The sequence below is a fragment of the Elaeis guineensis genome, chromosome 6, assembly GCF_000442705.2.
Source record: "Elaeis guineensis isolate ETL-2024a chromosome 6, EG11, whole genome shotgun sequence".
NCBI lineage: Eukaryota > Viridiplantae > Streptophyta > Magnoliopsida > Arecales > Arecaceae > Elaeis > Elaeis guineensis.
Window position 1 is genome coordinate 98,109,531 of NC_025998.2, and position 144,179 is coordinate 98,253,709.

Sequence of the window (144,179 nt, forward strand, 5' to 3'; positions counted from 1 at the left end):
AGAGCGAGATGAGCTGGGTGGCTGAGAACGCTGAGATGCTAATGACTGAACAGAAAGGGTGAGTCTGATAGAATCAAGTACGTTCAGTGCTCTTGAAACAGATTGAAGTAGAGCAGTGAACTGAGTGGTAGCATGCTCACTCGATCCTCGGATTTCTTTCCTCAGCAATTCATATCCACCTTCTAGTGCTCCTCTGAGCCTACCAGCCTCTGCAGTGAGGTCTGTGACCTCAATGATTGACTCCTGTGGTTTAGGATGGGCCAAAGCAAGGACTTGCCCCTGCAAGTCAAGAACTCTGCCAGTAAGTCTCCAGACTGTATCCTCAAGCTGCTGGATCCTGATGGACTGATCTGATATCATTTAAAATACAGTGAAGATGTGGGTAGTAATGGTCTGATCAGAAGAGGTGGCTCCAGGTGCAAAAGAAGTACTACCCCACTGGCTAGACAGCAAAGAAGCCACACGCTGTGAAATATGCTCGATCTGATCGTCAGCCAGTCTGAACTCTGAATGAGGTGCTCTGCTCTCTGGCTGATACACTGGTGTGGGCATCCTAGTAAACTCTGAAGGGCCAGCCTCAGTATCAGGAATGAACTGGATATCTGGTGAAGCTGCCCTGAAGTCATGTACAGGAGAAGATGGACCTTCTTCTTCTACTCTGCCTTCAGCTCTATCCTCAGCTCTTATTTCAGCTCTATCCTCAGCTCTTTCTTCAGAGTCCTTGATCCAACCACCAACAGTCTTTGTAATTCCCATTCGGTGCAGGCTGTGTTGGTTGAAAGTGTCCACATGTGAGAGTTTGGTAGATGCCTCCCCCTCACAGCTAACTCCAAACCTCCTAAATACTCTAGTAAGGGCCATACCATAAGGCAAGTGTGCCTTGGATCTGTTCAAAGTTTCTCTCATGGCCTCTATCATAAGTGCAGGGAGGTTCAGGGGGGTCTGAGTGATGACATGAAACATGACACATACATCTCTGCTGGAAAGTAAGTCATGTCTACCACTCCTAGGAAAGAAGAGCTTTGAAACTATCTGATGCAGGACCCTCATCTCAATGGACAAAAACTTTGCTTCCAATTTGTTTAAATTTTCTGAAAAAGTTTCTCCTAAAATAATTCTGATCCCCTCTTCTTTAATTGGAAGTTCCATATATGAATATCCTTCACTTGGCAACTGTAATATTTCTCCCAATATCTTAGAATCCAGGCAGATATCAATTCTCTTTACAGTTGAAGTTACTGACCCGTTTCCATAATGTAGGTTTTGGTAGAATTCTCTAACAAGGTCAACATAGGTGACTTCCTTAAGAGAGCAATAGAGTTTCCATCCTTGGTTTTTAATTTTGGTAGCAAAAGTAAAGCCCTCATCTTCAAAGAACCGAAAATTTATATTTTTCCCGGTTTCTACTTTTCTATCAGAAAGAGGATTCACACTGGGGCTTATGGAGGATTAAGAGGGACCTTGAGTAGGTACTGAAACTGGAGTTGGAGCAGTTGAAGATTGAGCGGCTTGCCTTTCCTTTTTGATAATTTCTTCAGGCTCACGGATTGATTTTCTTCTTTGGGGAAGCTTCATCTTTGGAGCCATATCCACTATAATAGCAGGCAAGGAGACTTGAATTGAGTGGAGGAGGGATCACAAGAGAGTAAAGAAGGATTTTGGTGGAGAAAAGAAGTGGATTTTGGAAGTTCGGTAAAGTGCTAGGGCACGTTCCAACCGCGCCAAGCAAAGCGAGAAAGCACAAAAAAAATCCTTATCAAGGTGGCGATTTTTGGTGGAGAGGAGGAGGGAGAATTGCCTCGGAATAAATCTTTGGAAAAAAAAGTTTGGAGAAGACGGCTTTTGGAAGGAGGACGATGAGAAGATGAGTCGTCTCACGAACAGGGTTTCAGTATAAAAACAATGAACCCGTTGAAAGTTGGTGGGATTTACAAGTTTGCCATTGGGTCGACTCATGGGGGTCGACTCATGAAGTTCAGAAAATCAGAAAAAATGTGAATAAATTCCAGAAAAAATTTGAAATTTTGAGTGAAGGAATTTTGCTCAATGATAAGTTTTTAGAATGATAAAATTGAGCTTTTGGGACCAGGATAGATGTTGAAAATTGAGCTCTAATCAATTCTTTGGAAATTGAGAAATTTTAGGCAAATGGATCTAGAATTCCTAGATTTCTCCTAATTTCACAAAGTCTATCCTCACTAAGGGCCTTTGTAAAGATATCAGCTAATTGATTTTCAGTGCAAACATATTCAAGAATTATATTTTTGTTTTGAACATGTTCTCTTATAAAATGATGTCTTATTTCAATATGTTTAGATCTTGAGTGTTGAATTGGATTTTTAGATAGATTTATGGCACTTGTATTATCACATCTTATTGGTGTTTTATTAAGTTTAATTCCAAAGTCTTCGAGTTGTTGCTTAATCCATAAGATTTGAGCACAACAACTTCCGACTGCAATGTATTCGGCCTCAGCCGTAGACAGTGCCACCGAATTTTGTTTCTTGCTAAACCATGAGATTAGGTTAACTCCAAGAAATTGGCAAGTTCCACTTGTGCTTTTTCTATCTAATTTGCATCCAGCAAAATCAGCATCTGAATATCCTAATAAATTAATTTGTGAGTCCTTAGAGTACCATAATCCTAGAGTTTGAGTACCATTTAAGTATCTAAAGATTCTTTTAACAGCATTTAAATGAGATTCTTTAGGATTAGATTGATATCTAGCACATAAGCAAACACTAAACATGATATCAGGCCTACTTGCAGTTAGATATAATAATGAGCCAATCATACCTCTATAGTATTTTAAGTCTACGCTTTTACCTTCATCATCCTTGTCAAGCTTACATGAGGGACTCATTGGTGTGCCAATTGGTTTGCAGTTCTCCATTCCAAATCTTTTGAGTAGTTCCTTGGTGTACTTGCTTTGGGTGATGGAGATTCCCTCTTTTGATTGTTTGATTTGGAGTCCGAGGAAGAAGGTGAGTTCTCCCATCATGCTCATCTCGAACTCCCCCTGCATAAGCTTAGCAAAGTCTTGACAAAGGGATTCATTAGTAGACCCAAAAATTATGTCATCAACATAAATTTGTATAACTAGCATATCATTTTGATTTCTTTTAATAAATAGGGTTGTATCTACATTGCCTCTTGAAAAATCATTATTTAGTAGAAATTTGCTTAGCCTTTCATACCATGCTCTAGGTGCTTGTTTTAATCCATATAAAGCTTTATTTAATCTAAAGACATGATTAGGAAAAGCATGATTTTCAAATCCAGGGGGTTGTTCTACATATACTTCTTCAGAAATATATCCATTTAAAAATACACTTTTAACGTCCATTTGAAATAATTTGAATTTCATAAAGCAAGCATATGCAAGTAGAAGTCTAATAGCTTCTAATCTAGCAACAGGTGCAAAGGTTTCATCAAAATCAATTCCTTCTTCTTGATTATATCCCTTAGCAACCAGTCTTGCTTTATTTCTAATTACATTTCCATGCTCATCTAATTTATTTCTAAAGACCCATTTTGTGCCAATTATTGAATAATCTTTAGGTCTTGATACTAAGGTCCAAACATTATTTCTTTCAAATTGATTAAGTTCCTCTTGCATAGCATTAATCCAATTATGATCATTTTCAGCTTCTTCAAAAGTTTTAGGTTCAAGATGAGATACAAAAGCACAATGATTAACTATATGTCTAAGTGAAGAACGGGTTTTTACCCCATGCATAGGGTCACCAATAATTAACTCCTTAGGGTGGTTGTGAACATACCTCCATTCTTTGGGTAGGTCATTTGTACCTTGAGGTTGTTCTTGAATTTCTTCACCTTTTTCATTTTGTTCGTCTTCTTGATCCTTGTCTTCTGGAGTTGCTGAGTCTTTCAGAGTGATCTCCTTCATACCTTCTATTAGTGGCTCTACATCATCAACACCCTCATTCTTCCTTGAAGGAAGATCGTTAGATTCATCAAAAACAACATGTATGGACTCCTCAACTACTAAAGTTCTTTTGTTGAAAACTCTAAATGCTTTACTAGTAGAGGAGTAACCTAGAAAGATTGCTTCATCTGATTTTGCATCAAATTTACTAAGTTTTTCTTTGCCATTATTTAATACAAAACATCGACAACCAAAAACATGAAAATATGCAATATTTGGTTTTCTTCCTTTCCAAAGTTCATAGGGGGTTTTCTTTAAAAATTGTCTAATTAAAGCACGATTTAAAATGTAACATGCTGTGTTAATTGCTTCCGTCCAAAAATATTTTAGAAGGTTGCTTTCACAAAGCATGGTACGGGTCATTTCTTCTAAGGTTCTGTTTTTCCTTTCAACTACCCTATTCTGTTGGGGTATCCTAGGAGCAGAGAAGTTATGGCCAATTCCATTTTCATCACAAAAATTTTCAAAATCTTGATTTTCAAATTCAGTTCCATGATCACTTCTAATATTTTGAATTGAAAAACCTTTTTCATTAGAGACTTTTCGATGAAATTTAGTGAAAATATGAAAAGTTTCATTTTTGTGAGCCAAAAAGAAAATCCAAGTAAAACGAGAATAATCATCTATAATTACAAAGCCATATCATTTTCCTCCTAGACTGGTGGTTCTTGTTGGTCCAAATAAGTCCATATGTAAGAGCTCTAATGGTCTAGAAGTTGAAACAGTATTTTTAGATTTAAATGATACTCTAGTTTGTTTACCTAATTGGCATGCATCACAGATTCTATCCTTTTCAAAATTCAGTTTTGGAAAACCGAGAACTAAATCTTTCTTAATTAATTTTGAAAGAGAATGCATGCTGATATGTGCAAGTCTACGATGCCACAGCCAACTAGTCTCATTGATTTTAGCATTCAAGGATACTAGGCATTGCATGTCTAATTTGGCTAAGTCATTCAAATCTATCATATAAACATTGCCATGCCTATGTCCTATAAATTTAATGCCATCGTTAATAGGACTAGTCACAATGCAAACAGATGATTCAAAAACTACTTTATACCCTTTATCACAGAATTGACTAATGCTAAGTAAGTTATGCTATAAACCTTTAACTAGTAAAACATTCTCAATGTATTTGGAGGGAGTGATACCAATGTTACCTATCCCGATGATCTTTTCTTTGCCATTATCTCCAAAGGTGACCATCCCTCCATCCTTAGCATCAAGCGTGATGAATTGTGATTCATCACCAGTCATGTGTCTCGAGCATCCGCTGTCAAGATACCATTTCCTGTTTCCTTCTTGGGATGCTAGACACACCTGCAATCAAAGGTCAAGTCTCTGTCTTAGGTATCCAAGCTTTCTTGGGTCCTTTTGGGTTAGTCAGAATGGTTCCTTTTGGAACCCATATTTTCTTTATAGTTGTATTGGTAGATTTAAGGCATGTGTATGATTTATGTCCTATTCTACCACATTTGAAACAAGTAATATTTGTAGACTTGTTACTTGGATAATTTACATAAATATCCTTCAGAAACTTTTGTTTCTTCAGAGGTTTATAGCCAAGTCCAGCCTTATCATATATAGCTTTCTGATTTTCAAGGATCATATTTAGTTTGTTTGAACTTAAGGTGAACTTATCTACTATAGATTTCAGCTTGTTAATTTCATCTTTTAAGTTTTGATTTTCTTGACTCAAGGTGAATTTTTTAATTGAAAGAATTTCAGCTTGTTTCACTAAGGACTGATTTTCCAATTTCAGTTCTTTGTTTTTCTTCCCTAGTTTCTTTAATTCATCAATTGAATCATAGAATGCTTCATGCAATTCTTCAAATGTGAATTCACTAGTGAATTCAGAAGTTACCTCATTTTCATGTGCCATCAAGCACAGATTGGCTTGTTCTGTTGAGATTTCTTCGTCGGAGCTTGAGTCATCACTCGCACTCCAAGTCGCCATCATTGCCTTCTTTTTGAACTTTTTGGGACCTTTCTTCAGTTGTGGACATTCGGATCTGAAATGTCCCGGCTTCTTGCACTCGTAGCATGTAAGGGGTTGATCTTTCTCTTTTTCTTTGCTTTGTTCCTCTTTTGTGAATTTCTTTCTCATCCCCTGTTTCCTTTTTCTTAGAAACTTCTTAAATTTTCGGATGATGAGTGCCATCTCTTCATCCTGTTCTTCATCTTCAGATTCATCCATTTCATAATCAGGTGAAGTTGTGGATTTGAGGGCAATGGTTCTTTTCTTTTTGACTTCATCCTCTTGATGTTGCTTCATGCTAAGTTCATGAGTCATCAAGGATCCAAGAAGCTCTTCTAGAGGTAGAGTGTTCAAGTCCTTTGCTTCTTGGATGGCAGTCACCTTGGCTTCCCAAGTTCTTGGCAGTGACCTGAGAATCTTCCTTACAAGTTCACTGTTAGTATAAGATTTGCCAAGACTCTTCAAATTATTAATTATATCAGTAAAACGAGTAAACATGGCAGTTATGGACTCATCATGCTCTATTTTGAACAATTCATATTTATGTACAAGCATGTTTATTTTAGACTCTTTTACTTGATTTGTTCCCTCATGGGTTACTTCTAACCTATCCCATATTTTTTTAGCAGATGCACAAGTAGAAATGCAATTGAATTCACTAGCATCTAGTGCAAAATAAAGAACATTCATGGCTTTGGCATTTAATTGTGCCAATTTTTTGTCAACCTCATCCCATTCTTTCTCGGGTTTGGTTGACTCCTCACCATCTATAATCTTGGTGGGTGTGTGAGGACCATTCACTATGATACTCCACATATCATAGTCGAGTGCTTGTATGAAAATCTTCATCCGAGCTTTCCAATAGGTGTAATTAGACCCATTGAAAAGTGGAGGTCGGTTTGTTGATTGCCCCTCGGCTAGAGAAGTACCAACATGGGTTGCCATAGATCTTTGACTCTTTGATTGTTAGATCAAAGAAGGGCTAGAGCACCGACTCTGATACCACTTGTTGCCCAGCTATGCAACCCAAGAGGGGGGGGTGAATTGGGTTTCTAAAAATTTTAAGCCCAACTGATTATTTATGAATAACAAAACAAAGACTTTAATTCAATATTAATTACCTAAAGCAGGAATGCAAGAATATAATAAAGAAATAAAGTGAAGCGATAAAGCACACCACAAACACAAAGATTTATAGTGGTTCGGTGCCAACCTTGCACCTACATCCACTCCCCAAGCTCCTACTTGGGAATTTCAATCCACTATCTTTGTATTCAACCCGAATACAAAACGTCGGAAACTCCGACACTAGCTATCCCAAGCTAGATCACTTATTTTCTGGGTATAAGTAAACCCAAAACACTCCGATTTCAGGTTCGGATCAACCTTTCCTTGTTTTGGAAATCCTCCAAAAATAAGAACAAAAACTCACAAAGAGTTAGAAAATTTTGAGCACAGATTAATATAATAACAGCTCCTTTAAATGAGCGAATATAACAATAAAAACTTTACTCAAATGAAAAACCTCTTTTCGAATTTTTTCAAAGTGGATGAACGCTTGAACAAATGCTTGAGAAGAGGTTGATTGTTGATTGAAGATCTCTTGAAAGCTTTGGAAGATCTCTAGATCAAGGTTGAACAATAGGCTTGAAAGATCCTCTTGAATGCTCTTGCTTTTCTCTTTCACAATCTCTCTTGTATATTGTGGATCTTCTCTCTTTTTCTTTTTGGATATTTCGTTGATCTCAGACTTTTTCATGCAGATTTTGGATCCTCTCTTTTGTTTTTCTCTCTCTCATTTTTGATTTCACGTTTGATCTGCTATTTAATCTGCAATTTCTTTCACCATTTAAAGCATTTTATTACATTAGAAGCAAGAGAAAATATTTTAGGCAGATAAAGAGCCGTTAGAGCAATTTTAGGAAGCATAAAAGGTAATTAAAACGGACAAAAAAATAGTCGTTGCTGATATTTTCCATCGCAGGGGTCGACTCATGAGTCGACTCATGCTACAGGAGTCGACTCATGAGTCGACTTCTGTTGCATAGATCAGACAGTCTTGATTTCTGGATTTTTCGGCTCAAATCAGCAGAGGTCGACTCATGAGTCGACTCACAGGTCGTGCCAAGTCAAAAATCCAGCGTGCCATGGGAATTTTTTTTTTTGCGTGCCAGTCAGCTCATAGTGCCATGAGTTGACTCATGAGTCGACTCATGCACTTCAAACCTTCATAACTTCAAAAATATAAGTCCAAATACAATGAAATTTTCACCAATAGTTTACAAATCTTTTGTTCTATCAAGTGATACTATCAAATCAGGATTTTAATGAAATTATAATTTTGCCCTTGAAGAGCATAAAGCCTTTTTCAATTTAAAATTAATTGTATCCCTTCAATCTGCTTTGTAATCATCAAAATCAATTTAGGAGCAACAATGGTGCTTGGTTTAAATAGGGAAGAGATAGAGTTTAGGTGAGAGTCCAAACTCCTTTGGACTCTTAATTTTGATGCTGCCCACACCAATCTTTTGTGCCCAAATTTCACATGAAAAAGAAAGGTTTAAGAGAGGTTATTACATGCTGAATAGGAGAGGAGGGCGTGGGGTGTTTGGGCATCCAAATCTAATGGGGCGTGGGACTTATTGTGGTGCATGGAAGGAAAGAATTTTATCCACATTGGACTCTTCATTAGGCGGCTGATTTAAACTAATTTAAACCTTAACCAATTCTAATTATATTAGAAATTGATTAGACCCAAATAGATGAAAATCCAAATCTAGTTAGGAGTCCAAACTATTTAGATTAAATGTCACATAATTAGAGAAGGAGTCTTAGTCTTTTTGGACGCTATATTGGTGCTTGAGTCAGACTTAATTTAATCTTAATCCAATTAGGATTTGGTGCACCTATGAACATAAAAATTTTTAGTCCAAATATAAACTTAAATATTCTTATTTAGATTTTAGTTTAATTAAGAATTGAGTCAAATCCAAATCCTAATTTAATTAAAAATTATCCTCCCATGTAATTTGGTTATCTTATAACTCAATCCGGTTTGATCAAACCCATGTCAAGTCAAATTTAATTTAATTTTATTAGACTTGATGCAAGCTTCATAGCTCAATTAAATTGAGTCAATTAGCAATCCAATTGCTAATTAATCCTCCTATAACTCACTAACTCTTTAGCGAATTACTTAATTTAACTTTTGCATGATAATCAAATTCTATCATGATTCATAATCGTAATTCAACCATCTGATCAGTCAAAAGTCTCTTTGTGTGTGATCCCATAGATTTTATTCTGTTTGGTAGTGAGATATATTGTGATCTCTATCACAATATCATTGAAATTCTTTTCAATAGGTTAGAACCATTTCAACTCTGCCAATCAAGGATCATCGATCATCAAGATAATGCTCGTGGGTCTTACAATCTACTAGTGACATCTAGCAGTATGTAGTGGCAATCCAATAGAATAAAAGATTGTTGCCCAGCTATGCAACCCAAGAGGGGGGGGTGAATTGGGTTTTAAAGAATTTAAGCTTAACTAATTACTTATGAAAAGTATTTGTTAGAAGCTTGATGAATGAGGAGAAAGACTTTAGTTCAAGATTAATTACCTAAAGCAAGAATGCAAGGATATAATAAAGAAATAAAGAGAAATAATAAAGCACACCACAAACACAAGGATTTATAGTGGTTCGGTGCCAACCTTGCACCTACATCCTCTCCCCAAGCTCCTACTTGGGAATTCCAATCCACTATACTTGTATTCAACCCGAATACAAACGTCGGAACCTCCGACACTAGCTATCCCAAGCTAGTCCACTTGTTTCCCAGGTACAAGCCAATCCAAAACACTCCGATTTCAGGTTCGGATCAACCTTCTCTTATTTTGGAAACCCTCCAAAAACAAGAACAATTACTCACAAAGAGTAAGACAGTTTAGAGCATAAATAAGTACAAGAATAGCTCCTTAAATGAGCGAATATAACATTAAATACACTTTACTCAAATGAAGAATCTCCTTTTGGATTTCCTCAAGGTGGATGAAGAGTTGAATGAACGCTTGAGGAGAAGGTGAACTTTGATTGAAGACTTCTTGAAGGCTTTGAAAGAGCTCTTGATCAAGGTTAAAAAGTTGGCTTGAAAAACCCTCTCTTTGAATGCTCTTGAATGTCCTTTTGAACGCTCTTGCTTTTCTCTTTCAAAATCTCTCGTATGTCTTTTGTGTATATTGTAGATCTCTTGTATCTCTCGTGTATATTGTGGATCCCCTTTTTGTTTTTCACCTGTTGAAACTTTTTATAGCTTTAAGAAACAAGGGAAAACATTTTAGGCAGAAAAAGAGCCGTTAGAGCATTTTAAGGGAGCATTAAAGGCAACTAAAACGGGCAAAAAACTAGCCGTTGCGGACAATTTCCGTCGCAGGGGTCGACTCATGAGTCGACTCATGCTTCAGGAGTCGACTCATGAGTCGACTTCTGTTACAACAGCCAGAAATATTGGTTTCTGGATTTTTTGGCCCAAACCAGCAGAGGTCGACTCATGAGTCGACTCATGCCTTGTGGGTCGACTCATGAGTCGACTCACAGGTCGTGCCAAGCCAAAAAAAAACAGCGTGCCAAGGGAAATTTTAGCGTGCCAATCAGCTCATTGTGCCATGAGTTGACTCATGAGTCGACTCATGCACTTCAAACATTCATAACTTCAAAAATATAAGTCCAAAAATAATGAAATTTTCACCAATAGATTATAAATCATTTGTTCTACCAAATGATACTATCAAATCAGGATTTTAGTAAAATTATGATTTTGCCCCTGAAGAGTATAAAGACTTTTTCAAATAAAAATATTTGTATCCCTTCAATCTGCTTTGTAATCATCAAAATCAATCTAGGAGCAACAATCTCCTCCTTTTTGATGATGACAAAATACTTGAACAAAAGCATTTATGTGAATGCATTATAGATTTATATGCTTGAAAAGAGTATGATTCTTTTGGCATGTGATATAAATGGTCATATGCAAGAATAGTTTGCCCATTTGCTTAAAGATTTGAAGATATGCTCATTGGATTATGTGATTTTGGTGTTAGAGCAGAAAACTTGTTTTTGTTATCAGATCAAGCTGTATTTTGAAAATTTGCTCATTCTCATTTGATTTTAGTTTTAGCATCAGAGCAAAAAATAATTATGTGTGCCAAAACATGTTTAAGAGTTGATTTGGAAAGTGTATTAGATCATTTTGAGTTTAAGATGTATCAGAGCAAGAGAAAAATAAATTTTGCAATGTATCAGAGCAAGAAAAATAATTTTACAATGTTATCAGAAAAAAAATTTTACAATGTATCAGAGCAAGTTAAAAATTTTAAGATGTATCAGAGTAAGTTAAATTTCTTAAGATGTATCAAGGCAAGTTGAATTTCTTAAGATGTATCAAGGTAAATAAAATTTCAAAAGATGTATCAGAGCAAGTTGGAATTTTGAAGTATATCAGAGTATATTTAAATTTTTAAAGCAAATCAGAGCATATGTAAAGAAGTAATTTAAAAGTTACTTATTTGCATTGTACTTAACATTGTACTTTTGATATTGTTCTTTAAATTCTCCAATTCATTCATTAATTTCTCATAGTTTGTAGTTTTGCTTTTGATGGGTTGCTTTTTCTTTAATTGCTCATAATTTATGGTTTTGCTTTTGATGGATTGCTTTTTCTTTAATTGCTCATAATTTATGGTTTTGCTTTTGATGAAATTTTTTGTTTAATTTCTCCCCCTTTTTGACATCATCAAACATGGTTAACTCCTCCTTTTTCTGAAATATTCTTTAATTTTTCTTCCTTTAGAGTTTATCACAGATATTTGCTCCCCCTTAATACAGCAATTATTAACAGCAAACAACAACAAAGAGAAGACAATATTTCAACAAGGAGAATATATATAACCAAAATATGATCGACATCATTACAAAAGGTAGAAATATAAGTAAAAGATGATACCATAAAACCATAATTGTTTCAATACATAGTTCATAATATAAAAGTCAACCAGCTAATTGTCAATACATGGCCCCAAAATACAGATCCTAGAACAAGACACTAACACCTAGGATTTAGTAATGATCATGACAAGTCATGGATCGGAGTCATCAGATATGGGATGAGAAGCTGATGGATCTCGATCAGAAGTGCGTCCTCTACCCCGTCTGCCTCTGGCACGAGCAGGAGAGCGAGATGAACTAGGTGGCTGAGAACGCTAAGAGGCTAAGGACTGAACAGAAAGGGTGAGTCTGATGGAATCAAGTACGTTCAGTGCTCTGGAAACAGACTGAAGTAGAGCAGTGAACTGAGTGGATGCATGCTCACTCGATCCTCGGATCTCTTTCCTCAGTAACTCATATCCACCCTCCAGTGCTCTTCTGAGCCTGCCAGCCTCTGCAGTGAGGTCTGTGACCTCAATAGTGGACTCCTGTGGCTGAGGATGGGCCAAAGCAAGGACTTGCCCCTGCAAGTCAAGAACTCTGCCAGTCAGTCTCCAGACAGTGTCCTCAAGCTGCTGAATCCAAATGGACTGATCTGATATCATCTGAAACACAGTGGATATGTGGGGAGTCATGGTCTGATCAGAAGAAGTAGCTCCTGGTGCAAAAGTAGTACTGCTCCACTGACTAGACAGCAAAGAAGCCACACGCTGTGATATCTGCTCGATCTAATCGTCAGCCAATCTGAACTCTGATTGAGGTGCTCTGCTCTCTGGCTGATACACTGGTGTGGGCATCCTAGTGAACTCTGAAGGGCCAGCCTCTGTATCAGGAATGAACTGGATATTTGGTGATGCTGCTCTGAAGTCATGGATAGGAGATGATGGACCTTCTTCTTCAGCTCTGTCTTCAACTCTCTCTTCAGCTCTATCTTCAGTTCTCTCCCCAGCTCTCTCCTCAGCTCTCTCCTCAGATCCCTTGATCCAACCACCATCAGTCTTTGTAAATTCCATTCGGTGCAGGGTGTGTTGGTTGAAAGTATCCACATGAGAGAGCTTAGTAGATGCCTCCCCCTCACAGCTAACTCCAAACCTCCTAAATACTCGAGTAAGGGCCATACTATAAGGCAAGTGTGCCTTGGATCTGTTCAAAGTCTCTCTTATGGCCTCTATCATAAGTGCAGGGAGGTTCAGGGGGGTCTGAGTGATGACATGAAACATGATACAAACATCTCTGCTGGAAAGTAAATCATGCCTACCACTCCTAGGAAAGAAAAGCTTCGTTACCATCTGATGTAGGATCCTCATCTCAATTGACAAAATCTTTGCTTCCAATTTATTTAAACTCCCTGAATAAGTTTCCCCTATTATAACACTGATCCCCTCTTCTTTTACTGGGAGTTCCATATAAGAGTAACCCTCACTAGGCAAATCAAGTATTTCTCCCAATATACTAGAATCCAAGCAAATATCAATACCCTTGACTGTTGAAGTCACTGACCCATTTCCATAATGTAGATTCTGGTAGAATTTTCTAACTAGGTCAACATAGGTGACTTCCTTAAGAGAGCAGTAGAAATCCCATCCTTGGTTTTTAATTTTGGTTGCAAATGTAAAACCCTCTTTTTCAAAGAATCGAAAATCTATATTCTTCCTGGTTTCAACTTTTCTATCAGATAGAGGATTCTTACTGGGGCTTAGGGAGGATTGAGGGGGACCTTGAGCAGATACTGAAGCTGGAGTGGGAGCAGTGGAAGACTGAGCAGCTTACCTTTTCTTTCAGATATTTTCTTCAAGCTCACGGACTGACTTTCTTCTTTGGAGAAGCTTCATCTTCGGAGCCATATTCACTACAGTAGCAAGCAAGGAGACTTGGAGGAACAAGTGAATGAGTGGAGGAGGGATCACAAGAGAGTGAAGAGGGATTTTGGTGGAGAAAAGAGGTAGATTTGGGAAGAACGGTAGAGTGCTAGGGCATGCTCCAACCGTGCCAAACAATGGAAGAAAGCACAAAAATCCCTTTCCAAGGTGGCGATTTTTGGTGGAGAAGAGGAGGGAGAAATGCCTCGAGCTAGATCATTGGATTTGGAGCAAAAGGAAATGGAGAAGTCGGCTTTTGGAAGGAGGAAGATGAAAGGATGGGTCGGCTCACGAACAGGATCCCATATAAAAACAATGAGCCCGTGGGAAGTTTGAGGAAATAACAAGTTTGCCATTGAGTCGACTCATGGGGGTCGACTCATGAAGTTCAGAAATTCAGAAAAAATATGAATAAATTCCAGAAAAATTTGAAATTTTGGGAGAAGGAGTTTTGCTCAAAGATAAGTTTTTAGAATGATAAACTTGAGCTTTTGGGACCAGGATAGATGTTGAAAATTGAGCTCTAAGAATTTTTGATATCAATTCTTGGAAATTGAGAAAAATTTAGGCATATGGATCTAGAATTCCTTGATTTCTCCTAATTTCACAGAATCTATCCTCACTAAGGGCCTTTGTAAAGATATCAGCTAATTGATTTTTAGTGCAAACATATTCAAGAATTATATTTTTATTTTGAACATGTTCTCTTATAAAATGATGTCTTATTTCAATATGTTTGGATCTTGAGTGTTGAATTGGATTTTTAGATAGATTTATGGCACTTGTGTTGTCACATCTTATTGGTGTTTCATTAAGTTTGATTCCAAAGTCTTCGAGTTGTTGCTTAATCTACAAGATTTGAGCACAACAACTTCCGGCTGCAATGTATTCGGCCTCAGCCGTAGACAGTGCCACCGAATTTTATTTCTTGCTAAACCATGAGATTAGGTTAACTCCAAGAAATTGGCAAGTTCCACTTGTGCTTTTTCTATCTAATTTACATCCAGTAAGATCAGCATCTGAATATCCTAATAAATCAATTTGTGAGTCCTTAGAGTATCATAACCCTAGAGTTTGAGTACCATTTAAGTATCTAAGGATTCTTTTAACAGCATTCAAATGAGATTCTTTAGGATTAGATTGATATCTAGCACATAAACAAACACTAAACATGATATCAGGCCTACTTGCAGTTAAATATAATAATGAGCCAATCATACCTCTATAGTATTTTAAGTCTACACATTTACCTTCATCATCCTTGTCAAGCTTACATGAGGGACTCATTGGTGTGCCAATTGGTTTGCAGTTCTCCATTCCAAATCTTTTGAGTAGTTCCTTGGTGTACTTGCTTTGGGTGATGGAGATTCCCTCTTTTGATTGTTTGATTTGGAGTCCGAGGAAGAAGGTGAGTTCTCCCATCATGCTCATCTCGAACTCCCCCTGCATAAGCTTAGCAAAGTCTTGACAAAGGGATTCATTAGTAGACCCAAAAATTATGTCATCAACATAAATTTGTATAACTAGCATATCATTTTGATTTCTTTTAATAAAGAGGGTTGTATCTACATTACCTCTTGAAAAACTATTATTTAGTAGAAATTTGCTTAGCCTATCATACCATGCTCTAGGTGCTTGTTTTAATCCATATAAAGCTTTATTTAATCTAAAGACATGATTAGGAAAAGTATGATTTTCAAATCCAAGGGGTTGTTCTGCATATACTTCTTCAGCAATATATCCATTTAAAAATGCACTTTTGACATCCATTTGAAATAATTTGAATTTCATAAAGCAAGCATATGCAAGTAGAAGTCTAATAGCTTCTAATCTAGCAACAGGTGCAAAGGTTTCATCAAAATCAATTCTTTCTTCTTGATTATATCCCTTAGCAACCAGTCTTGCTTTATTTCTAATTACATTACCATGCTCATCTAATTTGTTTCTAAAGACCCATTTTGTGCCAATTATTGAATAATTTTTAGGTCTAGATACTAAGGTCCAAACATTATTTCTTTCAAATTGATTAAGTTCCTCTTGCATTGCATTAATCCAATTATGATCATTTTCAGCTTCTTCAAAAGTTTTAGGTTCAAAATGAGATACAAAAGCATAATGATTAACTACATCTCTAAGTGAAGAACGGGTTTTTACCCCATGCATAGGATCACCAATAATTAACTCCTTAGGGTGGTTGTGAACATACCTCCATTCCTTGGGTAGGTCATTTGTACCTTGAGGTTGTTCTTGAATTTCTTCACCTCTCTCATCTTGTTTGTCTTCTTGATCCTTGTCTTCTGGAGTTGCTGAATCTTTCAGAGAGATCTCTTTCATACCTTCTATTAGTGGATCTGCATCATCAACACCCTCATTCTTCCTTGAAGGAAGATCGTTAGATTTCATCAAAAACAACATGTATGGACTCCTCAACTACTAAAGTTCTTTTGTTGAAAATTCTAAATATTTTACTAGTGGAGGAGTAACCTAGAAAGATTGCTTCATCTGATTTTGCGTCAAATTTACCAAGTCTTTCTTTGCCATTATTTAATACAAAATATCGGCAACCAAAAATATGAAAATATGCAATATTTGATTTTCTTCCTTTCCAAAGTTCATAGGGGGTTTTCTTTAAAAATTATCTAATCAAAGCATGATTTAAAATGTAACATGCTGTGTTAATTGCTTCCGCCCAAAAATATCTTGGAAGGTTGCTTTCACAAAGCATGGTACGGACCATTTCTTCTAAGGTTCTGTTTTTCCTTTCAGCTACCCCATTCTGTTGGGGTGTCCTAGGAGCAGAGAAGTTATGGCCAATTCCATTTTCATCACAAAAATTTTCAAAATCTTGATTTTCAAATTGAGTTCCATGATCACTTCTAATATTTTGAATTGAAAACCCTTTTTCATTAGTGACTTTTCGGTGAAATTTAGTGAAAATATGAAAAGTTTCATCTTTGTGTGCCAAAAAGAAAATCCAAGTAAAACGAGAGTAATCATCTATAATTACAAAGCCATATCATTTTCCTCCTAGACTAGTGGTTCTAGTTGGTCCAAATAAGTCCATATGCAAGAGCTCTAAAGGTCTAGAAGTTGAAACAGTATTTTTGGATTTAAATGAAACTCTAGTTTGTTTACCTAATTGGCATGCATTACAAATTCTATCCTTTTCAAAATTCAGTTTTGGCAAACCAAGAACTAATTCTTTCTTAATTAATTTTGAAAGAGAATGCATGCTAATATGTGCAAGTCTACGATGCCAAAGCCAACTAGTCTCATTAACTTTAGCATTCAAGGAAACCAGACATTTCATGTCTAATTTGGCTAAATTATTCAAATCTACCATATAAACATTGCCATGCTTATGTCCTACAAATTTAGTGCCATCGTTAATAGGACTAGTCACAATGCAAACAGATGATTCAAAAATAACTTTATACCCTTTATCACAAAATTGACTAATGCTAAGTAAGTTATGTTTTAAACCTTTAACTAACAAAATATTTTTAATGTATTTGGAGGGAGTGATACCAATGTTACCTATCCCAATGATCTTTCCTTTGCCATTATCTCCAAAGGTGACCATCCCTCCATCCTTAGCATCAAGCGTGATGAATTATGATTCATCACCAGTCATGTGTCTCGAGCATCCACTGTCAAGATATCATTTCCTGTTTCCTCCTTGGGATGCTAGACACACCTGCAAGCAAAAGTCAAGTTTCTGTCTTAGGTACCCAAGCTTTCTTGGGTCCTTTTAGGTTAGTCAAAATGGTTCCTTTTGGAACCCATATTTTCTTTATAGTTGTGTTTGCAGATTTGTTAATAAGGCATGTGTATGATTTATGTCCTATTCTACCACATTTGAAACAAGTAATATTTGTAGACTTGTTACTTGAATAATTTACATAAATATTCTTCAGAAATTTTTGTTTCTTCAAGGGGTTATAGCCAAGTCCAGCCTTATCATATACAGCTTTTTGATTATCAAGAATCATATTTAGTTTGTTTGAACTTAAGGTGAACTTATCTACTATAGGTTTCAGCTTGTTAATTTTATTCTTTAAGCTTTGATTTTTTTGAATCAAGGTGGATTTTTCAATTGAAAGGTTTTCAGCTTGTTTCACTAAGGACTGATTTTTCAATTTCAGTTCTTTGTTTTTCATCCCTAGTTTCTTTAATTCTTCAATTAAATCATAGAATGCTTCATGCAATTCTTCAAAAGTAAATTCACTAGGGGATTCAGAAGTTACCTCATTTTCGTGTGCCATAAGGCACAGGTTGGCTTATTCTGTTGAGGTTTCTTCATCGGAGCTTGAGTCATCACTCGCACTCCAAGTCGCCATCATTGCTTTCTTTTTGAACTTTTTGGGATCTTTCTTCGGTTGTGGACATTCGGATTTGAAATGTCCCGGCTTCTTGCACTCGTAGCATATAAGGGGTTGATCTTTCTCTTTCTCTTTGCTTTGTTCCCCTTTTGTGAATGACTTCTTTCTCATCCTCTGTTTCCTTTTTCTTAAAAACTTCTTAAATCTCCGAGTGATGAGAGCCATCTCTTCATCCTGTTCTTCATCTTCAGTGTCATCCGTTTCATCATCAGGCGAAGCTGTGGATTTGAGGGCAATGGTTCTTTTCTTTTTGACTTCATCCTCTTGATGTTGCTTCATGCTAAGTTCATGAGTCATCAAGGATCCAAGAAGCTCTTCTAGAGGTAGAATGTTCAAGTCCTTTGCTTCTTGGATGACAGTCACCTTGGCTTTCCAAGTTCTTGGCAATGACCTGAGAATCTTCTTTACAAGCTCACTGTTAGTATAAGATTTGCCAAGACTCTTCAAACCATTAATTATATCAGTAAAATGAGTAAACATAGCAGTTATGGACTCATCATGCTCTATTTTAAACAATTCATATTAATGCACAAGCATGTTTATTTTAGACTCTTTTACTTGATTTGTTCCCTCATGGGTTACTTCTAACCTATCCCATATTTCTTTAGCAGATGCACAAGTAGAAATGCGATTAAATTTATTTGCATCAAGTGCACAATAAAGAACATTCATAGCTTTAGCATTTAATTGTGCCAATTTCTTATCAACCTCATCCCATTCTTTCTCGAATTTGGTTGACTCCTCACCATCTATAATCTTGGTGGGTGTGTGAGGACCGTTCACTATGATACTCCACATATCATAGTCGAGTGCTTGTATGAATATCTTCATCCGAGCTTTCCAATAGGTGTAATTAGATCCATTGAAAAGTGGAGGTCGGTTGGTAGATTGCCCCTCGGCTAGAGAAGTACCGACATGGGTTGCCATAGATCTTTGGCTCTTTGATTGTTAGATCAAAGAAGGGCTAGAGCACCGGGCTCTGATACCACTTGTTGCCCAGCTATGCAACCCAAGAGGGGGGGTGAATTGGGTTTTAAAGAATTTAAGCTTAACTAATTACTTATGAAAAGTATTTGTTAGAAGCTTGATGAATGAGGAGAAAGACTTTAGTTCAAGATTAATTACCTAAAGCAAGAATGCAAGGATATAATAAAGAAATAAAGAGAAACAATAAAGCACACCACAAACACAAGGATTTATAGTGGTTCGGTGCCAACCTTGCACCTACATCCACTCCCCAAGCTCCTACTTGGGAATTCCAATCCACTATACTTGTATTCAACCCGAATACAAACGTCGGAACCTCCGACACTAGCTATCCCAAGCTAGTCCACTTGTTTTTTGGGTACAAGCCAACCCAAAACACTCCGATTTCAGGTTTGGATCAACCTTCCCTTGTTTTGGAAACCCTCCAAAAACAAGAACAATTACTCACAAAGAGTAAGACAGTTTAGAGCATAAATAAGTACAAGAATAGCTCCTTAAATGAGCGAATATAACATTAAATACACTTTACTCAAATGAAGAATCTCCTTTTGGATTTTCTCAAGGTGGATGAAGAGTTGAATGAACGCTTGAGGAGAAGGTGAACTTTGATTGAAGACTTCTTGAAGGCTTTGAAAGAGCTCTTGATCAAGGTTGAAAAGTTGGCTTGAAAAACCCTCTCTTTGAATGCTCTTGAATGCCCTTTTGAACGCTCTTGCTTTTCTCTTTCAAAATCTCTCGTATGTCTTTTGTGTATATTGTAGATCTCTTTTATCTCTCGTGTATATTGTGGATCCCCTTTTTGTTTTTCACATTTTGAAACTTTTTATAGCTTTAAGAAACAAGGGAAAACATTTTAGGCAGAAAAAGAGCCGTTAGAGCATTTTAAGGGAGCATTAAAGGCAACTAAAATGGACAAAAAACTAGCCGTTGCGGACAATTTCCGTCGCAGGGGTCGACTCATGAGTCGACTCATGCTTCAGGAGTCGACTCATGAGTCGACTTCTGTTACAACAGCCAGAAATATTGGTTTCTGGATTTTTTGGCCCAAACCAGCAGAGGTCGACTCATGAGTCGACTCATGCCTTGTGGATCGACTCATGAGTCGACTCACAGGTCGTGCCAAGCCAAAAAAAATAGCGCGCTAAGGGAAATTTTAGCGTGCCAATCAGCTCATTGTGCCATGAGTTGACTCATGAGTCGACTCATGCACTTCAAACATTCATAACTTCAAAAATATAAGTCCAAAAATAATGAAATTTTCACCAATAGATTACAAATCATTTGTTCTACCAAATGATACTATCAAATCAGAATTTTAGTAAAATTATGATTTTGCCCCTGAAGAGCATAAAGACTTTTTCAAATAAAAATATTTGTATCCCTTCAATCTGCTTTGTAATCATCAAAATCAATCTAGGAGCAACAATCTCTCCCTTTTTGATGATGACAAAACACTTGAACAAAAGCATTTATGTGAATGAATTATAGATTTATATGCTTGAAAAGAGTATGATTCTTTTGGCATGTGATATAAATGGTCATATGCAAAAATAGTTTGCCCATTTGCTTAAAGATTTGAAGATATGCTCATTGGATTATGTGATTTTGGTGTTAGAGCAGAAAACTTGTTTTTGTTATCAGATCAAGCTGTATTTTGAAAATTTGCTCATTCTCATTCTCATAGACTTAAGGACTCAGCTTCTTAAATTTTATAGGACTACTCCTTCTGCTCGGATCGATAGATCCCATCTAAATGTACATCCTACTCTATAATGAACCAACTGTCACCAACATCCACTATAAGAGTTCATTGAGATCCATATTTATGTGTAGTCAAACTCCAGCAGCCTCACTGCGAGCAGCTGTAGCACCGCAGGTCAAAAGATCAGTCATACAACTTCAGCATCGAGAAAGTCACTAACGAGTGAGCAGACATCCATGTGACTTCTCATGTTGGTCACGCTCAGTGCTAGTTATTCTCTAACAACCACCTGCACTCTCGTTCTAGTGTCACTACACCACATACTCGAGACCCATCTGTCCAAAGGAAGCGATTTGTGCATTGATCTATCTGCATCAATCAGCATCTCCATGATGATCCTATGAGCAGGAGCAATTTAGAAATTAACCATCAGTGATACATGTCTCAAATTTTTAACTCTTTGAGAATATGTGTCATCATCTTATGAATCTCTTAGATGATTTATAGATACATAAAATATGAATGGTAATATAAATATCCATAAAGTATAAAAATATGTCTTAGAAATATAATATATGTAAGTCAATATTTGCTTTTAGGACATACATTCAACAATCTTCTATTTACACTAAAGTCAATTTGCCGTGTACCAAGCCCCATCTTCATAAGACATGCTTTAGTCTTCGGCTTGTTAAGTGACTTACCAGTGGGTCAACCACATTTTATGTAGAGTTTGCTCTCTACACCTTTATGTATTTCTATTTGAGGTAGTCGTGTATTCTTCTGATCTATGTGCTTGGATATGTGGGGAGACCTAGACTCCTTAGCAAGGGTTATAGTGCCATTGTCTTTGCAGTATAGTGTCATGACATCTGATGGTGTGACATCCAATTCTGCAACTAACATTAGAATCAGAATGCATTCTACACATCTACAGTGTACTCAGCTTCCATCGATCGATTATTTGGAACTCTTCTAAGATATCGATATAGGGACACACTTCTGATATAGATATTCTACCATCAACATCAGACATTAAATCTAAACTGGTGTATCCTCCCACTCCTAGCTTTGATCCTTTTCTAAAATAAGAACAAATCCTTAGTTCTTCTCAAATACTTCAGAATATTTTCACAGCAATCTAGCACTTTCAGTTTGGATACAACTGATATCTACTCGTGACATTCACAGTATTAATTATATCAGTTCAAGTACATTACATGGCATATATCTATGTCTGAGAGGGTAGCAAATCCCTCTCTGAGATTTCTATGCTGAACTCTTTCAACATCTAGTCTTTGTACTTTATTTATGAAAACACAAGCATCCAACTACATCTATCTCTATAGATCTTTAGGACGTTTGCTTTATGTCTTTCATAGAGAATTCTATATTCAACTATGTTTTAAACGATGTCAGTATTGGACACTCTCACTGATCCTCTTAAAAACACATAATTTTTTATTTTTGATCAAATAATTTGATCATATCATTAAAATGAATGTTCCAACTCCAAGAGTATTGTAGACTTTGTGATCTCCTATCACAAGAAGTGAAATCCATAAGCTACTCCATAGAAATCTTCAAAAGATATCTAATCAAGAAAGTTAATTCACATCCTTTTTTTAGAGTCGATGTCTAACATTGCCTCATTATAGGTTATGGGATTATCTCTATGTTTGTCTATTTTCCATGAGAAATAATTTTCTCTATATCCTCTATTAAACATACCCAAGTATCTTTGGAGAGGATGGAAAATCCTACTTTGTGTACGAGGTGGAGGAGGAATATATGTCTACTGACTTATCATGAATAAGTTCTTTAGATTTTATAGCTCGCTGCTCATCAGAGACACTCTCTTTGAGTTTAACCTTCCTCTCACTGCTTCATCTTAGTTAAATATTTTTTTAAGAAGAAAGCATGTTGGGTCACAATCACATTGTAATTTTTTTATAAGGTAGTATCTCAAACTCTTTTAGGATGAGCTTTATAGACTTATCCTCTAACATATCTACCTGCTGTCCTTGATACATGTTGGACATCTTTGAATCTTGAAATAATCAAGATTCAGTTCTCACCATGTTATATCTCATACGGTGTGGTAGGAACAGGTTTAAAGAGAATTCAATTTCATAAAAATAAAGCATGTCCATAAAAAAATATAAATAAATTAGTGAAGTTCATTATGGATTGGACCATATCTCATATAGTCCCATAACTCTTAACAATCTCGTTGAGCTGAGATATACTAAGAGATGTCCAATATGAAACTTATACCATTTTATGAGATAACTAAGAAATTTTTTTCTTTGGTATTGCATCCTCGATCCGATCGAAGTACCTTTAAAATTTTTTTAATTTGCTTCTCTACTTTACATCTGAATTATTTGAACTTTTCAAAAATTTCAGATTTGTATCTCATATACTTACCCATACCATGACTGGTCATTAGTAAAGATAACGAAGTAGAGACAACTTCTTTTGTTAGCACAACACATGGGCTATACACATCAAATATGTACAAGAATAAGTATCTCGTGGTCCTTTTCCTCTTATCTCACAAGAGTAGTTTGGTCATATTTCATCAAAGAGATGATGCACAAACTAAATATAACTGAGTAGTCAATAAGCCCAAAAGCTCATATTTTTTCAGTTTGTTAATTATTTCTTCTCTAATATGACTTAGTTTAAGGCTCTACATATACTTAAGTTTGATCTCAACTTTGGATTTCTCAGATCCAATGGCATTCATTGCTTGCTCAATTAAGTTCACAAATACATCACCATGCAAATGATAGAGACTATCTTTAAGAACTAAATCTAAACGATAATTACAAAAGATAGATGTCCATGGCGACAGCAGCAACTCTTATCCTATTATCAATTTTAAGGGTTACTTCTTCAGCCCTCCACATTCTCTTCGACTCTATAAAAAGTACTAGAGTCTAAAATTCAATTGAAAGAAGAGAAAATCATAAGAATAGTATTGAGCAATTTTAATATGCCTACTCTAGACGTGTCTTTGTTTCTTTAGATTCTTCAGGTATTTACCTCTGAACTCTTTCAAGATTTCTTTGTTAGCAATACTTTGATCAATTTAGATAAGGTGCCATGATGGTCATTCATATGGTAGTTTATCATAAACTATCCATATAAACTAATCAGAGATCACGGATCAAATCCATAAGTAATTCCTTATGCATGATCATATCGAGCCTTTTAAGCTCCTTAATATCTTTGATTATTGTCAAATAATGATCATAGATTGACTGCCCATCATGCATCTCATGCGTTGTGCGATTTTGATCATCTCACAATACTTGTAGATGAATAAATATGTCATTGGCAGTGAACATGTGCTTATGCATATGTTGGAGTTCATCTAACATGAACTTCAACATATAGCACTTATCTTTATTGTCATTGTCCATCCATTTATCAAGTATAGCTTGTTGATTTTAGGCTGGACAGGTTGTTAATATTAGAATAATCTGATAAAACTTATTTTTTTTAAAATTAAAAATGATTCTTAGGTTTGTGAGCCAATCTATGTGATTGGTTTCGGTTAATTGGTTGATATCTAGGATTCAAGCTAGAGGGTTGGAAGCTGACACAATAAACATCAGAGAGCAAAGATTTTAATTGGATGTTTGTACTTATTTTATAATTTACTCTAGAGATTTTTAAATACAAAAAGAACTTTCACTATTTTATCAGATCTCCCATACTCACTAGGTGGAGAAACGAAAATCCTAACGTGACAACTAAATTTTTAGTGGGTGCTGCGGTCCCACCAATACCGTGCACCTCACCTAACAGTTATTGATAATGCGAATGAATATTGATGCATGGACAACTCTTTGCCCAGATGCTTCTCTAATCATATTACAGCGACTTGGTCTCGAAGTCATGTGGGCTCATCTAATAATTATTGGCCACACTCCTTAGTTAAATCAGATCCATCGTTCACAAGTAGGTGCAAAGCCGTCATTGGGTCCCTCACCTAACAATTATTGGGTCCAACTCCATCTTTACCCTGGAGCAACTCTTTGCTAATAGAGTGGTTGCATGTTTCCGATGCAACTGAATCACTGTGACCAGTCGAGAACAATCAACGTCGGTAGTATGCCCACACATCTACAATGGTGAAAGACCATTGGACTTAACATTTATGAAGAGATTTGGGTTTAGGTCTCATCTAATTGATCATCACATGACTGATCTAATTGGCATGGGTTAAATCAAATCGCCAAGCAATCATATTTGAAATTCAATCTTCCAAATTGACTAGATAAGTTGAGATTGGTAGGGGTCCCCCCGTTGCTCTCCTTAGATACTAATAAATTGGCTTGGTCAGTGAACGAAACCAATTAAATAGCCACCTTTCAATTACTTACCTTAGACATCAATTGGTTAATTGGTCCGAATAGATTAGCTTAGGTGAATCAGATTCGAGCCATAGAGCCGAATTAGATTTTTGGTTAATCGATTCTACATATGGATGTCAATCGATTCGATCAACAATAATTGTATGATCTTAAGCTCTATTGACCTCATCCTAATCAACACTTGACTCGGTTGGATCAACTGCTAAATCAATTTAGACCCAACATGATCAAATCAGAAACTCTTTAATGTAATCCAATTACATGACCTAATTTGATCTACCCATGACCAATCCCTCATGCACAAACACTAATTTTAGATCTTAAAATAAAATTTTCAGATCTAAATTCTTTGTATGAAGAGTAAATTTTGATCTCAAAATAATTTTAGATCATACATACAAATATATATCATATACATAAATAAGTTTAGGTCATAAAAATAAATTTCAGTCCTAAATATACTTTCATATATCATATGTATGAATCAAAATAGATCTTGAAACTCTTTTCAGATCTAAATAACAAAATATATATCACATATATACTGAAAAATCAGATCTAAAAATCTAATCTAATTAGAAATTTTAATATCATTCTAAGACAACTATTCAGCATAACAAGTTATGTCCGGGCAACCTTGTACCCGACATCAAAATATTTCAGATCTGAAATTTTTCTCTATAGATTTTAAATCTAAATCTAAATCTCATACATATGACGTGGCTCTGATACTACTATTAGAGTTTTTATGGTTTCATGCATGCATAATTTTACAAAACAAGTACGCAATAGAATTTTAAAATTTTAGATCAAATCTAATTTAATCTAAGCATGCATAAGATCAAATCTTCAAACCAAAGCAGGATCATCATATGTGAGATAAGATTCAGATACAGAAATCAAATAGAGAAAAATAAATTTAAAACATACCTGAACGTGGATCAATCTTCAACACGAATTGATGATCATGGATGTCCTTCGAAAGTTTCTTGTAGTCGCACAAACGTCCGACCTCTATGAGTATCCACACAAGACTCTAATCTAATCAAAAGTCTTTTGATCTCATCGGGGTGCTAGCTCCCTTGCAGAGATCACATCTTGATAGTTGAAATTTTTTTTTTCTCCTAAAATACTCTTAGAGAACAAGAAAATATTGGAGAATTTTGATCTCTACGCTAGAGATCATGAGAAGAACCTTTTCTTCTCTTTTCTTCCTAAAATTCATGCACCAAATATCTACAATAGAGATATAATAAATTTTATCCCAACTTTTGGACAAAAGGAGGAGAAGACAACCACATCTAAATATGGACAAGAGGGAGAGAAGATGATGTTCAAAAATAACCAACAATTGGTTGTAAGAAAGAAAGGATTACATACCTCATGCCCCCAATTTTGATGCCGTGCGCTCTCTAATTTTTTCTTCTCTTTTCCATGCCCTTCTCCTCTGATTTTTGGGCGTCAAAACCAAATCTAAAATCTCCACTTACACATCCCGAGGGCTGGATATTTATAGGGCTTGAAGATGTCCTAAATTGGGTTGGAGATAGAGTCCTAAACGCTTAGGACTCTACCAAACAATGGACGTCGCCTAAAACCATGAATTCACCCAGATTTACACAGGATTTATAAGAAGTTTAGGCTTCTTTCTTACATGCACAAAAAGGGGGTGGAGAATTGGCATCAAAGTGGTTTGGGCGTGGGTATTATAGGCTCACAAATCAGGTTCACATTTGGACTCCTTTTGGCACATGGATTGGAAGTTATATGGGACTCAATTAAATGGCTGTTTTAAATCAAATAAAATCTCAATGAATCCTAATCACATTAAGACCAGATTAGACTCAAATAAATAGAAATCCAAATCTGATTTGGAGCACAATTAATTTAGATTAGATGTCTCCTAATTGGAGGAGGAATCCTAATCCTGTTGGATTCTTTCTTGGTACTGAATTTTAACCCTAATCCAATTATAATTTGGTACACTATGAAATAAAGATTTCTAGTCCAGTTAAGAATACATACATCCTAGTCTAATTAGAAATTGGGTCAACTCTAAATCCTAATTCAACTGGGACTAATCATCCGATCCTTTTTGGGATTATCCTATAACCCTATAGGGTTGATTAAATCAATCTCAAAATGAGTCAAATTAAATCTAATCAAATTGGACTTGATGCAAGTTCCATCGCTCAATCAAATTGAGCCAATTAGTAATCCTATTGCTAATTAATCCTTCTATAACTCACTATCTCTTTAATAAGTTATATATAATGCAACATTTACATTGGATCAATTATCAATCAAATTAATAATCAAATTCTGTTATGATTCATAATCGTAATTCAACCATTTGATCAGTCAAAAGTCTCTTTGTGTATAACCCCATAGGTTCTATTCTGTCTGGTAGTGAGATATATTATGATCTCTATCACAATATCATTGAAACTCTTTTCAATGGATTGGAACAATTTCAACTCAGCCCACCAAGGATCATTGATCATCAAGATGATCCTCATGAGTCTCATAATCCACCAGTGACACCTAACAGTATGTAGTGACCACCCAGCAGAATAAAATATGAATTTCTAGGTGTAGTTAGCGTATGATACAGTCTCTCTATCTTGAGTCTCGATCAGATGGCAGGTCATGGATGAATTGTCAAACTTCAACATTGGTCATATGATAGATTCAATCAGCTTGAGTCCATATATGACTCTATGAAAACTCTTTTCCATCAATCACAATGCTATGGCCATAGACTTAAGGACTCAGTCTCTTAAATCTCATAGGACTACTCACTTCTGCTAGGATCGATAGATCCCATCTTGATGTACATCTCACTCCTACAGTGGATCAACTGTCGTTAACAACCATTACAAGGGCTTTTTGAGACTCATGTTGATGTGTCAGTCAAACTCTAGTAATTTCACTACAAGTAGTAATGCCACTCAGATCAAAAGATCAGTCATACAACTGCAGCATCGAGAAAGTCACTAACGAGTGAGCAAACATCCATGTGACTTCTCGTGTTGGTCGTGCTCAGTGCTAGTTGTTCTCTAACAACCACTTGCACTCTCGTTCATGTGTCTCTACACTACAGACTCGAGATCTATCTGTCCGAAAGAAGTGATCCGTGTACCGATCTATCCGAATCAGTCATCACCTCCATGATGATCCTATGATCAGGAGCAATTTAGGAATTAACTATTAATGACACATGTCTTAAATTCTTAATTCTTTAAGAATATGTGTCATCATCTTGTTAATCCCTTGGATGATTCATAGACACAAACATAAATGGTAATATAACTGCCCAATAAGTACAAAATCATGTTCTAGAGATATGAAATGTGTCTGTCAAAATTGACTTCTAGGACATACATTCAACAGAGAAGAGCTCAAATCTCCACACCCACATAGAGATATATATATTTTAATTAAATATATTTTAGTTGCAGTCATATATATATTTAACTTTTATGCATAAGTGTTAAATTATAAGTTGTATTTTTTTTTTTCAATTTTTTGCTATATTTATTTAGAAATTTTGTCTTATTGGAATTGGAACTATGAGATATAGATAAAAAATAGTACATCATTTAATTTTATGATAATAAAATATTATTAAATAGTTGAAATTAAAGTGATTATGACCATTTCTTATTAATATTCTTATGATTAGTTAATTTTATAAACTTAGCCTTCGAGCTTGGAATTTGATTTAACCAAATTGAAGCGTATGCGATTACACTAAGGAAACTGCTTTAGATCAAATGTTTATTAACTATTCTATTGGTTAAAAGTAAAATATCTTATTTTTAAATAAAAATAATTCCTCCAGTGAGTAAATATGTGAACCTTTAGCCAATAGGTATAATACAACATATCAGTAAACCACTAGTGGGTAGTTGGTCTAATTGAATCCTCAGCTAGTAGATCTATTGATCAATGAATCCATGACCAATGTGTATAATAATTGGCTACCGACTGGTTGGTATTGGAACAATTATACAATGTACATTTCAGGTTTTAATGAATTCTAACACCTTCTAATATACTTTAGTGTATTTAATAAGCATTTCTAAGTAACGTGGGTGAGGAATGCTACTGGAATCTTTAGGGAACATGATATCAAACTAGCAAAAGCTGAAGCAGAAAATGAAGTGGAACTAAAAATAAGGGAATAAAAATTATGAGAAGATTAAAAGACAGTCTCAATTCCAATCTGTGAGTCCGTTCGGCTGTAGGAATTTTTTTTTTTCTGAGATTTGTGTTTTTTCAGGTATTGGGTTGATTGGCCTTACGCTGCCCAATCCCTGAATCTAGACGACGATAAGACTACACATTAACGAGACAACGACAACCGGCATATCCGATTATGGATCCATCAAAAACGAGTCCCGATCCGTAGAAACGGCGCCTCTCGAGCCTCAAACCCGGAGTCCAGGTCACCTCCGTCGGAAAATTAAAAGATAATAAAAGGAGAAGCGAGCGATGGGATAATAAAGCGTGGCCTAGAGCTTGGCCGTCCGCGCGCACTCTCCTCAGTGGCCGAGCCCGAAGGAAATGCTAGCGAACGCCACGCCTCCTACCCTCCTCCATTGCCATGGCGGTGGACCTCCTCCTCCTCTTCTTCTGCGAGGTGGAACAAGAGACAGCAGCAGAAGCCTCTTCTTCGCCCCCGCCGCCTCCTCCTCCTCCTCTTCGTGTCTTTCGCCGGGTGGACGAGGCGGTGTGCCTCTCTTCTTCCGTTCCCTTCCTTGTTTCCCGTTTGAATCGCTGCCGAGGCTGAGGGCAACGCAGCACAGGCCTCCTCCTCCTTGCAGCAGCACCTCCGCAGAGCAGTCGGAAGAGAGGGGCTACGAGGGCACCGCCACTTCCACCCTGTACAAGTACTCCGTCAATATCCCCTTCGGCAACCGCCATGTGAGCTCTCCGCTACCTCCTTCTCGTCTTGCACTTCTTTTCTTCTTTCCTCTTGTTCTTTTCTCGTCATGTTTTCGGCCTCTTTTTCCGGCTTGAGGAAGGGGAGGGAATTCTGTTCAGTTGTTGCTTATCTATCATTTAATCTAATGCCACAATGGATGGATGGACTTAATTTTGGTCTGCCGAGCAAAAATCTTAGACTTACTTTTGGTCCACTGAGCAAAACTCTTCCTTGTTTTCAGGGCTTTTTAATTTTTATTCGAAAAGAAAAGGCAAAAAGAAAACCTGATTTTTCGAGTGCGTATATTAAATGTTGTTCGGAATGAATTTTGGCTTTTTTCTTAATTTTTTGGATGTTTGCTTTTGACCTGAGCCGGAGCTCCCATATTTTTTTTTTCCTTTTTTGCTTGCAATTTTGTTTCTCTTATTTTAACCGTCCTGTTCTATCTTTCCAGATCTTGGTGGAGACAGGCCACATTGGGAGGCAAGCTAGCGCTTCTGTGACAGTAACCGATGGGGAAACCGTAAGCAGTCTCTTTTAACTGCTTGAATAGTGACTTGTCTTCCTAGTTCACCACTCTTGAAATGGTTTTGTGATGTGATAAAATTGCGAGCTTATGCCTTTACAAACAAAAGGGTTAGAAACTGTTTGACCTTTGTACAAACCTGAAAGGTGAGAGTCATTACCAAGAACATCGTAGCTCCGTGCACAAAGGAAGATGCTGTGTATATTGATTGATTTATGATGATCTAGCTGAGGGCCTGATGGCATTGCACGTGACCTTTGTTGTTGATATTCGTGACCAAGAAAATATTAGTTCAGCATTGGTGAAATTATTCATGGATTCCATGTCAGATGTTGCATAAAGTAGGTCAGAGATGGTTTGCTGGATGATGACAATAGTTTGTATGGAGTGGCAAGTTAGAGGAAAAAAATGTTGACTCTTTCTCATTATATACATTTGATCATATGCTTTTGGCTTGTGTCCTCAATCCACCATATTGTGCATCTGTTGTGTTCTGAACCACATGAAATATCACCCTTGGTTGAGACACAAATATACAGCAGTGCAATAGAATATAGCACCTAGCCCTTATAACTTGACTCATTATCTATGTTGGCCTATAGCTCTGGGGATATCTAAAATTGTGTGCATAATGGCAGGACTACATATTGTTTTCCCACATTAGGCTATTTAGTAAATTCTCAAAACATATTGACTGAGATATTGAGGTTCCCCACATATACCATCTCCATTGTTTTCCATTCCTCTTTTTTTGTAAGCATATAAAACTTGGCTTTGCTCTCTTGTTTTTCATTCTGTTGGTAGGCCTGCTTTGTGCATAGAAAACATGATTAGGTTGGAAAATGGAATTTAATATGCAATGAACACTGTACCTATTTTTATAGCCAATCTATTACTCATTGTATATCTATTTTTAGGTGAGAGTCCAAACTCCTTTGGATTCTTAATTTTGATGCCACCCACACCAATCTTTTGCGCCTAAATTTCTCACGGAAAAGAATGGTTTAAGAGAAGTTATTACACACTAAATAAGAGAGGAGGGCGTGGGGTGTTTGGGCATCCAAATCTGGTTGGGCGTGGGACTTGTAGTGGCGCATGGAAGGAAAGAATTTTATCCATGTTAGACTCTTCATTGGATGGCTGATTTAAATCAATTTAAACCTTAACCAATTTTAATCATATTAAGAATTGATTAGACCCAAATAGATGGAAATCCAAATCTGATTAGGAGTCCAAACTATCTAGATTAAATATCACCTAATTAGAGAAGGAGTCCTAGTCTTTTTGGACTCTCTATTGGTGCTTGAGTCAAACTCAATTTAATCCTAATCCAATTAAGATTTGGTGTATCCATAAAGATGAGAATTTCTAGTCTAAATAGGAACTCAAACATTCTTGTTTAGATCCTAATCTAATTAAAAATTGAGTCAAATCTAAATTCTAATTCAATTAGGAATTATTCTCTTATGCAATTTGGTTATCTCATAACCCAATCAGGTTTGATCAAAATCATGTCAAGTCAAATTAAATCTAATTTTATTAGACTTGATGTAAGCCCTATAGCTCCATCAAATTGAGTCAATTAGCAATCTAATTGTTAATTAATCCTCCTATAACTTACTAACTCTTTAGCGAGTTACTTAATACAACTTTTGTATTGAATCAATCATCAATCAAATTGATAATCAAATCTTATCACGATTCATAATCGTAATTCAATCATCTGATTAATCAAAAGTCTCTTTATGTGTGATCTTTTAGGTTCTATTCTGTCTGGTAGTGAGATATACTGTGATCCCTATTACAATATCATTGAAACACTTTTCAAAGGATTGGAATCGTTCCAACTCTGTCCATCAAGGATCATCAGTCATTAAGATGATGCTCGTGGGTCTTACAATCCACTAGTGATACTTAGCAGTATGCAGTGACAATCCAGCATAATAAAAGGTGATGAATCTCTAAGTGCAGTTAACATATGATACAGTCCCTCTATTATGAGTCCCGACCAGATGACAGGTTATAGATGAATTGTCAAACCTCATCATCGGTCATATGATAGATTCTATTAGCTTGAGTCCATATGTGATTCTCATGAAAGCTCTTTTCCATTAGTTACATTGCTATGACTATAGACTTAAGGACTTAGCTTCTTAAATTCTATAGGACTACTCTTTCTGCTAGGATCGATAGATCCCGTCTACGTATACACCCTACTCTTACAATGGACCAACTGTCGCCAACATTCACTATAAGAGCTCATTAAGATCCATATTTATGTGTAGTCAAACTCCAGCAGCCTCACTGCGAACAGCTGTAGTACTGCAGGTCAAAGAACTAGTCATATAACTGCAGCATCGAGAAAGTCACTAACGAGTGAGTAGCATCCATGTGACTTCTCGTGTTGGTCACGCTCAGTGCTAGTTATTTTCTAACAACCACCTATACTCTCGCTCTAATGTCACTATGCTGCAGACTTAAGATCCATCTGTCCGAAGAAAGCGATCCATATACTGATCTATTCGGATCATCACCATCGTCATGATGATCTTATAATCAGGAGCAATTTAAGAATTAACCATCAATGACACGTCTCAAATTCTTAACTCTTTGAGAATATGTGTCGTCATCTTGTGAATTTCTTGGATGATTTATGGATACATAAAACATGAATGATAATATAAATACTCATAAAGTACAAAAATATGTCCTAGAAATATAATATGCGTCAGTCAAGATTGGTTTCTAGGGTATATATCCAACACATCATATGTACAAGATTAAGATACAGGTAAAAATAAAAATTTAATTTTTATCTTTGTGCAGATAGATTTTTGCCGCGATCTGATGAACTATGGATATCTTCATGATCCATTGAAGCTGCGATTCGATGATCTATGGATATCTTCAAGGTCTTTTTGAAACCGCACAAGTATCCAACCTCTACAGGTATCCACACGAGATTGATCTGATTAGAAAATTTCGATCTTATCAGGGTATTAGTTCTCTTACAGAGATCGCTTTTTAGATTGTCGAATCTTTTATCTCTTTTGATTCTTTTCTCAAGAAAATCAAAGAGATCTATAGGAGGATGAAAAAATTAGATCTAATTTGATTTCTTTTCTCCTTTCAAGAGAAAGAAGAAGATCTGAAGAAGAAGAACAGGAGATCTAATCTCTTTTCTTTTCTTTCCGTCCAACTCTTGGACTAATTATGGAGGAGAAAGTATGTCCAGCTCTTAAACATCTATGGAGGAAAAGGAGAGCGAGAGCTATATCCAACTCTTGGACAAAGGAGAGATATAAAAGGTCTTTACCTTTCCATCCGAACTTATTTTTCTCTTATAGATCCATTTGCATCTAATAGGTACTATATTTTTTGATGGATCTACTGAGGTCTAGACCTGGCTGGTATGCATTGAGTCAATTTCTGACTTTATTGTTTCCAACTATTTCTCAGAATTGATGTTTAATATCATCTCGTTCTAGATTTTTGGATCATCTCCATGTTTCTTAATTCCCGTGAGGAATATTTTCTTTATTTTTTCTGAAAATATACCTAAGTACCTTTCAGAAGGATTGAAAATCCTATTTAATCTTCGAGGTGGAGGAGGAGCTACGTATACTAGCTTAGTTTGAATAGGTTCAATGGGTTCCATGACTTATTGCTCTTCAGAGATTCTCTTTTCGAGCCTAATTTGCCTTTCATTATTTTCATTTTGGATTAGCTATTTTTTCAGAAAGACAGCATGTCGGCTCACAATCACATTATGATCTTCTGAAAAGTAAAAGTAATATCCTAAAGATTTTTTTGAATCCCTTATGAAGCGAGCTCTTATGAACCTTGTCTCTAACTTGTCTATCTGTTGTCATTTGATATGGATCAGACATCATCAAATCCTGAGATGACCAAGATTGGATTTCTTACCATGCCATATCTTATATGATGCGGTAAGAATGGACTTAGAGGAAATCCTATGCACTAAATAACTAGCAATAAGCAAAGTATGTCTCAAAAAAAATAAAGAAAGATCAGTGAAGCTCATTATGGACCGAACTATATTCAATAGGATTCGATTTCTTCATTTTGAAATCCTATTGAGTTGAGATATTATAAACAGAGTCTATTATGAGACTATGTCATTTTTCTCAAGATAACCAAAAAATTTTCTACTTAGGCATTTACCTCCTTGATCTGATTAAAGTACCTTTAGAATTTTTTCGATCTGCTTCTCTACTTCACATCTGAATTCTTTAAACTTTTTAAAGGCTTCAAATTTATGTTTCATAAGATACACATATCAGTACCGTAAATTATCATCGATAAAGATGATGAAGTAGAGATAACCTCTTTTGATCGACACATCGAATAGATCATACACATCAGTGTATACTAAGGTAAGTATCTTAGTTGTCCTCTCCTTTTATCCCATAAAGGGTAGCTTGATCATTTTTTTCTTGAAGGTAGAATTCATAGATCGGATATGACTCAATAGTCAATGAGCCCAAGAGCTCATCTTTCTCCAGTCTGTTAATCTTTTCTTTTTCTATATGATCTAGTCTAAGATGCCACATATATTTAAGATTTATTTTATATTTAAGTCTTTTAGATCCTATAGCATTTACTACCTGCTCAAATGTATATATAGATACATCTAAATGTAAATGATAGAGACTATTAATCATAAGACCACATCCAACCATCTTATTTCCAAAATAAATGGTATAGTATTCTTTATTGAAATTAAATACATAATTGTCCTGCACTAAAGTTGAAACAAAATTAAATTCCTACTTGTAGCAGGTACAAAGTAAGAGTCCCTAAGTAACAAAATATGTCCAGATGGTAATCACAAATGATAGATGCCCACAATCACAGTAGCAACTCCTACTCCATTTCTGACTTTTAGAATTATTTCATTTTTCCTCGATTTTCTATTTTTTTCAAAATTCTGCATAGAAGTACACAAATAAGCACTAGAACCAGAGTCTATGATCCAATTGGAAGTAGAAAAAATCATAAAATTAGTTTCAATTATTAGCAGGTCCAACATATTTTCTGAAGGTGCATTGTCTTTCTTGATCTTCAGGCTAGCCAGGTAGATAAGATAGTTTCTCTTCCAATGACCGTTAGCATTGCAGTGAAAATATTTTTTCTTATCCGCGGCTTTTTTCTTAGGAGCTTCCTTCTTTGATCTATTCTTATTCTTTTGCTTCTTCACGGGCTTCTTCTTTTTTTAAATAGATTTTTTCTTAGTAGATGAAGTCCACTCCACAGCAAGAATAGTGTCCTTTGAACTCTTTAAGGTCCTTTCGGTGGTTACCAGCATGTTTAACAACTTAATTTTAGTGCAATCGATTTTGTTCATATGGTAGTTTACAATAAACTGCCCATATGAGTCAAAAAGGAATTGTAAGATCAGATCAACTTGTAATTCCTTATCCATGACTATTCTAAGCTTCTCAAACTCCTCAAAATCTTAGATCATTGTCTAATAATGATCATGGACAGACTATCCTTCGTGCATCTTAGAATTGAAGAGTCTTTTAGACACTTCATAGGATGCTAACAGGCTTTGTTCACCATACAACTCCTTGAGATGATCTAGCACGGCCCTTACAGTCTTCATGTCCTCATGTTGTCGTTGGAGTTCATTGGACATGGACACCAACACATAGCATCAGGCCTCGTTATCATCATCCATCCATTTTTTATATGCTCTCTTTTGGTCAGCAATCGGACAGTCTGGAAGCATAGGGTGTTAGAAAATTGGATAGGGTACATGTGTAGATTTCAAAAATCTTTTTAATCGCGATGGAAAAATAATTAGGTTAAATTTTTTAACCCCACGTACATCTTATCTAATCCTACCCAAGTTCAGGAGGAAAGACATACATATAATTTGAAAATAAAAGTAAGTATGAGATCAAATCTCAATACCTTAGCATGGGTAGAAATTCATCACAATCGATGATCTCGGGTTCGAAAGTCTCCGAGCCGTATACATGTCCAGCCTCTACGGATATCCACCGGGATCAATCTCGAATCGATCTTCTCATAATAGATCTTTCTTCTCCAAACAGGATCTCAATCCTTTAGAATCTTGATCAACTCTTTGATCAAGACTATGGAATCAACTATTTGATCTGCTGCCTTCTTCTCCTCGTTCTTCACTTTAGAAGATCACCTCAACTTGGTGTGTAGAAAAGTGGGACGCCCAATCTTTGGGCATGGGAAAGAGAAGAGGGAGAAGGTGTGGCATGGAGAAGGGAGAGAGGGAGAGAGATCTGATTTTTAATCAATAAAAACTCTAACTCCTAAAACCCTAGGAGACCTTCTCATTATATAGGCCTTTCCTTGATTCAAAAGAGGAATCCAATTAACTTAAAAAGATATATCCTTATCTCATAAGAAACTCTACTTTTTTAATCTAATTTTTTTCAATAAAATCAGACTTAATTGGTATGTTATCATCCTCTTTTGACAAGAATATGGAGTGCCCCAGTCAGATATGGAAATCTGATTGGGCGCCTCATGTCATATAGGGCAGGCAGTTGGGGCGCCAAACCCTTGGCACCCCCATTCTAGGGTTTTCTTTCAAGAGAGCGGGTGTGGCCCCTCTCTCTCTCCTCCACACCATGCCACAAGAGGGGGCGGGCCCCTCTTGCATTATCCAGGAGATTGACGCCATTTGGTCCTACCAAAAAGGGAGGTAGGCGCCTCCCTTCTTTCTGTTGGAAAATGTAGGCGATTTCATGCATGTATTTCAAAATTTTTTTAAATAAATTACAGTAAAAAATAAATAGATTAATCAAATTAATCTAACATACATATGATCTAATCAGCAAATTAACTTACTCTAGGATCTATGACATAATATGTTGTATATAAAATTTGAAAAATACTGAAGATAAAATCAGCATGCATGCATGTGAGCAGTAGATTAAATCTACTTTTAATCTGAGTTCAGAACTCGATATCTGAGTGCAGATTGACGATCATCGCTACTGAGAGACATGATGAAGGAGATCCTTATTGGTTGCGTACAGCCACATATACATCCGACCTCTACAAAAAATCTACTCGAAGCTCCGATCTGATCGATCTTCTCGAGAGTGCTAGCTCGTGCGAAGATCTTCTTCTTGACTGATCTGAATTATTTTTTCAAATCTCTAAAATCTTTTTAGAGGTTAAAGATGATCATCTGGAGGATATGAAGATGTGAAAGAAAAAAGGAGAAGAAACAATTTTCTCTCATATTTTTCTCTCCTCCCAAACCCTAAGGACTAAACCCTAGGTTTTTGATCTTGCGCTCACCCAAGAGAAGAGAACTCTTCTCTCCCTTTTTCATGCCATAAACTCATGCCCCAAGACCTTCACTATGAAGAGCTATTTCTCTTCTCTGTTACACATACAAAGCAAAAAATAAAGACCTTTTATTTATTGGGAATAGTGTCCCAAAGTCAATCGTCAGCCTGTTGACGGTTGTGCTATTTCTTGTATTAGTATATGAATTATAAATTAATAAATATTATTTTGATATTTTTTATCACAAATTGTTTCATCTTCTAATGAACTCTTGTGTTATGGTGAAGTCCTTATGACTATTTAGACTCGACAAAGGAGGATTTGTCATTTAGTCCTTAAACCTGTTCGCGACCAAATGATACGTTGTTACCAAGGATAACAACGTTTATCAAGCATAGGTCGTTGTGTGCCATATGGGTTGATTGTCCTCTTAACCAAGGAGTGTGGAGACACTGGTATGGCATACAGGTGAGATGTAAGGGTACATCTGCACTGAACGTGACCGACTCTGGAGCTTTTTCTGCTGTCAAGATTTGCTCCGATGGGATATGGGATAACTGTCCCTCCGACCTGAGACTGCCACAATGACTTGCAAGCAACTCACTGTACTTAGGCACTGGACTACCTGAATTTCTAATTCAGTGACGGAAGGCTGCTGGGTGTAGTCAAGTACTTGACTTATTGGTGCGTGTGTCAAGATGGGATTGACCACTCCAGTTCAGGAGCTGTGTACAGTCATGTTTCAATTTAGCAAAATCTTGGTCAGGGTAGTCCTAGTGAGGAGTCATAGGACTGTTTGAGTTGAGCACAATTCGGATGATCTGATCAGGGTTGACAGTTTAATCCTGAGTCGTCTTATACATAGAGGTCAAAAGGGATGAATTATACAGTAACCATATTCGTGTAGGTTCTGAATGTTGCGATTGCGACTATTCGATCTATCCGAATGTCGGATACTATTGCTAGATGGTCACTTCGATTAGTATAGGAATTGGTTCCTGTGTTACCAGCTTAGGTTCGAACCTGCAGGATCACACACATTAGAGGTTCCTATCTGATCTGATGGCTGGTGAGAGTCTCACTGGACTGGGACTCTTCGATCAAGAGTTCTAATGCTCAGGGACTCTGAGTCCTACGTGTCAGGGACTCTGTGATCGAGAATCAGGATTCTCTGATCACGAGTTTCACACATTTTGGGTACCGGGGTCAAGAGTCCCACTGGTTTGGGACTCTTCGATCAGTGTTTCATATCAATGGACTTTGATGTCCAATTGCCCATCGGATTTAGACTCAGTATTTATGAGAGGTTTAATTAGTGATCTGATCGCTAATTAACTCAATTTGATTGAGTAATTATTTTTGGATCAAGTCAAATTGAATTGGATTCAGTTGGGTTTGACCCGATTAGGTTAAGAGTTGACCTAATCGCCGAGGTGTTTTGATCCCTGATTTGATCAGGGGTTGGGCTTAGTCAATTCCTGATTTGATTAGAATTTTATTGAGCCTAATTAAGCCTAATTGTGTTGGGTTTAACTTAGTCTAATTGTGCCTAACCTATTTTGATAAAGTTGGTTCAATTAGATTGGTTTAAAATTTCAAATCACCTTTGACTTATCTCCCTATGCCACCTCACCCACCTGCGCCTATTTGAATTCATGAGAAATAAGTTCTCGTGAATTTTTTTTCATGCAGAAGCCTTCCCACGCCTCTCCCTTGTGCGCCATTTGAGTGGATAAAGGTTGATTAGTTGGCCATTCAAATTCAAATGATGTTTGAATTTGAATGAGCAACTAATCCCATGCACCACCTTATCCACTTGTGCGCCACTTATTCTACACGAGAAAAGTTTCTCGTGTAAATTTTCCACGCACAAAAAACCCACGCCCCCTTCTTCTCAAGCCAAAAGTGGATAAAGATTGGTTGGTTGGCATTTGAATTCAAATTCGATTTGAATTCAAGTGAGCAACCACCTAGCTTTATCCTCTCACGTGGTGAAAATACTGTAAAGATGCGGTCTTGCACCATTTTAAAAAGAAAGAGAAGGTGGGACGTGCGAATATCTGATCCGAGAGAGAAAGAGTGGCGTGAAAAAGGCCTTCTGCATGAGAAAAGAAAAGAAAAGAAAAGAAGAGAAAAAGGGCGCAGGGTCTTTTGCGAGTACCCTAGGATTTCTGCCAAGGGTTCGGAAAGTGAGAAGGTGAGCTACGAGTGTCGTGAGCCCACCAAACTTCAGGGAGAGCTTCATCAATCTCTCAAGTTCCTTTGCTGATGATCCGGAGCATCCGAGGAGTCGGCAGACATCGATCGATCATTGAAAGGGTTCTACAACGAACTAGCATTTGTGAGGAGTCGATCAGACCGGAAGCTTCGTGTGGACGATCCGTGGAGGTCAGACATACTGTGTGGCTGCATTACAATGATCAAACTTTTCTGATGGTGATCAGACTGCAGCGATCGACTACGTACACGAAGGTAATGTGTTCTGAACACATAACAGTAAAATATTTACTGTAGAATTTGAAATTTCAAATTTAAATGCATGCTATATATATCATATTTAGATCTTTGTGTAGGGTTAATACATGTTAATTAATTAGATTAATTAATAATTTTTACTGTAAAATTATAATTTTGAAAAAATTTTAAAATTACTGTTTTATCCCTGCACTGAAATCACCACAAATGGTATCAGAGCAGGTTCTAAAATATGATATACATTTGCATGCGTAGATTAAGTAGTAATCTAAAAGTTTAAACTTGAAATTTGAAATTTAAATTTTGAAATTGGTATATTTAGATATACTTGATCCAAGTAGCAAGTAGTCTAATTGGGTTGGTTGCCATGGTCGTCCGGTCATAGGAGAAAAATAGGGTTTAAAGGCCCTCTCCTCCCATTCGATGCGGTTTTCCTATGGCGGTAGGGGTGCCGAGCGATTATATCCCATGCAGACGAAGCAGCGAAAAGACTTAATTGTAAATGTTCAATTATAAAATTTATTATGAATGTGTTAGATTAGATCTAAAGGAATATTCATAATTTATTTTGATTGAGTTATTTTCTGTTATGTAATTAGCAATAGGATTGCTGTTTATGAAATGTGCTGATCCGTTTGTGAAATGAGTCAACACATTTGGTGAACAGAAAATAAAACCTTTCAAATTTAAAAATTATTTTCGAAATGTCAAACTTTGACCCATCAGTCCAAATACTTAATTAAAAGAATTAAGTGTTGTCTAGTTGGTCTAGAATTATGAATTAAGACCTAAAACAATTTCATAAACTTGTGGATCAATGGGTTAGATGGATTAGGTCCATAATTGGGTTAGACCTAAAGTTAGCTTAAAAAAATAGACTAAATTAGAGTAATTGGTCAAATCTAATCAAAAATTGAATTAGATTAGGTCAAAGACACTTTAGACTCAACTCCAATAGTTGTAGTTGAATGGGTCCATGTCTTTAACTAGACCAAGATGGACTTAATTCATGGCTACGCGGTGGAACCCTATTTACTAAGTTGATCAAATTAAAACTAATGAACCGGTTGGTGTCTAAGATAAGTTCGGCAGTCTGACTAGTGGTTTTTAACTGGGAGCTACTCGCATTGATTCGATCTCTGATGAGTTAATGGTATATCCCGTCCACTGATCTCACTTACCTGGCCAACCTGGTGAGTTAGGTTTTGATTAGATCATTTGGTGATTAGGACTCACTTATGTCATTAGGTAAATCAGTGTGACTGATTTAGGTGCTCCTAATGACGGCTTTAATTAAATCTTTTTTAATCTGACTTGGTGAAGTCAGTGGGATGATTGAAATTGGCTGGTTAATTTCTTCTCTTCTATCTTTTAATAAAATCCTCAAAAATTATTAGGTCCCTAAAAATGATTAAGTTATAGTGATAACTAAGTCATAGCCTCCCATTAAGCGAGTGATAATGAGTCCATTAGTTTAATAATCACTGGAGGCCCAAAGGCCTGGTGCTTATTGACTAATAGAATTATCATTCATAATATGATCATTTGGTTGAGTCTTTCTGATGGTGGTCAGGTTGGCCGGTCAAAGTCGGGCCTGATTATTTATTTGTCAGATTCATCAAATCAAGTCATGTTAATGGTTGGACCTAACCAGATCTTTTAAGTGGAGGCCAAAGCCTACTGATTAGGTTCTGGGGCAAAATGAATTACTAGAAGTTGTTTAGAGAAACAACTGGTTATGAACCTGCCCATAGATGCACATGGGTTGACCAGCCAAAGTTGGGCTCGTGTGTAGTCTGTGTGGATTCTAGTACCCACTAAGGAATTAAAGTAATTCCTCGAATTGGAGGTTGAGGCTACCAGTTCGTAAAAATACTGAGAGAAACTTTAGACTAAAGTCCAAGTATTTAGTATTAATAATTTATGTACTAATAAAGGTCTGGTTTTCTTTTATGTAGCTATGGCCACTACCCTGTCGCTCCGATCATTATTAGATAATGACAAGCTCATGAGACCTAATTTCGATAGCTGGTATCGAAAATTAAAAATCATCCTTGAGCATGAACGGATCCTTTATGTAGTAACGGATCCTGCATCTGAGGAGCCAGCCCCGAACGTTAGAGGGACGGTCTGAGACACTTATCAGAAGTGGCTCAATGACTGCACCATCGTTCGATAGATAATGCTGGCGATAATGAATGATGAGTTCAGCCGCAGGTTCGAGAACGCCCAGCCATAGGAGATGCTTCAAATGTTGAACGACTCCTTTGGCACGTCTGACGACGTTGAAAGGCACAAAACTAGTTGTGCCATTTTCAATGCTCGGATGAGGGATGGGGCCTCAGTCACTGATCATGTACTGTACATGATCGAAATGATTGAGCGCCTAAGTTTACTGGGCTTTCCCTTGCACGAGCAGCTCGGTAAGGATGCGATCCTTAATTCTTTGCCCAAGTCCTTCCTCCCCTTCCTTACTCATTTTTGGATGACAAAACCCGCAGTGAACTACCACGGCTTGTTGGGGTTGCTGCAGAATTTTGAGAAGGACCACCAGCTCCATAAGGAGTTGGTGAATATTGTGGGAGGGTCTTCTTCTGGTCGTCGACCCTTTGAGAAAGGGAAGAAGAACAAGAAGAAGAAGAATAAGAAGGTATAGCCGCATGCAGGGACGTCTGCATAGGGTCAGACCAAGAAGCACAAGCCCGATCAGAGCCAGGCGGAGTGCTTCTTTTGCAAGAAGCAGGGGCACTGAAAGAGGAACTGTCCTCTATACATTGCCTCCCTAGATCCGAACAGGCTGAAGAAGAAGCAAGGTAATTATATGATAACACCTTGAAACTTTTTAATTTGTGATACTACTGCTTGGGTATTGGATACCGAAAGCCCTTATCATATTTGTAATACGATGCAGGGTCTGCAGGTCAGTAGGAGATTTGATGAAGGTGAGAGGTTCCTGAACATTGGAGATGGAAGCAAAGTTCCAGTTCTAGCTTTAGGAATCATGAACCTTGTAATCAACTCTCGTAATGTAATTCTGAGTGAATGTCACTATTGTTCAAGTTTTTTATTAAATATTATTTCTGTAGGCCTTTTGGCTATGTACAGTTATGAATTTTTAATAAAAGGAAACGTTTGCAATATCATTTTGAATGGTGTTATAATGTTTGTTGGACAACTAAATAATGGAATTTACTTACTATCACAGCCTGTTAATATAGTTCAAACCTCTGGTAAATATCCTAGAATGGATAATATGTCAGAAGTCTACCTTTGGCACTGTAGGCTAGGTCATATCAATGAGAACAGGATAAACAGATTGGCTCAAGAAGGAATTCTTGAAGTTGGTGATTGTGAATCACTTCCAACCTGTGAGTCCTGTCTTCTTGAGAAGATGATCAAATCACCTTTTACTGAAAAAGGTGAGCGAGCCAGTGAACTCTTGGGTCTGATACATTCTGATGAATGTGGACCCATGAGCTCAAGTGCAAGAGGTAGATATTTCTACTTCATAACTTTCACAGATGACCTATCCAGGTATGAGTATGTCTACTTAATGAAGCATAAGTCGAAGTCGTTTGAAATGTTCAAACTATTTCGAAATGAGGTAGAAAAATAAATTGGAAAGTGTATTAAAACTCTTCGATCTGATCGAGGAGGTGAATATCTTTTCAATGAGTTTCTGACATATCTTGGGGAGAATGGGATTCTCTCTCAGTGGACTCCTCTTAGAACACCACAGCATAATGGTGTGTCTGAAAGGAGGAATCGGACCTTGTTGGACATGGTTCGATCCATGATGGGGTTTGCTGGTCTGCCGATCTCCCTCTGGGGATATGCGCTCGAATCGGCTTGTTACCTTTTAAATAGGGTTTCGAGTAAGTCTGTAACCAAAACGCCTTATGAGATATGGATAGGACATAAGCCAGTACTCTCGCACCTTAGGGTTTGGGGGTGTCTGGCTTATGTTAAACATTTAATTACGGACAAGCTTGGACCTAGGTCTGACAAGGGTTATTTCATAGGGTACCCAAAAGAGACCAAAGGGTATTATTTCTACCTAGCTGATGAGCAAAAGGTGTTTGTCAACCTTAAGGTAATCTTTTTGGAAAAGGAGTTCCTTGATGAAGGGACTGTTGCCTCTAAGGTCGAACTTGAGGAAGTTCGGCAGGTGGAAAAACCGACACAAGTTGCTGAACCTGAACCGGATTTGGTTAGATCAGATCCGGAGTCCATTGTTCCTGCACCCTTAAGGCGGTCTGGTAGAGTACCACGTCAATCGGACAGATACTATGGTTTCTTGGTCTGAGACGGCGATCCTATCGAACTTGATGAAAATGATGAGGATCCGATCACCTACATGGATGCAATGGAGAGACCTAACTTTGACAAATGGCTAGAGGCCATGAAATTCGAAATGGAGTCCATGAAGGTCAACGATGTGTGGACATTGGTTGACCCACCCGAAGGAGTAAAATTCATAGGGTGTAAGTGGGTCTTCAAGAGGAAGAGGGGTGCAGACGGAAAGGTGGAGACCTATAATGTCCGTCTGGTTGTCAAGGAATATCGTCAACATTATGGTATAGACTATGACGAGATGTTTTCTCCTGTGGCATTGCTCAAATCCATTCGGATTATGCTTACGATAGCTGCCCATCTGGACTATGAAATCTGACAGATGGATGTGAAGACAGCTTTCCTAAATAGAGAGCTGGACGAAGAGGTGTATATGATACAACCTGAAGGGTTCACATTCACAGATGAGTCTAAGGTGTGTAGGCTACGGAGGTCCATTTATGGACTTAAGCAGGCATCCCGGAGTTGGAACATACGTTTTGATAGGACGATCAAAACATATAGCTTCGTTAAGAACGGAGAAGAGCCCTGCATTTATAAGTGGGCTAATGGTCCAGTAGTAGTATTTCTTGTATTGTATGTAGATGACATTCTCTTAATCGAAAATGATTTCCCTGCATTATAGGGAATAAAGATTTGGTTGTCGTCATAGTTCTCTATGAAGGATCTGGGAGAAGCTTCTTACATCTTAGAGATGAGGATCTATAGGGATTGATCTAAAAGGTTGCTTGGCTTATCCCAGTCCACGTACATTGATACTATGCTGAAGAGGTTCAGCATGGAGAATTTCAAGAAAGGCTATTTACTGATAGGCCATGGAATTTCTCTCTCGAAGAGGAATTATCCGACAACACCTCAAGAGAGAGAGAGCGTATGGGTAGAATTTCATATGCTTCGGTAGTGGGATCTATTATGTACTCTATGACATGTACACGATCAGATGTGGCATACTCACTAGGGGTAGTGAGTAGATACCAATCTGATCTAGGGATAAATCACTGGAGGATTGTTAAAACCATCCTGAAGTATTTAAGAAATACTAAGGACCAGTGGCTTGTTTATGGTGAATCGGACTTGAGACTTATGGGGTTTACAGACTCCAATTTTCAGTCTGATCATGATGACAGCAAGAGTGTGTCAGGATTTATTTTTATCCTTAATGGTGGGGCTGTCTGCTGGAAGAGTTTCAAGTAGCACAATGTGGCAGATTCAGTTTGCGAGGCAGAGTATGTCGCTGCATCAGATGCTGCCAAAGAAGCGGTGTGGCCGAAAAAATTCATCATCGAGCTCGGAGTAGCACCCTCCCTTGTTGGTCCAGTTCTGCTCTATTGTGACAGCTTTGGAGCCATCGCTCAGGCGAAGGAATCGAAGGCACACCAGCGGACGAAACATATTCTGCGCCGCTACCATCTTATCCGAAAAATCATGGATAGAGATGACGTCGACCTTCAGAAGATTGACAGAAAGGAGAACCTGGCCGACCCATTCACTAAAGCCATTACGGTGAAGGAGTTTGACGACTTCAAGTCAAAGATGGATATTAGATACTGCGTTGATTGGTTTTAGGCCAAGTGGGAGATTGTTGGAAATAGTGTCCCAAAGTCAATCGTCAGCCTGTTGACGGTTGTGCTCTTTCTTGTATTAGTATATGAATTATAAATTAATAAAAATTATTTTGATATTTTTCATCGCAAATTATTTCATCTTCTAATGAACTCCTGTGTTGTGGTGAAGTCCTTAGGACTATTTAGACTCGACAAAGGAGGATTTGTCGTTTAGTCCTTAAACCTGTTCGCGACCAAATGATACGTTGTTACCAAAGACAACAACGTTTATCAAGCATAGGTCGTTGTGTGCCATATGGGTTGGTTGTCCTCTTAACCAAGGAGTGTGGAGACACTGGTGTGGCATACAGATGAGATGTAAGGGTACATTTGCACTGAACGTGACCGACTTTGGAGCTTTTTCTGCTGTCAAGATTTGCTCCGATGGAATATGGGTATAACTGTCCCTCCGACTTGAGACTGCCACAGTGACTTGCAAGCAACTTACTGCACTTAGGCACTGGACTACCTAAATTTTTAATTCAGTGACGGAAGGCTGCTGGGTGTAGTCAAGTACTTGACTTGTCGGTGCGTGTGTCAAGATGGGATTGACCACTCCAGTTCAGGTGCTGTGTACAGTCGTGTTTCAATTTAGCAAAACCTTGGCCAGGGTAGTCCTAGTGAGGAGTCATAGGACTATTTGAGTTGAGCATGATTCGGATGATCTGATCAGAGTTGACAGTTTAACCCTGAGTCGTCCTATACACATGGGTCAAAAGGGATGAATTATACAGTAACCATATTCGCGTAGGTTCTGAATGTTGCGATTGCGACTATTTGACCTATCCAGATATTGGATACCATTGCTAGATAGTTACTTCGATTAGTACAGAAATTGGTTCCCGTGCTATCGGCTTAGGTTCGAACCTATGGGGTCACACACATTAGAGGTTCCTATCTGATCTGATGGCTGGTGAGAGTCCCACTGGACTGGAACTCTTCGACCAAGAGTTCTAATGCTCAGGGACTCTGAGTCCTACGTGTTAGGGACTCTATGATCGAGAATCAAGATTCTCTGATCATGAGTTCTACATATTTTGGATACCGGGGTCAAGAGTCTCACTGGTTTGGGACTCTTCGATCAGGGTTTCATATCGATGGACTTTGATGCCCGATTGTCCATCGGATTTGGACTCACTATTTATGATAGGTTTAATTAGTGATATGATCACTAATTAACTCAATTTGATTGAGTAATTATTTTTGGATCAAGTCAAATTGAATTGGATTCAGTTGGGTTTGATCCGATTAGGTTAAGAGTTGACCTAATCGCTGAGATGTTTTGGTCCCTGATTTGATCAGGGGTTAGACTTAGTCAATTCTTGATTTGATTAGAATTTTATTGAGCCTAATTAAGCCTAATTGTGTTGGATTTAATTTAGTCTAATTGTGCCTAACCTATTTTGATAAAGTTGGTTCAATTAGATTGGTTTAAAATTTCAAACTACCTTTGACTTATCTCCCTGTGCCACCTCACCCACCTGCACCTATTTGAATTCATGAGAAACAGGTTCTCATGAATTTTCTCCCATGCAGAAGCCTTCCCACGTCTCTCCCTTGTGCGCCATTTGAGTGGATAAAGGTTGATTAGTTGGCCATTCAAATTCAAATGATGTTTGAATTTGAATGAGCAACTAATCCCATGTGCCACCTTATCCACTTGTGCGCCACTTACTCTACACGAGAAAAAGTTTCTCGTGTAAATTTTCCACGCACAAAGAACCCACGCCCCCTTCTTCTCACGCCAAGAGTGGATAAAGATTGGTTGGTTGGCATTTGAATTCAAATTCGATTTGAATTCAAGTGAGCAACCACCTAGCTTTATCCTCTCACGCGGTGAAAACATTGTAAATATGCGGTCTTGCACCGTTTTAAAAAGAAAGAGAAGGTGGGGCATGCGAATATCTGATCCGAGAGAGAAAGGATGGCATGAGAAAGGCCTTCTGCATGAGAAAAGAAAAAAAAAAAGAAAAGAAAAGAAGAGAGAAAGGACACAGGGTCTTTTGTGAGTACCCTATGGTTTCTGCCTAGGGTTCGGAAAGTGAGAAGGTGAGCTACGAGTGTCGTGAGCCCACCAAACTTCAGGGAGAGCTTCATCAATCTCTCAAGTTTCTTTGCTGACGATCCGGAGTATCCAAGGAGTCGGCAGACATCGATCGAAGGAGTTCGATCAGCATCGGCCATCGAAAGGATTCTGCAATGAACTAGCATTCGTGAGGAGCCGATCAGATCAGGAGCTTTGTGTGGATGATCCACGAAGGTCAGACATACTGTGTGGCTGCATTGCAATGATCAAATCTTTCCGACGGTGATCAGACTGTAGCGATCGACTACCTGCACGATGGTAATGTGTCCTGAATACATAACAGTAAAATATTTACTGTAGAATTCAAAATTTCAAATTTAAATGCATGCTATATATATATATATCATATTTAGATCCTTGTGTAGGGTTAATATATGTTAATTAATTAGATTAATTAATAATTTTTACTATAAAATTATAATTTTAAAATTTTTTTAAAATTACCGTTTTATCTCTGCACTGAAATTCACCACATTATTTTGGTGCATAAGAGGTGGGGTGAAGAGTCCAAAGGATCTTGGACTCTTATCAAGATGTGTCACCCTTCTCATCAATTCACGCCCAAAAAGAAATATGGGACACCCCTAGATATTTTTCATGGAAAAACTAATTTCTTTCTGATTTCCCACACCCCGTATCTTTTTATTTGTCTCATAAAATCAAGAGGATAAAGGGTGTGACGTGTGGACTTATAGATAATGTCAAACATTATCTATATATGGTTACCAATTTCAAATCATATTTGAACCTTCCACAAAAATTAGATATTATGCATACTTGGATGTGAGAAAGGAGGGTGAGAGGGCTTCTTAGCATGGAGAAGATTTCGTACAAAAACTCTTTTGGCATGATGAAAAATAGCATCAAAATTGGAGGTGCATGGGAGAAGAGTCCTATTCCAATAAGGACTTTTAATTTCCTTATTTGAATCCAAATCAAATCACATCTGGTTTAGCCCAAATAAAATATATGAAATCCAATCTAATTAGGTTCATAAATTCTTAATCAAATCTCAATCAAATTAAGAATTGATCGAACCAAAGTCCTGATCAAATCAGAGATAATTTTTTCTTAACGATTAGGTCATCTTATAACCTAATCGGATCAAACCTAATTGAATTTAATTCAATTAAATTTTATTTAATTCTCTTCGCTCAATGAAATTGAGCTAATCAGTAGTTTAATTGCTAATTAATTTTTTATTAATTTATAAATATTTGATAAATTAATTTATTGTAACTTTTGCATAAGGTTAATCATCAATTGAATTAATGATTAAGCCCTTGAACGATTCTCAATTATTGATCAGCCACATGATCAGTCAGAAACTTCTTTTGAGTGTGACCCCATGGGTTCAAATCTAAGTCGATAGTACAGAAATAACTTTTTGAACCAATCGATGTAACCATCTGGCAATGGTGATCTGACATCGAGATAGGTCGAATGAAGGTGAAGCAACATTCAAGAACATATTGGCATATGGTTACCGTATAATTCATCTCTTTGACCCTAATGCTTGAGGACGATCTAGGATTTAACTATCAATCCTAGATAAATAATCCACATTATATTTCAATCTTTTTTAAATCCATCTCATGTGTTATCCGAGCTTAAGTTTTGCTAAATTGAAATACATTGATACATTAACTCCTACTAATTCGGAGGGGTCAATCCCATCTTGACTCACACACTGACTTGACAAGTACTTGACTGCATCGAGAAATCTTTCATCACTGAATTAGAAGCTCAGTTAGTCCGGTACTAAAGTATAGTGAGTTGCTTGCAAGTCACCGTGGTGATCTCAGGTCGAAGGGATATTTATACCCATATCTTTTGCGAGCTACCCTTGACAGCATAGTGCTCTACAGTTGGTCATGTTCAGTGATGATGTGCTTTTATATCTCACTTGTGTGTCATATCAGTGTCTTATACCATTTGGTTATAAGGACAACCAATGCATATGGTACACAATGACCTACACTTGATATCGCTATCGTCCTAATAATAACTTATCATTTGATCGTGAATTAGTTTAAGGATTACGCGATAAATCTTCCTTTATCGATTAAAGTAATCCTAAAGACTTTATCATAATATAAGAGTTCGTTAGAAGATATAACCTTATGATGAAAAAGATCAAATAACTTTTATTATTGATCAATTCATATACAATTATAATTAGCACAATCGTCAAACGATTGACTTTAGGACACATTTCTCAATAATTCTCATCTGGACTAAAGCTAATCAGTATAGTATCATATACCCATCTTCGATTTATCATCTCAGAACTCTTAGATATCGAGGTTTTAGTAAATGGGTTAGTCACATTCTCCTTTTCATCGATCTTCTAAAGTTCGACATCACTTTAACAGATTTTTCGAATAAAGTGATAGTGATACAAAATATCTGGTAAGTTAATGGGATTTTAGCTCCTTGGCATAAGCTATGGCTCCGGTGCTGTACAAAATATCTGGAAGGACCATCATCGAAGGATACCACTCCTAGCTTGTCAGTGAACCTGTACAATCACATAGCTTCTTTGCAAGCATCGAATGCTGTAATGCATTCTGCCTCACAATTTGAATTTGGCTATATTGCTCTGCTTGGAACCTGCCAGCAGATTGCTCCATTATTTAGGATAAGGATGTATTCTAATACGTTTTTGCTATTATTATATCTAACTAAAAACTGGAGTCATACTCTACAAGTTTTAAGTCAAATTCTCCTTAATTGAACCATCGATCCTTAGTATTTCTCAAATATTTAAGGATGACCTTCCAGTTATTTTCATCCGGATCTTGCAGATATCCACCCACTATCCTAGTGAGTATACCATATCCGATCTCATACATGGTATACATGATAGAATAAATTTTACTCATAAATACTCTATGTATATTGGACTGGGATAACCCAAGTAGCCTCTTAGATCTATCTCTATAGATCTTTATCTCTAGGATGAGAGGTGCCTTTTCTCAAGTCCTTTATGGAGAACAATAATAATAGCAAAACCTTTATTCCCTATAATGTAAGGAATGTCATTCCCGATTAAGAAAATTTTATTCATATACAAAACAAGAAATACACTCGTAGAACTATTAATCCATTTGTATTTGCAGGGTTCTTTTTCATTCTCAATAAAGCCATACATTTTGATCACTTATCAAAATGTATGTTCCAACTTCGAAATATTTAGCATTGCCTTAGGAGAAAATATCACATTATGGTCAATACCATAATGTTAACGATATCTTTAGACAACCAGACGAGCTTTGTAGGTCTCCACGTTCTCGTCTATGCTATCTGATCCTATTGAAGATCCACTTACACCTTATAGATTTTATCCCTTCGAGTGGATCAATGAGTGTCCATACATCATTGATCTTCATGGACTCTATTTCAGACTCTATGGCTCTAAGCCATTAATCAGAGTTGAATCTCTGTATGACATCCATGTAGGTGATCAGATCCTTGTTATTTTTATCGAGTTCAACAGCGATCACGTCTCGAAGTTATAAATCGAAGTATCTATCCGACGGACGTGGTACTCTATCGAATCTTTATAATGGTGCCTGTTGGTGCAAAAATCTGCTTGCGTCGGAGAAGCTGGAGTCGGGGAAGCCACGGTCGCCGCCGGGACCTGCAAGGGAAGTCTAAACCGGAGGTGGGGTTGCTCCGGCAAGATCCTCCGACGCTCAAGTCAGTTCTCTGCCTCAACAAGAATGGAATGCTCGAACGGAGAATTTAGCAGAGTTTTGAGATAAGAAATGAGCTTAGAGAATAACGTATCTGGATCCCCCTTTTTTATAGGTGGGGGAGGTAACGGATCGATGGCGACGTCTGTAACCGTCGGATCGTGGGCCGCCCGTTGTCAGGGGAAATTTATTGCGAGAGATGTGGAGCGAAATCGTGGCCATCATCACAGCTTGCCACGTGGAATCTGTTACGAGGGGTGGAGCAGCGTCCGTTGTCGTGACTTGCCAGCGGATGGGAGAATCGCCCGGTATCCGTCGCAGGAGGTGGAGCAGGTTCGTGGCCGTTATGGTGGCCTGCCAGGGGGTAGTGGAGCTGTGCGGAATCCGCCACAGGAAGTGGAGCAGAGCTGCGATGGTTACTGCGGCCTGTCAGGGAATGATGGAGCTGCGCGGAATCCGCCACAGGAAGTGGAGCAGGATCGCGGCCGTTATGGTGGCCTGCCAGGGGGCGCGGATCTGTTGATTGAAGCTCGACAGCGGTCGGAGCCCGACCTCTGTGGAGGTCCGGGAGAGGTCCTCCTGGCGGTTGGGGTCGTGGGTGGAGTCTGACTTTCGTGGGAGTCCGGGCGGAACCCTCTCGGAGCTGCAGTTGCGTGCGGAACCCGGCTCCCGTAGGAGTCCGGGCGGAGCTGTGCTGCAGTCGATGTCAGCGGCGGAGCCCGGCTCCCGTAGGAGTCCGGGCGGAGCTGCTCTGTAGTTGATGTCGGAGGCGGAGCCCGGCTCCCGTAGGAGTCCAGGCGGAGCTGTTCTGCGGTTGATGTCGGAGGCGGAGCCCGGCTCCCGTAGGAGTCCGGGCGGAGCTGTTCTGCGGTTGATGCCGAAGGCGGAGCCCGGCTCTCGTAGGAGTCCGGGCAGAGCTGTTCTGCAGTTGATGTCGAAGGCGGAGCCCGGCTCCCGTAGGAGTCCGGGCGGAGCTGTTCTGCAGTTGATGTCGAAGGCGGAGCCCGGCTCCCGTAGGAGTCCGGGCGGAGCTGTTCTGCAGTTGAATTCGAAGGCGGAGCCCGGCTCCCGTAGGAGTCCGGGTGGAGCCGTTCTGTTCATAGTCGATTCCGCCGAGGATTTCGACCGTGGGTATTTTATACCCAACACCAGTCCCCCTACTTTCGAGTTTGAATTTCAAGCGAAGGAAGTACACAGAGAGAGATGGGTACAGCCGGAACCGTCCCTTCGAATCCTGCGCACTGCCGCCTCCAGATATTTTGGCATTAAATGAGCGCGTGCCGGAGTCTTTTCGAATTGGAGCGGTATGAGGGGACGCTTCGAAAATCCTGCAGGTACACTGGCCTAGGTACGGCGCAATTATGATCCTGCCAACCGTCAGCCGCTTTTAGCCGTCTGCCAGGGGGAGTGGGGCACGTGTCGGATGCAGACTGGCCTGGGAGATTCGCGATCATTATGGCATCGGATCCCAGGGTCTATTTAAACCCGTCCTCCCTCCTTCATGCGTCCCACTGCATTTCTGAGTTTTTGCTGGTGTCCGTCTTCTCTTCGAGAGCCCTGCTCTAGTGAGCGTCTTCTCGAGCCGTAGGCGCCTCCTGTTTCTCGTCCCCCAGGTCCCTCAGAACAACATAGGTTAGTGCCAGCCTTCCTCTCACCGCCTAGGGGCTTCTCCTCTCATCATTACTTTTGTGCGTCCCTCCGAGTTAGCCTCCGGCCACTCGTTCCCCCTTCGGTCTGTCTTTTTAGGGTCTTTAAGATCCTCCCTTCAAAACTACTCAAAATGTCCTCTGGCTCTTCTGCCCCCGGCAGCTCCGAGAGTTCTTCTGCTTCAAATCCCCAGTTCCCTGTGGACGAACTCGCGTCCGGGGTTGAGCCTCACCCGATTTTCGCGTCGGGCGTTATTCCATGTTCGTCAACTTCGGAGGAACTCCTTCTGGTAAGGGTTCGGTATGGGATTCCTCCGGAGTACGATCTGGAGCTTCTTGGTCCCTCTGACCGGGCCTGCACTCCTCCTCCCGGTCGCTTCTGTTTGTATCAGGAAGCGTTCCGTGCCGGACTCCGGCTTCCGCTTCCTGCCTTCATCGCTGTCTTCTTCCGCTTCTTGGACACTCTCTTGCTTCCGTGGCCCCGAACTCCTTTAGATTTCTGATAGGATTTCTCTCCCTCTGCCACATAGTCGAGGTTCAGCCATCCCTCTCCTTGTTTAGGCATTTTTATATCTTTAAACGCCATCCTTCGGCGAAGGACTGGTGGTACTTCTCCCTCCAGTTCGGTAAGAAGGGGTTGCTGAAGGGCGCCCCTTCTTCGATTCACAATTGGAAGGAAAAATACCTCTTCGTCCACTGCCCGACTTTGAAACTGGGCTTGCCCCCTTGGGGTTCTCTGAGGGATTCCGTTCGCCGGGCTCCCAGCCTGGGGGAGGACGACCTCCAGGCCGCCCAGAAGCTTCTAACTTATCCCGCTCCTTCCCTTCCTAACCTTCTGAGGGAGCAGCTTCTTTTCAACATCGGCCTGAGCCCCCAGGATTCAGCGAGTACTTGTCTTATCTTTTCTTTTCTTGCCTTCCTCTTTTTCTTCTCTTTACTTTTTTTCCTTCCCACTCTTTTCTTTTTCTTTCTTTCTTCTTTCTTTTTCTCCCTTCTTCTTCTTTTTTTTTTTTTTTTTTGACTCTGGACTGATCGGTGTCGCTTCTTTTTTCCCTTTTCCTTCTTTTCTTTTTTTTTTCTTTTTTTTAGCAATGGATGCCGAAGCAACGCGGATGCTCGCCAAGAGCATGAGAGCTCAGAAGAGAAAGGGCGCGGCGGCCTCTGGATCGGCGAAGAGGGCCAGGGCGGAGGAGACGAGCTTGGCTGCGCCCGTCCAGGCGGCCCCGGCCATCGACATTCCTTCAGATGCCGAGCCAGCGGCTCCCCGGGCTTCCTCGAGGAGCCCGCCGACTGGGGCCCCCACCCCGGGGGTTCGCCTCACGGAGGCGCCCGCTGCGGGGAGGAGGAGGAAATCGGTGGCTCGCAGGGCGAGTAGCCACCGAGCTGCTGCAGACGAGTCCGTCTGCTCCGAGGGGGGATCGAAGAACCCCTTCAACGATAGGGACTTGATCAGGCGGCTGCTCGACGGCTGCATCCTGTCTGACGTCGTGGAGAGGATCGACCGCGCCGATCCTGAGCAGCGGGCTTGGGACTCTTTGGGGTCCTTCCTCGAGGTAAGCAGATATTTATTTACACGGTCACCCGGCCTTTGTCGTAATTCTCCATCCATCCTTGCAGATTGGGCACCAGCTCTTCGCCTATGTCGGGACGGCGAGCCGCATGAGGAGGGACCTCCTTCAGGCGGAGGAACGCTACCAAGCCGAGGTTACTCGCCTCCAAGCGAAGACGGCCGAAGTACGCGCCCTCCAGGAGGCCCTGGAAACAGAGAGGCAAGCCCGGGAATAGGAGAGACAAGCCCGGGAAGAGGAGAGATGGATCTTGGAGGAGTCGGCGAGGAAGGTGGAGGCCGAGGTCGCCCATCTGGTCGAGCAAACTCCGGTTCTGGTCTCGGAGGTCAGGACCCTTGCGGTGGAGGAATTCAAGGCCTCCACGGAGATGAGGGTCCTGAATGTCCAGTTCGGCCAGGAGGCGTTCACCAAGGGGTTCGAGCTCTGCCAAGAGAAGGTGGCCAGCAAATTCTCCGAACTCGACCTCGGCTTTCTTGAGGAGTCTGAAGACGAGGCCGGCCCTTCGTCCGCCGCCACCGCAATCGCACCCCCCGCACCGAGTTCTCCACCTCCTGCCCCTGAGGTCTGAGACCTCTGATCTTGTGCCCTTATTTTATCGCCATATTTCCTTTCTATTTGTCTTCAAAATTATTCAATCAATAAAGTCGAATTTCTTGTTGTGGATGGCTTCTCCTTCCCCCTCCTCCTTCTTTCTGCTTTTCTTCTTGCAATGAGTCGATCTTTGATGCTTGCACCTTCCGATGGCAGTGTCCTGCTGAAGCACTCCCCTTGTCCCTGGGGGTCCCGCTGAAATCGACAATCCAGCGGTTGAAAAGAGAGGTCTTTCACCTGACGAAGAAGTTGAAGAAGTCGGAAGGCGAGCTCCTCAAATCAAGAGAAGGCCATTCTGAAGCCGCCGCTGAGGCCGCCCACTTTCGGAGTCTCCAGGTGAAGGCAATCATGGATTACAGCCGGAGGAAGGCGAACTTCACAAAGGAGCTCGAAGAATGCAAGAAGAGCATCAGCGACCGAATTTGGGCTCAAGAAGTCAGGATCAGCGCCCTTAAGGTGGAACTATCAGCTGCGAAGAGGAAGATCGACCATCTGGAAGGAAACTCATCCCGGCTCTTGGCCCGGGTTGAGGATGAACAGAAGTGGTCGCAGAAGGTCTCCGACCTCCAGAAGCAGCTTCAAGACGCCGAGATGAGTCACGACGTGCAGCGGGCCAGCTGGCGCCGGCAAGTGGAAGAGTACAAAGGGAGATTCCGGATGGCGGCCGATGAGGTCGTTCGCCTCCAGAGGCAGCTGGTTCATAGGGCGCAGCTTACTTCCGCCCAAGATTCCGAAGAGCTCCAAGGCCTGAGAGGCACTGTTGAAGGGATTTCTGTCTCCCTCGGGGAGAAGACAGCCGAGCTGCAACAAGTGAAGATCCAATTGGCACTTGAGCGGAAGGCCATCGCAGACGCGGAGGTGGAGTCCAAAGTTTTGCAGAAGTGGCGTCGAGAAGCGGAGGCTGAGAGCCAGCAACTTCGTCGGGCGCTCCAGGATGCGCTGCGGAAGAGGAAAGAACTAGAAGGAGCAATAGAGAACCTGAGGCAGTCCTGGTTGAGGGATGGAGTGGATAACCCTAGGTCGGAGGGAGCAAGGCCTCCTTAGAGCTCTTTTGTCTTTATGTCTTATCATGTAGTTACCTCCTTTTTGTTGTTTTGTCCTTCTTTCCTTGGCCGCCCTGGCCTTGTAGTGTGTATATATATCGAAAATGAAATGAAAAGAGCATTTTGCGTTACTTTGTCCGCGCGCTGCGCTAATATTGTTGTCTGCCGAACCTTTCTTGTCGTTTGACTTGTTTGATGTAGACGTCGTCGGGGGGTGGGGGCCTTTTCTCTTCATCCGATCTTGTTAGGCGGTCGGGTTTCGTCACCATTAACCCCTACCGCAGAAGTCGCGGATGGGGCCCGGCTCCCGTAGGAGTCCGGGCGAAGTCTTCCTTGGCGTTGGAACCCGGCTCCTGCAGGAGTCCGGGTGAAGTCTGCCTTGGCGTTGGAACCCGGCTCCCGTAGGAGTCCGGATGAAACCTTCTTTGGCGTCGTGGATGGAACCCGGCTCCCGTAGGAGTCCGGGTGAAGCCTTCCTTGGCGTTGGAACCTGGCTCCCGCAGGAGTCCGGGCGAGGTCTTCCTTGGCGTTGGAACCCGGCTCCCGTAGGAGTCCGGGCGAGGTCTTCCTTGGCGTTGGAACCCGGCTCCCGCAGGAGTCCGGGCGAGGTCTTCCTTGGCGTTGGAACCCGGCTCCCGCAGGAGTCCGGGCGAGGTCTTCCTTGGCGTTGGAACCCGGCTCCCGTAGGAGTCCAGGTGAAGTCTTCCTTGGCGTTGAACCCGGCTCCCGTAGGAGTCCGGGTGAAGTCTTCCTTGGCGTTGGAACCCGGCTCAGGAGTCCGGGTGAAGCTTTCTTTGGCGTTGTGGATGGAACCCGACTCCCGTAGGAGTCCGGGTGAAGCCTTCCTTGGCGTCGGAATCTGGCTCCCGTAGGAGTCCGGACCTTTCATTTTGCTCGAGCCGGCGTGAGGTTTTTCTCTCGTTATCAGTCCGGCTTGTGGGGGCGCGTTAGGGCGCTGTAAGGCCTCTCCCCCATCCGGTCTAAAAGAATCGGGCCTTTGACTTTGCTCGTGTCAGGGCGAGGTTCTCCTCCTGTCCCTGACATGGCTGTGGGGGTACATTAGGGCGTTGTAAGGCCTCTCCCCCCTCCGGTCTAAAAGAACCGGGCCTTCGACTTTGCTCATGTCAGGACGAGGTTCTCCTCCTGTTCCTGACATGGCTGTGGGGGCACATTAGGGTGTTGTAAGGCCTCTCCCCCCATCCGGTCTAAGAGAACCGGACCTTTGACTTTGCTCATGTCAGGACGAGGTTCTCCTCCTGTTCCTGACATGGCTGTGGGGGCACATTAGGGCATTGTAAGGCCTCTCCCCCCATCCGGTCTAAGAGAACCGGGCCTTTGACTTTGCTCAAGTTAGGGCGAGGTTCTCCTCCTGTCCCTAACAGGGCTGTGGGGGCACATTAGGGCGTTGCAAGGCCTCTCCCCCCATCCGGTCTAAGAGAATCGGGCCTTTGACCTTGCTCATGTCAGGACGAGGTTCTCCTCCTGTTCCTGACATGGCTGCATTTTTGGAGGGATCATATCCAGTCATAATACATCCACGCTAGGTGGGAGGGGCACGTTAGGCAGAAAGAAAAGTAGATTCAAGGCAAAATAGTAAGTGATACATTTACAGTTTTTCCGCTCCTCCTTGAGGCCCTCCGGTGATGGAGTCGATGGTCCCGATGGGAGGCCGGTCCCCGGGCTGCTCCTCCCTTTTCTGCGGTTCAGGCGGTGGGAGGGCTCTTGGCCGGTCTCCTCTACCCTCAGGCCTGTGGTGGATGAATCTGTCGAGTCGACCTCGCCGGATGAGCTCCTCGATCTCGTCCTGGAGCTGGATGCATTCTTCGGTGTCGTGGCCGTGGTCGCGGTGGTAGAGGTAGAACTTGTTGGGGTTGCGCTTTCCGGGATGTGTGCGCATCCTCTCCGGCCTAGAGAGCTGCACCCTGACCTCCATTAATACTTGGGCCTTCGAGGCGTTGAGGGGGGCGTAGTTGCGAAATCTCCCTGATGGGGAGCTCCGCCAAACCCTACGGTCCGGGCTTCTCTGTCTGCGTGCCCGGGGAGGAGTATGGGCGCGCTTATGTCCAAGAGGGAATCGGGAACGCGGCCGGGCTTCCTTGGGCCTTTTCTCAACTGCGGGCTTACTCGAATCTCCCGCTTGACGCTCCCTTGCTGTCTCTTCGTCCTTCATTTTGAAGGCCTCTTCCGCTCGGGCGTATCCTTCAGCCCGAGCCAGTAAATCGACAAAATCCCTGGGGTACTTCTTCTCCAGGGAGTACAAAAGATCATTCTTCTGAAGGCCACCTTTCAGGGCGGCCATGGCAACTGACTGGTCCAAGTTCCGGACCTCCAACGCCGCGATGTTAAAGCGGTTGACGTAGGCCTGTATGGACTCCCCTTCCCTCTGCTTGATGTTGATGAGGGACTCCAAACCCTTCCGGAGACGCCGGCTGCTGACAAAATGGGCCACAAATTGGTGGCTCATTTGATCGAAGGAAAAGATGGTACCCGACTTTAGAGCCGAGTACCAGTTCCTCGCTGCTCCCTTCAAAGTAGACGGAAAAGCCCGGCACAAGATGGCGTCAGGAGCGCCGTGAAGCAGCATCATCGTTCGGAAGGCCTCCAGATGATCAACCGGGTCCGATGTCCCGTCGTAGCTTTCGAACTGGGGAAGCTTGAAGTTCGGCGGGATCGGTTCCTGCATAATCATTTGGGAGAAGGGAGGGTCAGTGCAAATATCCTCACCATAAGCGGGGGGCGCGTGGCGGAGTTCTTCAATTCGCCGGTTCATCTCCTGGAGCCTCCGGTCCAGGAAATCCTCTCGACTTCGGGTCTCGAGGGTCCTTTGGCAGAACGGGGGCAGGGATCTTCCAGGGGTGGAGTCGTGATCCGATTGAGGGCTCTCTACTCTCGGATTTGTCTTCCCGGGAAGGACGGGGCGGCTGGCCCAGGTGGCCCGCCCCGCCGTCGGGTTTTGGCATTCCGGAGATGCCTCCTCCGGATGCGCCGACGCCTGTGGTTGCTGCTGCTGCATTGCTTGTACGGCTTCGACGAGGCCTTTGACCTGCTGCGCCAGCAAGTCAAACTGCTCCACGCCGACCGCCGCCATCGGAGGGGGAGGAGGAGGAGGCTGAGAAACTGGAGGGGAGGCCGGAACCTGAGATCTGGCCGTGGAGGCCGTAGACCACCGGGTGGATGCCTTGCGCGGAGGCATCGAGTACTGATCTCGCGAAGGGAGATTAGGAGTGGGTGACGGAGAGACGGTCGGAGACGGCTCCGTTGAACACTCTTTTAAGAACAAGGGTGCTGCGAAGACACAGCCCCTTCCTCTAGCGTCAATCCTGTTGGTGCAAAAATCTGCTTGCGCCGGAGAAGCTGGAGTCGGAGAAGCTGCGGTCGCCGCCGGGACCTGCAAGGAAAGTCTAAACCGGAGGTGGGGTTGCTCCGGCAAGACCCTCCGATGCTCAAGTCAGTTCTCTGCCTCAACAAGAATGGAGTGCTCGAACGGAGAATTTAGCAGAGTTTTGAGATAAGAAATGAGCTTAGAGAATAACGTATCTGGATCCCCCCTTTTTATAGGTGGGGGAGGTAACGGATCGATGGCGACGTCTGTAACCGTCGGATCGTGGGCCGCCCATTGTTAGGGAAAATTTATTGCGAGAGGTAGTGGAGCGGAATCGTGGCCATCATCACAGCTCGCCACGTGGAATCTGTTACGAGGGGTGGAGCAGCGTCCGTTGTCGTGACTTGCCAGCGGATGGGAGAATCACCCGGTATCCGTCGCAGGAGGTGGAGCAGGTTCGTGGCCGTTATGGTGGCCTGCCAGGGGGTAGTGGAGCTGTGCGGAATCCGCCACAGGAAGTGGAGCAGAGCTGCGATGGTTACTGCGGCCTGTCAGGGAATGATGGAGCTGCGCGGAATCCGCCACAGGAAGTGGAGCAGGATCACGGCCGTTATGGTGGCCCGTCAGGGGGCGCGGATCTGTTGATTGAAGCTCGACAGCGGTCGGAGCCCGGCCTCTGTGGAGGTCCGGGAGAGGTCCTCCTGGCGGTTGGGGTCGTGGGTGGAGTCTGACTTCCGTGGGAGTCCGGGCGGAACCCTCTCGGAGCTGCAGTTGCGTGCGAAACCCGGCTCCCGTAGGAGTCCGGGCGGAGCTGTGCTGCAGTCAATGTCGGCGGCGGAGCCCGGCTCCCGTAGGAGTCCGGGCGGAGCTGCTCTGTAGTTGATGTCGGAGGTGGAGCCCGGCTCCCGTAGGAGTCCAGGCGGAGCTGTTCTGCGGTTGATGTCGGAGGTGGAGCCCGGCTCCCGTAGGAGTCCGGGCGGAGCTGTTCTGCGGTTGATGCCGAAGGCGGAGCCCAGCTCCCGTAGGAGTCCGGGCGGAGCTGTTCTACAGTTGATGTCGAAGGCAGAGCCCGGCTCCCGTAGGAGTCCGGGCGGAACTGTTCTGCAGTTGATGTCGAAGGCGGAGCCCGGCTCCCGTAGGAGTCCGGACGGAGCTGTTCTGCAGTTGATGTCGAAGGCGGAGCCCGGCTCCCGTAGGAGTCCGGGCGGAGCTGTTCTGCAGTTGATGTCGAAGGTGGAGCCCGGCTCCCGTAGGAGTCCGGGCGGAGCCGTTCTGTTCGTAGTCGATTCCGCCGAGGATTTCAGCTGTGGGTATTTTATACCCAACAGTGCCTTTACAATGGGTTCCGGATATGATCTAATCAAATCTGGTTCTATGGGTTCACTAGATTATGTCGGTTCTTCTATCTGTCAAACTTTATAAGTTCCACATTAAAGGCATCAGTACCTCACCATGGTAGTCCTTTTCTGAAAGAAATATCGAACAACTCTTATTCTTTAGCATGGTAGAAGTTATATCCTTTAGATTCTTTGGGGTTATCCTTCAAAATAATACATATAGGATCGGAATCCAAGCTAATTGGTCTGCAATTGCTTGACATAAATCAAATACTCTCAAATCCTAAGATAAGAGAATATTGGCTTACGTCCAGTCCATATCTCATATGGAGTCTTTGTGACTGATTAGTTTGGAATCTAGTTCAGAATATGACAAGTAGTCTTAAGAGCATAACCTTAAGAGGAGACTGACAGACTTGTAAACCCCATTATGGATCGAGTTATGTCTAACAAAATCAATTTTAATAAGAGAAAATCCTATTCTCTTCTAGATATTTCAAAAATTCATCAGAAAAATATTTTTCTCCTTAGTCTGATCAAAGAATTTCAATACTCTTCTTAGTTTGTTTCTTTATCCTATTATGGAATTATTTGAATATTTTAAATAATCCAAATTTATGACAAACATATTTGTAGATCTAATACATCAGTATATATTAAATTCAGAACATCATTAGCTTGTTCATCTTTTCTTACAAAAAGTGATTCGATTATCTTACTAAAGAGATAGGATTGATAGGTTGACAATGATTCACAATCATTGACTTCGAGAATTATCTCCTGTTGATCCTATTCTTGTTAAATGATCGAGCTTAAATTGCCAAAGGTAGATATTTGTGACATTATTTACTCTAAAGAGTTTGTTTATTGTGTACAATACACTAACAGGCTTTGACTATTTGTAAATACTATTTCTAAATTGTCCACATGATTTTGACATCATTCATAATGATATCACAAAAATCATTAGACAATAGTGAAAATCACTAAAATGATATTGTTAGAATTGAACACTTGCTTGAAAATTTCTAAAACCAGGATTGGAACATAACTTCTATCTCCAACATTTAGAAACCTCTTGCTATTTTCAAACTTTCTACTAATCTGAAGACGTTGCAACAATTTGTATGGACTTTCGATATCCAATATCTAGATAGTAATGTCATAGATAGAGAAATCACAAGGTGTTATCATATAAGTATCTTGTCCAGCAACCCTTTACTGGTTTCTCTTTCTTAGCCTGTTCGGATCTAGAGACTCTGCCAGATCAGATTAACCTTAGACTCTTTTGTCAGCTTGGGCTCCTCAGCCTAAGTATGACTCTTTAGCACCTTCTTTTCTTTTCTTTCTCAAATAATTGTTATACCACTGAAGACACATCTTCAGAGGTGCAAAAGAACTCCTTCAACTTTTAAAGAATTTCCTCCCACTGAGCATCAATGAATTTACAACTAAAATCGTGTTCTTTGCTGTTCTCAAAACACAACACATGGTGATACGATTATTTGGCCACTTCTGATAAGTGCCTTTGATCGCGTCATATGTATTGGACGTGGAAACTTTAGGTCTGGATCCATAATCATATGTAGGATCCATTCGTGCTCTAGAACTATTTGCAACTTCCAATACTATCTATCGAAGTTGAGTCCTATAAATAAGTCACTATCAAAGAATGAATGATGCAACAGACATCTAGCCATAACTGAAAGGAAAATATAAGTTTTCTATGTTTATGAATTGATTAAGCCTAAAGATTTGTACTTTAGTCTAAAGGTTCTCCCACTATTTTATACGAATTGATAGCCTCTACTTCCAATCCGAGGAATTATCTTAATTTTTTAGCGAGTATTAGAATCCACATAGATTGCATATAGGCCCAAAGATGGCTCGATCAACTCATATGCACTTATGGATAGGTTCTTAATCAATTATTTCTTCAAATAATTTTTTGTAATTAATTTCATCTCAGATTTCATTTCAGTAGGTGATGGACCTCTATTGAAAATTTCAGTTAGGTCAAACCATTAACATGAACCTACTCAGTATTTCTAACTAATGAATGATTAGATCCGAGGATGGCTCGATTAATCCAATCATCATCAGAAAGCACAACCGAGTCATCATATGATAAATGATAATTCTATCATTCTGAGAGAATACCAGACGGATGGTGTCTGTAATGTCAATCAAAATAATAGATCCATTATCATTCACCTTAATGAGAGGTTGTGATCTAGTTATCTCCATAACTAGCTCATTTTATGGATCTAATAATTTAGAGGATTTAAGAATCAATTTAGAGAAAAGATGAGAAGAGATCAACCAGTAAACTACAATCCTCCCTCTGACTTCACTAAGTCATTGAATTAGATTAGGGTCATGCTGGTTGAAATGGTACCTAGATCAGTCACACTGATCAACCTTAATGACATGGGTCAACTCGAATCACATAGCAGTCTAATCAAGATATAATCCATCAAATTGGTGAGGTAAGTGAGATCGGTGGGAAGGTCTGCTAAGCTTGCCTTAGACACCATCAAAATGGCCAGGTAAGCTGCTCTAAATTTAAAACCATCAGTCAAAATGCCAAACTTACCTTATACATCAATTGGTTAATTAGTTTCGATTTGATCAACCTAATGATTCGGATTCAACCATTGAGCCACAGTCAAGATCCATTTGGTCTAATCAAAGACATAGATTTGACCATCTACAACTATTGTATTAGAGAAACCTTGATTAATATAATTCTATATTTGATTAGACTTAATCAATTTCTCTACATGATCAATTAATTCTTTGATTCTAACATTAGGTCTAACCTAATTAAAAGGATCTGATTTGAGTTAACCCATGCCCCTATATTTTATGCAATGTTATTAGATCTTAAATCACAATTCTAGATCTAATCGATTCTACACTTAATTCTCAATTAGGTTTCAGCGTTAACATGGATTTAGATTTAGGTTTGAAACAATTTCAACTTTTTTATTTTATAAATAATTTATAATAAATATTATGCAAAAAATTTTTATTCTGAAACTGTGTCAACTCAATCAACATTGAGCCAACTACACAAGGAGATTGGGTCAATTCAGTTCAAAACTGGATCGATTCAGTGATTGTGTGAGCACATTTTAGATTTAAAAAATTTTGTATAATCCTAAAATAAAATCCATCATAAACACCTTTTGGATCATATCTAAAATTTTTTATAATTTGAGATTTTATTTTTTCATGATTAAAATAATTTTAATCACATAGATTAGATGTCTTATATTTTATACAATTTTGTATCACATACAATAAACTCAAGATTTCAAGATCTAAAGTTTTGTAGAAAAATAAGTTCTTCCTTTTGCGTTCTTCTTCATGGGATCTAATCACATGGCATCCCTACACGTCATAAGAGCACCCCATCGAATGAGAAGAGAGAGTTTTTAAATCTTTCTTGCTCCTATGATCGGATGGCTTGATGATCAATCCAATCCAAGTACTTGCTAATCAGATCATCTAATTTAATCACATATCATATATGCATGAATTTAGATCTAATCTAAATTACATTAGATTTGATTATAACTTTAGATCATATCTAAATCAGATCATAAACATCACATGCAACACATAAAATCAGATTTTATCAACGATCAGCACAAACTAGGACAACCTTTTCACTGTAAGGGGTAAACCCTACAGCAGGACAACCTTATATCAGTTTGTGTAATCAATCATTAATTAAATTTAAATCAAAATATCACTTAGCACATCTAAATAAAATTAAATTTTAGATTTAATATGTATGTATAATATATCATAACGAATCTAGGTTCTGATACCACTGTTGAAAAATGTAGGCGATTTCATGCATGTATTTCGAAATTTTTTTGAATAAATTATAGTGGAAAGTAAATAGATTAATCAAATTAGTCTAACATGTATATGATCTAATCATCAAATTAATCTACTCCAGGATCTATGACATGATATGTTGTATATAAAATCTAAAAAATACTGAAGATAAAATCAGCATGCATGCATGTGAGCAGTAGATCACATCTACTTCTAATCTGAGTTCAGAACTCGATACTTGAGCATAGATCGACGATCACCTCTATTGAGAGACATGGTGAAGGAGATCCTTACTGATTGTTCGTAGCCACACATGCGTTCGACCTCTATGAAAAATTCACTCGAAGCTCCGATCTGATCGGTCTTCTCGGGAGTGCTAGTTCACGCGAAGACCTTCTTCTTGGTTGATCTAGATCTTTTCTTCAAATCTCTAAAATTTTTCTAGAGATTGAAGATGATCATCTAGAGGAGATGAGGATGTGGAAAAAAAAAGAAGAAGAAACAATTTTTTTCTCATATTTTTCTCTTTTCCCAAACCCTAAAGACTAAACCCTAGGTTTTTGATCTTGCACTTACCCAAGAGAAGAAAACTCTTCTCTTCCTTTTTCGGGCCATAAACTCACACCCCAAGACCTTCACTATGAAGAGCTATTTCTCTTCTCTATTACATGCACAAAGCAAAAAATAAAGATATTTTATTTTGGCATGTAAGAAGTGGGGTGAAGAGTCCAAAGGATCTTGGACTCTTATCAAGATATGTCGTCCTTCTCATCAATTCATGTCCAAAAGGAAACATAAGATGCCCCCACATATTTTTCATGGTAAAACTGATTTCTTTCTAATTTTTCATGCTCCATTTCTCTTTATTTGTCACACAAAATCAAGAAGATAAAGGGTGTGACGTGTGGACTTATGGATAATGTCAAATATTATCTATATATGGTTACCAAGTTCAAATCATATTTGAACCTTCCATAAAAATCAGATATTATTCATACTTGGATGTGAGAAAGGAGGGCGAGAGGGCTTCTTAGTGTGGAGAAAATTTCATGTAAAAACTCTTTTGGCGTGAGGAAGAATGGCGTCAAAATTGGAGGTGCATGGGAGAAGAGTCCTATTCTAATAAGGACTCTTAATTTCCTTATTTGAATCTAAACCAAAATCACATTTGGTTTAACCTAAATAAAATATATAAAATTCAATCTAATTAAGTTCGTAAATTTTTAATCAAATCTTAATCAAATTAAAAATTGATTGAATCAAAGTCATGATCAAATCAGGGACAATTCTCCTTTAGCGATTAGATCATCTCGTAACCTAATCGGATCAAACATAATTGAATCTAATTTAATTATATTTTATTTAATCCTCTTTGCTTAATCTAATTGAGCTAATCAACAATCTAATTGCTAATTAATCTTTTATTAATTCATTAATACTTGATGAATTAATTTATTATAATTTTTGCATAAGGTTAATCATCAATTGAATTAACGATTAAGCCCTTGAACAATTCTCAATCGTTGATCAGCTACATGATCAGTCATAAATTTTTTTTGAGTATGACTCCATAGGTTCGAACCTAAGTTGGTAGCATAAGAATAACTTCTTGAACCAATCGATGTAACCATCTTGCAATAGTGACCCAACATCCGGATAGGTCGAATGAAGACGAAGCAATATTTAAGAATCTATTGACGTATGGTTACCGTATAATTCATTTCTTTGATCCTAATGCTCGAAGATGACCTAAGATTTAACTGTCAAGCCTAGATAAGTCATCCATATTGAATTTCAATCTTTTTCAAATCCATCTCATGGATTACTTGAGCTTAGATTTTGCTAAATTGAAATATATTGATACATTAACTCCTACTAATTCAGAGGGGTCAATCCCACCTCGACTCACGCACCAATATGACAAGTACTTGATTGCATCCAGAAATCTTTCGTCACTGAATTAGAAACTCAGTTAGTCTAGCACTAAAATATAGTGAGTTGCTTGTAAGTCACCATGATGATCTCAAGTCGAAGAGATATTTATGCCCATACCCTTCGTGAGCTATCCTTGACAGCAAAGTGCTCTGCAGTTGGTCACGTTCAGTGATGATGTTCTTCTACATCTCACCTGCATGCCGTACCAGTATCTCCACACTATTTGGTTGCGAGGACAATCAACGCATATGGCACACAACGACCTACACTTGATATCGCTATCATCCTAGTAATAGTGTATCATTTGGTCGCGAGCCAATTTAAGAATTACGTGATAAATCCTCCTTTATCGATCAAAATAATCCTAAGGACTTCATCACAACATAGGAGTTCGTTAGAAGATATAACTTTGTGATGAAAAAGATCAAATAACTTTTATTATTTATCAATTCATATACAATTATAATTAGCACAGTCGTCAAACGATTAGCTTTAGGACATATTTTTCAACACTTTCCAACTATTCCATACACCATTAAGAGATAATTAGAAGATACTGTAGAGATAATGAGGAGATAATTTAGCCAACTAATTGACTTAATCCAATCTTCTTGGGCTCACAATTAGGTGCCCAATTAAATTCAAATGGATTTAGATTAGATTCAAGACTATGGACTTGATTCAATCAAAGTTTTGAGAAGAATTGGATTTAACCATGTGCTAGCATGGTTCCCTTAAACTCAATCGGATTTTAATAAATCTTAACCCAATTAGAACTTCATAAGCTCAATTGGCAAATTTAAGATTAAATCTCTTAATATGTGATCTCATAGGTTTTATTCTATCTGGTAGTGAGATATATTGTGATCTCCATCATAATATTATTGAAACTTTTTCGATGGATTGAAATATTTTTAATTTTATCCTTCGAGGGTCATTGATCGTCAAGATGATACCCGATGAGTCCCATAATCAACCAGTGACACCTAATAATATATAGTGACTGAAGAAAAAATCGCCTTTTTCCTTTGTGGGATCTTTCAGATTTCATCAAATCTGGGGTGGAATAATTTAAAAATTTTTATCCTATGCTATTTCAGATCTAATATATGTTAGATCTAATTTTATTATCTGATATTTAAAATCTAAAATTAAATCTAAAAGTATGAGAAGTATAGACATACCTCAAAGATAATCTGATTATCTTGTAGATGATCTCTACACAGCCCGAGGTTCTGATGTAGCCACGCAAGCTTCTGGCCTCTACCGGTATCCACTCGGGTAGGACCTGGAACATCTTCTCCTCGTGAATCTACGCTCCAAAAATCAGATCTCTATCTGATTTGGAAGTGCTTCAGAACTCCTTCTGAAGTTGGAGCAGCAGCCTGTCGAAGATGTCCTGCAGCCTTCTGTTCCAGGCGTCACCACGCCTTTTCCTTGCACCAGATGAAGGTCCAACTCCTTGGACGTGAAGAGAAGAGATAGGAGATCAGGGAGGACATAGAGAAGAAGGGAGGGGGCGGTAGCTTTGATGGTTTTCACACAAACTTAAAACCCTAGGCGCAGGCAGGGTTTATATAGATCCTGCTGCGCTGCACAGTGCCCCATCATTCGACCAATCAGAAAATTTTAATTAATTCTGAAAAAATTCTGATTGGTGGAGTGATGTCATCTGATCACATCAGATAAGAAACCCTACCCTCTCTCCTATGTTGGCACTAACTTTGGATAAGCACAAGCAAGGGTTGGCGCCAAAGAGTCCATGTTAATCAGGACTCTTCATCCTTATCTATTTGGGGCGCCCACTTTAATCCAATTGAGCTCACACCATAATCTGATTATGGTGCCCAATTCAATGTGGTTTTAGCATGTGGACACTCCACAAAAATCCTCCAATGAACTCTCTTCAATTTAAGACCCATATGTCAACATTTGACAGGAGTCCTAAAATGAAATTGGCAGGTGATAGGAATTAGCAGGTGTTTGTCTTAAATTCATCTCATGAATTAAGACAAGCCTTTTCTGAGCTAGATAAGCTACATTTAGACTGAGAGAAATCTTTTCAAGGTTCTCTGGATGAGTCAAATCACATTTGGCTCAGTAGAGACAGAAAAGATTACACGAGGAAAAAGTTAGGCTTAATCGTGTGCTAGCACGATTTCCTTGAACCTAATTGGATCTTATCCAAATCAATTGGGTTAGCCCAATTGATGACATTCAGATCCTAACCCTTGTTTGTGTGATCCAATTAGGTTCAATTTCGTATGGTAATGAGACATGTCGTGATCTCATCATCGACATCATCGAAACTCCTTCCGATGGATCAGAACTCTTCTGATTCAGACAATTAGAATGATCGATCATCAAGATTATTCTAATTGCTCCCAAAATTCACCAGTGATATCTAGCAGTATGTGGTGGCAATCTATCAGAACTGAAGACTAACCTCTCGATGCAGCTACCTGTATGATTGAGTTCCTCTATTATGAGTCCCGACTGAATTAGGGTTAAGGTGAACTCATCAAACCCAATATCAGTCATATGAATCAATCGATCGATCCGAATCCGATATGAAATCTCAATGGAAAACTCTTTTTCATTATTTTACTCTGCCATGGCCATGGGCTTAAGGACTCGATCTTTCGATCATCATAGGACTACTCCTCTCATCTACCGAGGTTGATAGATCCCATCTTGGTGCGACCTAGTTCCTACAATGAATATGCTACAGCCAACATACACCTCAGGATTCCGAATGGCTAGGAGACCGAGTTACGGTATAGTCAAACTATAACATACTCAAGATGAACTGTCGATGCACCTCAGGTCAAAGAACTAGACACACAACTGCAGCATCGAGCTAGTCATCGACGAGAAGGTAGACTTCCTTATGACTGCTCGATATGGTCATGCTCAATACTCTCGTTCTCAATGAATACTTGTACTCTCACTTCGGTGTCTCCACACCGTAGTCTCAAGATACATCCATCCTAAGAAAGCGATCGTACACCAACCTTCCGGATCGATCACCATCCTCATGATGATCCTATGGTCAGGAGCTGTTTATGAGTTAGTTATGTAAATTCATACCTTAAATTTTCAACTCTTAAAAATATGAATTGACATTCCTACTAACTCAAAGGATGTATCACAGACACAATGTACACAATGTGATAGAAGAATAACCCATTTATTGATTTATAGTCAAAATTACAAATTTATCCTTAGATTTGTATAGGAATGTGTCAGCTAATCTGGCATCTAGGGCACACATCTAACAAACTCCCACTTGACTTAATGTCAATTGGCTACATATCTAAGTCCCATCTTCTCAAGGTGGGCTTCGATCTTTTGCTGGCCCAATGGCTTTGTCAGTGGGTCTGCCACATTGTCTGTGGAGTCGACTCTCTTAACCTCGACATAACCCTTTTTGAGGTAATCACGGAACAGATGGAATCTCCACTCGATGTGCTTGGACTTCTGGTGAGACCTTGGCTCCTTAGCTAGGGTTATGGCGCCATTATTGTTGCAGTAAAGAGGGATGGCATCCGATGACATCACTCCAAGTTCCACGGCAAACTTCTTGTACCAGAATTTCTCTTTCACAGCTTTCGATGCAGCAATATACTCTGCCTCCATGATGGAATCAGCAATCACCGTCTGCTTGAAATTTTTTCAGCTAACTGCACCACCATTGCAAATGAACAGACTTCCAGATGTCGACTTTCGATCATCTATATCAGACATAAAATCTGAGTCTGTATATCCCTGAATCTGGAGTTCTCCATTCCCAAAGACTAGAAACATATCCTTAGTCCTTCTCAAGTACTGAAGGATACATTTCACAGAAGTCCAGTGCTCTTCACTTGGATTCGACTGATATCTACTTGTGACACTCACAGCATGGGCTATATTAGGTCATGTACATAGCATGGCATACATGAGGTTCCCTATTGCCGAAGCATAAGGGATTTTGCTCATGCGTTCAATCTCCTCAGGTGTGCTAGGGCACATCTTCTTGGAGAGATGAATGCCATGTCTAAAAGGTACTAAACCTCTTTTAGAGTTTTTCATGCTAAACCTTTTTAGCACCTCCTCTATGTACATCTTCTGTGAAAGTCCGAGCATCCTATTTGGTCTATCTCTATAGACCATAATACCCAGTATAAAGAATGCCTCTCCTAGATCTTTCATAGAAAACTCCTTAGACAACCATATTTTGACTAACGTCAACATGGGAATGTCATTCCCAATTAGGAAGATGTCATCTACGTACAATACGAAGAAGACAACTGTGCTCCCACTGACCTTTTTGAACACACATGGTTCCTCCTCGTTTTTGATGAAATCAAACGTTTTGATCACATGATTGAAATGAGTATTCCAGCTCCGAGATGCTTGCTCAAGTCCATAAATGGACCTTTATAGCTTGCAGATCCTGTGATCATCATCACTGGATGTGAAACCAAGCGGCTGTTCCATATAGATATCTTTCTCAAGATATCCATTTAAGAATGCCGTTTTCACATCCATCTGTCATATTTCATAATCGAAATAGGCTGCAACAGCAAGCAATGTGCGGATAGATTTTAGCATGACTACGGATGAGAAGGTATCTTGATAGTCAATGCCTTCGCGCTGACTATAATCTTTCGCTACGAATCTAGCCTTGAATGTCTCCACATTCCTATCTGCACCTATCTTTCTCTTGAAGATCCATTTACACCCAATAGGTACAATACCTTCAGATGGATCTACCAAGATCCAGACTTGGTTTGAGTACATCGAGTTAATTTCTGATCTCATTGCCTCTAACTATTTCTCAGAGTCGATATCTGATATCGCCTCGTCATAGGTCTTGGGATCATCACTATGAACTCCATTTTCCATGAGGAACATTTCTTCTACATCCTCTTGTATGGTACCTAAGTACCTTTCAGGAGGATGAAAAATCATAGTCGATCTACGAGGTGGAAGAGGTTATGTTAGGACTGGTTCTGATTGATTTGGTTCCTCAGGTTCTTTAGCTCGTTGCTCTTGGGAGACATTCTCCTTGAGCTTAATTATTCTTCCGATGCCACCATCTTGAATAAACTGTTTTTCAAGAAAAATAGCATTTCGACTCACAATCACATTGTGGTCTTCCGAAATATAAAAATAGTATCCTAATGACTCTTTAGGATATCATATGAATCGAGCTCTAAAAGACCTGAACTCTAACTTGTCCGTCTGCTGTCTCTTGACATGAGCCGGACAACCCCAAATTCTGAGATGATTCAGACTTGGCTTCTTTCTATGCCATATCTCATACGGTGTGGTAGGAACGATTTTAGAGAGAACCCTATTCAATACATAAATTGCTGTCATGAGACAACGTCCCCAAAGAAATTCAGGGAGGTCCATGAAGCTCATCATGGAATGAACCATATCTAATAGGGTCCGATTTCTCCATTTTAAAATCCCGTTGAGTTGAGGCATTCCAGGTGGAGTCCATTGAGAGACTATGCCATTGTCCTTAAGATAGTCTAGGAATTTCTGACTAAGGTATTTGCTTCCTCAATCTGATCGAAGAACCTTAATGGGCTTTTCTATTTGTTTTTCTACTTCATGTCTGAATTCTTTGAACATTTCAAAGGCTTTAGACTTGTGTTTCATTAGAAACACATATCCGTACCTAGACATATCATCGGTAAAGGTAATGAAGTAGACGTAGTTGCCTCTAGCCGGCACATCAAATGGACCGCACACATCCGTATGTACTAGGGCAAGTAGGTCTGTGGTCCTTTTTCTATGTCCCACAAAAGGAAGGTTGGTCATTTTGCCTTGAAGGCATGATTCACAAACTAGATATGACTCGAAAGTCAACGGACTCAATAGCCCGGATTTCTCCAATTTGTTAACCCTGTCTTCCACTATATGACCTAGCCTTAGGTGCCACAGATACCTATCATTTAGACTATCTCTAGGCTTTTTAATTCCTATGGCATTCATATTTTACTCGATATTAAATACAGATACATCAATATGTAGCTGATAGAGACCGTTAATAAGAAAACCATCTGCAACTTTATTATTTTCATAAAATATGTTACAATGGTCCTTATGAAAGCTAATCACATAGCTTTCTTGTGCTAAACATGAAACAGAAATCAAATTCCTACTTGCTGCAGGCACATAATAACAGTCTCTAAGAAATAAATCTAATCCTAACGATAATCGTAGATGATAGCTTTCCACGGCCACAGCAGCAACTCTTGCTCCGTTCCCGATGTGTAGGATCATCTCCCCATCCCTCAGCCTCCTGCTCTCCTTAAGACCCTGCATAGAAGTGCACAAATGAGCACTAAAATCAGAGTCAAGCACCCAACTGGATGTAGAAGAAACCGTAAGGTTAGATTCTATAACGAGCATACCTCCAGAAGGACCATCCTTCTTGTTCTTCAGGGTGGCTAGGTACTGAGGACAGTTCCACTTCCAATGGCTGTCTGATTGGCAGTGGAAACATTTTCCCTTATCAGCAGTCTTCTTTTTCGATTCTGTCTTCTTTTTCTTGCCATCCATCTTCTGCTTCTTCGCAGACTTCTTTTTCTTTCCAAAAGACTTTTTCTTAGAAGAAGTCCGCTCCACAATGAGAACTGAGCCTTTTAAACCCTTCATAGAAAGCTTAGTCATAACCAGCATGTTCATTAACTCGGCCAAGGTACATTACATCTTATACATATGGAAGTTCATGATGAACTGACCATATGCATCGGATAAGGACTGAAGGATCACATCGATCTGAAAATTTTTGTCTAAGATGATACCGAGCTTCTCAAGCTCCTCAAGGTCCTAGATTATTGTCAAACAATGATCTTGGATTGACTGCCCATCACGCATCTTGGCCTTAAAAAGTCTTTGACAGACTTGATACTTGGCTGTGCGACTTTATGCACCAAATAACTCTTGTAGGTGAGTCAACATTTGGTGGGTAGTCAAAATATTCTCATGCTGGCATTGCAAGTCATCAGACATTGCACCCAACATATAGTACCTTGCTTTGTTATCATCATCCGTCCACTTTTTCAGAAACGCTCTTTGTTCAGCAGTCAGACATGCTGGCTGGCGGGTGGGTCCTGGTCCAAGACATGAGTCAATTTTTTGAAACCCAGAACAATTCTGTAGTTTCTTAACCAGTCTTTGAAATTGGGTCCAGTCAATCTGTGGGTGTCTAGTATTTTGGTCAGGGGTTTGGAGGTAGACATGTTTCCTGTAGAGAGTTGAAAGTTTTTAGTTAGATTTTGTAATTAGACTTAATCAATTTATTTAGGGGTTTCATTTTTAAATAAATTAGGCTCCTACTATTTTCTCAGATCCCTACACTCCCTTGGTAGAGATGTGAAAATCTCCGTGATCAGTGATTTCTAGTGGGTGGTGCGGTCTCACCAATTGGCTCATCACCTCACCTAACAGTTATTGGTGATGGGTCAACCGATGAGTGGATAACTCTTGTCCAATGATTCTCTAATCATGGTGCACCCAAAATTTGGTCTCTAATTCATGAAGCTCATCGTGTTCGGAATATTGCTTTAATCCTTAGTTAAGTCAGACCCACCATTTGCACGAACTAGATTTCTGATTGGGTCCCTCACCGTATCCGAAATATTGAGCCCAACCCATCCTCTAATTTGTAGCATCCAATGCCTAATGAATATGGTTGCATCTTTCTAATGCAACTGAGCCACTGTAACCAGCCGAGAACAATCAACCCCGAAAAGGGTCCGCACATCCACAATGGTGGAAGACCTAGACTTAATATTTTCTTAGGAAGATTTGATTTAGGTCTCATTAAACTTGATTTGACATAGTCATAACAATTATGACTAACCTAGTGGCATGAGTCAGCTCGAATTATTAGCCACCTCAAATCAGAACTGGGTCGACACATATGGTCAGGTAAGTGAGACCGGTGGAAGGGATATGCCATTAACTCGATAAGAACGCATTCGAGTCGAGTAGCTCCCAATTAAAAATCAGTCGATCGAATCTGCCCAACTTACCTTAGACACCAAATTATCGAACTAGAACTAATTGGATTAGCCTACAATCCAGACTCTAACCACTGAGCCAAATTAGGTCTTAACTTGATCGAGTCACATCTAAATGTGATTCGATCTTGATCCAGACTTAATCCTATTAGGCTGGTCAATTATTAGCTTTTATGATTCCACCTAGCCAACTCTTGATTCGGTTTGATCAACCGCTAGACCTAATTGAGCTACCCAAGTTCGAACTCAATTTATGAAAATGTCTTAGATCTGAAAATTTCAATTTTAGACCAAATTGATTTCATAAACTTAATTTATTAATTAAGTTTGGGTTCATAAACAAAGCATGTAAAATAAATCTTAGGATTTCAGAATCTAGAGTTTTACAAAAAAGTAAATTTTGATTTCTGATTAAGGATGAACGCGTAGCATCCCTACACGTCATAAGAACACTCCATTGAATGGAAAGAGAGGATCTTTATTGCTCCTTAGATTGATTTTGATGATTACAAAGCAGTTGAAGGGGTACCAATGTTTTCTCACTTGAAAAAACCTTATTGCTCCTCAGGGGCAAAATTATAATTTTACCAAAATCCTGATTTGATAGTATCAAATGATAGAACAAAAGATTTGTGATCCAATGGTGAAAATTTTATTGATTTTGAACTTGTATATTGAAAGATATGCATGATTGAAAATCATGAGTCGACTCATGAGTCGACTCATGGCTCATGAGATGACTGACACGCTGAAATTCCTGACCGACACTGTCTTGGCACTCCCTGTGAGTCGACTCAATGAGTCGACCCCCAAGGCATGAGTCGACTCATGAGTCGACCTCTGCGGGTCTTTTTGTCAGTTTTACAGAACCATGGATCCCGTTCTCTTCTGTGACATTTTTTCACAGAGGTCGACCCATGAGTCGACCCCCAGACATGAGTCGACTCATGAGTCGACCCCTGTGACGAGATTTTTTCGCAACGGCTAATTTTTAACCCGTTTTAAATGCTCTTAATGCTCTTTTAATACAGTCTAACGGCTCTTTTTCAGCCTAGAAAGTTTACCACTATTTTTTAAAGCTATAAAAGGGACAAAAACGTGAAAATCAAAAACAAGAAAAAGGAGAACAAAAGAAGAACAAAAAGAAGAAAAAGAGAGGATTCAAAGAGAGAGATTTTGAAAAAGAGATTTCAAGCCAACGTTTCAGCCCTAAGCAAGTGCTCATTCAAATCTTTCAAGAAGCCTTCAATCCAAGCTCACCAACTCCTCAAGAGCACTTTCAAGTCTTCATCCACCTTGAGGAAATCCAAAAAGGATCTTCTTCTTTTAAGTAAAGTGTATTTAAAGTTATATTCGCTCATTGAAGGAGCTTTTCTTTGTGCTTAATTGTGCTATAAATTGTTATACTCAGTTTGAGTGATTGGTTTTGTTTTGGAGGGGTTCCAAAACAAGGGAAGGTTGATCCGAACCTTGACTCGGAGTGTATAGGGTTGGCTTGTACCCGAGAAACAAGTGGTCTACCTTGGGATAGCTAGAGTCGGAGTTTCCGACGTTTGTATTCGGGTTGAATACAAGATTAGTGGATTGGAATTCCCAAGTAGGAGCTTGGGGAGTGGATGTAGGTGCAAGGTTGGCACCGAACCACTATAAATCCTTTTGTTTGATGTGTGTCTAATTGCTCTTCTTTATCTCTTCATTACTCTCTTGCATTCTTGCTCTTGCTATTAGCCTTGAATTAATTCTACTCTCCCTATTTATTTAGCTTTGTCAAACACTTCTCACAAGTCATAAGTGAAGCTTAAAATTTTTAAAAATCCAATTCACCCCTCCTCTTGGGTTGCATAGCTGGGCAACAATCTTAAAATCCTACTTCGTTCTTATGACCGGACGGCCATGAGGAACACCTTAATCAGAAATATAAATTTAATTACAAAACTAGTTAGATCTAAATTTACATATCTCATATACAATTTAAGATCTAACTAATACATGCTTTGCATACATCTTATGTATTAAAAATCGATCTAATTAACATGCTTTCAGATTTAATACATTACATGTAATATCTAAAAAATAGAATTTAAATTGAACTATTCAAAATAAAAACTATTCTAGACAAGTTACTAGAACAATTTTACAACTAGTCTAGGCATGCAACAGATCAATTTTATGAAATAATTAAAATTTTATTTTTTATTTTTTGATCTGATTATAATATTTATAATATCAGATAAATAAAAAATAAATTAGATCTAATTCATATTTTAATCACATTAAAACATAAACTTACAAGACTATTCATGGATTCAACTAATCCTAGTCTAGTCATGCATCTCATGCATGTTAGATCTTATTAGATTTAATTTTAAATATTTTGATTTCAGATCCTATCATATCTGATGTGACATGTAAAATTTTTTAATATCAGATAAATTAAAATTAAAATCAGATCTAAATTAGATCTAAAACTGAGCCATCAACCTGGCTCTGATATCAGTTGAAGGAAAAATCGTCTTTTTCCTTTGTAGGATCTTCCAGATTTCATCAAATCTGAGGTAGAATAATTTAAAAATTTTTATCCTACGTTATTTCAGATCTAATGTATGTTAGATCTAATTTTATTATCTGATATTTAAAATCTAAAATTAAATCTAAAAGTATGAGAAGTATAGACATACCTTAAAGGTAATCTGATTACCCCGTAGATGATCTCTACACAGCCCGAGGTTCTGATGTAGCCATGCAAGCATCTGGCCTCAACCGGTATCCACCTGGGTAAGACCTGGAATGTCTTCTCCTCGCGAATCTATGCTCAAAAATCAGATCTCTATCTGATTTGGAAGTACTTCAGAACTCCTTCTGAAGTTGGAGCAGCAGCCTGTCGAAGATGTCCTGCAGCCTTCTGTTCCAGGCATCACCATGCTTTTTCCTTGCACCAGATGAAGGTCCAACTCCTTGGACGTGAAGAGGGGAGATAGGAGAGCAGAGAGGATGTGGAGAAGAAGGGAGGGGGCGGCAGCTTTGATGGTTTTTCACATAAACTTAAAACCCTAGGCGCAGGCAGGGTTTATATAGACCCTGCTGCACTGCGCAGTGCCACATCATTCGACCAATCAAAAAATTTCAATTAATTCTGAAAAAATTTTAATTGGTAGAGTGATATCATCTGATCACATCAGATAAGAATCTCCACTCTCTCTCCTATGTTGGCACCAACTTTGGATAAGCACAAGCAAGGGTTGGCGCCAAAGAGTCCATGTTAATCAGGACTCTTCATCCTTATCCATTTGGGGTGCCCACTTTAATCCAATTGGGCTCACACCATAATCTGATTATAGCACCCAATTCAATGTGGTTTTGGCATATGGACACTCTACAAAAATTTTCCAATGAGCTCTCTTCAGTTTAAGACCCATATGTCAATATTTGACAGATGTCCTAAAATGAAATTGACAGGTGACAGGAATTAGCAGGTGCTTGTCTTAAATTCATCTCATGAATTAAGATAAGCCTTTTCTGAGAGAAATCTTCTCAAGGTTATCTGGATGAGTCAAGTCACATTTGGCTCAGTAGAGACAGAAAAGATTACACGAGGAGAAAGTTAGGCTCAATAGTGTGCTAGCATGATTTTCTTGAACCTAATTGGATCTTATCCAAATCAATTGGGTTAGCCCAATTGATGACATCTAGACCCCAACCCTTATTTGTGTGACCCAATTAGGTTCAATTTTGTATGATAATGAGACATGTCGTGATCTCATCATCGACATCATCGAAATTCCTTTCGATGGACCAGAACTCTTCTGATTCAGACAATCAGAATGATCGATCATCAAGATCATTCTAATTGCTCCCAAAATCCACCAGTGACATCTAGCAGTATGTGGTGGCAACCCATTAGAACTAAAGATGAACCTCTCGATGCAGCTACCTATGTGATTGAGTTCCTCTATCATGAGTCCCGACTGAATTAGGGTTAAGGTGAACTTATCAAATCCAACATCAGTCATATGAATCAATCGATCGATCCGAGTCTGATGTGAAACCCCAATGAAAAACTCTTTTCCATTATTTCACTCTGCCATAGCCATGAGCTTAAGGACTCGATCTTTCGATCATCATAGGACTACTCCTCTCATCTACTAAGGTTGATAGATCCCATCTTGGTGTGACCTAGTTCCTACAATGAATATGCTACAGCCAACATACACCTCAGGGTTTCGAATGGTTAGGAGATCGAGTTATGGTGTAGTCAAACTATAACACACTCAAGGTGAACTGTCGATGCACCTCAGATCAAAGAACTAGACACACAACTGCAGCATCGAGCTAGTCATCGACGAGAAGGTAGACTTTCTTATGACTGCTCGATATAGTCACGCTCAGTACTCTCATTCTCAATGAATATCTGTACTCTCACTCCGATGTCTCCACACCATAGACTCAAGACACATTTATCTTAAGGAAGCGATCGTACACCAACCTTCCGGATCGATCACCATCCTCGTGATGATCCTATGGTCAGGAGCTATTTATGAGTTAGTTATGTAAATTCATGCCTTAAATTTTTAACTATTGAAAATATGAATTGACATTTCTACTAACTCAAAGGATGTATCGCAGACACAATGTACACAATGTGATAGAAGAATAACCCATTTATTGATTTATAGTCAAAATTACAAATTTATCTTTAGATTTGTACAGAAATGTATCAGCCAATATGGCATCTAGGGCACACATCTAACAGTGACAATCCAGTAGAATGAAAGTTTGAACTTCTTGGTGTAGTTATCGTATGATTCGATGAGTTCTGATTTGATAGAGGTTATAAAGAACTCATCAGATCCTATTGTTAGTCATATGCTAGATTGACTCGATTCGAATTTATTTGTGAATCCTGTAAAAACTCTTTTTCAGTATTCACACTTGCTTTGGTCAGAGACTTTCTGAACTCAGTCTCGCAAATTGCATAGGATTTCTCCTTTTCTACCAAGATCGATAGATTCCATCTAGGTGCATCCTATTCTAAACTGCAATCCTGAACCTACTGAAACCAACATACACAGTAAGGATCTGAATGACTAGGGATCAAGAGAATATGCAGTCAAACTTAGTAGCCTTGCTATGAATAGTCAATGACACCATAGGTCAAAGGATCACTCACACCACTGCAGCATCTGAGAAGACCACTGACGAGTGAGTAGACATCCATATGGTTTCTCATGTTGATCACGCTCAGTACAAGTTGTTCTCTAACAACTACCCACATCCTCACTCCAGTATCCCTACACTGCTGACCCGAGGCTTATTTACCTCTAAAAGAGGTGAACCGTGCACCGATCTCGAATGAATTGATCACTATCTTTCGTGATGATCCTTTGATCGAGAGCATTTAAAAATTAATCATCAATTAATGTATGTCTCAAATTTTTAACACTTTAAGAATATACAAAAATTATCTTTGTTAATTTCTAAGATAAATCATAGACACATAAATATGATTGGAATGAAAAAATTCTTTATTGATAAAAAAATATTACAAGTATAAGTTTAAGCTCTGAAATTACATAGTGTGTCAGCCAACAATTGACTTTTAGGGCATAAATCTAACAAACTCCCACTTAATCTAAAACCAATTGGCCAGATACCTAAGACCCATCTTCTCAAGGTGAGCTTTGATTTTCTGCTGGCTGAGAGGCTTGATCAGCGAATTCACCATGTTTAGCATGGAGTCGACTCTCTGCACCTCGATAAACTTTTTCTTGAGATATTCGTGTATGATGTGAAACCGCTACTCATTCATGACTTAGTCATATACAGGATATTCTGAATATGATGGAATGTGTATGAAAATTATAAGTAGGTCAATGTGGAATCGATCACTCCTGGTAAAAGGAGATCGCATCCTACTTACTCTAATTGACTGATGAATCAGGGAGTCTTTGATCAAAGCAAAATAAAAATTAAAAAAAGTTTCTAATATTTCATTAATTGAATTATCATTAAAGATTAAGAGAAATATGAATATGATATTGACTTTGACATCATTCCATAACCAGAATCATATTCAGAATGCAGGTTGATCGCAGGATCGTGTTGTACGGTAACTTTCTACTGAAGGATATTTTTGATATTTCTATCAAAATTTTATATCTTTCAAGTAGACATGATACATTACTAGATGTCAATTTTATCTTGTAGATTTAATTAAATTAAAGAGTTTAATTCGATCATCAATTAGGAAGGGTTTTAATTGCTGAAATCAGATTAGCTCGATTGGACCTAAATCGATTGGATTAAATTCTAATCAAATCAGATTAACTTGCATTTGGACCCACTGCTGGTTAGATGTGGAATCCAATATGTCACACATAAAGAGAATTGATCAGTAGTCTAATTAGATTAGATCATATTCGCAAGATAGACATGCTAGCACATGTTGCAAATCTTAGGTCCTTATTTCAAATTAGGTTCAAATTTGGTTCCAGATTGGGCTAATTAAATCTAATTAAACTCAAACCAATTTTGGTTTCAAATTAAGTTAACCCTTAGCTAATTGAGTCAAGTTTGTTGGTGCATAAAATCAGGCTTCCATGTTTACAAAATAATTTTTTATTGTGTGGAAAATTTTGTTGGTAGTACAAAATTTAGATTGGTGTCCCATGAGATGGGACGCCCATGGGACGCCCCTTTCCTAGCCTATCTTTTAATGTTTCATGTTGAAATTCATATGGGGCATGGCTTTTTTTTTTTTAAGTTGGCTTCAGAGTTTTGATTGAATGGATGGAATTTGATCAAGTTAGACTTGATCTTATCCAAACCCTAGTCACCCCTATCAAGATTGGCGCCTCTTGGACCAAGAGTCCAAGTGGTTAAGGTCTCTTAAAATTTATTCATGCCAATTCATCTCCAATTCTTTTCCATGCCTACTTTTAATTACCACCTCCCTTGTGGACCATTGGATGGCTTTGTGTACTGATCAAAGGTGGAGAAGTGAGGCGCCCACTAAAAAAGTTGTGCGACCTTTCGGAGAAACACCGCAGAATTTTTTCTGAAGAGTCCTTCTGTTTGAAGCGACTCTTGAAATTAATTCTGATGCTTCCACGTAAGAGATCAGACTTGGACCAACATGTGAAGGGTGGAACGATGTGAAAATAGGCATGAGAAATTGATTGAAAGGGTGCAAGATGATTGGATAAGCATCCGATCTTCAAATATAAAAGGGGACGCGCACTGGAGTTCAGATTCATTCAAAAAATCCTAATCTCTTCTTTCTTACACAAGTTTCCTCTCTTGTCCAATTATTTTCTTCCTTTTCTTGTCAGGACAAGTCCTAAAATAGTAAAGACAAATCCGTTTTTAGAATAAGGGCCTAGGAAGAGATATAAGGAAGATAAGGAGACAAGAAAGGTAGAGATTGGAAGGCTAGGAGGAGAGGAAGAAGATCCTGAGGTTATGCTGCCCAAAGAAATTTTTAGAGTGAGACTTTTAGAGAAAGAATCATCCTAAGGAGTTGGTGTCTTGGTCAAAGCCTGTGTGGATCACCGTTGGAGGGTGAACACTTAGGCGCCTAGTGGAGATTCTGTCAAAATTTTTGGAATAAGCATTGTAGGTATTCTTCTATACCTTGAATTTTGTTATGAAAATATTTTATATGATTGTTAACCATTAAGGAGGTGCTGGTTTAAGGGTTTAATATTTAAAATTTTTTAGTTTAAATTTTTAAAATTCATTATGCTTTTGCTGTGCATGTTCTCTCTAAAATCTTATAGTGGTATCCGAGCTCGCCTTATTTGGTTCAATCATATATAGACAATATTTATATTATGCATATTATGATTTATGTTATAAAATTAATTATACTATGAATTATGCTTTCATATGATAATATGAATTGTTGCATATCTGATCCATCACTTCATCATTCTGAAATCAGGTTGTCCTAGCATAATCGAGTTATGTTGTGAGGTTATCCTAGGATGATGAATGTTCATATGTCACACTGACACATAGAAAATATTTAATGCTGATATATATATTAGTGTGCATTGGCATTATGAAATTGGAATGTGCATGAGATCAATGAAGCCTTCATAAAATTATATTAAGTGGTTGTGATAACAACTATGGTGTAACATCCGGCCCATTGGGCCTTAAACCCAGCCCAAAAAAAAAAAAAAAATGAAGAAGACTCCCGTAGGGAGTCTTCTTCTCCCGACCGGCTCCTAATCGGAGTCGGAAACCTCATCGGAGAGGAGTCAAACTCCTCTCCTCCGGTTCTATTTAAAGGGGAGACCCTTCTCCCTTCTTCCTACCAAAGAATTCTGGAGTGAAACGGCGAAGATCGTCGGAAATCGCTCGCAGAAACTGTCACCATGCCCGTCGCAATTCCTCACCGGAGAGGTCGCCGGAGCTCGAGGTAAGCATGTGGTTCTCTTTCTCTTTTCTCTCTCTTCCTTTCCATGCCGGTGTGCACGCTCACCGGTGATCGGAGTCGCCAGATTTTGTCATGGGAGAGGTTTCGATTTTTTTTGATTTTCGGGCGTCGGTGGTCGTCGCCGGCCACTGGTTTGGGACCCTTGGGATGGCAGTGCGCTCTCCTTCGGCTGCCAGCCATTCCCGTGCCGGTCGATCATCGATCGACCAACTGTATGAGGGGACCATTCGGTCTCCTGTTTCATTTTTTTTTTCACCCAGGGGAGGCCACGGGAAGAAGTAGAAGAAGGAAGAAAAAAAGAAAAAGAAAAGGAAAAAGAAAAAAGAAAAGAAAAAAAAGGAAAAAGGAAAAAAGAAAAAGAAAAGAAAAAGGAAAAGAAAAAAAAAATAAATAATAAAATAAAAATGAGAGAGAGTTTCTCTCTTCTCTCTCTTCTTTCAGTATGAACCCTTATTTTTTCTCTCTAAAATTGGACTTTCTCTCTCTACTTTCTTTCTCTAAAATTTTCTCTCTCTAGATTATTTCTCTCTCTAAAGTTATCCTTCTAAGATTAGCATAGTGAAAGGCTTCATTTTGATGATTTTGATCGAATTTAGGGAAGAGTCTGATTCTAAGTGAGATTTTGATTTGGGATTTATTTAGATTTAATTTTGAATTAAAATTAATATAAAAATATAATTTTGGATAATAGGTACTGAAGAATCTCCTAGAAGTTAGTCGATCTATTCATGCAGCACTCTATGAAAGGTAAGTAATGAATTATCTTCTCAAGATATTTTAAATTTATTCTGAAAATAAATAATTATTCTCTAAAATTATGTATGATTTATGAAATTATATTTTGAAAGAAAAGTACTTTTGAAATATTATGGTACATCGATTATGCACATATTCAGTGAAAAATTATGATATATTACGATACAAAAGTATTTTGATACAGATCGGATTTATGCTCTCAACCTAACTATGTTTCAGTGGGCCCTGCCAATGAGGATTATATGTTGGTACTCAGTGGACCTTGCTAGTGGGGGTTGTGCACTGGTATTTAGTGGACTCTGCCAGTGGGGGTTATACGCTGGTGTTTGTGGACCCTGCCAGTGGGGGTTGTGCGCTGGTATTCGTGGATCTCGCCAATAGGGGTTAAACATTGGTCATAGTCGAGGCTGTTGAGTTACGAGTGTTTTAAATCGAATCGAATTTATGATTATATTATATGTGAATATTTGAAAAGATTGGATTTGTATAAAATCAGCATGAAATATATTTTTATGTTTATTTGCAGCATTATTCTTAAAAATTATATAATATCTGAAATATCTAGTTGAGATATTTGTTACTTCCTGGGCTGTCTAGCTCATTACCTTTCTTTCTATTTTTCAGATTCAGATAATTAATTACGAGCATGGGAAGAAATATTGGGACAGAGCTTTTAGAGGCGAGATTTAGCATTGTCAACTTCATTGAACTTAGATCTATTATTTTATTTTTAGTAAAATTTTATTGGATGTAAGATATTTGATTTAATTACTTGAATTAAAGTTGAATAATAATTATTTAAATTTATTCCGCTATGATGTATTGATATCGTGATGAGATACCTTGCATGCTTATGGAGAGAGTTCTTCATAAGTATGCGGTGGTTGCCGCGACCTCCTGCTCACGATCTCGGACCGGGGGCGTGACATATGGATTAACTAATTCTTGATCAATTGGTATCTAGAAAAGTGCTAAGGATGATTATTTAATTGGTTCCATTGACTGATCTGATCAATTTATTGATATCTAAGAAAAGCAACGGAGGGACCCCCACCTACTTACCTGGCCAATCTGGTTAAGCGATCTTGAAATTGAAAAATTCTAATGTTGAAAACACTACTAGAGGCCTTCCTTCATACTAAGTTAATGTGACATCATGAACTATGGCAAGCTTGTTGTGTTACCACAAGGCTTGTCATAAGGATTGATATAATATAATCCTGATGCATAAAAGATGCTTACGATAATTTTGGATGTACTACTTTGTTGTGTTACCATAAGGATAGTAATATTCGAATTTGACTGTATTGAAATAAAGAGTCTTACTTAACTAAAATATTATAGCTTATTGTATTACCACAAGGCTAATAATATTTTAGAGATCAAGATAAAATTGAGAATTACATGAGATGTAATTGAAAAAAGTTACCTACCTATGAACTCATAAGGGTTTGTTGTGTTACCACAAGATCATTATGAAGAATTAGAATCTCAATCCCACTAAAATAAATATACAATATATCTCGTTCATCATAGTAAAGGGTTATGATGTTTGATAAAATAGTGGGAGGCACAATCAAATCTAAAGATCTTATTTAATTGTATAAGTTATCATGAGTTGTTTGCTTATTTATGTTCTTTATTTATTGTAGATTAAATTCTACAAATGGTATCTTCATTATCATTGGGAGGAATTTTAGATTTTAACAAGTTGATTGATCCCAATTACGCAGACTGGTTGAGAAATTTAAAGATTGTACTCACTCAGGAGAAGCTCTCTTATATTTTTGATATCCCTGAACCACAAGAGATTGGGGATGAAGCCACTGAGGAGGAGGTATATACATATAGGATATGGAAGAATGACAGTTTAACTGTCAAATGCATCATACTGGCCTCTATGAGCAATGAATTATAGAGGCAACATGAGAGTATGGATACTTAATCCATACTCCTCAATCTTAAAGAGTTGTATGGAGAACAGAGTAGGACTGCTAAGTATGAGATATCTAAGTAGTTATTCTATGCAAGAATGACTGAGGGGTCATCCGTACAAGACCATATCCTGTAGGTCATTGATTTGATCACTAGATTGGGTTAATTGAATTTTGTGATGTATGGAGAATTAAGTCAAGATTTGATCCTGCAATCTCTCCCTGAATCATTCGCTCAGTTTGTCATGAATTATCATATGAACAAACTGAATACCTCTTTGCCTGAGCTGTTAAACGTGCTTAAAATAGCTGAGAGCCACATGAAAAAGGAAAAGGCTTCACTTCTTCTTGTGGATAAAATCTCTAAGAGGAAGTCAGGCTATAAGGGTTCAAAGAAAGCATTGAACCCTAAGGGTGGCAAGATGAAGAAGAAGGGGAAGAAAGTCTCCAGACAAGGTACTTGCTTTCACTGTGGTAAGGCAGGATATTGGAAAAGAAATTGCAAGTTTTATCTTGCAATTGTAAAGGCTGGTGCAAGCGACGCACCAAAAGGTATGTATGAGATATATACAATTTTGTTATTAAGTTCTTCCAATTCAGACTCTTGGATATTGGATACTGTCTACGGTTCTCATATATGCAAGTCTTTGCAAGGGCTGCAGAACATTAGAGTATTGAAGAAGGATGACTTCGAGCTCTATGATGCTAGAGGAGAGTCCATCCAAGCAGAAGCTGTAGGGACATATATGTTAAAGTTACTTTCTGAAAAGATCTTAGAACTAGAAAACTATTATTATATGCCTAAGATCATTAGAAATATTATTTCTGTATCGTTGCTTTTGTAACGAGATTTTGAAATAAATGGAAAGAGTAATAGTTGCTCAATTTCTTTTTCTAATAAAATTTTTTGTTATGGTGCTGTTAATAATAGTCTTCTGATTTTATCTAATGAGAATATTTTTCATATTGATGAAAGCAAAAAGTGAAAGAGAGAAGAAATAAATAATATTTTACTTTGATATTGTCGACTTGATCATATAAGTGAGACGAGAATTAACAAGTTATACAAAAAAAAGTTCTTTGATCCTTATGATTATGTATTATTAGAAACTTATGAATCCTGTCATATGGGTGAAATGATCAAAACTTCATTTAGTGGACATGGAGAAAGGACAAGTGAGTTATGAGGATTTGTACATACTGATGTATGTAGTCCTATGATAACTTAAGCCAAAAGAGGATACTTTTATTTTATTATGTTCACTGATGATTTATCTAGGTTTGGATATGTGTATCTTATAAAATACAAATCTAAAACCTTTGATAAATTTAAAGAGTATCAAAGTATGGTCGAAAAATAAATTGAAAAAATATTAAAATCCTTCGATCCGATCGAGAAGGAGAATACTTATCCAATGAATTTCTAAATCATCTTAAAAAAAAAAATTCTCTCAGAGTGGATCCCTCCTTATACACCACAGCTAAATGGTGTAGCAGAAAAGAGGAATTGCACTTTATTAGATATAGTGCGGTCCATGATGTGCCTTACAGACTTGCCTATTTCTTTTTGGGGATATGCCCTAGAGACTACTGTCTATATTTTGAACAGAGTACCTTTGAAATCTGTGTCAAGCACTTCATATGAGATATGGAGAGGAAAGAAGCCTAATCTTAAGTATCTTAAGATATGGGGTTGTCCAGCTAATGTTAAAAAAAATTTTGGACATAAGCTGAGTACTAGGACAGATAAATGCTTATTTGTAGGTTATCCTAAAGAGAGTATAGGATACCTCTTTTATCATCCTACTGAACAAAAGATGTTTGTCAGTAAACATGCCATTTTTATAGAAAAAGAGTTTATTCTAGAAAGAGGCAGTGAGAAGAAAGTTAAACTTGGAGAAGTTCAAGACTTACAAATAGAAGCACAAGATAATTCTCAACCAAAAGTACCCATTAATGAGGTACAATCACAAAATACACCTCCTCTCCGAAGATCAGATAGAGTGCAAAATGCACCTCTAAGGTATGGGTTCATTGTTGAGAATAATGAAGCCCACATCATTGAGAATGATGAATCTTTGATCTATACAGAAGCTGTCATGAGTAGGGACTTAGATAAATGGCTAGAGGCTATGAAATTCGAAATGGACTCTATGTACTCCAACCAAGTGTGGATTTTAATTGATGCACTAGAGGGTGTAATCCCTATTGGATGTAAATGGGTCTATAAGAAAAAGATTGGAGCAGATGGCCACATTGAAACCTATAAAGTCAGATTGATGGCTAAAAATTTTAGGCAAAAATAAGGTACTGATTATGATAAAACATTCTCACCTGTTGCCATGCTCAAATCTATACGAATTATGCGTGCAATAGCAGCATACTATGATTATGAAATTTGACAAATGGATGTGAAGACCATCTTTCTTAATGGTAATCTTGAGGAAGAGGTTTACATGTCTCAACCAGAAGGATTTGTCTCAAAAGGAAGAACAAATCAGGTATGCAAGCTTAAGAAATCTATTTATGGATTAAAGCAGACTTCGAAGAGTTGGAACATCCACTTTGATGTTACAGTCAAAGAGTTTGGCTTTATCAAAAATATGGATGAACCTTGTGTATACAAGAAGGTTAGTGAAAGTGCCATTGTCTTCTTTATTTTATATGTAGATGACATACTTCTCATTGAGAATGATATCCCAATGTTATAATCGATCAAGATATGGCTATCAAGTAAGTTTTCTATAAAAAATTTGGACGAAGCATCCTACATACTAGATATAAAGATCTATAAGGATTGATCTAAGAGGATGTTAGGCTTGTCCCAATTTAGGTACATAGATCTAGTACTAAAAAGGTTCAGTATAGATGGGAGTAAAAGAGGTTACTTATTCATGAGTCAAGGCATACATCTCTCTAAAAGGATGTCTCCTAAAATATCGGAAGAGAGAAATAGAATGAGTTCTATTCCCTATGCTTTGGTAGCAGGATCAATCATGTCTGCTATGATATGTACTAGGCCTGATGTTGCCTATACCTTAGGCAGGTTGATCCATGTGAGGATCATTAGAAAGCAGTAAAAAATATTCTAAAGTACTTGAGAAGGACTAAAGATATTTTTCTGGTATATGGAAGATTTGATCTAAAATTAGAAGGCTATTCTGACTCTAGTTTTCAATCAGATCCTGATAATAGCAAGTCTACTTTAGGGTATATCTTTACACTAAATGGTGGAGCAGTAAGTTGAAAAAATTTTAAGAAGCAGACTGTAGCTGACTCAACCACTGAGGCAGAGTACATAGCTGCAAGTGAAACCGCCAAGGAAGCTATTTGGATGAAGAAGTTCACCATTGAGTTGGATGTCATTCCTGAGATTGAGAATCCAGTAGCACTTTACTGTGATAATACTGGAGTAGTTGCTCAAGCAAAGTGATGTATTGCATTTTTATAGTAATTATTATTATTAGTTTTTAATAATTTTGATGAAATTGGTATAATAATTAACTAAATAAATGTAAGAACCTGATATGTTTTATGTCAATTGCAGGTAATTGAGCCAGGTCACACCTAATTGGGCTTAACCATATTTTAAAGGTCAAATTAAGTGAAATTGGTTGAGTCCGATTCAGCAGGGTTTGTCATCCGGAGTTATCAGGTCTTACATCAAAATCAGAGTCCACCTCAAAGTAGAATAACCAAATCAAGATATCAATGGACCCCACACCTTATCCTTTTTGGCATCATCAGCCAGAAAAGAAACTAGAGATGCAGGAAATAAATCAAGCAGTTAATCTCTCCCATCTAGTCAACCAATCTAAATTCTGGATATTTTAGTGTGAGGACCCCTAAAAGGCAAGCTACAGGACTCCAAATTGAGCAAGATTAGATCCTACAGAATTTTGAGAGAAGCAAAAAAGGAACATAATTTACAGAATTAAATTTGGATTCCAGATGAGGTGGCTACAGTAGGTTGAAGTTGGTAACAATGTTGGACACAATAAGAAACACCCGATACATCCAGATTCTTCTTAGTGTTTCTTGGCACAAAGATCTGATATGGCAACCAATTTTGGGTGGCAAAGAGCTATCTTGGAAAGAATTAAATGGAAGAAAATCAGAGTCCAAACTAATTCTGCATGAGAAAGAATTGAAACTAATTCTTGGAAAACTTGATTTGGGCAGCTGAAACCTTACCTTCTTTTGCAGATTTTGTGGACCCAGAAAGGAAGAAATTCTTCTCCTCTAATTAACCATACCTCCTTTCCTTCTTTTACTATGAAAATCATAATAAAATCAAAAAATTTGGGCAGCATAAGGAGTAGATGGCTGGTGGTTGCTTAAAGCCTATCCAAAGGAGGAGAGATTCTATACCAAATAAAAAGAATGATATATAGAATAAAATCATGGGAAAAATATCACCTTAACCCTAGCCCTAGCCCTATTTAAGGATCCTAAAACACCAGCAGGAAGGGGAGGAGAATCATCTTTGAAAGCTAGAAATCAAGCAAGGAGAGTTTGGAGTATCTGGAAGATTTGAAGAGAGGATTCATTCGGCTCGACAATTCCTTCAGAGTTTTTAATTCTTTCTCTTGTTTACTTTGAATTTATTTTCTAGAACTCATTGTTAGGATGATTTTGGAGTTTTATTCAAGTAAACTTGAGTTTGATTTTGATATGATGAAAAGCTAAATTTCTAGCTAGGGTACATGATGTAGCTTAGATTTAATTTCAATTCCAGTATCTTGTATTAATTTTCTTTGTTAATGCAATTGTTTGTTATTTGCACTTAATGCTTTTAAGTATTATTATCTTTGGTACTTGATTGATTTCGATTTATAATTGGTACTGGGAAGGAAGATTATAAATTGGAGTTAATAACAAACATCATAGGAATAATAATTGGAGTGGGAGCAGAAGATTTGACCTGTGGGATTTTAAAAATAATCACTGTACTTATTGAACTAATTAAAATCTATTTTACTATTGAAAGATAGATTATAGGTTTTAATTAGTATATTTAATAAGACTCGGGAGAGATTATTAAATAATTTAAGATTATTTATCCTTGCATTAATAATTAAATTTGGATTATTAATCAGAATAGCTGGAATTGATAATTGGTCCAAGTAAAATCAGATATACCCTAGTGCTTTATCAATCGAATTTTGATTCAGCTTTCATTGAGTTCTTTAGAGTTAATTTTATTTTTCATTATCATTCAGTTTCGATCGTTTAGATATTAGTAAAATTAGCATTCATTTTTGGTAATTAAACTTAGTCCTCGTGGAAACGATCTCTTATTTATCATTATATTACTTGAGCGATTTTGTGCACTTGCGAAATAGGCTATCAAGCTTTTGGCACCGTTGCTGGGGACTGGTGCTTTAATATCAAGAATAGTTGATTTTACTAGTAATCTAGATATTTTATTTCTTAGATATTTAAAAAAAAAAATCACTGACATTTCATAACGCTTAACTAATATAGTATAACCAAAAATATATAAAAAAAAATCAAACTTGATTGGACATCTTGTTTCTTTGCATTGCATCTCCATAATTAACTTTAAGGACACTTAACCCATTAATCAGATAAGGTGGGGATTTGATCACCCTTCCTTAGCCCAAAAACCACATCCTTCATCCTGCATAACCTAGACCTTAATCTAAAATCAATTAAATGTTGGTCCTAGGATATTCGAGCTCAATAGGACAAGAAAGCCCTAAAGTTAGACCGGGTTCGAATTGATTAATTACTCGGTGTCTAAGGCAAGTGGTTTAAGAAGGTGGTTTTCAATTGGTTCCGTTGTCTGACCTGGCCAACTCAGTTGGTGTCTAAGGAAAGCAACAAGCAGGGGACCTCCGACATCTTACACTTACCTGACCGAGATAGTTAGTCAGTTTTGGGCTTGGAGTGCTTGAAGGCGATCTTAGAACAGTTAGGAGCTGTCTAGATCTAGGTTAACCCTAGGATAGAAAGTCTATTTTGTGCTAACTTGTTTGCCATTAAAATTTAAACATAATTAAAACACTCTTTTCTTTCATCTCTAGATTTAGGACTCCTTAGGACTCATCTCTAGAACTCTTTTCTCTCTCTTTCCTCTTCTCTCTTCTCTTAAAAAAAAAAAGGGATAATAATCTTTCAAAATTACAACTTGAAAAAGAGAATCGGGTCGACTTGTGAGAATTGAATCAAACCCCATTTCAAGTCAAGAAATTGAACGCATTTGTAAACAAAACATTAAAGTAGTCAGAGAAGGGAAGAAATCTAAGGCAAAAGTAGATCCAGAAATGGCTGAAGATCCAAGGAGAGAAGTAATCCTAGTAGGAAATAATGAGGTTGCTAGAGAGGCAAACCCCAGGGCACTGCGGGATTATGCCATGCCTACCGTGAATGAAGCTTCATCTAGCATCACAAGATCACCTGTGCAAGCAAACAACTTTGAGATCAAGCCTGCTTTGATTCAAATGATCCAGACAGCAGTTCAGTTTGGAGGATTGCCCAATGATGACCCTAATGCACACATTGCAAACTTCTTGGAGATATGTGATACCCTTAAGCATAATGGAGTGTCAGATGATGCAATTTGGTTAAGATTATTCCCATTTTCACTTAGAGACAAGGCTAAAGCATGGTTACAGTCTCTTCCTGCTGGCTCGATCACCACTTGGAATGACTTAGCACAAAAATTTTTGGCAAAATTCTTTCCACCTGCTAAGACTGCCAAGTTGAGGACTGATATCCAAACCTTCGTGCAATTTGACCTGGAGACCTTATATGAAGCCTGGGAAAGGTTCAAGGATCTGCTTAGGAGGTGTCCACACCACGGACTGCCTAAATGGTTGGTTGTGCAAACCTTCTACAATGGGCTGAACAACCATACCAGAATTAATATTGATGCTGCTGCTGGAGGTTCATTGATGGGGAAGTCGCTTGATGAGGCCTATGATCTTTTGAAGGAAATGGCCAACAATAATTACCAATGGCCCAATGAGAGAAACATGGCGAGGAGACCTGCTTGGGTTCATGAGATAGACACTATTACTGCACTCAATGCAAAGGTAGACACTCTTTTCAAAAAATTAGATCATTTGTCTATTAATGCTGTCAATACTTGTGTGCAGACCTGTGAGATGTGTGCTGGGCAACATGCTACTCGAGATTGCCCGATTGATAGCTCATTCATGCCTCCAGTACAAGAACAAGTGCAATATGTGGCAAACCAAGGAAGGCAACAGAATAATCCATACTCAGACACCTACACGCCTGTCTGGAAGAACCATCCAAATTTTTTCTGGGGAAATCAACAGCAACAACAGAATTATCAGAATAGAGGACCACCTGGTTTTCCACAACAAGAAAAGAAGTCTAACCTGGAAGAATTGGTTGCAACTCTCACCAAGGCCACTACTGATTTCATGGGTGAAACTAAGGCAAACTTTCAAAACCAGCAAGCTGCCATTAAAAACTTGGAAATACAAATGGGACAGTTGGCCAACATGGTAGCTAACAGAACTCAAGGGTCATTGCCTAGCAATACTGAAACGAACCCGAAAGAGCATGTGAAGATAATTACCTTGAGGAGTGGAAAACAACTAGGGGAACAACAAGGGAAAGAACCTGTTAAAGAACAAGTAAAGGAACAAACTCAAGAAGAGACTATGATCAAAGAGAAGCTAAAAGAGAAAAAGAAAGAGCCAGTAAAGCCCTACAATCCACCAGTTCCTTTTCCTCAAAGGCTCAAGCAAAGTAAGGATGACAAGAACTTTCTGAAGTTTTTGGAGGTCTTCAAGAAACTACACATAAATATTTCATTTGCGGAGGCATTAGCTCAGATGCCTAGCTATGCCAAATTCTTGAAGGACATCCTTTCCAAAAAGAGAAGGCTAGAGGACCATGAGACAGTCATGCTCACCGAAGAATGCAGTGCAATCATTCAGAATAAGTTGCCATCAAAATTAAAGGATCCAGGGAGTTTTACAATTCCATGCAATATTGGCAATATCGAATTCACTAAAGTATTGTGTGATTTAGGTGCTAGCATTAACTTAATGCCTTTATCTATTTTCAGGAAGCTTGGACTAGAGAATGTGAAACTGACCAGTGTCTCATTACAACTAGCTGATCGATCGGTGACATATCCTAAAGGCATAGTGGAGGATGTATTAGTCAAGGTGGACAAATTTATCTTCCAAGTGGATTTCATTGTCTTGGATATGGAGGAAGATAGAGAGGTTCCTTTGATATTAGGGCGTCCATTCCTTGCAACTGGCAAGGCACTTATAGATGTCTATGAGGGTAAGCTTACTTTAAGAGTGGGACAAGAAGAGGTAATTTTTAACATGCTTAATTCTTCTAAATATCCTCTTGAGAATGATGAATATTTTAGATTAGATGTGATTAATAAATTTGCTAGTGAAATAATTGATAATTCTGAATATGACTTGATTGATGGTGTTAAAAATAAACAGCATGTTGATGTATTAAATGATGTTGAGAAAATACGAGATTCAGTAGAGGCTAAGCCAAACCCCAAGCTTGAGCTTAAGCAGCTCCCTTCTCACTTAAGATATGCATTCTTGGGAGACTCATCTATTTTTTCTGTCATTATATCTGCTCATTTGTCTACTGAACAAGAGAAAAAATTGTTGCATGTGTTGAAAAAGCATAAGAAAGTATTAGGCTGGTCTATTGATGATATTAAGAGAATTAGTCCCAGTATATGCATGCATAAAATTTTAATGGAAGAAAACTACAAACCTTTAATTGAGCATCAACGTAGGTTAAATCCTAATATGAAGGAAGTAGTTAGAGCTGAAGTAATGAAATTACTTGATGCAGGAATTATCTACCCTATTTCTGATAGTAGTTGGGTGAGTCCTGTTCAAGTAGTTTCTAAGAAAGGGGGGATGACTGTTATTACAAATAATAAAAATAAGCTGATACCCACTAGAACAGTCACTGGTTGGCGTGTGTGTATTGATTATAGGAAGTTAAACAAAGCCACACGAAAGAACCATTTTCCTTTGTCTTTTATTGACCAGATGCTTGAAAGATTGTCCGGATATCCCTTCTACTATTTTTTAGATGGTTATTCAGGATATTTTTAAATTTCTATTGTACCTGAGGATCAAGAAAAAACTACATTTACTTGTCCATATGGAACATTTGCATATAGAAGAATGCAGGGTTATGTAATGCACCTGCAACTTTTCAAAGATGTATGATGTCTATATTCTCTGATATGGTTGAAAAATTCATTGAAATCTTTATGGATGATTTTTCAGTTTTTGATCCTTCTTTTGATATGTGTTTGACTAACCTCTCCCAAGTTCTACAGCATTGTGAAGAAACTAATCTTGTGTTGAACTGGGAGAAATGTCATTTTATGGTGCAGGAAGGAGTAGTTTTAGGCCATAAGATTTCATCTAGAGGGATAGAAGTAGACAAAGCAAAGGTGGAGGTTATTGAGAAATTACCACCACCAACATCTGTTAAAGGAGTGAGGAGTTTCTTAGGGCATGCTGGCTTCTATAGAAGATTTATAAAAGACTTCTCTAAAATTACCAAACCTCTTTGTAATTTATTGATCAAGGATGCACCTTTTAAAATTACTGATGAGTGTTTGGTTGCTTTTAACAGGTTAAAGAGAGAATTAATCTCAGCTTCTATCATCACTGCACCTGATTGGAATCTACCATTTGAACTCATGTGTGATGCAAGCGACTATGCTATAGGAGCAGTCTTGGGACAAAGAAAGGAGAATAGACTTCATGTGGTGTACTATACGAGTCGAACACTGAATAATGCACAGTTGAACTATGCCATCACAGAGAAAGAGTTGCTCGCCATTGTTTTTGCTTTTGATAAATTTAGGCCATATCTTATAGGAGCAAAAATAATAGTTTATACTGATCACTCAGCAATTAAATATTTACTTGAAAAGAAAGATGTGAAACCGAGACTAATTCGTTGGGTGCTCTTATTGTAGGAATTTGACTTGAAGATTAGGGACAAGAAAGGAGCAAAAAATCTTGTAGCAGATCACTTGTCTCGGTTAGAGTTAAGTAAAGAAATTGAGAACACTGAGGTACCCATTAATGAGTCATTCCCTGATGAGCAATTATTTGCATTACTCACATCTAGTACACCCTGGTATGCTGATATTGTTAATTTTAAGGCATGTGATATTATTCCTTCGGAATTTAATTACTAGCAAAAAAAAAATTTTTACATGATGCAAAATATTATTTTTGGGAGGATCCATATTTATATAAGTATTGTCCAGATCAGCTTATTAGGAAATGTGTGCCTGATGATGAAATTAAAAATATTTTAAAATACTGCCATTCATTAGAGTGTGGAGGCCATTTTGGACCCAACAAAACAGCTGCTAAAGTATTACAGTGTGGTTTTTATTGGCCTAACCTGTTTAAAGATGCTTTTGCTTTTGTTTCTTCTTGTGACCGATGTCAAAGAACTGAAAATATTTCTTTTAGACAGAAAATACTACTAACCAATATCCTTGAAGTAGAACTGTTCGATGTGTGGGGATTAGATTTTATGGGGCCTTTTCCACCTTCTCATTCAAATCAATACATCCTGGTGGCGGTGGATTATGTATCCAAATGGATTGAGACAGTAGCACTTTCCTCTAATGATGCCAAGAGTGTGCTCAAGTTCTTAAAGAAATACATATTCACACACTTTGGTATTCCAAGAGCTATCATCACGAATGGAGGTAAGCATTTTTGTAATCATTATTTGGATTCTCTATTGACAAAATACGGTGTTACTCATCGTGTAGGAACACCATATCATCCTCAAACAAGTGGACAAGTAGAGATCTCCAACCGTGAAATTAAAAGAATATTGGAGACTACTGTCAACTCATCAAGAAAGGACTGGTCCCTAAAATTAGATGATGCATTATGGGCATATAGAACAGCATTCAAAATGCCAATTGAGATGTCCCCGTATCGTCTAGTTTATGGAAAAGCATGTCATTTACCTGTGGAGCTAGAGCATCGAGCTTACTGGGCAACTAGGTTGCTAAATTTCAATATGGAAGCTGCTGGGGAGAAAAGGTTATTACAGCTTAATGAACTTGATGAGTTCCGCCTCCATGCATATGAAAATGCAAAAATTTACAAGGAGAGAACGAAAAGATGGCATGACAAACATATTGTGAGGCGTGAATTTCAAGCAGGACAAAAGGTGTTGCTGTATAACTCTCATCTAAAGCTATTTCCAGACAAGCTCCGGTCTAGGTGGTCAGGTCCATTTGAGATTGTTGGTGCAAAAATCTGCTTGCGTCGGAGAAGCTGGAGTCGGGGAAGCCGCGGTCGCCGTCGGGACCTGCAAAGGAAGTCTAAACCGGAGGTGGGGTTGCTCCGGCAAGACCCTCCGACGCTCAAATCAGTTCTCTGCCTCAACAAGAATGGAGTGCTCTAACGGAGAATTTAGCAGAGTTTTGAGATAAGAAATGAGCTTATCGAATAACGTATCTGAGTCCCCCTTTTATAGGCGGAGGAAGCAACGAATTGATGGCGACGTTTGTAACCATCTGGTAGTGGACTGCCCAGGGTCAGACGGAGTTTGCTGCGAAGCGTAGTGGAACGGACCCGTGGCTATCGCTGGGGCGTGCCACGTGGAGTCTGCCGTATGAAGTGGGGCGGCGTTTTGCCGTCGTGACTTGCCAGTGGATGAGAGAATCGCGCAGTATCTATTGCAGGAGGTGGAGCAGGATCGTGGTCGTTTATCGTGGCTGGTCAGGTAGTAATGGAGCCGCACGGGATCCGTCATGGGGAGTGGAGCAGTGCTGCGATCGTTACTGCGGCCTATCAGGGAGTGGTGGAGCTGCGCGGAATCCACCGTAGGAAATGTAGCAGAATCATGGCCGTGATCGTGGCCTGGGAGTGCTGATACTGATCCGTCGGCTGAAGTTCGGCAGTGGTCATAGTCCGGCCACCGTAGAGGTCCGGATGAAGACTGTCTGCAGCCGTTGGAATTGAGGACGGAGCCCGGCTCCCGTAGGAGTCCGGGCGAAGTTTTCCTGCAGTCAAGGTTAAAGGCGAAGTCCGGCTCCCGTAGGAGTTCGGACGGGGCTTACCAGCAATTAACGTTGAGGACGGAGCCCGGCTCCCGTGGGAGTCTGGGTGGAGCTGTCCAGTAGTCGATGTCGGCGACGGAGCCCGGCTCCCGTAGGAGTCCGGGCGGAGTCTGCTTGTGGCTGAAGCTGTTGGCGTCGAGGATGAAGCCCGGCTCCCATAAGAGTCCGGGCGAAGTCTCCCTGCAATTAAAGTCAGAGGGGAGGTCCGGCTCCCGTAGGAGTCCGGACGAGGCCTACCAGCGGTTGATGCTGAGGACAGAGCCCGGCTCCCGTAGGAGTCTGGGTGAAGCTGTCCTGTAGTCGATGTCGGTGGCGGAGCCCGGCTCCCGTAGGAGTCCGGGCGGAGTCTGCTTGTGGCTGAAGCTGTTGGCGTCGAGGATGAAGCCCGGCTCCCATAAGAGTCCGGACGAAGTCTCCCTGCAATTAAAGTCAGAGGGAAGGTCCGGCTCCCGTAGGAGTCCGGACGAGGCCTACCAGCGGTTGATGCTGAGGATGGAGCCCGGCTCCCGTAGGAGTCCGGGTGAAGCTGTCCTGTAGTCGATGTCGGCGGCGGAGCCCGACTCCCGTAGGAGTCCGGGCGGAGTCTGCTTGTGGCTGAAGCTGTTGGCGTCGAGGATGAAGCCTGGCTCCCATAAGAGTCCGGGCGAAGTCTCCCTGCAATTAAAGTCAGAGGGGAGGTCCGGCTCCCGTAGGAGTCCGGACGAGGCCTACCCACGGTTGATGCTGAGGATGGAGCCCGACTCCCGTAGGAGTCTGGGTGAAGCTGTCCTGTAGTCGATGTCGGCGGCGGAGCCCGACTCCCGTAGGAGTCCGAGCGGAGTCTGCTTGCGGCTGAAGCTGTTGGAGTTCTCGGTGACGGAGCCCGGCTCCCGTAGGAGTCCGAGTGAAGTTATCGTGTAGTCGATTCCACTGAGGACTTCGGCTGTGGGTATTTTATACCCAACACCAGTCCCCCTACTTTCGAGTTTGAATTTCAAACGAAGGAAGTACAGAGAGAGAGATGGGCACAGCCGAAACCATCCCTTCGAATCCTGCGCACTGCCGCCTCCGGATATTTTGGCATTAAATGTGCGCGTGCCGGAGTCTTTTCGAATTGGAGCGGTACGAGGGGACGCTTCGAAATTCCCGCAGGTACCCTGGCCTAGGTACGGCGTAATTATGATTCTGCCAACCGTCAGCCGCTTTTAGCCGCCTGTTGGGGGGAGTGGGACACGTGTCGGATGCGGACTGGCCTAGGGGATTCGCGATCATTATGGCGTCGGATCCCAGGGTCTATTTAAATCCATCCTCCCTCCTTTAGGCGTCCTACTCCATTCCTGAGTTTTCGCTGGTGTCTATCCTCTCTTCGAGAGCCCTGCTTTAGTGAGCATCTTCTCGAGCCATAGGCGCCTCCCATTTTTCATCCCCCAGGTCCCTCAGAGTAATATAGGTTAGTGCCAACCTTCCTCTCACCGCCTAGGGGCTTCTTTTCTCATCATTACTTTTGTGTATCCCTCCGAGTTAGTCTCCGACCTCTCGTTCCCCTTTCGGTCCGTCTTTTTAGGGTCCTTTAGATCCTCCCTTCGAAACTACTCAAAATGTCCTCTGGCTCTTCTGCTCCCGGCAGTTCCGAGAGTTCTTCTGCTTCAAACCCCCAGGTCCCTGTCTCTGTGGACGAACCCGCATCCGGGGCTGGGCCTCGCCCGATTTTCGCACCGGGCGTTATTCCATGTTCCTCGACTTCGGAGGAACTCCTTCTGATAAGGGTTCAGTATGGGGTTCCTCCGGAGTACGACCTGGAGCTACCTGGCCCCTCTGACCGGGCCAGCACTCCTCCTCCCGATCGCTTTTGTTTGTATCAGGAAGCGTTCCGTGCCGGACTCCGGCTTCCGCTTCCTGCCTTTGTCGCTGCCTTCTTCCGCTTCTTGGACATCTCTCTCGCTTCCGTGGCCCCGAATTCCTTTAGGTTTTTGATAGGGTTTCTCTCCCTCTGCCACATAGTCGAGGTTCAGCCGTCTCTCTCCTTGTTTAGGCATTTTTATACCTTCAAACGCCATCTTTCGGCGAAGGACTGGTGGTACTTCTCCCCCCAGTTTGGTAAGAAGGGGTTGCTGAAAGGCGCCCCTTCTTCGATTCACAATTGGAAGGGAAAATACCTCTTCGTCCACTGTCCGACCTTAGAACTGGGCCTGCCCCCTTGGGGTTCTCTGAGGGATTCCGTTCGCCGGGCTCCCAGCCTGGGGGAGGACGACCTCCAGGCCGCCCAGAAGCTTCTAACTTATCCCGCTCCTTCCCTTCCTAATCTTCTGAGGGAGCAGCTTCTTTTCAACATCGGCGTGAGCCCCCAGGATCCAGCGAGTATTCGTCTTATCTTTTTTTTTCTTGCCTTCCTCTTCTTCTTCTCTTTCTTTTCTTTTTTTTCTTCCCACTCTCTTCTTTTTCTTTCTTTTTTTTTTCTTTTTTTTTTGACTCTTGATTGATCGGTGTTGCTTCTTTTTTCCCTTTTTCTTCTTTCTTCTCTTTCTTTTCTTTTTTTTTTTTTTTTTTTTTTTTTTAGCAATGGATGCCGAAGCAACGCGGATGCTCACCAGGGGCATGAGAGCTCAGAAGAGAAAGGGCGCGGCGGCCTCCGGATCGGCGAAGAGGGCCAGGGCGGAGGAGACGAGCTTGGCTGCGCCCGTCCAGGCGGCCCCTGCCATCGACATTCCTTCAGATGCCGAGCCAGTGGCTCTCCGGACCTCCTCGAGGAGCCCGCCGACTGGGGCCCCCGCTCCGGGGGTTCGCTCCACGGAGGCACCCGCCGTGGGGAGGAGGAGGAAATCGGTGGCTCACCGGGCGAGTAGCCACCGAGCTGCTGTAGACGAGTCCGTCTGCTCCGAGGAGGGATCGGAGAATCCCTTCAATGATAGGGACTTGATCAGACGGTTGATCGACGACTGCATCCTGTCCGACGTCGTGGGGAGGATCGACCGCGCCGATCCTGAGCAGCGGGCTTGGGACTCTTTGGGGTCCTTCCTCGAGGTAAACGGATCTTTATTTATACGGTCACTCGGCCTCTGTCGTAATTCTCTATCCATCCTTGCAGATTGGGCACCAGCTTTTCGCCTATATCGAGGCGGTGAGCCGCATGAGGAGGGACATCCTCCAGGCGGAGGAACGCTGCTAGGCCGAGGTTGCCCGCCTCCAAGTGAAGTCGGCTGAAGTAGCCACCCTCCAGGAGGCCCTGGAAAGAGAGAAGCAGGCCCGGGAGGAGGAGAGGCAGATCTTGGAGGAGTCAGCGAGGAAGGCGGAGGCTGAGGTCGCCCATTTGGTCGAGCAAACTCCGGTCCTGGTCTCAGAGGCCAGGGCCCTTGCGGTGGAGGAATTCAAGGCCTCCGCAGAGATGAGGGACCTGAATGTCCAGTTCGGCCAGGAGGCGTTCACCAAGGGGTTCGAGCTCTGCCAAGAGAAGGTGGCCAGCAAATTCCTCGAGCTCGACCTCGGCTTCCTCGAGGAGTCTGAAGACGAGGCCGGCCCCTCGTCTGCCGCCACTGCGGTCGCACCCCCCGCGCCGGGTTCTCCACCTCCCGCCCCTGAGGTCTGAGACCTCTGATCTTGTGCCCTTATTTTGTCGCAATATTTCCTTTCTGTTTGTCTTCACAATTATTCAATCAATAAAGTCGAATTTCTTGTTGTGGATGGCTTCTCCTTCCCCCTCCTCCTTCTTTCTGCTTTTCTCTTTGCAATGAGTCGTTCCCTGATGCTTTTGCCTTCTGATGGCAGTGCCCTGCAGAAGCACTCCCCTTGCCCCTGGGGGTCCCGCTGAAGTCGACAATCCAGCGGTTGAAAAAAGAGGTCCTTCACCTGACGAAGAAGTTGAAGAAGAGGGAAGGCGAACTCCGCAAATCGAGAGAAGGCCATTCTGAAGCTGCCGCTGAGGCCGCCCACTTCCAGAGTCTCCATGTGAAGGCGATCATGGATTACAGCCGGAGGAAGGCGAACTTCGCAAAGGAACTCGAGGAGTGCAAGAAGAGCACCAGCGACCGTATTTGGGCTCAAGAAGCCAGGATAGCGCCCTTAAGGTGGAACTGTCAGCTGCGAAGAGGAAGATCGGCCAGCTGGAAGGAAATTCATCCCGGCTCTTGGCCTGGGTTGATGATGAACAGAAGTGGTCGCAGAAGGTCTCCGACCTTCAGAAGCAGCTTCAGGACGCCGAGATGAGCCATGACGTTCAGCGGGCCAGCTGGCGCCGGCAGGTGGAAGAGTATAAAGGGAGATTCCGGACGGTGGCCGACGAAGTCGTTCGTCTCCAGAGGCAGCTGGTTAACAGGGCGCAGCTTACTTCCGCCCAAGATTCTGAAGAGCTCCAAGCCCTGAGAGGCACTGTTGAAGGGATTTCTGTCTCCCTCGGGGAGAAGTCAGTCGAGCTGCAACAAGTGAAGATCCAACTGGCACTTGAGCGGCGGGCCGTTGCAGACACGGAGGCAGAGTCCGAAGTTTTGAGGAAGAGGCATCGAGAAGCGGAGGCTGAGAGCCAGCAACTTCGTCGGGTGCTCCAGGACGCACTGCGAAAGAGGGAAGAGCTAGAAGGAGAAATAGAGAATCTGAGGCAGTCCTGGTTGAGGGACGGAATAGATAACTCTAGGTCGGAGGGAGCAGGGCCTCCTTAGAGCTCTTTTTGCCTTTTTGTCTTATCATGTAGTTACTTTCTTTTTGTCGTTTTGCCATCCTTTCCTTGGCCTTCCTGGCTTTGTAGTGTGTATATCAGAAATGGAATAAAAAGAGCGTTTTGCGTTACCTCATCCGCGCGCTGCACTAATATCGCTGTCTGCCGAACCTTTCTTGCCATCTGTCTTGCCCGATGTTGACATCGTTGGGAGGGGGTTTTTTTCTTTCATCTGATCTTGTTAGCCGGCCAGGTTTCGCCACCATTAGCCCTCGCTGCAGAAGTCATGGATGGAGCCTGACTCTCGTAGGAGCCCGACTGAAGTCTTCCTTGGGGGCGGAACTCGGCTCCCGTAGGAGTCCGGGTGAAGTCTCCTTGCGGGCGGAACCCGGCTCCCGTAGGAGTCCGGGTGAAGTCTTCCTTGCGGGCGGAACCCGGCTCCCGTAGGAGTCCGGGTGAAGTCTTCCTTGCGGGCGGAACCCGGCTCCCGTAGGAGTCCGGGTGAAGTCCTCTTTGCGGGCGGAACCCGGCTCCCGTAGGAGTCCGGGTGAAGTCTTCCTTGCGAGCGGAACCCGACTCCCGTAGGAGTCCGGGTGAAGTCTTCCTCGCGGGCGGAACCCGGCTCCCGTAGGAGTTCGGGTGAAGTCCTCCTCGCGGGCGGAACCCGGCTCCCGTAGGAGTCCGGGTGAAGTCCTCTTTGCAGGCGGAACCCGGCTCCCGTAGGAGTCCGGGTGAAGTCCTCTTTGCGGGCGGAACCCGGCTCCCGTAGGAGTTCGGGTGAAGTCTTCCTCGCGGGCGGAACCCGGCTCCCGTAGGAGTCCGAGTGAAGTCCTCTTTGCGGGCGGAACCCGACTCCCGTAGGAGTCCGGGTGAAGTCTTCCTTGCGAGCGGAACCCGGCTCCCGTAGGAGTCCGGGTAAAGCCTCTTTGCGGGCGGAACCCGACTCCCGTAGGAGTCCGGGCCTTCCATTTTGCTCGAGCCGGTGTGAGGTTCTCCCTTCGTTACCAGCCTGACTGTGGGGGCGCGTTAGGGCACTGTAAGGCCTCTCCCCCCATCCGGTCTAAAAGAATCGGGCCTTCGACTTTGCTCATGTCAGGACGAGGTTCTCCTCCTGTTCCTGACATGGCTGTGGGGGCACATTAGGGCGTTGTAAGGCCTCTCCCCCCATCCGGTCTAAAAGAACCGGGCCTTTGACTTTGCTCATGTCAGGACGAGGTTCTCCTCCTGTTCCTGACATGGCTGTGGGGGCGCATTAGGGCGTTGTAAGGCCTCTCCCCCCATCCGGTCTAAAAGAATCGGGCCTTTGACTTTGTTAATGCAGGACGAGGTTCTCCTCCTGTTCCTGACATGGCTGTGGGGGCACATTAGGACGTTGTAAGGCCTCTCCCCCCATCCGGTCTAAGAGAACCAGGCCTTTGACTTTGCTCATGTCAGGACGAGGTTCTCCTCCTGTTCCTGACATGGCTTTGTTTTTGGAGGGATCATATCCAGTCATAATAAATCCACGCCAGGTGGGAAGGGCACGTTAGGTAGAAAGGAAAGTAGATTCAAGGTGAAATCGTAAGTGATACATTTACAGTTTTCCCGCTCCTCCTTGAGGCCCTCCGGTGATGGAGTCGATGGTCCCGATGGGAGGCCGGTCCCCGGGTTGCTCCTCCCTTCTCTGCGGTTCAGGCTGTGGGAGGGCTCTTGGCCGGTCTCCCCTACCCTCAGGCCTGCGGCGGATGAATCTGTCGAGTCGACCTCGCCGAATGAGCTCCTCGATCTCGTCCTGGAGCTGGATGCATTCTTCGGTGTCGTGGCCATGGTCGCGGTGGTAGAGGCAGAACTTGTTGGGGTTGCACTTCCCGGGATGTGTGCGCATCCTCTCCGGCCTAGGGAGCTGCTCCCTGACCTCCATTAGTACCTGGGCCTTCGAGGCGTTGAGGGGGGCGTAGTTGCAAAATCTCCCTGGTGGGGAGCCCCGTCGAACCCCGCGGTCCGGGCTTCTCTGCCTGCGTGCCCGGGGTGGAGTATGGGCGCGCTTATGTCCAGGAGGGGATCGAAAACGTGGCCGGGCTTCCTTTGGCCTTTTCTCAACTGCGGGCTTACTCGAATCTCCCGCTTGACGCTCCCTTGCTGTCTCTTCGTCCTTCATTTTGAAGGCTTCTTCCGCTCGGGCGTATCCTTCAGCCCGAGCCAGTAAATCAGCAAAATCCCTGGGGTACTTCTTCTCCAGGGAGAACAAAAGATCATTCTTCTGAAGGCCACCTTTCAGGGCGGCCATGGCAACTGATTGGTCCAAGTTTCGGACCTCCAACGCCGCGATGTTAAAGCGGTTGACGTAGGCCCGTATGAACTCCCCTTCCCTTTGCTTGATGTTGATGAGGGACTCCGAACCCTTCCGGGGGCGCCGGCTGCTGACAAAATGGGCCACAAATTGGTGGCTCATTTGATCGAAGGAAAAGATGGTGTCTGGCTTCAAAGCCGAGTACCAGTTCCTCGCGGCTCCCTTCAAAGTAGACGGGAAAGCCCGGCATAAGATGGCGTCAGGAGCGCCGTGAAGCAGCATCATCGTCTGGAAGGCCTCCAGATGATCAACCGGGTCCGAAGTCCCGTCGTAGCTTTCGAACTGGGGAAGCTTGAAGTTTGGCGGGATCGGTTCCTGCATGATCATTTGAGAGAAGGGAGGGTCAGTACAAATATCCTCACCATGAGCCGGGGGTGCGTGGTGGAGTTCTTCAATCTGCCGGTTCATCTCCTGGAGCCTCCGGTCCAAGAAATCCTCTCGACTTCGAGTCTCGAGGGTCCTCTGGCAGAGCGGGGGCAGGGATCTTCCAGGGGTGGAGTCGTGGTCCGATTGAGGGCTCTCTACCCTCGGATTTGTTTTCCCGGGAAGGATGGGGCGGCTGGCCCAGGTGGCCCGCCCCGCCGTCGGGTTCTGACATTCCGGAGATGCCCTTTTCGGGTGCGCCGACGCCTGCGGTTGCTGCTGCTGCATTGCTTGCACAGCTTCGATGAGGCCTCTGACCTGCTGTGCCAGCAAGTCAAATTGCTCCGCATCGACCGCCGCCGCCGGAGGAGGAGGAGGAGGCTGGGAAATAGGAGGGGAGGCCGGAGCCTGAGATCTGGCAGCGGAGGCCGTGGACCGTCGTGTGGATGCCTTGCGTGGAGGCATCGAGCGTGGATCTCGCGGGAAAAAATTAAGAGTGGGTGTCGGAGAGATGATCGGAGGCGGCTCCGTTGAACACTCCTTTAAGAACAAGGGTACCGTGAAGGCTCGCGCCCTTCCTCTAGCGCCAATCCTGTTGGTGCGAAAATCTGCTTGCGTCGGAGAAGCTGGAGTCGGAGAAGCCGCGGTCGCCGTCGGGACCTGCAAAGGAAGTCTAAACCGGAGGTGGGGTTGCTCCGGCAAGACCCTCCGACGCTCAAGTCAGTTCTCTGCCTCAACAAGAATGGAGTGCTCGAACGGAGAATTTAGCAGAGTTTTGAGATAAGAAATGAGCTTATCGAATAACGTATCTGAGTCCCCCTTTTATAGGCGGAGGAAGCAACGAATTGATGGCGACGTTTGTAACCGTCTGGCAGTGGACTGCCCAGGGTCAGGCGGAGTTTGCTGCGAAGTGTAGTGGAATAGACCCGTGGCTATCGCTGGGGCGTGCCACGTGGAGTCTACCGCATGAAGTGGGGCGGCGTTTTGCCGTCGTGACTTGCCAGTGGATGAGAGAATCGTGCAGTATCCGTTGCAGGAGGTGGAGCAGGATCGTGGCTGGTCAGGTAGTAATGGAGCCGCACGGGATCCGTCATGGGGAGTGGAGCAGTGCTGCGATCGTTACTGCGGCCTGTCAGGGAGTGGTGGAGCTGTGCGGAATCCGCCGCAGGAAATGTAGCAGAATCGTGGCCGCGATCGTGGCCTGGGAGTGCTGATACTGATCCGTCGGCTGAAGTTCGGCAGTGGTCATAGTCCGGCCACCGTAGAGGTCCGGATGAAGACTGTCTGCAGCCGTTGGAATCGAGGACGGAGCCCGGCTCCCGTAGGAGTCCGGGCGAAGTTTTTCTGCAGTCAAGGTTAAAGGCGAAGTCCGGCTCCCGTAGGAGTCCGGACGGGGCTTACCAGCAATTAACGTTGAGGACGAAGCCCGGCTCCCGTGGGAGTCTGGGTGGAGCTGTCCTGTTGTCGATGTCGGCGGCGGAGCCCGACTCCCGTAGGAGTCCGAGCGGAGTCTGCTTGTGGCTGAAGCTGTTGGCGTCGAGGATGAAGCCCGGCTCCCATAAGAGTCCGGGCGAAGTCTCCCTGCAATTAAAGTCAGAGGGGAGGTTCGGCTCCCGTAGGAGTCCGGACGAGGCCTACCAGCGGTTGATGCTGAGGACGGAGCCCGATTCCCGTAGGAGTCCGGGTGAAGCTGTCCTGTAGTCAATGTCGGCGGTGGAGCCCGGCTCCCGTAGGAGTCCGGGCGGAGTCTGCTTGTGGCTGAAGCTGTTGGCGTCGAGGATGAAGCCCGGCTCCCATAAGAGTCCGGGCGAAGTCTCCCTGCAATTAAAGTCAGAGGGGAGGTCCGGCTCCCGTAGGAGTCCGGACGAGGCCTACCAGCGGTTGATGCTGAGGACGGAGCCCGGCTCCCGTTGGAGTCTGGGTGAAGCTGTCCTGTAGTCGATGTCGGTGGCGGAGCCCGGCTCCCGTAGGAGTCCGGGCGGAGTCTGCTTGTGGCTGAAGCTGTTGGCGTCGAGGATGAAGCCCGGCTCCCATAAGAGTCCGGGCGAAGTCTCCCTGCAATTAAAGTCAGAGGGGAGGTCCGGCTCCCATAGGAGTCCGGACAAAGCCTACCAGCGGTTGATGCTGAGGACGGAGCCCGGCTCCCGTAGGAGTCCGGGTGAAGCTATCCTATAGTCGATGTCGGCGGTGGAGCCCGGCTCCCATAGGAGTCCGGGCGGAGTCTGCTTGCGGCTGAAGCTGTTGGAGTTCTCGGTGACGGAGCCCGACTCCCGTAGGAGTCCGGGTGAAGTTGTCGTGTAGTCGATTCCACTGAGGACTTCGGCTGTGGGTATTTTATACCCAACAGAGATTATACAAGTTTTTCCACATGGAGCTGTTGAGCTGAAGAGTGGTGATAGGACCTTCAAAGTCAATGGGCAAAGGTTGAAGGAATACATAGATGGAGGATTTGAGCAACCAAAAACCTCCATAGCACTGACATAATGCATTGGGATAGTCAAGCTAATGACTATAAACTAGCGCTTCTTGGGAGGCAACCCAAGCAAAATTCTTTTTATTTTTTTGAGTCAATTTTAATCCTCACTATATTTTCAAGGTTTGAATGGACGTTGTTCAGTTTTTGTAGGCACATTGAAGAAGATAAGAGAGATAAAATGACTGAGGATGAGTTGCAAACTCACACAAGCGCATAGGCACGCTACAAAGGGGAGTACCCCTAACCTTTAAGAATGCCCTGCTATAATATGTATTGTGATGATGATCTGGTCATTGAGCACAATATCCAATTCAGATTTGGGGGTACATTTGCATGAGCATTTCGTGTTAATAATATAGGATTGCCATTATGTTTGCATCTTTATCTTTATTTTTTAATAAAATTTAATTAAAAAAAAAATTGGAATGTTGATTCATTGATCACTTGTAAGGATATAGAGGGGGACAATTTTACTTTTGTGTTATTGTTTGGCTATCTTAGCTTTAAATTTGAAAGTCAAATTCAGGGATTGACTGTTTTAAACTTGTAAATACTTAAATAAAATCTCGTATAGGAGATAGTTACTTTGCTTTGTCAATCCTATTTGTAAGCTTTGTTGCAATAAAATGTAAACAATTTACTTTGGAGAAATGATATAGGCTTTCCTTTGGCATATCCTTTTTGACCCTTTGTATTTTCTTTTTATCCTATCTCATATCTACTATTCATATTTTTTGAGAATAAATTGATTATAATGGTTAGAGCATACTGAATTTTTAGTTCTCTCTTCTCTTAAAAAAAAAAAAAATAGCACAATCTACTCCGCTGTTTTAAGTTGCCTAGTAACTAGGAGCATTCATGAGCCCCATGTTTGCTTTTACGTCAAACAGTGACTTGAATTATGAGTATGCAAAGCACTTTGAGTATATGACTTGCTGAGTAACCGGGTGCCTTCATCACTAATGTCGGTATTCACGTAAAAAGGCAAATGATGACTTAAGGAAGAGTGCCAAAGTGTATAGGCTGTTCTAAAAGTATAAAATAAAATAAATAAAGGAAGGGATGTAAAGCATAAGTAATTGAGTATACTCTGATTTATTGTGGTTAATTTATTTTCACTTATGTGACCATAACCATCATTCTTGTTGCTTGCTTTCTATTTTTTTTACCCAAAAAAGTCCTATTGATCTCTTGAGTACGTTGTTTGCACTAGTGGAGATGGGCTGATAGGATTTTGCATTCAGGATTGGATGTTTGAACCGAATTATTTTATTAAAACCTAAAGAAAGCAGGGTAGCTATTGATTGTGCGTAATTTTGTTTGAGTATGAATGAGTTTGGAATAGTTAGCTTGTGGGTTTGCTTTTCGGTTTTGAGTTGGGGTGGTTAAGCCATGGCATTTGGGTATTACTCCTTTGTGTCTAGATGGATTTTGAGTGTATTAATGTTAAATAAAGTTTTTAGCATTAATTTTTTGAGATTCTCCATTTTTGATTTGGACTTTTCTTTTGCTTGGGGACAACCAAAAACTTAGGTTTGGGGGTATTTGATGTATTGCATTTTTATAGTAATTATTATTATTAGTTTTTAATGATTTTGATGAAATTGGTATAATAATTAACTAAATAAATGTAAGAACCTGATATGTTTTATGTCAATTGCAGGTAATTGAGTCAGGTCACACCTAATTAGGCTTAACCATATTTTAAAGGTCAAATTAAGTGAAATTGGTTGAGTCTGATTCAGCAGGGTTTGTCATCCGAAGTTATTAGGTCTTGCATCAAAATCAGAGTCCACCTCAAAGCAGAATAATCAAATCAAGATATCAATGGACCCCACACCTTATCCTTTTTGGCATCATCAGCCAGAAAAGAAACTAGAGATGCAGGAAATAAATCAAGCAGTTAATCTCTCCCATCTAGTCAACCAATCTAAATTCTGGATATTTTGGTGTGAGGACCCCTAGAAGGCAAGCTACAGGACTTTAAATTGAGCAAGATTAGATCCTACAGAATTTTGAGAGAAGCAAGAAAGGAACATAATTTGCAGAATTAAATTTGGATTCCAGATGAGGTGGCTACAGTAGGTTGAAGTTGGTAACAATGTTGGACACAACAAGAAACACCCGATACACCTAGATTCTTCTTAGTATTTCTTGGCACAAAGATCTGATATGGCAACCGATTTTGGGTGGTAAAGAGCTATCTTGGAAAGAATTAAATGGAAGAAAATCAGAGTCCAAACTAATTCTGCATGAGGAGCAAACTGAGAAAGAATTGAAACTAATTCTTGAAAAACTTGATTTGGGCAGCCGAAACCTTACCTTGTTTTGCAGATTTTGTGGACCCAGAAAGGAAGAAATTCTTCTCCTCTAATTAACCATGTCTCCTTTTCTTCTTTTACTATGAAAATCATAATAAAATCAAAAAATTTGGACAGCATAAGGAGTAGATGGCTGGTGGTTGCTTAAAGCCTATCCAAAGGAGGAGAGATTCTATACCAAATAAAAAGAATGATATATAGAATAAAATCATGAGAAAAATACCACCTTAACCCTAGCCCTAGCCCTATTTAAGGATCCTGAAACTACCAGCAGGAAGGGGAAGAGAATCATCTTTGAAAGCTAGAAATCAAGCAAGGAGAGTTTGGAGTATCTGGAAGATTTGAAGAGAGGATTCATTCGGCTCTGCAATTCCTTCAGAGTTTTTAATTCTTTCTCTTGTTTACTTTGAATTTATTTTCTAGAACTCATTGTTAGGATGATTTTGGAGTTTTATTCAAGTAAACTTGAGTTTGATTTTGATATGATGAAAAGCTAAATTTTTAGCTAGGGTACCTGATGTAGCTTGGATTTAATTTCAATTCCAGAATCTTGTATTAATTTTCTTTGTTAATGCAATTATTTGTTATTTGCACTTAATGCTTTTAAGTATTATTATCTTTGGTACTTGATTGATTTCGATTTATAATTGGTACTGGGAAGGAAGATTATAAATTAGAGTTAATAACAAACATCATAGGAATAATAATTGGAGCGGGAGCAGAAGATTTGACCTGTGGGATTTTGAAAATAATCACTGTACTTATTGAACTAATTAAAATCTATTTTACTATTGAAAGATAGATTATAAGTTTTAATTAGTATATTTAATAAGACTCGGGAGAGATTATTAAATAATTTAGGATTATTTATCCTTGCATTAATAATTAAATTTGGATTATTAATCGAAATAGCTGGAATTGATAATTGGTCCAAGTGAAATCAGATATATCCTAGTGCTTTATTAATCGAATTTTGATTCAGCTTTCATTGAGTTCTTTAGAGTTAATTTTATTTTTCATTATCATTCAGTTTCGATCATTTAGATATTAGTAAAATTAGCGTTCATTTTTGGTAATTAAACTCAGTCCTCGTGGGAATGATCTCTTATTTATCATTATATTACTTGAGTAATTTTGTGCACTTGCGAAATAGGCTATCACAAAGGAACCGAGGTCTTATTATAAATCCAAGCACATTCTAAAGTGCTTCCATCTCGTTCATGAAATAGTCAAAAGACAAGATGTAGTCATTGAACGAGTAGATACAAAGAACAACATAGCAGACCCAGTCACTAAGGCTCTACTACAGTAGCAGTTCGATCGCCACCTCGATTTTATGGAGATAAAATATAAGAATGATTGGCTTTAGTGCAAGTGGGAGATTGAAAGGAATATACTCTATAAGTCAATTGAAATTTATATTTTGATAGATTTTTCTTATAATCTTCTAGACTCATGTAATTGATACTTTATAAATAAAAGGTATTTATTTTTCATCATAGGCTGCATCTTATTTTTGTAATGATTATGATGAACTCCATAAATCAGGGCAATGGCTTTAGAGTTATGATGAGATCATACCTATGAGACCTAAAATCCTAAAATCTTTGATTTAGAATATTCCTAATCATAGGAGCATTGAGTAGGGGATCAATATTCTGGATAGACCGACACTTCCTATGTATGCTCGATGGAGAGGATGGCTGATCTCATAAGTCACTTGTGTGATACACTAATATAAAGATGTGGATGCTCATTAGAGAATCAGTTTACTGAATTAATCTGACTTAAGAAACATCTTATGGAATCAACTTATCCATCAAAAAATATTTTCTTATAGTGGGAGTTGTGCATGTAATCCTTTGACCTGAGACTATCATAGAACTTTGTATACATGAATTCATATTTTGGTTCATACTCATTCATGACTTAGTCATGTACAGGGTGTTCTAGATATAGTAAAATTTGTATGGAGGTTGTGAGTAGGTCAGCATGGAATCGATCACTCCTGGTAAGAATGTTGAGAATTGTGTCTTAAAACCAATTGTGTAACGATTGAGTTCATATTTATATATGAATTATTGATTAATGAATAATAATTATTCTAATATTTTTTATCATAAAGTTACATCTTTCTTGAACTCTTGTATTATGATGAAGTCCTTAAAACTATGTTAGTGTGCGATAAATAGAAGATTTATCGTATAGTTCTTAAACATGTTCGTGACCAAATAATATGTCATTACAGAATGATGATGTTTATCAAGTGGAGGTTGTTGTGTGCCATATTGATTGGTTGTTCTCTTAACCAAGGAATGTAGTGATACTGGTATGGTATATAGGTGAGATGGAGGAGTACATCGTCACTGAACAAGTGACTCACTTGCTAAGTATTTTGGTGTCAAGAATTACTTGCGAAGCACATGAATATATGTGTCTTTCAGATCTGAGATCACCATAGTGACTTGCAAGCAACTCACTGTGCTTTGGTGTCGGACTATCTAGATTTCTAATACAGCGATGGAAGGCTACTGGGTTCAGTCAAATACTTGTCAAGTCTGTGTGTGGATCAAGATGTGATTGATCCCTCTAGATTATTGAAATTGATGTACCACTGTATTTCAATTTAGTAAAGTCTTGGTCAGGATAATCTATGAGATGGATTTGAAAGATTGAAATATAATATGGATGAAGCAATCTCAGTTGACAGTTAACCTGAGATCATCCTAGAGTATTCAGGATCAAAAAAATGAATTATGCGGTAACCATGTGTATGAGTTCTAAAATATTCTTTTATGATAATTCGATCTATCTGGGCATCGAAAATCATTGCTAGATAGTATCTCGATTAGTACAGGAGTTGATTCCTGTGCTACCGGCTTAGTATTTGAACCTATAAAGTCACGCACAAAAGTTAGACAAAGTAGGAAGAAATTGACCTATGTTCATATGTCCAATTTGGAAGTACTTGATTTGATTGAATATATAAGCTAACTTGATTGAGAATTAAGTTATGGATCAAATGGTATTGAAGAGTTGACTATGTCTAGCTAGCACTACACATGAGGTTCAGGTTCGATCTCGGAGATGAACAGTTTTTGATCTATGATCTATAGAGCATATCAAATATTAGATTTAAGTACTGATTAATTTTAAATTAGATCTGAATTAATTAGACTTAATTGGGATTAAAATTTAAATTAGACTTGGTACAAAAGTCCTAAAGAGTTTGGGATTAATAGCCTTTCGAAATTATTTTGAACCAACTTTGAATTGGATTCAAATCAGATCCATTTTGAATGAGATATGAGAAATCCTACTTGCACTAGGATTCTCCTTTCTTATGGGCCGACCAACATCTGAAAGCTTCCTCATTGTGGGCATCCTATGTGGGTGAGGGATTGGGTGTAATATGGTTGTCATATGTGATGGGAATACTATCTCATGTAGGAGTCCTTCTTTCGTGGGTGTTGGACTGATTCAAAGCATGTTTGGATTAGGAGTCCTATATTTATTTGGTCATGAGATTCATCTATAAATAGAGAGGGTCTCTACCTATAGATGCATAGCAAACAAACCAGATTGAGAGAAGAGAGAAAGAGAGAGAGGCTTGAGAAGAGAGAAGCCCTTCCTTCTTCTCCTTGGCCTCTCCCCTTCGATGCCGCCCCTCCTCTCTTGTCGTGGGCCCTCTTCTGGGTGTTCTCCTTGCTGATGTGAGGTATCATACCAGCACCTCTCCTCCCTTGTTTGATTGGGTTGTGAAGGTGATTTGATCGGATTTCATTCTGCTTTCCTGTGGCGTCTGGCGTGTATGCAAAGTAAAGGACTACACTTCTAGACCTCCATGAAAGTTTGATTTTTGATTTTTAGAAATTTGATCTCTAGTTCTACTCCTAATTAGATAAAGATTTGATCCTTATTTATATAGATTAATATAAAATTTTTAAATACAATCTGAACTATCCGAAGAGAAATAGTTTTTCTTCCCTTCAATTGATATCAGAGCAGGTCTGAAATACATGCATACATAACTAAATTTTTTTAAATTAATTATATATTATATATAATTAAAATTTAATATTAAATATTAAATCTGATTTAAATCTATTTATATAAAATTTTTGATCTAATTTTGATTGGATTAGATGAGCCTAATCAATTGTTGATTAAAGTTGTTATAAGTTTGTTATAACAGAATTTTACTACTGCTGAATTTTGATGGAATAATAATATGAATTAAAATCTATTTTAAATTTATTTTAATAAAATTTTAATATTATTATTTTTATAATGAAGTGAGATTTATTTTAAATTTAAATTAGATCCATTTCGATGGATATTTAGATCTGAATCCTATCAGAATTCAGCACTATTCGAAAATAGATTTTATCAGAAATTTATTCCTTATACTTTCATATTTGCATCTAATTAATTCTATATATGATATCAAATCTAAAATTGATATTTTATAATCAGTATAAGATGTATTTCAGATCTGATATGATGTATATAATGCATCGAATCTAATTGGATTAGACGAAGAACATGATTGATAAGATCAACGATATATTCATGATATAAAATAGTTTTGTTAATAATTACATGTTGATATAATTACTTATAAAATTAAATTTCAAATCTTAGTAGTTTAATACTCAGATTGATGAGATCACTAGATTGTTCAGTCATAGAAGATTAAAAAGATTAATCTTTCTTTTACCTATTTGATAGATTCTCTTATGATATGTAGGGGTGTCATTGTGATCCAATTTTATGAAAGAGAAAAATGAATAGATTCTTATAAATTATTTTGATCATAAATATATTTAGATTAGATCTAAAGTGATTTATGATTCATTACAATAAGATAAAATTTAGATATAAAATTATTTTAAATCAAAATAGTATGTTACATATAATGTAATTGGTATAGATCTAAAAGTTGTCATGATGCATGAGATATATGTATGAAGTTTAGATTATACCTATGTATGTTTAATTGTTAAACACATTATGAAAATTTATTTTCATGAATTGAAACATATGGTATGCTTCATCTGAAACTCTGGTAGAATAGTTTTATAGACTGAACATACATTTCATACATTTAATTTTGAATTAAGTTTTGAATGATCTAGATTTGAGAATTGAAGATCATTAAGATACCACATAAATCGATAGGCAAATGGGTTAGCTTGAATCAGGTCTTTGTAATGGGTTAGACCTAGGGTTAGAAACACATATGGATCAAGTAGAGAAATTGATTAAATCTAATCAAGTGTTGAATTAGATTAGGTCAGAATTTCTCTAAATCAATCTCAATAGTTGAAGTTTGATCAAGTCCATGTATTTGACCCTTATAAATGGACCATGATCACAGCTCTGTGGTTGAGCCTAAATCTTCTGATGGATCAAATCGAAACTAATTAATTAGTTATTGTTTAAGGTAAGTTTGGCAGATTCGATCAAGAGATTTTTAATTGAGAGCTATTCACCTAGATGCATCTACAGTGAGTTAAGGGCACATCCCTTCCATTGATTTTACTTATCTGGCTGACATGGTAGATTATGTTTTGATTAGATTATTAATCGATTCGTATAGATCCATGCCATTAAGGTAAATCAGTGTGAGTGATTTAGGTGTCTTTAGATCAGCTTGTGTTTAAACCTCTATATGACTTGGTGAAGTAAGTGGAAGGATTTGCAGCTTGCAGGTCATCTTCTTTTCTTATTCTCAGATCAATGAAATCAAATCTTTTAAATTATTAGGTCTATAAAATGATAGAGTTATGAGATAACTTGATCACAGCCTCCCACTAAGGTGCCTGATAATGAGTCCAATATTCCAAATAGGCATTGGAGGTGCCACACGCCTGGTATCTATTATGTGTTAGAATTATCATTCATCATATGACCATCATGATGTACCTTCAGATCAATGCTTAGGTTGGTCGAGCCACACTCGGATCTGGACTTCCATTTGTTGGATGCACTTGGTGTTGTCATGTTAATGGTTGGACCTAATCAGGATTTTCAGTAGAGGTACCACATGCTTGCTGAAGGGATGTCTGGGGCAAAACTTAATTGTTAGAAGTTGTTTGGAGAAATAATTGATTATAAATCTATCTATGGATGTACTAGGATTGGTTGAGCCACACTTAGGCCCGAATGCAGTCCGTGTGGATTCTAGCACCTGCTAAGGAATTAGTGTAATTCTTCGAGTTGGAGGTAGAGGTTATCAATTCGTAAAAATAGTGAGTGTACCTTTAGACTAAAATCCATATCTTTAGGATTAAAAAAAAAAAATTATATACTAATAGTGTTGGGTTCTGATGGCATAGCGGAAGAGTTAGGTGTTTAAAATTTTTATTCAAAACACCCAATACACCGGAAGCCCTAATGCCCAGAAACTCTTGACTATAATAATCAAAGCATAATAAATATAAATTAGGATAAGAAGAATACCTGTAGCGCTAATCCTAATTTTTATAAGACATCCAAGTGTCCACCCTCCAATGGTGATCCACATAAAAATTGAACCAAAGACAGCACTCCTTCACCTTGCTTCAAGAGTTCTAGCCCCTAGAACTCGACTAGCCTCGTACCGGTCAAGTTTCTTCAAGAACCTGACCTCACCCTCTTAGAACCTCCTCTAGACTTCTGATTCTCCTTTTTAAAGATCCTTACAACCATTGTTAGGACCAGATAAGGCTTTGTCTTAAATCCCAAAGCCTTGTCCTAAAACTAAGATAGGTTGTAAGAAAGAAAGGAGAGCAATAGGAGAGAAATTGGAAACCCCTCTTCAATTCCTCGGATACGCAGCACCCCGACCTATTTATAGCCACCAGAGGGATGTCAAAAGAGAGGGACATGCCTTATCCAAAAGGCATATCTGATCTGATTATCAGAGATAAGAGTTCCTTCAAGCAGAAGGACTCTTATCCATGATACGTCGATTAGTATCTTGGTCTGCGCGCATGCAACCAAAGAAGGGATATTTTCACATTCCTTCTCAAATCAAAAAAATCCTCAAAAATTCACGTGGATTGAGGATTCAATCTAGATTACAAAAAATGAAAAATAGTGATAAAATTCTCATGGAAAGATGCTATCCTTGCACCTCTTCACGCGAGTGCTGATCACCATGCATGCAGGCCTCAGGACCGATTTATGGCATCCATTTGGCATCTAGATAAATCTGAAAAACTTTCAAAAAAATTATCAAAAATATCTTATCTAATGTAAAATGTTATCACCAAACTCGTTCCAATCTGAAAGCATTTGGTAGGGATAAGGACTCTCCAAATCACGGAGAGACGCGACGCTTCTGCACGCGCATGCGAGACATCCTTCTTTTTTCAATTTTTTCTCTTCTTCAAAATTTTCAAAAAAAATATATCTCATACTTTGAAATATGTACTAGAGGATGGAGGGTGATATGAGCTATCATATATAATTTTAATCCCATAAAAAATAATATTTTTTCTTCTGCCTACACCAATACTTGTACGCAGAATCTGTTTTGCACCAAGAGTTCACCACAACTTGGGCTCTTCATAATTGGTGTTAACATGGGATGTGGTGCCCCAATTTGGGCTACTTCCAGGTGATATGACCTGACCCAAATGTCTATCAAATTAGGCTAGCTAATTAGCAAGGGATGGGACCAAATTGGTCTCCAAAGGAGTAAGGGTTTCCACACGTGCTAGCATGCTTACGGAAACCCTGATTGAATCCAAAATTCCAATCAACCTTTTTCTAAAGGTTCCTTGGCCAATTTTCATATGTGTGTGACCCATTGGGTTCCACATCTAGCCGGTAGTAGGTCCAGGTATAAGTTGACCAAATTTGATTAGATTTCAATCTAATCGATTTTGATCCAATCGAGCTAACCCGAGTTCAATAATTAGAATTATTTCTAATTGGCAATCGAATTAAACTCTTTAATTTGGTTAAAAATCTATAAGTCAAGATTGACATCTAGCAATGTATCATGACTATCTAGAAAATATGAAATTTAGTAAAAATACCAAATCTACCCTTCAGTGATAAATTATTGTGCAATTCAATCCTTCGATCATCCTTACACCCTGAATATATTCATGAGTATGGAATCATGTCAAACTCAAACACATATTCATATTGATTCTCAATTAACCAATAATGACTCTAATGAAGAAGCATTAGAAACTCTTTCTAATCTCCTTCCTGCTTTTGGCCAAAAGACTTTTCTGGATCATCTAGGATTGAGAATACATAGGATGCGATCTCCTCTTACTAGGAGTGATCGATTCCATATTGACCTACTCACAATTTTCATACACACTCCACCATATCCAGAACACTCCATATATATCTTAATGCCATGCCTGGGTATGAATCAAAATATGGGTTCATGTGCACAAGATTCCATGGTAATTTTAGGTCTAAGGATCACTTGCACAACTCTCACTTAGAGAACCATCTTTGACATGCAAATAAGACTTCCATTAGATATTCTCTTTCATTGAGTCAATTTAGTGGACTCATTTCTCAAATGAACACCCACATCTTTGTATTAGTGTCTCACACAAGTGGCTAGTGAGATCTGCGATCCTCTCCATTGAGCATACATAGGATGTGCCAGTCTATCTGGAACATTGATCCCCGACTCAATGCTCCTACGATCAGAAATATTTAAGATTAGAATTTTAGGATTTTAGGTCTCACTAGCATGACTCATTCATGTCTCCTAAAAACATTATCTTAATCTTTGGGGTTCATCATAATTTTAGATATATTAAGATGCAGCTAATATGATGAATCAATGCCTCAAATAATAAATATCATTTCATAAGTTGGAAAATTTTAGACAAAGTCCCATCGCAACACGCTTACGATTGGCTTATAGGGCACTCTTCTTTCAATCTTCCACTTGTACTAAAGCCAATTGCCTTTGTATCTCATACAATTAAGATGGCGATCATATAGCTACTGTGGTATGGCCTTAATGAATAGATCTGCTATATTGTTCTTTCTGTCTACTCATTCAAAGATAATATCTTATCTTTAACGAGATGAAAATGTCTGAGGATGTGCTTGGATCTATAATGAGACCTAGATTTCTTATTTTGAATAACGGTCCCAGTGTTATGAAAATAGAATGACACCGGTCCTTCAATCTTAGGAACGACTCTTAAATCCATGAGTTTCTTCATCCAGATAGCTTCCTTAATGGCTTCACTAGCAGCAACATACTCTGACTCAGTAGTTGAGTCAGCTACTATTTGCTGTTTGGAACTCTTCTAACTCACTACCCCATTAATTAGGATAAATATATACCCTGATATTGACTTGCTATCATCTGCTTTTCAATGATCCTTCCTTAGATCAGTCTGAAATCTACTAGCTATGCCCAAAGCATAAGCTACATCAGGCTTGGTACATAGCATGGCATACATAATTGATCCCACAGCCAAAGCATAAGAGATTTTATTCATCCTTTTTCTCTCTTCTGGTGTCTTTCAGATATATGTTCTTAAAGAAATGTATACCATAACTTACAGATAAGTAACCTTTCTTACTTGCTTCCATATTAAATCTCTTTAATATGAGGTCTATGTACCGTGACTGGGATAAGCCTAACATCCTTTTAGATCTATCTCTATAGATCTTTATACCCAGTATATAGAATGCTTCACCCTAGTCTTTTATGAAAAACTTATTTGATAGCCAAGTTTTGACTGATTGCATCATTGGAATATCATTTCCAATGAGCAGTATGTCACCGACATACAGAATCAAGAAGACAATAACACTCCCACTTATCTTCTTATATACACATAGTTTATCCATATTTTTGATAAAGCTAAACTCTTTGACTGTCCTATCAAATCAGATGTTCCAGCTCCTCAAAATCTGCTTCAATCCATAGATGGATCTCATTAGCTTGCATACTTGATTTGCTCTCCCACTTGAGATAAATCTCTCTAGCTGAGTCATGTAGACCTCTTCCTATAGATTACTATTGAAAATCGGTCTTGACATCCATCTACCAAATTTTATAATCATAGTATGCTGCTATAGCAAGCAAAATTCAGACGGACTTGAGCATAGCCACTAGTCAGAAGGTTTCATCATAGTCAATTCCTTGCCTTTGACTGAAATCCTTCACTACTAACCTAGCTTTGTAGGTTTCTACTTGGCCATCTACTCTGATCTTCCTTTTGAAGATCCACTTGCACCCTATTGGGGTCACACCCTCTGGTGCATCAACCAAGGTCTACACTTGGTTGGTATTCATCGAGTCCACCTCAGATTTTATAGCTTTCAGTTATCTGTTTGAGTCTCTATTCAAGACAGCTTCTGAATAAGTCAGTGGATCAACATTCTAAATGATGTTGATAGAATTGTTATTCTCAATGATAAAATTATATCTCAGAGATACTTGACGCACTCTATCTGACCTTCAGAGAGGAGGTGTGTATTATGGATGTACCTCATCTTTGGATACTTTTGATTGAGGATCTTCTTATGGTCCAACCATTGGTATTTCTGGATCGATTTGTAGATTATGAACTTTCATAAATTTAATATTCCTCCCACTGCCTCCTTCTTGGATAAATTCATGTTTCAAGAAGGTGGTGTGCCTACTAACAAACACTTTTTGTTCAGTAGGATGGTTGAAATAATATCTATTAATTTTATTAAGATACTCTACAAACCTACACTTGTTTGATCTAGCATTAAGCTTATGTCCAAAAATATTTTTGACATAAGTGAGACAGCTCAAAGTCTTAAGATGTTTAAGATTAGGCTTCCTTCGATTCCATATCTCATATGGAGTGGTTGCAACAGACTTTGAAGGCATTCTATTTTATATATATGTGGCAGTCTCTAGGGCATTATCCCTAGAAAGATATTGGGAGATCAATGAAGCATATTATAGACCGCATCATATCCATCACAGTATGATTTCTCCTTTCTGCTACACCATTTAATTGAGGTGTATTAGGAGGGATCCATTCAGAGAGAATACCTTTACTTGTAAGATGATCAAAAAATTCAATGGATAAGTATTCTCCTCCTCGATCAGATCGAAGAAGCTCGATACTTTTTTTTTCAGTTTATTTTTCGACCATACCTTGGTACTCCTTGAACTTATCAAAAGCTTCGAATTTATATTTCATAAGATACACATATCCGAACCTTAATAAATCATCTATAAAGATCGGAGTATCTTCTTCTGGTCTGAGTTGTTATCAGTCCATATACATCTATATGTACTAGAGCTAACAACTCACTTGTCCTCTCTCCATATCTAGAAAATGGAGTCTTGATCATCTTACCCATGAGACAAGATTTATAAGTTCCCAATGATTCATAATCATTTGGATCAAAGAATTCTTCTTTGTATAACTTATTTATCTTTGACTCACTAATATGATCAAGGCGGCAATGCCAGAGATATGTGATATTCATATTTTTTTTCTTTCTTTTCATATTTCTTTTAATATAAAAAATATTTTATTGAGTGCAAGAATTAAAAAATTATTATCAATATAACCACTGCCATAAAATTTATTAGAAAAAAAAATAGAGTATCCATTTTCTATTAGCTTTATTTCATAACCTTGTTTTAATAACAAAGATATAGAAATAATATTTCTAATGACCTTTGGCATGAATAACAGTCTTTTAATTATAAAGTTTTGCCCGAAAGTAAATCAAGCATATAGGTTCTCATAGCCTCTGTGCTAATGGACTCTCCACTTGCGCCATAAAGCTTGAGGTTACCTCTTTTCAGATCTTTGATATTCTATAGTTACAGTAACGAACTATAAAAGTACGATCCACAAGTGATATCCAATATCCAAATATCAGAGTCTGAATCACTCAATAGGTCTGTATCATATACATACCTTTTGGTGTTACACTTGCACCCTACTTCAATCTTACAAGATTATTCTTGCAATTATACTCTCAATTTTCAAATTTATCATAAATAATATCCATACGGACATCATTACCTTCTCATTATCACTGACCAATCTAGGGTCAGAAATATCCAGAATATTGGAGTTTTTTTTTAATATAAATCTAATTTGTAAGTTTTTCAACCAATCCACATAGTTGTATCAGTCAACATAGTTTTATTTATTATATCATGGGATGAAAATAAAGAAGCCATAATGTAGACTTAAATCTACATAAAATAATAGTATAAGCAGACCACTCATGTTTGACATGCATAACTAGATGAGGATTTTTAAAACTAGTTATGTCTCCCACTATTTTATCAGATACCATAGCCCTCTCCTATGGTAAATGAGATATATTTTATATTTATCTTAGTAGAATTGAGACCCTAATTCTTCATAATGATCTTGTGTTAACACAACAAACCCTTATGAGTTCATAGGTAGGAAACTCTTTTCAATTACATCTCATATAATTCTCAATATTTTATCTTGGCCTCTAAAACATTATTAGCTTTGTGTTAATACAACAAGCTATAATATTTTAGTTAAGTAAGACCCTTCATTTCAACACAATCAAAATCGAATATAACTATCCTTGTGTTAGCACAACAAAGCAATATATCCAAAATTGCCGTAAGCATCTTTTATGCACCAGAATTATGTTATATCAATCCTTATGACAAGCCTTATGGTAACACAACAAACTAGCCATAGTTTATGATGTAACATTAACCTAGTATGAAGGAAGGCCCTTAATAGTGTTTAAAATACTAAGCTATCTTCATTCAAGATTCAAACTAATCCAATGCCAGAAAAGTGTTAAGATTGGTGGGAGTCCCTCCATTGCTTTTCTTAGACACCAATAAAATTGACCAGATCAGTAACGAAACCAATTAAATAACCACCGCACTTGAAACACTCCTTAGACACCAATTAATTAATCGATTCAAGAAAATAGGTCAGCTTCGATTAACAATACTATGACTTAATATAATTTTTATGAGGACTTTAATGGTCTTAAACACATCCTAATTCAATCTATCACAAGAATGCACTATAATAGTTGTATCTTAATAATCATAACAACTAATTATGGCATCTTATCATATCTCTAAGATATGGAAGCAGAATCATACAATATGATTATAATTAAACATCTCAAGCATATCATATATGCATGAAGTTCTAATAACATGCATGAATATAAAACACTCTTTTCATGGTTCTTTTTCTTGGAACATCACAGTGGCACCTCTACACGCCATAAGAGTACCCTATTGAATAAGAAGAGAGGATCTCTGAACCCTATTTGCTCTTATGATCGGACGGTCTGGTGATGAACTCCAATTAGAGTACTAAGCTACTAAGAAAATTCTACACATACATCATGCATTTTATATTTAAAACATATCTCTAAGACATGATAGGGTTTGGATGTTCAATCGGGTTCAACCCTTGACCCGACTTGAACCAAACCAAAAACTCATACTTGATCGCAATCAAGACAATAATTTAATATTTAATTACATAAATTAAGATAGGTTCTGATACCACTGTTGGGTTCCGATGGCACAGCCGAAGGGTTAGGTGTTTAAAATTTTTATTCAAAACACCTAATGCACTGAAAGCCCTAATGCCCAGAAACTCTTGACTATAATAATCAAAGCATAATAAATATAAATTAGGATAAGAAGAATACCTATAGTGCTAATCTCAATTTTCATAAGGCGTCCAAGTATCCATCCTCCAATGGTGATCCACACGAAAATTGAACCAAAGACAACACTCCTTCTTCACCTTGCTTCAAGAGTTCTAGCCCTTAGAACTCGACTAGCCTCGTACTGGTCAAGTTTCTTCAAGAACCTGACCTCATCCTCTTAAAACCTCCTCTGGACTTCTGATTCTCCTTCTTTAGGACCCTTACAACCCTTGTTAGGACTAGATAAGGCTTTGTCTTAAATCTCAAAGCCTTATCCTAAAACTAAGATAGGTTGTAAGAAAGAAAGGAGAGCAACAGGAGAGAAATTGGAAACCCCTCTTCAATTCCTTGGATACCCAGCACCCCGACCTATTTATAGCCCCCAGAGGGATGCCAAAAGAGAGGAACATGCCTTATCCAAAAGGCATATCTGATCTGATTATCAGAGATAAGAGTTCCTTCAAGCAGAAGGACTCTTATCCATGATACGTCGATCAGCACCCTGGTCTGCGCGCATGCAACCAAAGAAGGGATATTTTCACATCTCTTCTCAAATCAAAAAAATCCTTAAAAATCCATGTGGATTGAGAATTCAATTTAGATTCTAGAAAATTAAAAATGGTAATAAAATTCTCATAGAAGGATGCTATCCTCGCACCTCTTCATGCGAGTGCTGATCACCACGCGTGCAGGCATCAGGACCAACTTATGACATCCATTTGGCATCTAGATAGGTCTGGAAAAATTCCAAAAAAATTATCAAAAATATCTTATCTAATATAGAATGTTATCACCAAAAGTTGTTCCAATCTGAAAGCATTTGATAGGGATAAGGACTCTCCAAATCATGGAGAGATGCAACGCTTCTGCGCGCACGTGCGAGACATCCTTCTTTTTTCAATTTTTTCTCTTCCTCAAAAATTTCAGAAAAAATATATCTCATACTTTAAGATATGTACCAGAGGATGTAGGGTGATGTGAGATACTATACATAATTTTAATCCCATAAAAAATAATATTTTTTCTTCTGCCCACGCCAATACTTGTACGCAGAATCTGTTTTGCACCAAGAGTCCACCACAACTTGGACTCTGCATAATTGGTGTTAACATGGGATATGGTGCCCCAATTTGGACTGCTTCTAGGTGATATGACCTGACCCAAATGTCTACCAAATTGGCCTAGCTAATTAGCAAGGGATGGGATCAAATTGGTCTCCAAAGGAGCAAGGGTTTCCACATGTGCTAGCATGCTTACCGAAACCCTGATTGAATCCAAAATTCCAATCAACCTTTTTCAAAAGGATCCTTGGCTAATTTCTATATGTGTGTGACCCATTAGATTTCACATCTAGTCGGTAGTAGGTCCAGGTATAAGTTGATCAAATTTGATTAGATTTCAATCTAATCGATTTTGGTCCAATCGAGCTAATCCGAGTTTAATAATTAGAATCATTTCTAATTGGCAATCGAATTAAACTTTTTAATTCGGTTAAAAATTTATAAGTCAAGATTGACATCTAGCAACGTATTATGACTATCTAGAAGATGTGAAATTTGATGAAAATATCAAATCTACCCTTCAGTGGCAAATTACTGTGTAATTCAATCCTTCGATCATCCTTGCACCCTGAATATGCTCATGAGTATGGAATCATATCGAACTCAAACACATATTCATATCGATTCTCAATTAATCAATAATGACTCCAATGAAGAAGTATTAGAAACTCTTTCTAATCTCCTTCCTACTTTTGACCAAAAGACTTTTCTGAGTCATCTAGGATTGAGAATACACAGGATGCGATCTCCTCTTACTAGGAGTGATCGATTCCATATTGACCTACTCATAACCTTCATACTTACTCCATCATATCCAGAATATCCCGTACATATCTTAATACCATGTCTGGGTATGAACTAAAATATGAGTTCATGTGCACAAGATTCCATGATGGTTTCAGGTCTAAAGATCACTTGCACAACTCTCACTTAGAGAACCATCTTTGACATGCAAATAAGACTTCCATTAGATATTCTTTTTCATCGAGTCAATTCAGTGGACTCATTTCTCAAATGAGCACCTACATCCTTGTATTAGTGTCTCACACAAGTGGCTAGTGAGATCTGCCACCCTCTCCATTGAGCATACATAGGATGTGCCAGTCTATCTGGAATATTAATCTCTGACTCAATGCTCTTACGATCAAAAATATTTAAGATTAGGATTTTAGAATTTTAGATCTCACTAGCATGACCCATTCATGTCTCCTAAAACCATTATCCTAATCTTTGGGGTTCATCATAATCTTAGATATATTAAGATGCAGCTAATATGATGAATCAATACCTCAAATAATAAATGTCATTTCTTGAGTTGGAAAATTTTAAAGAAAGTCCCATCGCAACACACTTATGATTGGCTTGTAGGGTACTCTTCTTTCAAATAGGCTTATGTTTTTCTTTTTAGTTATGTCCAACACACTATCCCTCCGTATGCTATTAGACAGTGATAAGCTCACTGAACCCAACTTCGATAGCTGGTATCGAAAGTTGAAGATCATCTTGGAGCACGAGAGATTTTTATACATCCTTACGGATGAGGTACTTGAAGAACCTGTAGCCAACGCTCCTCGTATCATGAGAGATACTTACATGAAGTGGCTCATGACCGCACGACTGTGTATTGTGTGATGAGGGTAGTTATGAATGATAAACTTAGCCGTAAGTTCGAGGATGCCAGTCAGAGGAGATCATTCAAATGTTGAATGAGTCTTTCGGCACCCCAGAGGATGCGGAGAGACATAAAATCTCCTGCACAGTGTTTAATGCCCGTATGCGAGCGGGGACTTCAGTCATCGATCATGTATTGTGCATGATTGAGCAGATTAAATACCTTAGCAAATTTGATTTTTCGTTGCATAAACAATTAGGCAAAGATGCTATCCTCAATTTGCTACCAAAATCCTACCTATCCTTTCTCAGTCATTATAAAATGATGAAGTCTGCAGTGAACTACCATAGTTTGCTAGGGTTGTTGTAGACTTTTGAGAAGGATCACCAGCTCCAGAAGGAGTTAGTGAATTTAGTGGGAGATTCATCTGCAGGGTCTCGATCCTTTAGGAGAGAAAAGAAGAAAAAGATACAGAAATCCCATGCCACTGATCCTAAGCAGAGCAAGTCATTAAAAGTTGATAAGAGCCAAGCAGAATGCTTCTTCTGTAAAAAGCTGGGTCATTGAAAAAGAAATTATCTTACTTATATCGCCACCCTTGACCTAAACAGGCCTAAGAACAAGGAAAAAAAGCAAGTGATTGCTTCATAAGGTACTTATATGATAACTTCTTATAATTTTTCTATTTGTGATACTACTACCTGGATATTGAATATCAAAAGTTTGATTAATATATGCAATTCATTGCAGGGACTACAGGTAAGTAGAAAGTTTAGAGAGGATGAGCGGTTCTTTAACATTGGAGATGAAAGTCTTGTTTCAGTTCTGACCTTAGAAACTTTGCAGCTTATCTTCAAGTCCAGTAGTGTGATGTTAGATGATTATCATTATTGTCTCTCTTTTATGATGAATGTCATCTCTGTAGGCCTTTTGACCAAACTTGGTTACATGTTTATAATAAATGATGATTTTTGTGATATCATTATGAATGATATTGCAATTATGTATGGATAATTAAAACATGATATATACATAATATCATGATCTATTAGTGTAATGTACACAGTCAGTAAATGTCTTAAGTTAGATAATGTTAGCAAATCCTACCTTTCGTATTATAGGCTTGGTCATGTGAACAAGAATAGAATTGACAGGTTGATCAAGTAACGTGTCCTTGAGATAGATGATTGTGAATCATTACCAGCTTATGAATTCTATTTACTTGGTAAGATGACTAAGTCACCTTTTAAAAAAAAAGATGAAAGAGCCAGCGATGTCTTAGGTCTAATACATATTGATATATGCAGACCTATGAACATAAGTGCCAAAGGAGGATACTACTACTTCATTACGTTTACAAACAACCTATCGAGGTATGGATATATCCATCTTATGAAGCTTAAGTCAGAATCATTTGAAATATTCAAACGATTCCGTACTGAAGTAGAGAAATAGACTGAAAAGAGTATTAAGATCTTTCGATCAGATCGTGGTGGTGAATACCTCATCAATGAGTTCTTGACATATCTGAAAGAGAATGGGATTCTCTCATAGTGGATCCCTCCTGAAATATCACAACATAATGGGGTGTCTGAGAGGAGAAATTGAATCTTGTTAGACATGGTCTGATCCATAATGGACTTTGCGAGTCTGCCAATTTTCTTTTATAGATATTCTCTAGAACTGCATGCTATATTTTAAATAAGGTGCTGAGTAAGTCTGTCAATAAAACTCCATATGAGATATGGACTGGGTATAAACCGATGCTCTCACACCTTAGGATCTGGGGGTATCCAGCTTATATTAAGCATTTAAAGATAGATAAGTTTGGACTGAAGTTCGATAGATGCTTGTTCGTAGGATATCCAAAGAAAATTAAAAGGTACTACTTCTATCTCATTGTAGAACAAAAGATGTTTGTCAGCAGTTGGATAGTCTTTTTGAATAAGGAGTCTTTGGTGAAGGAGCTAATGCTTGTAAAATTAGACTTGATGAAGTTCATGAGATGGAAGGACTGACACACAGAATTGGATTTGATTGGAGAATTAAATTCAGAGCCAGTAGAGGTACCATTAAGAAGATTCGATAGAGTACCGTATCAACCGGACAGATAATCTGATTTTTTAATTCAGAACGGTGATCTCATTGAACTTGATGTGAACGATAAGGATCTGATCACCTATATGGAGGTCATGCAAAGGCCCGACTCCCAGAAATGGCTTGAGATCATAAAGTCTGAGATGGAGTCCATAAAGATTAATGGTGTATGGATATTAGTTGATCCATCCGAAGGGATAAAATTTATAAGGTGTAAATGAGTTTTCAAAAGAAAAAGAGGAGCAGACAGGAAGGTAGAGACCTATAAAGCCTGTCTAGTTGTCAAGGATTACTGTCAGTGTTATGGTATTGACTATGACGAGATGTTCTCTCTTGTGGTAATACTCAAGTCCATCTAGATAATGCTTGCTATCGCTGCACATTTGGATTATGAGATCTGACAAATGGATGTCAAAACTACTTTCCTTAATAGGGAGCTAGAAGAAGAAGTGTATATGATACAACCTGAAGGGTTCACGTCCATAGATGGATTTGATATTTTGAAATACAATGTGGACAACCTGATCAGAGTTGACAGTTGAACTCTGGGGTGTCCTATGATCATTTTGGTCAAGGGGATGAATTATATGAAAACTATATCCGCATGGGTTCTAAGGATGTTGTTCTACACATTCGACCTATCCGATCGTCGGGTACCATTGCTAGATGGTCACTTTGATTGGTACAGAAATTTATTTCTGTGCTATCGGTTTAGGTTCGGACCTATGAGGTCACACACATTAGAGTTCATGATCCGATCGGATGGTTGATCAATGATTAAGAATCATTCTAGGGTTAAATGATCAATACGATTGACATTTAACCCAGTACAAGTGTTGCAGGAGGATCGATTAGCAATTCGATTGCTAATTGACTTAATTTGATTAAGCCAATAGGCTGAGATTAAGTCTAATTAAATATGATTTAATTAGATTTATTTTGGGCTTGATTGGATCAAGTCCAATTGGTTTATTGGATAAGCCAAGTGCAAGGAAAAACTAGTCCTAGTTCAACTAGGACTTGGGTCAATCTAATTTCTAATTTGATTAAAAAATTAAATCAGATTTAAATCTAATTTAATCTGATTAAATTAGGTTCTTAATTGAGTTAAGACCTATTTTAATTAGGTTGATCTAATTTTGGTTTGATTTGGTTTGGGAAACCAAATTAAAACAAGTCATAAGATAGAATCCTAGTAAGACTAGGATTCCACCTTGCGCTACATAAGCCTTCCCCACGCCCTCTCTCTTATTCAACGCCAATCTCCACTTATTTTGTGTGACAAAAGCCCTCTCCCAGGTCTCTCCCATGTTCACAAAAGGTTTTCTCTCTTCTTTCTTACATGGAAGGTGGTTTGGATCAAATAAAAAAGGAATAAGTTTGGATTTCGAATTCTATGAGATAGAGTTTTAGAAATCCAAAACTCTTTCAATTTTGCACCGAATTTATCCAAATTTTTTTTAAAATTTTTTATAGCTTTTAGGATACACATTGTGCACCCTTTTCTAATAATCCATGCATAAAAATATGGAGGAGGTGCTCAAGAGTTGGGCGCCCCTTAACTTGCCATGTTTGGATAAGCCTTGACTAGGTATTTGACCTAGACAAGGACTCTATCATATCTCTCTGTATAAAATGAGTTTCTTCATAAAATTTTAGAAAAAGACAGAGATTTGAGAGATCTTTGTGCCATCCAAAAATCAGAAAGAAAGACCTTTGGGTCGTGGAGATATAAAAGACGCAAGTTAGGGTGTCTAGAGAGAAAAACGTGAAGAAGAAGAGGGTCTTCTTCTAGGGTTTTTTGTTTTCATATCTTTTCTCCCTCCATCTTGAGTTTTCTGAGAGTGTCTCAGATCTGAAACTCTTTCTTATACTTTCCATCTTTGGAAGAGTTCAAATCAAGAAGAAGGAGGCACCTGATCAACCATCAAAGAAGGATCAGCGCAGTACTAGCATACTGTGCTGATTTCTTGAAGCAGGACTTCTGATCGAGATTCGTGGGCTCGTGTGGATGACTCCTAGAGGTCGGATGCGTGTGCGGCTTGCAACATCATCCTTAAGCCCGGATCAGCGAGGTTAGAGCGTCTAACTTGCAAGGTAATAGATCTGATCTATTGTTTAATACATACATTAGATGTGGTATAGAAACATGTTGATATGATCAACATGTAGTTCATGCTATATTTATATATTTTAATTTCTGATTTAATGCTATGTAATAATCATGTAATAGGATCTTAGATCTAGGGATTCTCTGATTTTAGAAAATAAATTTTAATTTATTTTAGTCTTCCGCTATATGATCTTGAAAAAGTTTCAAGATCTAATCCTGAAACCCTAGATCTAGTTCCTACAATTGGTATCAGAGCCTAGGTTCTTTATTACATGATTATTTATATATGCTTAGATTATTTTTTAGATTAGATCTAATTTATAATCTGATTATTAAATCTAAAATTAAAATTTTAGATCAATCATAAACTGCAAGGTTGTCCTGCTGTAAGGTTTACCCCTTACAGTGCAAAGGTTGTCCTAGTTTGTGTAGATCTATCTTTAATCATAAATTTGTTAGATATGATCTAGATTAAATTTATGATTTATTAGATTTAAAAGATATTTAAATCTAAAATAAAATCTCTTTGTTAATAATTTTTGTGCAAAGAAATTATTTAAAGTTGAAATTATTTCAATTACATGAACCTGTTTAGATTAGATCTAAAGTAGTTTCATGTTTATTTCACTTGTATCTTGATTATGAATCAAACATGCAATATGGTTGGTAGAATCATATTGTAAAATTATTTTATAAATATAAAAATTATTTTTTGAAAAGCCAAACCCAACCCTCAGCCCAAAACTTAATTAAGAATTAAGAAGTTGTTTGATTAGGTTCTAGGATTGTGAATTGAAGAACCTAAGACACAAATCATAACACATTGGGTTAATGGGTTAGTGAGAATTAGGTCCATTAATTGGGTTAGATCTATGGTTAGATTAAAGATGAACTTAATTAGAGAATTGACTAAATCTAATCAATTATTGTCTTAGATTAGGTCAAGGATTCTCTAGATCAATTACAATAGTTGTAGTTGGTCAAGTCCATGTCTTTAACGAGAACCAAATGGACTTGATTCTTGGCTAAGCGGTCTAGCATGAACTGTTAGGTTGATCTAATCGAAACTAATTAAACCAGTTGGTGTCTAAGGTAAACCAGACTGGTGGTTTTTAATTGGAAGCCCGCTTACCTGGCCATTTCTGATGGTGTCTAAGGCAAGCTTTGGCAGACCCTCCCACTGATCGAACTTACCTAGCCTCTTAGTGAAATTATGTTTTGATCGGATCACTTGACTATTCGAGCTGACCCATGTCAGCTAGGTAAATTAGTGTGACTGATTTAGGTGCTCCTAGATCAGCCCTTTTAATGGTCTCCCTTAAGCTGACTTGGTGAAGCCAGTGGGAGGATCATGATAAGCTGGTTCATCTGACCTCATCCTCTAAATTATTTAAATCTTCTAAAATTATTAGGTCCTTAAAATGATAAAGTTATGGAGATAACTGAGTCATAGCCTCCCATTAAGGTGTTTGATAATGAGTCCATTAACTCAATAATCATTGCAGACCCAAAGGCCTGGTGCTTGTTGACTAATGGAATTATCACTCATCATATGACGACTTGGAAGTGTCTTTCTAATGGTAGTTAGGTGAGCCAACCAAAGTTGGGCTTAATCATTCGTTGGTTAGATACACCAAGTATGATCATGTTAATGGTTGGACCTAACCGGATCCTTACAGTGGAGGCCAAAGCCTACTGATTAGGTTTCTGGGGCAAAATTAAAATTACTAGAAATTGTTTAGAGAAACAATTGGTTATGAACCTATCCTTAGATGTACATGGGTTGGCCAACCAAAGTTGGGCTTGTGTGCAGTCTAAGTGGATTCTAGTACCCACTAAGGAATTAGGGTAATTCCTCGAATTAGAGGTAGAGGCTACCAATTCGAATAAAATAGTGGGAGAAATCTTTTGATTAAAGTCCAAATCTTTAGGTTTAATGAATCAATTACTAATTAGGTTATGGTTCTCCTTTGTGTAAATATGGCCACTTCCCTATCGCTCCGATCATTGTTGGACAATGATAAGTTGGTGGGACCCAACTTCGGAGCTGGTACCAAAAGTTGAAGATAGTCCTGGAGCATGAACGGATCCTATATGTGATAATGGATCCTACACCTGAGGAGCCAGCTGTCAATGCACGTGGAACAGTCAGAGACACTTACCAGAAGTGGCTCAATTACCGGACCACGGTGCGCTGTATCATGTTGGCTGCCATGAGCGATGAGTTCAGTTGCAGATTCGAGACGGCTCAGCCAAAGGACATGCTTCAAGTGTTGGAGGATGCCTTTGGCACACCCGATGACGTAGAGAGGCACAAGACTAGTTGTGCCATCTTCAACGCCAAAATGCGGGATGGTGCCTCTGTCACTGATCATGTATTGTACATGATCGAGTTGATGGAACGATTGAGCAAGCTCGACTTTCTCTTGCATGAGCAGCTTGGGAAAGATGCAATACTGAACTCGCTGCCCAAGTCTTATCTCCCATTCCTCACTCATTATAGAATGACAAAGCCTGAAGAGAACTACCATGGTTACTGGGGTTGCTTCAGAACTTTGAGAAGGATCACCAACTTTACAAGGAGTCGGTAAACTTAGTGGGAGGTTCATCTTCTGGTTCTCGACCTTTTAAGAAAGGGAAGAAGAACAAGAAGAAGAAAGTGAAGAAGGTGCAAGTTCAGGCTGGGACATTAGTGCAGAGCCAGACCAAAAAGATCAAGCCTGATAAGAGTCTATTCTACTGGCAAGCACCCTAGATTAGATAGTGTGTCAGATATCTACTTATGGCATTAGAGGCTAGGTCATATAAACAAGAACAGAATAAATAGGTTGACTCAAGAGGAAATCCTCGAAGTCAGTGATTGTGAATCACTTCCAACCTATGAGTCCTGTCTTCTTGATAAAATGACCAAGTCACCTTTTACTGGAAAAGGTGAGAGAGCTACTAAGCTCTTGGGCCTAGTACATACTGATGTATGCGGGCCCATGAGCACCAGTGCTAGAGGTGGATATTTCTACTTCATAATTTTCACGGATGACCTATCCCGATATGGATATGTCTATCTGATGAAACATAAGTCGGATTCATTTGAAATGTTCAAACGATTTCAAAGTGAAGTAGAAAAATAAACTGGGAAGAGTATTAAAACTCTTCGATCTGATCGAGGAGGAGAATACCTTTCTAGTGAGTTTCTCACATATCTAAGAGAGAATGGGATTCTCTCCCAATGGACTCCTCCAGGAACACCACAGCATAATGGTGTGTTTGAAAGGAGGAATCGGACTCTGTTAGATATGGTCCGATCCATGATGGGTTTTTGCTAGCTTGCTGATATCCTTCTGGGGATATGCACTCGAATCGGCCTGTTATCTGTTAAATAGGATTCTAAGTTAGTCTCTAATTAAGACTCCATATGAGATATGGACGGGACGTAAGCCAGCACTTTCACACCTTAGGGTCTGGGAGTGCCCGACCTATGTCAAACGATTAGTCACAGACAAACTTGGACCTAGGTCTGACAAATGCTCATTCATAGGGTACCCCAAAGAGACAAAAGGATATTTTTTCTACCATGCTGATGAACAAAAAGTATTCGTCATCCTTTACGCAATCTTTTTAGAAAAGAAGTTCCTTGGTGAAGGAACCGTTGCCTCTAAGGTTGAGCTTGATGAAGTTCAACAAGTAGAAGGACCGACACCAATAGCTGAACCTGAGTCAGATATGATTAGATCAGATCCGAAGCCCAATGTACCTGCACCATTAAGGTGATCCGATAGAGTACCGCATCAGCCGGACAGATACTACGATTTCTTGGTTCGAGACGGTGATCCCATCGAACTTGATGAGAATAATGAGGATCCGATCACCTATATGGATGCAATGCAGAGATTTGATTTTGAGAAATGGCTTGAAGCCATGAAATCCGAAATGGAGTCCATGAAGGTCAACGATGTATGGACATTGGTTGACCCACCTAAAGGGGTTAAACCCATTGGGTGTAAATGGGTCTTCAAAAGGAAGAGGGGCACAGATGGAAAGGTGGAGACTTATAAAGTCCGTCTGGTCACCAAGGGGTATCGTCAACGTTATGGTATTGACTATGACGAGATGTTTTCCCCTGTGGCAATGCTCAAATCCATTCGGATAATGCTTGCAATAGCTGTCCATCTGGATTATGAGATCTGGCAGATGGATGTAAAGACAGCTTTCCTGAATGGAGAGCTGACTGAAGAGGTGTATATGATACAACCTGAGGGGTTTACATCCACAGATGAGTCCAAGGTGTGCAAGCTTCAGAGATCCATTTATGGACTGAAGCAAGCTTCTCGGAGTTGGAACATGCGTTTTGATAAGGTGATCAAAACGTATGGCTTCATTAAGAATGGAGAAGAGCCCTGCATATATAAATGGACAAATGGTCCAGTTGTGGTATTCCTTGTCTTGTACGTGGATGATATTCTCTTAATCAGGAATGACATCCCCGCACTATAGGGAATAAAAGTTTGGTTGTCATCATAGTTCTCCATGAAGGACTTGGGTGAAGCATCCTACATCCTAGGGATGAAGATCTATAGGGATAGATCTAAAAGGATGCTTGAGTTATCCCAGTCCATGTACATAGATACTGTGCTGAAGAGGTTCAGCATGGAGAATTTCAAGAAGGGCTATCTATCGATAGGCCATGAAATTTCTCTCTCTAAGAAGGATTATCCGACAACTCCTGAAGAGAGAGAGCGTATGAGTAGAGTCCCATATGCTTCAGTCGTGGGATCTATCATGTACGTCATGACATGTACAAGATCAGATGTGGCATACTCACTAGGAGTAGTGAGTAGATACCAATCTGATCCTGGAGAAAATCACTGAAAAGTGGTTAAAGTCATCCTTAAGTATTTGAGAAATACTAAGGACCAATGGTTGGTTTATGGCAAGTCAGATCTGAAACTTGTGGGGTTCACAGACTCTAGCTTCCAATCTGACCATGATGACAGCAGGAGTGTGTCGGATTATATCTTTACTCTGAATGGTGGAGCCATCTGCTGGAAGAGTTTCAAGCAGCATACTGTGGCAGACTCTGTTTGTGAAGTAGAGTACATCGCAGCATCGGATGCCGCGAAGGAAGCTGTGTGGCTGAAGAAATTCATCAACGAGCTCGGAGTAGCACCCTCCCTCGATGGTCCGGTACTGCTCTACTGCGACAGCACTGGTGCCATAGCTCAGGTGAAGGAACCCAAAGCACATCAGCAGACGAAGCACATCTTGCGCCGCTTCCACCTGGTCCGAGAGATCGTGGATCGAAGTGACGTCGACCTTCAGAAGATTGATGGAAAGGAGAACCTGGCCGACCCCTTCACTAAAGCCCTGGCGATAAAGGAGTTCGATAATCACAAGTCGAAGATGGGTATTAGATACTGTGCCGAGTGGCTTTAGGACAAGTGGGAGTTGTTGGAAAATATATCCCAAAAGCCAATCATCAAGCTGTTGACGGTTGAGCAACCAAGTATTGTAATTGATTTGTTAATAAATAAAATATATTTGGCATCTTCATCATAAGCTTTCATCTTCTAATGAACTCCGTTGTTATGATGAAGTCCTTAGGACTATTTAAGTTCGATAAAGAGAGGATTTATCGATTAGTCCTTAAAACTGTTCATGATCAAATGATAGGCTGTTAATAAGGACGACAGCTTTTATCGAGCATAGGTCGCTGTAGGCCATATGGGTTGGTTGTCCTCTTAACCAAGGAGTGTGGAGACACTGGTATGACATACAGGTGAGATGTAAGGGTACATCATCATTGAACGTGACCAACTCCAGAGCATTCTGCTGTCGAGAATGTCTCTGATGGGATATAGGTATAAGTGTCTCTTAGACTTGAGATCGCCTCAGTGACTTGCAAGCAACTCACTGTGCTTTGGTACTGGACTAACTAAATTTTTAATTCAGGGACGGAAGGCTTCTGGGCACAGTCAAGTACTTGCGAAGTCAGAGTGTGATCGAGATGGGATTGACCACTCCAAGAGTTGGAGAAGAATGAGTCACTGTATTTCAATTTAGCAAAACCTTGGCCAGGGTAATCCATCAGATGGATTTGATATTTTGAAATACAATGTGGACAACCTGATCAGAGTTGACAGTTGAACTCTGGGGTGTCCTATGATCATTTTGGTTAAGGGGATGAATTATATGAAAACTATATCCGCATGGGTTCTAAGGATGTTGTTCTACACATTCGACCTATCTGGTCGTCGGGTACCATTGCTAGATGGTCACTTCGATTGGTACAGGAATTTATTCCTGTGCTACCGACTTAGGTTCAGACCTATGAGGTCACACACATTAGAGTTCATGATCCGATCGGATGGTTGATCAATGATTAAGAATCATTCTAGGGTTAAATGATCAATACGATTGACATTTAACCCAGTGCAAGTGTTACAGGAGGATCGATTAGCAATTCGATTGCTAATTGGCTTAATTTGATTAAGCCAATGGACTGAGATTATGTCTAATTAAATATAATTTAATTAGATTTATTTTGGGCTTGATTGGATCAAGTCCAATTGGTTTATTGGATAAGCCAAGTGCAAGGAAAAACTAGTCCTAGTTCAACTAGGACTTGGGTCAATCTAATTTCTAATTTGATTAAAAAATTAAATCAGATTTAAATCTAATTTAATCTGATTAAATTAGATTTTTAATTGTGTTAAGACCTATTTTAATTAGGTTGATCTAATTTTGGTTTGATTTGGTTTGGAAAACCAAATTAAAACAAGTCATAAGATAGAATCCTAGTAAGACTAGGATTCCACCTTGCGCCACATAAGCCTTCCCCACGCCCTCTTTCTTATTCAACGCCAATCTCCACTTATTTTGTGTGACAAAAGCCCTCTCCCAGGTCTCTCCCACATTCATAAAAGGTTTCCTCTCTTCTTTCTTACATGGAAGGTGGTTTGGATCAAATAAAAAAGGAATAAGTTTGGATTTCGAATTCTATGAGATAGAATTTTAGAAATCCAAAACTCTTTCAATTTTGCACCGAATTTATCCAAATTTTTTTTTGGAATTTTCATGGCTTTTAGGGTACACATTGTGCATCCTTTGCTGGTGATCCATGCATGAAAATATGGAGGAGGTGCTCAAGAGTTGGGCACCCCTTAACTTGCCATGTTTGGATAAGCCTTGACTAGGTATTTGACCTAGACAAGGACTCTATAATATCTCTCTGTATAAAATGAGTTTCTTCGTAAAATTTTAGGAGAAGATAGAGATTTGAGAGACCTTTGTGCCATCCAAAAATCAGAGAGAAAGACTTTTGGGTCATGGAGATATAAAAGATGCAAGTTAGGGTGTCTAGAGAGAAAAATGTGAAGAAGAAGAGGGTCTTCTTCTAGGATTTTTTATTTTCATATCTTTCCTCCCTCCATCTTGAGTTTTCTGAGAGTATCTTAGATCTGAAACTCTTCCTTTTACTTTTCATCTTTGGAAGAGTCCAAATCAAGAAGAAGGAGGCACCTGATCAACCATCAAAGAAGGATCAGCGTAGTACTAGCATACTGTGCTGATTTTCTGAAGCAGGACTTCTGATCGAGATTCGTGGGCTCGTGTGGATGACTCCTAGACGTCGGACGTGTGTGCGGCTTGCAACATCATTCTTAAGCCTAGATCAGCGAGGTTAGAGCGTCTAACTTGCAAGGTAATAGATCTGATCTATTGTTTAATACATACATTAGATGTGGTATAGAAACATGTTGATATGATCAACATGTAGTTCATGCTATATTTATATATTTTAATTTCTGATTTAATGCTATGTAATAATCATGTAATAGGATCTTAGATCTAGGGATTCTCTGATTTTAGAAAATAAATTTTGATTTATTTTAGTCTTTCACTGTATGATCTTGAAAAAGTTTCAAGATCTAACCCTGAAACTCTAGATCTTGTTCCTACACTAGAGTGTTGCTAGGCATACACTCGGCCTATCCGGATGTAGGATCTCATTACTAGATGGTTACATCAATTAGTACAAAAATTATTCCTGTGCTACCGACTTAGGTTCGAACCTATGGAGTCACACATATAGAAGTACCTGTCTGATCAAATAGCTAATCGATGATTATGAATTGTTGTAGGATTTAATTATCAATTTGATTGATGATTAATCCTATACAAAGATTATAATAAATTATTTACTAATGATTAGTAAATTATAAAAATAATTAATTAATAATATGATTGTTAATTGATTTAATTTGATTGAGTAATGGAGATTGGATTAGATCTAATTGAATTGAATTCAATTAGATTGACTTTGGATTAATTAGATGCAGTCCTATTGAATAACAGGACTTATTTTAATTGATCTCAGAGATGCATGAATTTAAAATTATTCTAAATTGAATATAATTCAATTAGTTTTATATAGGCTTGGATTGGATCTAATCCTATGGAATAATAGGCTTGATTGGATCAAGCCTTAATATCAAATGAAGCACCTGATCTCCATTTAGAATTAATTTCTGGATCAATGGGGTTTTAATCTAACTAATTACAAATTTAATTAGAGCCTAATAATTAGGCTAGGACCCAATTAGTTAGTTGGTTATAACTAATTCTTAAATTAGTTAGGATTGGATCTAAGAATTAGTTAAAATTTGATCAAGATCTTGAATCCTATTTAGAATAGGACTTAACCAACTTGGAACCAACCTATGTGCTATTAATTCTCCACACCTCAAATTTTTTTAATGTGAGATCCCATATCCCAAAAGAGGGGTGCACCCCCTCTCTTCCTCCCGTGAAAAAGAAGGGGCATCTCCCCTCTTTTGTGATCACCCCAAAAGAAAAAAACAAGAAGAGGGGTGTCCAAGAGTTGGACGCTCCAACATCCACACATCATCTCTCCTCTTCTCCTTCCTTCTTGTAAGTATTTTATGAGAGTTTCTTACTAATTTTTGAATATTAAAAAAATACTTCTCTGATGGTTATACAGCAAAAGATTAGAGAATAAAAGTTTTTCCTAAGGAGAGAAAGATCAAGGAAGAAGATGGGTCTTCTTTCTTGCGCGCAGCCTTGAAGAGAGAGTTTTTCTTCTAAATTTTTTTTATTTTTTTTAAGATAAAAATTAGATTAGATCTAATTTTTAATATAAAAATTTGGAGAAAAAATATCAAAAAAATTTGGTTGGACGTTTAGGGCTTCTTGAAGTTCTAGATCAAGGAAGAAGATGGATCTTCTTTCTTGTGCGCAGCCTTGAAGAAGGAGTTCTTTTTTTAGATTTTTTTTTATTTTTTTCTAAAATAAAAATTAAGTTAGATTTAATTTTTAACATAAAAATTTAGAAAAAAAATATCAAAAAAATTTGATTAGGTATTTGGGGCTTCCTAAAGTTCTAGATTAAGAAGAAAAAGAGAGAAGAAGATGGAAGAACAGTTCTTCTCTTGGATCCCTCTTTTGGATTTTTTTAAATCTCAAGATTTCATATAATTTTTGGTATGAGAAATCAGTTTAGATCTGATTTTTATCATGAAAAATTAAAGAAGAAAAGTTCTTCTTAAGGATGTGAAAGGAAGAGAGAAAGGTTCTCTCTTATGCATGAGAAATTGAGAAGAAAGGATTCTTCTCTTGTTCTCTATTGTAGAGATCAGATGCATGAATTCAGAAAGAAAGGGAGAGAGTCTCCTTATTCTTCATTTCCATCATGTTCTTCTCAAATCAGCCAATGGATAGTATCTTCGTGAGCTAGCACTCTCGAGAAGATCAATCAGTATGAGGACTTCGTATGGATACTCGTAGAGGTCGGACGCGTGTGCGGCTGTCAAGCATCATGAAGAACCATCTATCATGAATTTTGGATGTGGTGATCTGCTACCTGTGCTTAGGTATAAAATTTTATATTCAATTAATATTTAAATATAATCTAAATATAGATTAGATATATCTTGTACTTGCTGAATTTTAAATTTCAGATGTGCATACATGCATATTAGTTCATGTCATAGATCCTGTATGGTGATTTAGATTTGATCTATGCATATATCATAGATTAAATCATTTAATCTATATATGTTTCGTTATAAAAATTTTTAAAATACATGCACATCACCCACCATGCTTTCCTTCAAATGGTATCAGAGCGAAGATTCATTATAACATAAACATATATGCATGTAGAGTTAAAATATAAATTTAGTAATGCATGAGATATGTTATAATCTGATTTTAGGTATGATCTAATGTAAAATCAGATCTAATGCAATTTTAGATTTGATCTAAATTTTTTACATATATGATATATGAATAAGATTAGATATTTTAAGTCGTAAAGTACTTAGATTGAATAATCACCAGGCCATCCGATCATAGGAGCAAGTAGGGTTACATGATCCTCTCTTTCCATTCAATGAGGTGCTTTTCATGGCGTGTAGGGGTGCCACTGTGAGGTCCCATGAAAAAGAAAGTGAAAAGAGAAAACTTACTTTCTTGTAAAATCCTAGATCTTGAAACTCTAGGTATTATTGTATGTGATACAAGTTACGAAGAAACTAATTACATCTAATCTTGATTAATCAAAATTACTTTGATTGAAAATCATAAAAATTTAGATTTGATCTAAAAAATTTTATAATTTAATGCAAAAGGTTTACGTAAGAAATTATTTCATAATCTTAATCCACGTTGATGCTATACTTAATTAAGAATTAAGAAATATTTTAGATCTAGAATTATGATTAAAGATCTAATAATATTGCATAAAATATGGAGCATGGGATAACTCAAATCAGATCCTTTTAATTGGTTTAGATCTAAGGTTAGAATCAAAGACTTAATGGACTAAAAAGAGTAGTTGATCCAATTTAGCCAATAGTTGATTTAGATTAGATCAAGGGTACTCTAGATCAAAAATAATAGTTGTAATTGATCGAGTCCATATCTTTTTATCAAACTAAATGGACTTGGATTGAGGCTCAAAGGTTGAGCCCGAGTCATTAGGATGATTAGATCGTTAGGTGACTCGAGTTGATCCATGTTGTTAAGATTAATCAGTATGATTGATTTAGATGCCCTGAACCGACTTATTTCTAATCCTTCTCATGACTTGGTAAAGTCAGTGGGAGGATCTATGACATGTCGGTTGGACCCACTAGTCACTAATCCTTCTCATGACTTAATGAAGTCAGTGGGAGGATTATGACTTGTAGGTCGACTGATGTCCTCTAAAATATATTAACCAAATCTTCTAAATTATTAGGTTCATAAAATGAGCTAGTTATGGGGATGACTAGATCATAGCCTCTCATTAAGGTGCGTGATAATGAGTCTAATATTCTAAATAGGCATTGGAGGTGCCACACGCTTGGTGTCTATTACGTATTGGAATTATCATTCATTATATGACCATCTTGTTGTACCTTCAGATCAATGCTCAGGTTGGTCGAACCACACTCGGGTCTGATATTCATTTTGTTGGATGTATTTGATGTTGTTATGTTAATAGTTGGACGTAACCAGAATTTTCAGTGGAGGCACCACATGCCTGCTGAAGAGATGCCTGGGATAAAATTTGATTGCTAGAAATTATTTGGAGAAATAATTAGTTATGAACCTACCCATGGATGTACTAGGGTTGGCTGAGCTACACTCGGGCCTGAATGCAGTCTGTATGGATTCTAGCATCTGCTAAGAAATTAAAGTAATTTCTCAAATTGGAGGTAGAGGCTACAAAATTGTATAAAATAGTGGAAGAACTTTTAGACTAAAGTCCAAGTCTTTAGGCTTAAAAAATTCATATACTAATAGGTCAATTGTTCTCTTTTTAGAAATGGCTGGAAAATAATCACTCTCTTCACTGCTAGACAGTGAAAATATTATCTGACCTAACTTCAATAGTCAGTATCAGAAGTTGAATATAGTTTTTGAGAAAATTAATCAAGAAGTCTCAGGGTAACCCAAATAGGCTTAAAAGAGAAATCAACAGATTGTTGCTGGTCAAGATGTTATGTGATAACTCCTTGAAGTTTGTCTATTTGTAATCCTACTATTAGGGTATAGGATATTGACAGTATAAGCCATATTTGTAAATAGTTGTAAAAGACTTCAGGATAAGTATAAGATTTGAAAATAGCAAGAGAGTCCTGAATGCAAGACATGAAAGTCTATTCCAGTCTTAACATTAGGAATCATCGAGCTTATTCTCAATCTTGAAGATGTCATTTTAAGTGATTATCACTATTGTCCAATCTTACTGATAGTATCAATAAGTATGATTATTGTAATATCATTATGAATGATACTACAATAATGAGTAGACGATTGAAAATGATATAAACTCAGTATCATATTTAGTTAGTATAGTGTACACATCTGACTAGCATCCTAGATTAGACAATGTCATTGAAGTCTGTTTTTGGAATAGTTGACTTATTCATCTTTTATTGGAAAAGGTGAATAAGTCAGTGATATTCTAAGTTATGGTATATATTGATGTATTTATACTCACGAACATTAATACCAGAAGAGGGCTTATTATTTCATTAAAATATCTGATGACCTATCTTGGTATGGGTGTATCTTGCTTATGAAGCATAAATTCGAATCAATTGAAATGTTCAAATGATTCTATAATGAGATAGAAAATAAACTGTAAAGAGCATTAGAATTCATCGATTTGACTGATGAAGTGAATACCTTTATAGTAAGTTTTGACATGTCATGAAAAAAATTAGATTCTCTCTTAATGGACCTCTC

At 39.3% G+C, this 144,179-nt stretch overlaps 1 protein-coding gene across 3 annotated transcripts; it reads left to right on the forward strand.

Annotated features, from left to right (window-relative positions):
• Positions 1-29,680: 29,680 nt before the first annotated feature.
• Positions 29,681-96,510, forward strand: LOC105034816 (uncharacterized). 3 transcript variants are annotated; one of them, XM_073259591.1, is made up of 4 exons: positions 29,681-30,160; positions 30,616-30,684; positions 33,514-33,636; positions 33,822-34,089. In XM_073259591.1, exons 1-3 carry the CDS (start codon positions 29,801-29,803, stop codon positions 33,607-33,609), a joined length of 525 nt encoding a protein of 174 aa, XP_073115692.1. In that variant the 5' UTR covers positions 29,681-29,800; the 3' UTR covers positions 33,610-33,636; positions 33,822-34,089. The 3 variants fall into 3 exon arrangements, with proteins under 3 accessions (XP_073115692.1, XP_073115693.1, XP_073115694.1); XM_073259592.1 differs by lacking the exons at positions 33,514-33,636; positions 33,822-34,089 and adding an exon at positions 85,353-85,433 and having other exon boundaries at positions 29,684-30,160; XM_073259593.1 differs by lacking the exons at positions 33,514-33,636; positions 33,822-34,089 and adding an exon at positions 96,305-96,510 and having other exon boundaries at positions 29,685-30,160.
• The last annotated feature ends 47,669 nt before the right edge of the window (positions 96,511-144,179 follow it).

Coding starts and splice junctions, on each gene's coding strand:
- LOC105034816 (XM_073259591.1), top strand. CDS start 29,801: ATGCTAGCGAACGCCACGCCTCCTACCCTCCTCCATTGCCATGGCGGT. Junction 30,161..30,615: donor TCCCCTTCGGCAACCGCCAT/GTGAGCTCTCCG, acceptor CTATCTTTCCAG/ATCTTGGTGGAGACAGGCCA. Junction 30,685..33,513: donor CAGTAACCGATGGGGAAACC/GTAAGCAGTCTC, acceptor ATCTTTGTGCAG/ATAGATTTTTGCCGCGATCT.